General features: G+C 41.3%; 3 protein-coding genes across 9 annotated transcripts; all 3 read left to right on the forward strand.

Annotated features, from left to right (window-relative positions):
• Nucleotides 1–19,953: 19,953 nt before the first annotated feature.
• On the forward strand, nucleotides 19,954–82,751 carry MARK1 (microtubule affinity regulating kinase 1). Of its 7 annotated transcripts, none has more exons than XM_069852731.1 (18): nucleotides 19,954–20,078; nucleotides 40,970–41,173; nucleotides 41,884–41,937; nucleotides 55,589–55,637; nucleotides 56,750–56,815; nucleotides 57,809–57,879; nucleotides 58,780–58,836; nucleotides 62,571–62,807; nucleotides 62,896–63,015; nucleotides 67,157–67,256; nucleotides 67,944–68,056; nucleotides 69,290–69,464; nucleotides 70,565–70,758; nucleotides 73,079–73,179; nucleotides 74,988–75,149; nucleotides 75,952–76,206; nucleotides 79,064–79,108; nucleotides 81,186–82,751. In XM_069852731.1, the coding sequence occupies exons 1-18, from the start codon at nucleotides 20,028–20,030 to the stop codon at nucleotides 81,538–81,540; spliced, it is 2,409 nt and encodes an 802-aa protein (XP_069708832.1). In that variant the 5' UTR covers nucleotides 19,954–20,027; the 3' UTR covers nucleotides 81,541–82,751. The 7 variants fall into 7 exon arrangements, with proteins under 7 accessions (XP_069708832.1, XP_069708836.1, XP_069708833.1 ...); XM_069852732.1 differs by having other exon boundaries at nucleotides 19,955–20,078; nucleotides 75,955–76,206; XM_069852733.1 differs by having other exon boundaries at nucleotides 19,957–20,078; nucleotides 69,290–69,443.
• A 5,413-nt stretch (nucleotides 82,752–88,164) lies between these two features.
• C2H1orf115 (chromosome 2 C1orf115 homolog) lies at nucleotides 88,165–93,450 on the forward strand. Its single transcript, XM_069852665.1, has 2 exons — nucleotides 88,165–88,530; nucleotides 92,008–93,450. Exons 1-2 carry the CDS (start codon nucleotides 88,180–88,182, stop codon nucleotides 92,125–92,127), a joined length of 471 nt encoding a protein of 156 aa, XP_069708766.1. The 5' UTR covers nucleotides 88,165–88,179; the 3' UTR covers nucleotides 92,128–93,450.
• Nucleotides 93,451–103,604: 10,154 nt separating this feature from the next.
• LOC138717731 (mitochondrial amidoxime reducing component 2-like) lies at nucleotides 103,605–115,606 on the forward strand. Its single transcript, XM_069851491.1, has 7 exons — nucleotides 103,605–103,873; nucleotides 104,517–104,690; nucleotides 109,231–109,393; nucleotides 113,280–113,420; nucleotides 114,024–114,085; nucleotides 114,174–114,245; nucleotides 114,785–115,606. Exons 1-7 carry the CDS (start codon nucleotides 103,605–103,607, stop codon nucleotides 114,909–114,911), a joined length of 1,008 nt encoding a protein of 335 aa, XP_069707592.1. The 3' UTR covers nucleotides 114,912–115,606.
• The last annotated feature ends 28,573 nt before the right edge of the window (nucleotides 115,607–144,179 follow it).

Here is a 144,179-nt window from a genome sequence, read left to right on the forward strand (position 1 = left end):
TCCCTCTCCCTTTTTATAATATTGAAAAGCAGCCTGAGAAGATTTAACCCCTGAATGATACTGTCTTGCTTTCCTTTTACCTCATGTCATCTGGATTGTCAATTCTGTGCCTTCCTAGTTTTGCATGAACATCTGTTGGCATCCTGTAAGGATGTGTGTCAATACTTTTCAAGCGCTAGTTAAAATCACCAGGAGGAGGTGATATGAAGAGAAAGACATGCTCAGTGCTGCATAGCTTTATAATTAAGGCTTCCTTCCTCCAGCGCATTAATTAATTTAAAATCCAAAGAGTAAAGTGCTTTTCAGGAGAATATGTGGATGGCAACGCAGATCCATAATTTCCCTACTCCTTGCAAGCTGGTACCACTGAGTTTATGCTGATGCAATGCCGTCAAATGATGCAAGAATGAGTACAGTTGCTTTGTTTATGCTGGGGCTACATCTAGGCCTGGACTAGGGCATAAAGTTAGAGAGCATATTTTGGGTATACACAGATCACAAAGAACTGGAAAAAAAAAAAAATCTGTCTTTTAGTGTTTGCTTTTTCTTTCTACATGGCAGGTCATTTTCAGCTGATATTCTACGAGTGTCACAGTAACCTGTCCTGTGTGCTCACCATCAGGCATATTAGGACACTCTGAAGAAGCCTGTGCTGCCCATGTTTGTCATCACGTGTTGATGTAACTTTTTTAATTAAAAACTGACAAGACTAAGAAGACCGACTATGTAGTTGTCAGTGATTGATTTACAAGAAGTTTCTTGAAAGATCTCTTTATGAATGGAAGTTCTTTGTTATTTAACCAAAAGGAGAGCATGCAAGCCACAAACATGTTCACAGAATTTGAGAAGGTATTAGTCATGACTGAGCAAGAATATTCATTTGAAGTGCTCAGGAAATCTGGCATGATAGGTCCCATTTTAAAATCAATATATTTTCTCAGCCTTGTGGGCACAAAGTGAGACACAGAGGAAAAGTCTGACATCATCCAGTTGTCTGACAAATCAGATGACTGGTAGAATGCTGTTCAAACAAAGTGTTGGGATGGGCAAATGATTCATAACACTGTCCAGGGAATGATGTATGTAGAGTCTCTGGAATACAAAGTCAGTCAGTGGTGTTTTTAAGAGACTGATATACTGCTCAACTCAAGCAGTAACTGCTTATATTTGCCTTCATTTCTTCTGTTAAAATTGTCTACAGGATGCTGTTGGAAGAGATCAACAATACTCAAAAATGTAATTCAATATAATTTTTTCTGTAGTGATTTGCTCAGCTTCCTAATAAACTCTGTTCCACTGTATTAAACATCTGGCTACAGATAATTGCTACAATATTTTTTGTTTTCATCACATTACTTCATCAAATGATAATTGGAGTTTATTTTTTCAGAAGATTTTTTTTTGAAAAATCCCTTTTACAGATGCTAAAATGACGTTAGGTCTTCCTATGTACTGGTATTCTATCCCTTGCAGCTTAAGAATGCAAAACAGGTGATTTTCAGACAAGATAGGCTGGTGCAGTGGTAGAAACCTCATTACCAACCCACGCTCATTTCTCTGTGACTTATACAGAAAGGCTGTGTAAGTGATTTTAAGGGAAAGTGTCGTGTAAACAGGTCACTTGTGATTTTAACAAAACAGAAAATTCTACCTTTCAAATTGAAATAGGAGATGCATCCATTGATCACATAGCTTAATGTCTCCATAAACCACTCAGCATGTCAATAGAACATTACAGGTCTTCCGTTTTCACACAGAGAGGCAGGAACCAGGTTGCTACAAACATACAAATATTCAGTCTGAAGAAAACAGAACTAGCTGCTCTTTTAGCTGAAATATGGACTATAAAATTGCAGTGTGTGGCTAGTGACTGTCACAAGTAGTGATATGAAATGATATACTGCAGTACTGCAATGGTGCTAGGGAGCAAAGTTGAATTGTCTCATGATGTCTTAGAGTCTGAAATCAATTTTCAGAGGTAAAATGAAAACTAGCAGAGTAGCAAGCCGATTTGTCCTGCAAGGTTTATAAGAAAGTTACCACCAGGAACAACTTGGCAAAACAAAGCAAATCTTAAAAGTCTTGCAGAATTCCTATATTTGGAACCATGTCCTCCATAACTCCACGTCCTACAACTTCGCTACAGCTCATAGGCTCAAATATAGACCATAGCCACTGCCACACCACACATCTCAGTGGTATATGTGTTGGCAAACTTCAGCAAGGTTAGGACTGCAACTTGCTGAGTTTCCCAGGCCAGACACGGACTAAAAGCCAGAGGACTGGGGGTCAGTACTTCACATGAGGCTAGTTTCGGGGTCTATAAAGACCCCAGGCTGGAATATTATGTGTGAATTTGCTACCAACACCATGCAACTATGCTGTAGTGTGCTTTTTCTGAGAAATAAGGTTTTACCGGTACTCATACAGACCTTTACAGTCTCTCTGAGAAGAACCACCAGAATGCAGACACCTTTAGAGAACGCTTTCAAGACAAATAGGGAATAATGAATATACTCCGCTGGCTACTTTACCAAGGAAAAGCTGGAGAGCCTCAGGCAAAATAGCCAAGAACAAAGTAGATCACATTTTTGCAAGCATTGCAGGCAAAGGCCAAACAAACAGCATAAAACACACTGCAAGCTCCTTTGATCTTGTGTATGCATCAGGATTCAATCAGGAGATTTATGAGAGCAGCCAGTGCTGCACAAACCATCAGGGCTGAAAATTGCACAAGAGCCCATCACAGAGAGGGATACTGAAGCCACTGGGCCACCATTATGACCAAGGCTTTTCTCTTGCACAGGACTCTTGCAGGGCTCTTTCTGACTCCTGAGGCTGTAATATCCTCCCGTACAAAATGAAATAGGGGTACAACGGAATTTCTAAGCTATTGACTGTTGTCCTCTATTTACATGAGCCACAACAGCCTCCCCCACCCTTGCTAATTGCCCCATCTTGCTGCATACCAGAGCATCTCATCTAGATGCAGAGCTTCTACATGAAGACCTACAGCAAGCAAAAGCAATTTGAATTATGCTTTGCTGCCTCATCCAGATCCCAGAGTGTGAACTGAAGATGGGGTAATGTTAAGGGAGTAGTTTTGTGTCACTTAGCATGAGGACTGATATTAAGAAAGTATAATTTTAACCCCCATTCCTCTTTTTTTTTTTTTTTTAATTGTGCTTTAGGCTTTTTCATGCCATGGCTGCTCCAAAGCAGTAGGTAGTGCACACAGACAGATTGGCCAACATGTAGTTCCAAAAGAAAAAGGAGTGAGAGAGGGTTCTGTTCCAGCAAATATCAGTCCTAACGCAACAGAAAGCCCTAAAGCATTTCCCAGAGAATCCTCAGAGGGTTGAAATGGAGCCGTTGCCCTGGAAAGAGCCCTGACACAGGCATGGTAGTGGAGGAATGTCATGGATTAACTTCTTTTGTGATCAGCGCTAATGACTGCATCCCAAATACAGCACTCTGGAGAAGATACACTATTCAGAGGTAATTGGAGGGCCCTCCCACAGCATGCAATGTGCAATACCACCCCCCAGGAGATGAATGAGAACAAAAGTATTACCTACACTGGTCATTTTTAACCTGTGGTCTGTGGTTTGAAGACCTCTAGCACTTTTCTAGTAGGTGTCCTGATTTGTATTCAATTAGCTTACACCATCTGCTTGCTTTATTACTTACCCACCTAATTACCAAAATGCTAGTTCACCAGGGGCTTGCTGAAACATGAAACAATGTGCTACCTATATTTTTTACATTTATTTTCTGTTATAGTTTATAGCAAAATAAACTTATTCTGATACCATTCAGTTGAAAAATTTCATCATGGTATCACCTATAAATAGCATAATATCCTTCTCTGCTGTTAACTACAAGCATGAGTAAATGCAAACACATATTCTTGGCTGTAAAACATCCCTTCCCTTCAACTGTGTTCTGGTCTCTAAATGGCAGTGTAATGCCTCCCTGATCCTGTTTTCCTGACCACATGAGGCAAGTTTCCAATGTACCCTCTTTGGCTTACATATGTCCAGAGAATCTTTTGACCTCTTGTTCCCCTCAGTCCATCAGTATTTTTCTGCTATGCTCACAAATGTGCAAAAACCATCAGGCACTTAGCATAACAGACTCACGATGCTAAGAAATACTAGCTTCTACAGGCATTGCTACCTACTTCAGCTGTTCAACAATATATTCATAGCACTCTGCAAACACATAGGTCAGAATTAGACCACTGTTTTCTCCTGTTCAACCAACAGGTAAAAAAGTTTTAGAAAGCAGAGAAGCATAAGGCAAGGTGTCTTGGTGTAATCACATGGGGCACTAAACTGACATATGTCAAAATCCACTAAGTAGAAACCATTCTCATGATGATGTCTTTACATGTAGGGTGTGCAAGGAATCTAGGTTCCAAAGAAGGAACCTGTAACTTGGTGTCTGTTATTTAATTTTGTGTCGTCATCTTCTTTTTATGTTATTATTAGTAATCAAAGTATTAATGTGTCACCTGCTAAAGTTATTTGGTAGAGCCCATTTGTCTCTCAAAAACGACTTATTCTAAACTGTTTGAAATACAGTGCCACTAAAAAACTCTTATCCACTGCGATGTCCTATTAAGTGATACAGCAGCAACCTTCTCACAAAATTATATATGCCTATAAATTAGCATTCTGGAGGGGCATTTAGAGAGAAGCTCTGTAAGTGTATCTGTTACTAACGCAGGCATAAGTGGAACTTTTAGCTCTCCTGTGCAGTAGTGCTCTCATTGGTGACCCCAGGATGGCATCTGTAACCTGCTGCACCCATAACTGCACCCCAAGTGGTGCTGCACTGACTGGAGCTGTTGGAAATGCTCAGTTTCTTCATAACCAATACCTAGACAAGAAGCAGGGACATTAATTTCCAGGCCCCCAGCCCCTATATTTTGTGGTGGCCATCCCACAGTGGACTGCCAGCGAAATCACTAGGTGAGAACAAAGGAACGTATCATCACACCGGGGGCTGTCTTCCCAGAATACCATGTCACTCAGCCAAACAAGGTCATAGCTACATCAACACAGTAGTCAACAAGGAGGATAGTATAAACCAGCAAGGCTTGGATGTATTTAAACACTACCTGATTTTATGAGGTTTGAGCAAAGTAACACAATGCTATATCTATGTATAAATGCATAGTTGTCATTGAAAATAATGCAACGTTTGTTCTACAAAGGGCACCTCCACTTTACGCGCTTCCAGAGCAGACTCTAAGCCAGTCCAGAAGTCATCCTGCAAACCATCCTCCCACTAGAAAGAACTGTATGAATGCACAGGCAATATACATGAGGATGTAGCTCATGAAAAATGTTTCAGGAGCCTTTTGGCCTAGATCCAGCCTCAGGACAGCTGACCGTCTGTAGGAGCACTGGGCTCCTCACTGCAAGCATTGTCTTTGGGCTGACAGCATCATAGCTGTGAAAAAGCACACCAAAGGAGCCTTGGCAGAACACTCCACATTGCTCAGTTGGTGCAAAATATTGGTGTAACATATGATGTTTTGGAGTAACTACCCAAGTTATCACTAAAACTCCATAAATGTGATGATATTCCTCACAGAACCATCTGTTTATCACTTATGAATGCAAGAGACTGGATCACACTTCAGAATTGTTTCATGTTGTTGTAGTACAGGCTGCCTTAAGAAAAAGAGAAATTGAAAAGGAAATTCCTGAATAAAGGCAAAAAAGTTCATACCATATATGGACAGGCATATTTGAGGAAAACATGCTGATTAAAAAAAACCACATTATAACTCCATAGAAGATTACTGCCAATTTGTTCTGACGAACACTTTTGGCACATCCTGTGTGACGGTGTCCAGTACTCTCCAAGCGCTAAAAAGAACTGATGTAGAGACAATTAAAATAAATGGAATCTGTCTTGTGACTCCATTGAGATTTGGGATTTAAGTGCCAGATTGCTGTCAACATTTTATTATAAGCTTATGCACTTCCTAGTGAGTCTTTCTGTCTCTTAGATTTGAAGATCACCCCCCCTTGAACATGTCATAGGAATTCCAGAAAGAAGCAGGCAGGGAAACCTTTATAAGTATATAGTAGAGGAAACGGATAGTTTCGATAGGCTAAAAGTATAACAAGCATGGGCATGAATAAAGATGATATAATTACAGTATGGTCAGAATACTAAACTTTTTTTTTTTTTGTAGTTCAACTCTAAATGCAAGGAGTGACATTCTTGCCTCACTGAAACCAGTAAGATTTGTGCCATTGACAGCAAGGATTTTACCCCATGTAATTAGCTACAAAACCAAGCCAAAATCCTAAGTCTTCCTTGAACTCTGACTGACTAGAAATCCAGTTTCAAACTTCAGACCCCATGTTCAGCTGTGTACATAGACACAAAGCAGGAGCTGTCATCTTGGTAAATGTATCCATAGGGGAGCTTGTGCCACAGACAACTTAGGGAAAAATGAAAACCACAAGCAAAAAATCTATTTTTCATATTGGTCTTGCTACCGCAGCTAACTGTGTTCGGGTCAGCATGCCTCTCCAGTTCCCTCCAATCCAAATGTCTTTCCCCCCTTTTTCTTGAAGGACAGAATTTGAAGAACTAAGCAACTGCCAAAAATTTGCCTGTCGATGTCCCAAACTAATGAGGGGGATTGTTACTAACAGAAGGAAAATATGATTTATGACCACATTTAGAAGATAATGAGGCTCATGATATGGTTAATGGAGATTCCCCATGGAGAATTTTCCCATATCCAAGTTCCCAGGTAATAATAAAAAGATTCTTCTGTCAATGATTCTGTAACACAGAAGAACTTGGGGTTTAAAGATCACGTTTATAATATGAAACGTGTGACTATTTGCAAATGTAATAGCTAGCTGTAAATAAAGAAAGGGCTGTATTGCCTCATTGCCAGTGTGTGATAAATTATTGACACAAAGAGTGTGTGTCCAGTGGCTGTAAATTCCTTTCTAGAGGGAATCTCGAGGAACTTTAGTTTCTGGAAGAAATCCCCAACAGCAATAATTAGTAGGCTGTTTTCATTGTCCTTTCTCTGTTCCATCATTAATCTGTTCTCTCATGTCCATGCTCATTGTGTACTGATCTCAGTGGACTTCAAATTCAAATGAAGACCAGAGAGTAGTGGAATGAAACTTTATTATGAGGAACTGAGAACAATATGCTACAATCAGAAATAAATAATCGCTGGGGGCTTGTCACAGACTTGTCTTCCCCTGTTTCCTTCCCCTGTATCTTCTACAAGGGAGGTTTCACACCTCCCTTGAGCAGACATTAGCAGCACGGAGAATCTCTGCCTCAGAGGGAATCAGTGTGTGGAAAAATAAGCTAGAGTTGGCCCAGAGGGTAGCTGATGTGACACAAGAGGACTGCCCACTGCATAGGCTTGTCCATCTTTCTAAGCAACTAACTGCAGAACCAACAGTACAAGGTGCCATCTGAAAGCTGAGATACATCCTGGGTGCGTTCCTGACTGAGAATATTGAGAAATACAAACAGCCAGGGAGAAGACAACTTGCAGAAGGCTGACTGAAGTTAGGAAACCCTGTTGTAGTCAGGCTCTGACTGCAATAGCATGAAAACATTTAGCAACAATATGTTTCCATTATGTTCACAATGTGTTGTAAAACAGCTATCCACATACTGTTGCCCATCCGTAGCATGAGATTATCAATATCCTTTCCTACACACATAAGACTTAAGACAGCAACTTCCACTTAAAGGTCAGCCCTTTAGCTTTTCAGCAGTCTCATGTTTCTATTTAGTTGTACTCTGAATTTTATTAAAATTGCAGTGGTGCAAGCTCTTCGCAAAATTTTTATTCTGTATTACAAAGCTTGATAAAGTATTTTGCAAGCAGAGAAATACAAGTGAGATTTTAATGGAAGCACAAAGCTGTATCCTGGATACAGTATGGTCCATTTACCTGTATCAAGAAGAAATGTCACACTGCAATGTGTGTGTGTTACCATGAGATAACACATGCCTTCTGGGAATTAGGAAACACTTTGCCTTTCTTGTGCCTTCAACAGACCAGCAGGAATTATCTCATGGTAATAAGTAACCCAAAATGTCTAATTCCTGCCACAAAAAGACAAGGAGAAAATAAACAATTGCTTCATTGTTATGAAATATCATGTTCCTTCCCACTGACAGAAATCTTTGTAATTGAAAATGCCTCTGGAATGTCTCTGAACTATCGATATTCCTCTATCTAGTGCAGCTATGGGTGTACAGTTTATAATGCATACAGGTATAAATAAATAGCGATAGGTACCATTTTCAGATGTGCGTAGACATTTGAATAAAAAGTTATGCTTCTAATAAATTATGCACATATATTTAACTTCATAATTGTTTACATGATTAACAATGATGTTACCCTTTAACTGGAATTTGGAATTGCTTTGAACATGTGGCACTACTGTACCTTCTAAAATGCTCTAAATGTTAACGCTGTGAGATTAATATGGAGCTTTTACTACAAGGATGTATGTACAGGTTCATAACTCAATTTTGGAAACATTTAGCAATGTTTTATTCTGAAAATAACTAAATAAGCATATTTTAAGAATTATGTCAATGGAATTGTTTCTAGAAATGGCAGTTACTATTTTTATGGATGTTTAGAAAGAAGCAGATTTATTCCAAAGAAAAGTACCTTTTGTCCCCAGAATTTCTTGTTTTGTAGGTAACAGGTATTGAACTTCTCTGGATTAGAGCATCCTACAGAATTCCAGCACATTATAAAGCACTTCCTTTCAAACTTAACTTTTAGCTTACTGCTTGAAATACGGCACAGGCAGCACACTCTACCACACTGTGCCTTGGGTTCTTTAGGAATTCACCAGGAGTCAAGAAAAATAAATAAATAAAAGAAGAAGGAGAGAACAAAGTAAGTGAGGATGTTAATATTTGACTGTAGGATTACAAGCGTTTACGTTAATTATTGATTTTTGTCCTTTAATGTATATGACGTCCCTTGAGACTGACGAGATAGCTATAGAATACTTTTGACCTTTCCCTAGACTAACGTTAAGCAATATATTAACAACAAAAATTGCATTCCTTTAGCCTTATTATTGCTAAGAGATCAAAGAACAAATTTGTAGATCCATAAACACGGGCTTTGGGACACGTTCCTCATACCAAGGTGGAAGAATCAGTCCCCTTCATACATTTACAGGATCTCGTCTTTGGTGCACATTACTGTCTGACAAGTGACTAGCACAAACATCCGGCAGCCAATGGCTCGCTCATGAACTGTGCATTTGGACAATTTTTAGAATACCAACTGCCTATAGTTTGGCCTGATTTGTCAGATAGCACTGTTTCTAATGCCTGTCTACACGATTCTCGAAACCATAGGAAGATTTCAAGATGGTCAAATCATGTAGCTGATGAACTGGATGAACATTTGCACAAGTATTTGTAAGCTTTCTTGCTACCTAGACATGCTTGCAAGGCAAATTCTGTTGATCAGCGTTTGTCAGAGGAAACAAAAGCACATTCTCACTGAACCCAAGAACCACAAATATGGGAAAAAGAAAAGAGAAGCCTGGATTAACATGTACGAAATACAGCTCCGCAAGAAGAAAGTCTCAGTAACAGACTGCATGTGAGAAGATCCATTTTTTGGGGTCTCTCTACTGCAGACTTTCTGAATAGCCTCATTTGTTCTTTCCATGTTCAGTTCCCATTAGTACGAAGGGCATAAGATTTCCCAAGAATCACAAAACAGGTGTGTAAAAGTGAATTTTGTAGTTGCACTGAGCAGGCCAGATCAGTGAAATGCAGATGGGGATAGCAACAGTAATTGTTTTGCTGTCACAAAAAGCGACAGCTCTCTCCTTTCGCCTGAGAAGCAGCAGTTTCAACCTTCACTCCCATATCTCCCCTGCTATTTGGAATAGAGGGAAGGAAGGCTGAGATCATAGTGTAGTCCCGCTGCAGGGAAAACAAGAGCAAAGATGAAAAGAAGGATGGGATGGGATGGGATGGGATGGGATGGGATGGGATGGGATGGGATGGGATGGGATGGGGTGGGATGGAATGGGATGGGACGGGACGGGACAGGGTGAGGTGAGGTGAGGTGAGGTGGGATGGGATAGGGAAGTCTTGAAGAGCTGCTGCTAGGTGATGGTACCAGCAGCTGTGCTAGTAGGACATAGGGATTAGGCTAGGACCTGTCCCCCTCCCAGGGATGTCTACTGCTTTGGGCCCGCTCTACAGCTTCCCAATTGCACGGGATATGAGGACTATTATGAGAACAATGCTCAGGTGCCATGGTAAAAGAGGCTGTATGTACTAGAGGTAGAATTATTTCCCCTTTCATCTTGTCAAGGAATTCCCATACAAACTGATGGCATTGTTTTGAATCTACATTAAGGGGTCCAATAAGTACATTTCTCTAGTAATCCATTTATGTTTTTCCTATTCCTGATCACAATAAATGACTTAACAGCGAGTAAGGGATTGTTAAACATTAGTCAATTTTTGTTGGAACAAGCATTTTCTTGGCTTTGTCACTTGGTATTCCATTCTTGCCCTGATATTTACTATGCCCATTTATTGCACGTTTTGGACTTTAGATTGCTCTTCCATTTGTCCTCCACACAGTTGCACGCTGCATACTGGTAATAATCACCACCAGGATCCACATTCTGAGCTTATTAACAGAAGAATAAATTTGAAGCTTCTATGTTGGCTTCAGCAGAAGTCTAGAGAACTTGCAAGGATCATGATCTTTACACTCAAGTTGCACATATGAATGGCTTTTAGCATGGATCATGTTGTAATATCAAGGCTTTTGCTTGTGTGAAGCTTTAAGTACATTAGGTTCCTGACCTTTCTCAGAGTATTAAAACAAATGAGTGTTATAAAGAATAAGTAGACCTTGTAATTAGTTACACAATTACCATGAGAGTGGAACCTATCACCATGCACTATTTTGATATTACTACTGACTGTTGGCATTAACGATGATGGGGACCATATTATCTGCTGGTCTATACTGGAATAGTGCCAGCAGGGTCAACAGAGAGGAGCTGTTTTACATCCCCAGGGATTATGGCCTTGGGAGCTCCACCATGACCCTTGCAGGGAGCCAGATCAAATCTGTGGTATGTTCTCTCTAGGAGGTAAATAAAATTAGTAGCTACCTAGGAATGAAAATTAGGGAAAGAAAAAACACTCACACAAATGTGTGGTTCACTTTCAGTGATTCAAGTTTACATGCTACATCAAAAAAAATCTTTGCAATTACATTTTTCTTCGGGGAAGGGAGGTGGTTTTCTTTTTTTTTTTCTGAACTCCTACACCCTGGTTAAAAGCTTAAAACAGGCTGAGTTGTGCAATTCTGCGTTGAGACTGATTAGGTAGGAAAGCGTGCTGTGACACTCCCATCTGTGTGAAAGAAGAATGGACCAGCTCCTGAAGTCCATCCTCAACAGAGCTCAATTTGCCTCCCACTTGTTCATGTCAGCAGTCCTGACAGAGGAGCAGGAGCTGCATTCAGTCCTTACTCAGCAACAACTTCTATGGAAATCAAAGGGAAGGGTGCGTGCTCAGCTGCTTTTTATCCATTAGGATTTCAACTACTGCAAGTTCTGTTTCTAGTAAGAGCTCAATAAAAACTGAGCGGATAGCCTTAAATTTTGATCCAGTGGATTTTCCACATAATTCTGCAGGGGAAATATTGGCAATAAAGGAACAGTGCCAAAACTTAGGCTTGAGACACAAATCTAACCTGACAAAAATTTATATATATATTTCAGGTTTGCAACTGAAATAAACTTTGGCACTCTCAAAGATGGACTTGCAAGCCATACAGGAAAATGTTTTGGTACTCTAATGAGACCTTCTGTTCCATACTTCATCACAACTGCATCAGATCTCAGGAAAAAGAAAGGAACATTATCATAAATAAAACATTAGTTTACTAAACTAATTCTAAGATATTTTAGTCAGCTTTTCAGTGTTCCTAAAAGGTGCTGGGCTTATTATTTTAGCTAGATATCCTTAATTCATTTTACATCACTATCACAAACACTGCTCAGCCAAGTTTTGAATAGGTTGTCCCAGAACAAAGACTGACTTTTTCTTCCATCCTGGTAAGCATTGGCATCATCACAGACCATTTTCACCAGCTCTAAACTAAGTTGATGAGTTACAGAGGGAAACAGCTTTTTCTGTAGCAGTAAAAGCATACCAGATGTTGGATAGGAACATGCCATGGTGAACCCCTGACAGATTTGAACAGTGATCAAGAAGCAGCATATCACCTAACAACATGAAATACAAACTGAATCCATAACCTTTAATAAATACAGTGTTGCATTTCATCCCACTGCAGATATGTCATTATCGTGCTGTGTGTAAAGATGAAAATAGCGTGCCTGATATTATATGTTTATATAACGCATAATAATGCTCAGCAAACATATCGCACTGTTCATTCAAAACACTTAAAATAAATTAAAACAAAAAAAGCTGTCAGGTAGTTCAGTATGATACTTCTATTTTTTTTTTAATAATTATTTTTCCACTAAAACTTAAGTGTAAGTGCATCATATCAAGGAGCAATAGATCTGTGATCAAACTCTGATCAAATTACTTTGGTGAAACTACTGATTATCTTTGAAGCCAATGGAAAACTTCCAGCAATATAACCAAAATCAGAATCTGGATCCTATTCCTACATGTCATAAAGCTGATTTGTTATTGGATAGCTTGGTACACCTAAATATAAATCCTTTGGCTTATTTTTAGCTCATTCTGGAAATCAGGTTAACATTGTTTCTTACTTCTCTGGCTAACTTAAAAAGTAAAGTCTGACAACGTGCTTCTTTTCTTGTTTGCTGTGTTCTCCTGTCTGTTTCCAGGCGCCCTCCCTTCATGGTCTGGAAAAGGATGATGATGTGGTTCTGGAAGACGAAGGTACTAGCGCCATATGGTCAGTTAACACATCTTACGGGCAACAAGGTAACTCAGAGTAAGGTTCTTTTTCCTCTCCCTGTGCCTGACTTCAGGGTGTTAGTTTTATGAAGTCATTTAGTCAATGCAAAATGAACCCTGCTGCCTATTATCACTCTCATCTGGTCATTTACACCCCCTTAGAACTCTTTGAAGGAGACCTCTACAATCCATCCTCTTAAATCCATCGCTGAAGCTATTGCAGCTGAGTTTATTGCCAGCTCAGGCTCAGTGACTGTTACAGGAGGTCCAGATGGCCTTTCTTTGCTCCTGATAACCTTGGAGAAGGCGGGGCAGATTCAGCTTAGTCTACAGCCTGCTGTAAGGCATGGTCAGTACAACTCAACAGTTAAGCGCTTGTTTGCCATTTTGTTCCACATATAAATTTCGGGAGGGATAAAATTTATTTTCTCTTGTGGGAATAATGTGTTCATTTCAACCAGCCATTGTGGCTTAACTGTTGAAAAGTCCAGGAATGCCTGTGTCAGATCTTTCCTTCCAACATTTTATTCTATCCTGTCATTTTGTCAATTATCTTTAAGGCTATTCTGCCAGTTTAGTGCAGTCAGCAAAAAACAAAGTAGACAGGCACCTTTTTTTTGGGGGGGGGGGACATGGGGGATGGAAAGGGGGAGGGGAAGTACATAAAATCCCAAGCCATTTTAAGCCTCTGAAGTGGCAGAATGACTCAGTAAAAAATGAAACCAAATCCACTCAACAAGGTATCTTAACCAAATAAGGTATTATAAAAATAAGAAAAAATAGTAAAAGAAAAGTTGTCCTAAATAAGTAAATAAAGTCACTCACACATACACGCACACATGCTTGAATCTTGCAGTCAGGAGTTTAGTTCAACCTCAAAGAAAGAAATGATCTTAAAAGCTTAATTTATAGTCCGTTTCTCGGTCACCTTAGAACAGGGAGAGGAAAGGCAGCTGCAGCTAACCCCACATCACTGAGGATTACACAGGCTCTTTGCAATAGTTAGAGTTCCCTGTCACAGAATCATTTATTGGATTAACTTACGTCAAAACCTGAAATTATTCCTAGATCAAAAGCTGTTCTAGTTTGGATCAGAATATGCAATGCTGCTGCAGGATAGCTCTGCACCTTTTTGCGTCAACTAGCTCTCATTGCATTACGGTAGAATACGTCTTTGGAAAAATTAGATCCTGCCAGGGATAGTAGCTCCACTTAGCACAGTTTCTGTTTCCACAGAAACCACACCACTGAAGTCTGCAGAGGGCAGATGTAGAGTGAGAACATCTGTGACCACTTAGGTTAACTGCCTTCCTAACTCTTCCCCCACTTTTGGTCTCTGATGGCCCTCTGAAGATCAATGGCATCTTGTTTCAGGCTTTCTGCCATCTTGCCCCATCTCCTGGGGTTATCTAAAGCTGGTTTTAAATCTGTACCCAGATGGCCCTGAAGGACTATTTATAGAAAGTCTGCTGTCTCCTTTGTCCCTGGCTTCCTCTCTGTTCCTGGACAGACCATTAGACCATTTAGTCCCTTCACTCCTCAGATCTACAGCTGAGCAACAGCTAGAGAAGCTTCTCAGCTTCACAAGTCTAATGCAGTAGTGCGTTATGGTGGCTTATGTGATAACTCAGATAGATAGAGTTGTGATAGGATTCATATAAATAACTGCTTTAAATAGTTACTTTACTACTTATGCTTTCATAACAGATATTTTCATTTTAAAGGGATACCAAGATATTGCATTACATTATAGAAATTTCCAATATGCTACGCTGTGATTTAATTGTTATTACTCTGATACAGTCTTTTCTAAGAATGTTAATATTTTCAAAACCTAAATATCATAAAATATATTGTCGGTATTCATGCATGAAAATTATTCAAGCCTTGCCTCCTCTGCCAATATACTTAAATCTAAACCTAAGCTACAGGAAAGGAAAAAAAGAAAATGAGATTTTTAAAAAACAAGTTTAAAACACTATTGAAAGACACAACAGTCAAAAAAGACTGCAGTAAATGAAAACAAGGGCTGAAATTCACGCAGTTGCCATTGCCCCAGGTTTCATTGTGGTTCTACCTCAGTGCCACAGTGGCTTTCTAGTTTCCTTTTTTAAACCCTTTAGATGTGGGATGAAGTTGGCTGTGGCTGTAGAGACTGGGGGCGTCAAAAGCAAGATGAGATATAAAAGCTGAAGGAAACAATCGAAACTTGTTATTTTTAGCAATGATTGTTAAGAGCCAGTACAGAGATCTTTAGCAATGTAGGACCAATTCGTAACACCCTCTGTTTTTTCAGGCCCTCAGAAGCACACCCAAGGACAGAGCAAATGTCCTTACTGACTTCTTCAGACCGCTGGCAACCCAAATATTTTAGAGGCATCTTCATTCTGTGAAATAGATTTGCTGATACCATTTAGAGGCCTTGGGGATGCACAAGAAAGCTCAACTACCAAGTTGTACTATGATTTTACTACACTCCTCCCAGAGATCCACGCTGATCAGTGACAAATTCTGCTTTTATTTACTCTTTTCATATGAATTTCTTACATGGACATTCTTAAGGCAGTTCCTCATAGTGGCATTGAAAATATGAAAATCTCTAGTTACCCAGAAGACGCGAAGACACAAACTTAACTATGATAAGGGACAAACTTCAGCACAACTGACCTTGAGACCAACTTAGACATGTTAAAAGTATTAAGAACTTTGTTTGAATACATATAATATGAATATTCACAGGAGGTATATGTTCCTATTAAAATGTAAGAAAGATGCTTATTTGCTTGGAGTATTAAATTATTTGGGATAAATTATACATTATGTAACTTTTCATCAAAACTGTACTTTCTAATGATTCTTATGACAAAATCAGAATCTTGAATGTAACTAATAATATATTTGCAAATTACATATTCAAAGTACATATAATTTTGTCCCGTGTCCCTCATGGAAGTAAATAATCCATGGAGTCCTGTATCCATAGTTTGTAATGACCTCAGGAGACCAAAAGGCTGTTGCAGTCTTATTACATGCAGCTGGAGCTATTTTACTCTTACAGATTTGACAAGTCTTTCGTTTAATTTTCCACAACATGTCCTGGTGCAATGAAAGGCAACAAAGATGATGGTCTTGCTTTATTTTATTCATATCTTGGTGGCCAACTGTTCCTACATTATTTCTGAACCTCTCACCCTTTTGCTGTTGAGAATAGAATTTTAAAATTGTGGGAAAAGCACTGAAGTTCAAGTTCCATTCTAGCACTGAAGTTCAAGCTAGTCACTAAATGAACTGTGTGCTGCAAAGCTGCAGCTGACTCACTGGCGGAGCTCCCCTTGGGAGGGACAACTGCCTACAAAACTGCCTGACACCTTATCTTCCTCACTAAACAAAGTTGTCTAGTCATAAGTAAACATGTTATTTCTGACAAAAATGCAGAGAATGAGTGCATTTCAGAATGACAATGGTATAAGAGCTTAAGTCTTGCACTCTGCATCCTCTCTCTTTGCCTGAACAACCAGCCATGAACAAACCAACTGGGTACGTGCCCAGGCGCAAGCAGGGGCCCGTGCAGGTTTCTCAGAGCTCAGGGTAAAAGATCACAACTGCTACCCAGATCTTTCTATTGATTCAAGTCTGTTCTTTTCATTTCTGATGTGAGGAGCCTTGGCCCTCCAGCTCCTCAAAACATGGATCCCCAGAAAAACACACCTGCTAGCTCCTGCCTTCCCAAAATGTCAGCCTTCCCCTTATTGCCTGCTGTTCATACCCCTCTGCAGCCACCAAGGCTGTACTGCTACCGCCAGTCGAGCCCTGCTTGTGCTCTGCAACTCACATAGTGCTTCTTGACAGAAGGACAACTTTCTGCATATTCCAGTGCAGGTCTCAGATAGTTTAGAGCATCCTCCTTCCAGGCCATTTTTGTGCTCAACCATTTGCCCGTCTTCTGTTCCATCTCTCTGGAGAGCAGCCAGGGGACCACAGGACAATCTCTGTGGTCACTCTCTTTTCCATACAGCTCCTCAGCTGTCATCCTTGCATTTTTCTCATTCAGGGGAGACTACAGGCCTGTAGAAATAACCAAATAGCATTAAACTGAGCTATTAAATGAATGAGTGACCTTATTAACATGAAAGCTGATAACAGTAACAACCATGGACAAAACAACTGCAAAGCAGATCTTCAGATAACAAGAATTTTTACATTATTATATTTTTAATTTCTGATGAACCAACATTGCCTTATGAATTACTAACCAAAACATCTTCATATAACAAAAGTTTTAAGGCAGCAAGTCTTTCTAAGCCTTTCCTTAGTCCTTTCTTCTCTGACCACAAGCACATACACAAATCCATACCACAACGGGCTGCATCAGTGGGAGTGTCGACCAAGTAAGAGCTGTAGTGTCAGGCCCCATGCAGAGCCCTAGATGCAGCCTTGCTCTTATTTGGGGTAAAAGTGAATGCATTTTCATGAGCTAAGCAACCAAACTGGGATCATATCCAGTTTGTCAACAAACTTGTTTTGGCATGCTGGCTATACTGTGGCTGTTTACCCTGAGCAAACCCAATCTTGGATTATTTTGTTCCCAGAAAAATGAAGGATCCTGAAATTTCCCTTGCAGTCAGTAGTGCCAGCTATGTGAGGAAAGAGCTAAGAGTCCGCAGAGGCCTTTGCAAGGATTTGGGAGGCTTTGGGCTAAGGACTAGCTGGGAACCTCTATCATTCCAGAAAGACAAATCATGCATGCTCAGAGGAACATAATGCTGAATGTGCAGAAAGCGAGTCCAGTCACACCACTCATTCAACATGGGGATATTCTCTGCCTATGCCTGCCTCACCTACAGAGGAAGAGTTGTTTTCCCAGCCGTCTGCAAAACTCCACTGTCGGTGGACCAGTGCTGTGGACCTGGGGCACTTGTTGAATCACACCAAACTAGCACAGCTAGAACTAAGTATACTCTTTTTAGTGTGTTTGCCTATACATGTAGGTGCATATATATATATAACACCTATAAATATAGCCAGTTTATAGGTAATAAATCTATTTAATAACAGTCCATGCCCTTTCACGAGCACCTAATGGCTTCCTGGAGATAGATACACAACCCATCACATACCTTCCGAAGTATTTTTAATAAGGAAGGTCTTTCAGAACAAGGATAGTGCTTATAGCATTTACAAAAATGTTTACAGCCTTAGCTACAAAAATCTGTTGAAACATTGCAATGGAAATTCAGGCACATTGTTTTCCTTTTGGTTTTGGTGCAGGAGAGGTCTTATTTTTATTTTTACTGATTATTTTTATAATTTGGTGAAGGGTTTGGCTGGTTTTAAAGCAAAAGCTGCTGTCTTGTAAACACTAGTAACTTCTCAAAGACGAAACTGTGTGTATGGTTCTAATTTTAAGTACATGAGGTCATCGGTTAAGTGTTCAACAACTCTGTGCTGGTCAGACATGAGTGGAGAAATGAGTTGCACAGTCTTGTTGATCTGATTTCAGCTTCAAGTGGGTAAAGGAGGCTGGCTGGCTCAGGCACAGGAGTGAACAGCTTGATTTGCACAGATGCTGACAGAGGGGTTTACTAGGCTCTGGAAAGTCTGTGACTTGTGGACACAGAGCTGTGTGGGAGGCGGATGGGGTTGCCCTACCACCCTTTCCAAGGCTGACTCCTGGCAGTGGTTGAGTCCCTGTGGCAATCCACTCTTACTCCTCATACAAGGAGTGGCTAAGGTCACTCGGTCTCTTCAGCCTGGAGAAGAGGAGACTGATGGGGGACCTCATAGCATTTTACTGCTTCCTCACAAGCAAAGGAGGAGGGGCAGGGATCTCTCATGACCAATGACAAGACCCAAGTGAATGGCAGGAAGATGTGCCAGGGGAAGTTTAGGCTGGACATGAGGAAAAAGTTCTTCACCTGGAGGATGGTGGAGCACTGGAACAGGCTCCCCAGGGAAGTGGTCATGGCACAAAACCTGACGATATTCAAGAAGCATTTGAACAATGGCCTCAGATACATGGTGTGAATGTTGGGATTGTCCTATGCAGGGACAGGAGTTGGACTCGATGATTCTTGTGGGTCCCTTCCAACTCAGGACATTCTGTGTGACTCTGGGACTCCCTGAGTCCCCCTGGCCTCCTCCCGAGCCACCCCCATCCTGGCAGGATGAAGTCTGTGCCCCAAGGGGGAATGTAGCCAGCAGGTCGAGGGAGGCGATTCTGTCCCTCTACTCCGCTCTCCTGAGACCCTACCTGGAGTACTGTACCCAGTTCTGGAATCCTCAATGTAAGAAGGATATGGAGCTGTTGGAAGGGGTCCAGAGAAGGTAACAAAGATGACCAGAGGGCTGGAGCCCTTGTGCTGTGAGGACAGGCTGAGAGTTGGGGTTGTTCAGCCTGCAGAAGGCTCCGAGGAAACCTTAGAGCAGCTTAAAGGGGCTACAGGAAAGCTGGGGATGGGCTTTTTATGAGGGCATGGAGCGATAGGATGAGGGGGAATAGCTTGAATTGGATAGGGGAAGATTTAGAGTAGACATTAGGAAGAATTTCTTCACGATGAGGGTGGTGAGACCCTGGCTCAGGCTGCTCAGAGAAGCTGTGGCTGCCCCATCCGTGGAGGCGTTCCAGGCCAGGCTGGATGGGGTCTGGTACAGCCTGATCCAGTGGGAGGTGTCCCTGCCCATGGCCGGGGGTTAGAACCGGATAGGCTTTGAGGTCCCTTCCGACCCAAACCATTCTACACTCTTACGAAGGCTGGCTCGCCACCCCCTCCCCATCCCCCTAGCACGGGGCGCCTCGGCGCCCGCCTCTTCCCACCCGCCTGCGCCGACCCGCGTTTTGCCGCGCCCGCCCGCGCCGCTTCCTGCGGGGGCGGGGCGAGCCGGGACGGGGCGGGGCCGGGCCGGGCAGCTGCTGCGCCGCCGCGCGCTCACCTGAGCGCGAGGGGAGGAGCGCTGCGCCGGCCATGGCGAGGGGTGTATAGCGCGGCTGCTAGTGCTGCTTCCACTCCCTCCCTCCTCCCCAGGGCCCCGCAAACATGTCCACCCGCACGCCGCTGCCCACCGTCAACGAGCGCGACGCCGAGAACGTGAGTGCCGTCCCCCCCTCTCACGCCGGGCCCGGCAGCTGCCCCCGGGCCGGCCCCGCCGCGGCCCTTCGTGGCCTCCCCGCAGCCTGGGCCCGAGGCCCCGCCGCTTCCCCCCTGCGTCCCGGCCCCGCTCGCCGCCTCGCCCAGCGGCCCCTTTCGTGCCGGGCTGCCCGCGGGGCCCCCCGCGCCCGGGTGTCCCTGGCGTCCGGCCCCGTCTCGCCCTCCCCGGCGTCCCGCTGCGCTTGCTCTTTGTTCGCCGGGCACCTCGGAGGTGGCCCCCGGCGTCTCTGTGTCCCTTTCCTCCGTTTTGCTTTGTGTGGCGGTCCAGGGAGGCCGTCGTCGTGTCCTTAGCAGCTCCCGAGGTGGTTGTTCGTATCTTCCTTTGTGCTCTGTTGAAACGTCTTTGCTTTTCCTCTGCTCCGCCCGGACTTCAGATGGAGCGGGAGCGTAGCGTTGTTAGCCGTTGTGGTGGTCTTCCCGCAGAAAATAGCTGGGTTTGGTTGTGGTTGGCTGTATACGCGAGATATCTAAAAATCCTGGACCGTGTCTGGTCCTGTCCATCGGTGACAATTGTTTAAATAGATGAGATATGAAATTTTCATCTTCGGTGAGAAGACTGATATTAAAAGATGTAGAAGACCAGGATTAAAATAATTATGTTTGGAATGTGTGTAAGGCGTAGTTTGGATTAGAAGGGACCTTAAAGATCATCCAGTTCCAACCCCACTGCGATGAGCAGGGGCACCTCCCACTAGATCAGGCTGCCCAAGGCCCCTTTCATCCCGGCCTTCAACATCTCCAGTAATGGTGCATCTACAACTTCTGTGGACGACCTGTTCCAGGGCTTCACTGCTGTCGTGGTGAAGAACGTCATTGCACATCATCATTAGAAGACATCATTAGTTGCCTTTGGGAAGGTGGTGGGAGGCACGAGAGGGGAAAAGGAAGTCACACAAAATCTAATATATGCAATCACACCCAACTTCTACTTGGATGGAAAGCAGTCAATAAGAAATAAAGGAAGATGGCCTGGTGAGTTGAGATGAGTTGGAGAAGGTGCTTGTTTGTATTGCATCAGTCTATAGAGGTTCTGACCAACAGCAGGAGGTCGTTATGTTTGTTACTGTACGAGGCAAAGCAGCAGCGTATGCTGAATAGGTTACTGAGTTGTATGAAATGTGAATATACGAAGAGGATTTGGAAGGCAGAGATAACAAAAATGAGATAATGTAGCTGAAGAAGTGAAACCCTAGCTCAGTGTCTTATTATAATGACCTTTTAGTGTCAGTTGCTTAGTGGAAGTTTAGTCAACATAGCAGTATTTGCCTGGTTACTAGTTAAAGCAAGTAGATGCATTTGGTCTGTCCTTACTCTTTGTGGCCTGATGAGTGCTGTAGTAGAGTCAGAATGAAAGCAAGTCCTTGAGATGAAAATGAAAGTTTAGATTTAATTAAAATACAAAGGCCAGGTTTGAGTGATGCATGTTACTCATGAGTCTGCATTTCAAATATATGTAGGAACATAGGTGGGAGATAGATGACAGGAAGGGATAAGAAATATTTTTGCATGTATCCAGTAATATAGTATCTAAGACTTGCAAAGTAAATTTACACAGGCAAATGGGAATATTCTCAAATGTCATCAACTTCTACAGCATGAAATTTCAATTAAAGTGTTAGTAGATCATTTAGCAAATATTATGCTACTTTGAATGCTGTATTTTGACACCTGCGGATATTTTATTTTATTGTTAATTTATTATTATTTCAGAGAGTGAATTTGGATCTCTAAGAAACCCCAAGTTTGTACAGGATGTCAAAATACTCAGAATTGCACACTTGCCCTTGAAGATCGCGGCATGTCTGTAACTCAGTGCTAATGAATATAATCCTCCAGTCATATAAACAGTAAAGAGCTGTGTGGTAGTTAGTTCCCAGATCTGCACAAAGTAGTTCTGGTGCTGCCATTAGCATGGCATCTGCTGGTTTTTGAAGCAGAGTTCTTGAGCAAGTTGTCTGTTCTGCCTGTTGGGGAGCACTGGGGAGCCATCTGTGCCCCTCATGGTCTCCCTTATGTAAGGTCTTTTGCTGAAGTGACATATGTGGGACAGAGGAAGAGGTGGTCCATTGCTGTCTTCGCCAACAATGGCATTCCTTGATTTGAAATGGACTCTGTCAGGGTGAGGTGAGACGAGACTTTTAATTTACTTTTAATATACTTCCTCCTGCAAATAAACACTAATGGACTGGGGAAGTGTTTATACTGATGGGTCTCTATGCACAGAGTTTAGCTACTAGGCTCTAGGTAACTGATTTAGTAAGGACTTGCAACTGAAGGGAGAAGGTGTTGGACAGAGTGAAAAGTAAGAGCAGTTGAAGAATGTCTGGGCTTTGGCCCAGTAAAGAAATCCATCTTTGTAGTGCATATTTCCAGCTCCTGAATATGAGTATTAGAGAAGCTTTTCCAAGTTCTGCAGCTAATGGTGATGTTCTGGACAGCGCTCTTTTATTCCATGTCGTAGATGTGGCCATTTCAGCAATGTTGCTCCATATTGTGACTCTCAAGGGACAGAGTAGAGCCCTGTATCCTGGAGAGAGATGATTGATGGTTCTGAGTACAAACCTATGTATGCATCCAGCTGCGCTTTGCACGTGGTGTGAGGTCGTTGCATGAAGTCATGAGGAACTATCCTACCACTGCCACCCTCTGTCTCTTGGCAACTGCTTTCAGTGCTCTTCAAAATAGAAAATAAATAAAATTTCAACGTATGCTTTTCTCAGAAAGTTTGCAAGCTTGTCTTCTATCATTTGACAAGAAAAATATTACAATAATTTGTTATAGCACTTAACCTAAGTGTGTACATTCTTTGAGGAATTATGGGAATTCTCAATGGGGTAGGTGAAAAATGTGCGTATTTCTATAATACTTTGTGCCTTTTATCCCACAGCACCTTTTGGAAGTAGTCTAGAAGGGATAAGATCATGCAGCAGATTACTTGATAAGGTCTTACCAGAAGGCTAGAGTGAAATGCACAGGGACCGTTGGCAAAGCACAAACAACAGGTGGAGGGAAACAGTGGTTGTGAAGCAAGCGGTATAACTGATAGGTCTGTTATAGGAATTCACACCCCCTTTTTTTTTTTCTTTTCCTTTTTGCTCTTCTTTGCATCTCCTAGTGCTGTTTTCTAGCACATGTCCATAAATATTTTTCACTGGAAGTGCTATTTCTCTTTCATGAAAGCCATATTTAAGGAAACAAAATAGAACATGATTGTCAAATTCTTATTCCTATTGAAAGGTTTATTGGGAAGCTTGAGGAAATTAATGGGTAGAGGCAGCACAGTAAAGTGTTTTCATTCCTGTTACTAGATTTATTTTTTCAACTGAGAGGAAATAATAAGTTCCTGTGTTTTGATTTTGTAAATGTAGCTATTTACAGCTTCCTCTTGATAATGTTTTACATAGGCTGTGGTAGGTAATGTTTTGGTGCATTCAAACACTTGTTGGGGTTAGTTTGGGTGAAATAAATTTTCCATCTCTGCTGACAGGGACAGGAATCTAGCTTTGAGCTAGAGTAGCTCTTTTCACTGAGTTGATATTAATTGAGAAAAGAAGTACTTTTATGTTTCTTCCTTCATACTAGATTGTGTTGTGTCATTAAATTGGGGAATAGGTTTCCTGAGTTAAGGCAAAAGAAATGAAATGTGTCAGTAATACGTTCTCTTAATTTTTTTTTTGAGAGCTCTATGTAAGAAAAGACTGGCATCAACAATTAGCTGTGTACTGTTTGCTTTAGTAAAAATAATAAAAATGATAATGCTGTAGTTTCTTTTTTCTGATGCAAGGACCTCTTAGTCAGGCATAAGAATGTTTTTTTTCTATGATAAGTGTAATTTAATCTTTTGAGGATATTGCTATTAATTGTGAAGCAATTATTATTTATTTATTCTGTGGTGGCTAGCTATGTTTTAAGGTATTGTTTTGCTTTCTACTTGCCGGACACGTGAAAGTTCATTAATTCTGCTTGCTGTAGAGGTCTTGCATTTTTATGGCGGAAGAAGGAACAGAAAAGGCAGGAGTGCTGGATGATAATGCTGGCTGGAGTTGAGGACGAATATGGGAATTGTGGTTTGTCTTACCTAGCCAGTGCCTTATCAGAATGATTAAGAGCTAGAGGGGGTTTTAAGGATAATACCTATGATCATGTGATTTGCCTTTTTTTATACAAATAATTATAATTTTGACACACGCACCCTGATCTGCAGGCTAGTGAGAGGAAGGTGATTTCTTGGATGCCAGCTGAAGTGGGTGTGGTTGAGGATGACTCTATGGTAGCAGAGGCAAGTAGACAGCTGCATTTCAAAGAGGGGAAAAAAATTAACAGGGGAAGAGATAAGAGGATGGGACTAAGTAGTCAGGTCGGGGGAATAATAATTACACCATGTTGAATTTCTTCCTGTTTTTTTTTTTTTCTTTTTCTGGAGTTCCTTTTGCACAATAAGAACAAATGTTTTTTATTTGGACAGAGGGGGCGTGGGAGAAGGTATCTGACAAGAATTCTTTCTTTCAGTGCCTTAAGCAGACGAATGGCCTAGTTTCCAAGACTTATGGGTTCAAGAGTACAGCTGTATCTGTCTTATCAACAAAAGATGTGCTCTAGCAAAGTGGAGACTGCCTGTATTTTTTCCTTAGAAGATTATTTTTCTTGATTGCAAATACAACATTTGGTTTTATGTTGGCTTGAATTGCAAGAACAGGGTATACTCTCCTAATCTGATTTTGAGGGTGTATATTTTCTCAATGTAGACATTTTTTTGTTGCTGTTTTGATTCAGCTCTTGAACAAGCTCTTGTGTTGTGGGCAACAACACATTTGGCTAGAGCGTTAGGCATGGGAAGAGCAAGGTTCCTTTTATTATGAAGTGTGTTATCGATTTTGAAGTTAACCTTCTCTGAGTAGTAGAGTCATGGAACAGGTGATACAGATGTGTAGTTTCATTTTCCTTCTGTAAAAAGTAATATTTTGGAACAGATGAGTGAAAATGTAGCTTCGCACTTCAGCATTCTTTCTAGGCATTTGTAGTCATATAGGCATGTAGTGTTAAAGCTCAGAAAGAGTTAACGTGGTTTGATTGTACCACTTGCGTCATTTAATTTGAGGTTCATAGGCAAGCATAAAGTTAGATTGTTTGTAGTTGGTGTTCTGAAAACTGTACTTACGTGGTCAGTGGGTTTAAATGCTGAAGCAGAACAAGGAGATTGTGTTCCATGGAGCCCTTGTTATCAGTGAGGCCTCTACCATTGTATTTTTCTGATTATGCAGACTTACTGTTTATATTAGTATAGCTTTTTGAATTTTCTAACTCCGCATGTTTTAATCATCAGTAAGTCAGGATTTTTTATTCCTGTGACACCCAAGTATTTCTGGAAATTAGTGTTTCTACTATCACGATTGCTGTTGTTTAGCAGAGGGCGCTCCTTCTAACTTCCGATTGATATCAATAGAAGAAAAATGAAATGACTACTTTTTGTAAGTGCAGATAGTGATTTCTGTAGAATTATGTTCTTAACCAGTGGATAGTATTACCACTTGCAGAGTTCGTTTTCTTGTTGCCAGAATTTAGTATAGACCTACCCTTAATATCTTACTGATGTTTTGAGAAGACTTTAATCACTTTTGCAGTAGAGTGTATTCATTGAGAAGCTGTCCTGTAAAAAAGAGAGCCAGAAATCTGTGGTACAACTAAAGCCCTAAGAGAAAATTCTTACAAGTTGGCCTGATGAGAACTTTAGAGTTTGAGCAAACTTTTCAAATGTTGTGATATCAGAGAGAAAGCATTTTATTGCTTCGCTTTAAATATTACTTTTTAGTAGCTTCAACTTTTTTTAGATATAGGTTTACGTGCTGTGCTCCACCTTAAATATACTACTTGTAAGTTGCCATAGACAGTGACATGTTTCAAACTTAGCTTATTTGTGTTGTGGTCATGACACCATCTATTAATTTTTTGTTGTTAGAAATGCAATGCTTGCTTTTTTAGTTTTTTTCTGTGAATAAATAAGTAAAATAGTTAAATGAAAGGGTTCCTGAGCTATCAGGGTCTGTTTAAAACTTCATAGCTGTATGTAGTAATGCAGCTTAGACAGTTTTGGTCAGCATCCTGGCAAATCTAGGGTTAAAAGTTCCAAGAGGATAAGATGGTCCTTGTTTCTAAGGTGGGTTTCCCTGTCCTTGTTTTGTCTTATTGTTTCTAAGTAGTGACCAAACACACAGTAGCTATGATAGTAAAATAACTTAAGGCAGGAGAATTGAAAGTTCTCTCTGTACTTTCCATAATCCTGCTTCTTTTTGAACTGAGGTGGCAGTTTGAAAAAAAAAAAAAAATTTAATTGTTTGGGTGTTTTGTTGTTTGTTGGTTTTGGGTTTTTTCAAGTCAGTGTTTTATCAGGGATTTCTTCGTGTATACTTTAAAAGAAAATGCCAATTTATGCAGAAAGACGTATGTTTAGAGTCATAGTAAGGTGCACAGTTTAATTCAGCTGGGCTACAATTAACCTTTAAAGCAATGAACTGAACGTGCTCATGGAACAGTGCCACAGATTAGGCTGTAATGATTGATCAATAGAGTGTGCTTACGTAAAACCCAGAAGTGGGTTTTCTGTGCATCTCTGTAGAGTGGAAGATCATTATATTATTCTAAAATTCTCCATCTTACCAGGACACCTAATTGACAGTCACTTTACATCATTTGAATCATTGTGGAAAACAGTCTCTCTTTTCCTGGAATGAATGCATTTTCTGTATGCTTTCAAGTTCTTGTATTCTGTTGGTTGTTTGTATATGGATCCAGGATAAAAGTTTTCCTTCTTTTATCTTGCCATTCCTATCTCTATGGGATACCTTAGGTGTAGGCTGTGGGTGTCACAATGGGAAGTGATCTCCACTCCACTTTGGCTGGCATTGATGTGGCTTATGATAAAGGTGCTCCATAGCAGTGACTCCTGGCCCTTTTGTGTGCAAACTATTTCAAATTTGCAGCGGTTTATAAAAATGTAGGACATGTTATAGTCTTACACTTTCATAGTACAGTAATACAAGGTGTTTTGAAAAAACAGATTGCTTTTCTTCACACTTGCGTTCTTCAAAAGACTGGCAATGTATTAGAAAGAGGACTCTTGGTTACAGTAAGCTTTAGCTAGTTTCCATTGTTTTAATTTCCAAGCTGCATACCAAATCTAAGGAAGCACTTGAAAAAAAGAGTGGTAGTACATTCTTTAAATTCTTCAGTCATTTTGAATGCCCAGTAAGTATAATACTGATGTGTGTGTGTTCATAACACTAATGATTTCTCAACTGAGAGTTGATAAACATAGTTGAGTTACACTGAGGAAACCATGAAACATGTTCATGACTTCAGATCAGTATCTCCCTTGCTCACCATGACCCTAGTAATGTGTTGGCAGTAAGCAGAATTATAATTCTATTTTCGATTTAAACATGTAGCCTGTAGAATTCACACCAGTAGAAAAATGTTAATCATGTTAATCAGAGCAGAGAATGATATGCAAACTTATAATATGTTGTAATTGACTCAAACTAAGGTGCTTTGTCCAGTTGTGTTGCAGAACTCTATTTTAAGCATACATATTTGTCATATGAATATTAAGACAGAACTTTATTTCACCTTTGATAAAAGCATTTGTGTAGTCCATCAATGTTTGCATAGCTGAAAATTCAGAGTTACTGGATAGCTCATGGCAGTCTCTTGCAAGAACAGATAAAGATATTACTTGTGACAAAGTGTAATTGTTTTTGTATTATAAAGTAATACTAGTGCATGATAACTCTTAAAATCTAAAGCAGAGACAAAATTAGGCAAGGTTGTTAGAAAGAAGTGATATGTATCCTTCATTAGAGAGTTGTGGTTGGAGAGAATAGATTAGGTTTAGATAGATTAGGCTCTAGCAGGGCTTGCTGTAAAGGCTCCTGCCCAAGGCTAACCTGGTGGTAAAACCTGTAGTGCTTCTGCTCTGCTGTGCTTCTGTAGGAGGATGCACACCTTACTCATGATGCAGTAAAACATGTACCTTCTTGTAAGTGGAGGCACAGCCTTAGTCACTGCGATAGAGTGCTATTTTTGGCTCTCCTGGAAGCTATCCTGCCGGCTGCCTCCTTTCCTTACTCTTGGTTCTTGTCTTTTCTATATTAACCCAGTACTTAGGAAGAAAGTGAAAGAAAAACAGAGTAAAACATCTTTTACTTGTCTCCAAGCAGCCCCCTTTTTCAGAAGGGAAAAGGCCATTTGTTTGTAATCTTAATGTTAAAGGTTATCATATAGACACTTTTTCTTATTTAGTCCCACAAATATTTGACCAATTTAATTTTAAGCCTGGTGATAGTCTGTAACCTGCCATCACAACAGCTTTATCCTTACATACTTCCTAATATCCATCTTTTGGAGATTCCATTTACCCACGTTCATTAAGTTGCTGGCTACTTAATAACTGTAATTTCCTACTTTATCACATTCTTGCCCTCCCACCTCCCTTCTGTCCCCCCATGTTTTGCTTAATAGTATGGTCTTGTGCTTGAGCTTGCGTACTTGTTGCCAACTTCCTTATGCTTCTTGCACTTTCTGAGACCTTCTCCAGTTTTGCTCATTTAATGACATAAGCAAAACCAATAGAAAGCTTTACTAAATCTATTTAGGTGTAGCTCCTGTTTATCCTTCAAGTAATATCCTTTTGTATAAATCCCAAGGAGCATTTTAGTATGAGAGTAATCTCAATTGTAAAGCTAAAGGAAGTAAAGAAAAAGCTTTGCTGTGGGTGGGTGTGTGGAGTTATTTCTGTTTTGGGGGCTGCTCTTGAAATTATTAGCAAAAAGGATTATTACAACTTCAAACACTTGTCAGACTATATTTTGCTTGCTCTGCATTTCCTTCTTTCCCTGTAGTGAAGTTACTGTGCTTTCCTCTCTCAGGTAACAGCAGAGCTTTATAACAAGTACTTAGAAAGGGCATAGTTTTATAATGTTCTCTGTAGAGAGATATTTTCTTCATAAACTTTGTAGGTACACGAGGAATTTAATGTGTGAGAATTGCAAAGTTGCAGAGTGTAGTGCAGTGCATGTAGCAGCAGTGTGAATTAATCACTTGTGCTTAAACAGTAATATCTGAAATTCCTTTTGAGAGTGCATGCTTGGCTTCAGCTGTATATAAGTATCTTTCTAATTCTTAGATGTGTCTGTCCTTACTTATAATAAGCAGAGGCATAGCTCAAAAATTCAGAGAGTCTTGTGTTAAGAAGAGTCTGGGTTTTGCTGTAGAAATAGTCCTAGCTTGTTAAATGCTACATTGGGCTCTTATGGAGGATATGGTTGGTTTCCACAAATGGATTACATGTGTAATGCATTTACTAATATTTCTATTCCAGATAAAATTATTGATTGAAGGTAATAGAATTCTTTAAAGCATTTGAGGTTTTATTTAGTAATTTTTTTCCAAGAGTAATCAGATTTTCTCCCCCCCTGCAATTATTACAGCAAAGGCTGTCTACTGGTGGTTTAAAAAAATCTTGCAAATGTCATGGCTTGGTGAAGGACTAAAATAGTATTTTCTCCTTAAGATCAGACTGCAGAAGGAATAGCAACTGTAATCATTCGATACAGTGAGATGCATATAGAAAATATGAATAATCCTGTCTCCAAGTAGCCTTTAGCAGGCATACCTATGTACAGTAGGTTTTCAAATTTGCTTTTCTTAATTTGATATTAGATGAACAAAGCTGACTGCTTTTTAGAGTTCTTTGTTCCAGTGATGGACCTAAGATGCATATGAAAAAAGAAAATTTATGAAAGCACTTCACAATGAAACTCTTGCTCCATCTACTGCATAGTCAAGAGAAATCTTATCTACAAAAAATTGGTATGAGCGATGAGGGTCGATCCCATATAAATGCTGGAATTAGTCAATGGAAGGCGTAATACTTACTAGAGAAAGTAGGCCTACAGCAGTGTTTGTAGACAGGCCGAGGGAAATACAATGTCTTGATCTGTGCAAAGCGAAGTGAACTGGTAAAGACCTTTAAATGCAGTTTTTATTTTAAGAAAGCTATTATTGCTTCTTCAGTGGTTGCAGAAATACAGCACTCACTTCCTGCTTTCCTACTTTCTGTTCCTTAAGACTGAATCAAATTTATTACTGCTTTAATATTAGAAGGGATCTGATTAGGTAAGCTGGGGATTTCTAGACTGTAAGAAAAGTTGCTCTACTGTTACCTGAACCGTTTCAATGCCCAACTTGGGACAGAACCAAGAGTTGCCACTGCTGATGGTGGACTGAAGGCCGCGATTGTAGCCACTGGTTAGTTGCTGTACCTCAGCATCTACATAAAGAAGGCTGGAAGTGCCTGACTGATAGATTGCAGGCTGGGGTACTTCTTAAGGACCTTAGCTGGGAACCTGGGATTCCTCACTCACTGGCTGCTAGGGACTGAAGAGAGAAAGTCATACTTTTTTTTTTTTTTTTTTTTTTACTATTGGATTGTCTGTGTGTTTTAATGATTTTATTCATTTTGAATACGTATTAGTTTTTGTTGAGCTCTTTAATCATAGGTTCATTGGCTTGTATTCTTAAGCTTCACACACACACACACATATATATATACATGTACATTATTTGATCCACATTTTCTTACCTCTTTGTTTAAATGGGATAGGTAAATCCGGTTTTAATATTTTCTCTGTATCCTGTGATGTTTATTCTTTCACTTTCTTTGCTGACTTATGTAACATGGACTACTTAATTTATGTTCTTTTTTGTTGTTGTGCTTGGCTTTTACACCTTGGTGATACAGACGACTTCTGTTTACAGTATTCAGTATGTTGACAGATAACAACAGTATATGTGTGATTGTTAATAGTCATTGCCAGTTTAAAGCATATAAAGAAATCTATTATTTTTCTAACTATAGTACATACTTCATAAAATCTTTAAAGAATATTGTTTTTCCCTCCTTTTTTAAATTCAGCTTCCTAGTAGCATGTATTTCTGAAGTGCTAACTTATGGTAATTGAAGCCCACAAGTTTAAAATAGGTGGTTGCATGAGTTTAGAAACAACTGGCTCCAAGAAGGTTGTAGTCTTAGCTCTGTGGAGAGCGCACTTTTTAGTCACAAGATATGAGCTGGTCCAAGGGGCACACAGTGTTTGGACAGCTTAAAGTTAAGTGTAAATCTGTGCAAGGTTGGGAATATATTTGCTGAGGTGAAGTGTGGTGTAGCATTATCCACATAAGAGTAAATAGTTACTGCAGCCCGACTGAGGACATTTTATTTGATCTGTTAATTAACACTTAGATGAAAAACAGGGCAGAGAGCACTTAGCAGAAGGCTGTCTTTGTTTTGCTTTGGTTTTATTTTTTTTTTTTTTAATTCACCCTGTCACATTATACCAGCTGGCTTGGATACATTGTCATAATCTTGCTCTGTGTGTAAAACATGGTTTACCCTTTCAGAAGACCAACTAAGTTTAGTGGTGACCTAATAGCTTTACCTGCAGCTCCTACCATCGGATCAAACTGCACTAGGCTTGCACTGTAGGCAAGACCATTGTGACTGAATGCTGCTTGAGTGCAGGCTCGGTGGTAGAAGTGTCGTGTGCTGTATAAGGTGTTTCTTCCTCTTAGGAAGGTGGCTGGTTTTCCTGTGCCAAAATATGCATTACTTCTCAAAGTCAACCTTTGTATCGATGCTTATGAAAAAATATGTCTGCAGCATGCTCACTCTTATTATATCCTGGCTTAAATATTAAAGCTGCATCTCCTTGACAGAGATGGAGTCCAGTAGGTAGGCTGTACTTCAGTCTTCTGAGGCAAGACTTCTTAACAACATCAGAAGGCCTTGCTGCATAGAGATGGTCCAGAAAATATTATCAGGCCTTGAAGCTGAAGAAACTAAGCCTGTGTGCTCTAGTGCAAGAGGCCATGAAAAGTGCATTCTGGGTCAGAAAGGATTCCTTGCCCCTCCCCTGAAGGCTGCATCTCCTCTGGAAGGGCATGAGATAGGCCCTCTTAATCTGCTGTAGGTCCACACATTTTCTTTTCCTCTTCTAATTGTCAAAATTAACTGATTCCCCAACTACTTTTGGATACATTTGTTTTGTATGTACTGTATTGTATGAAGGGAAATACTAAGATAAGTCTCTGTACCCTTTAGATTAGACCTCCAAGATCTTTAAAAGATATATGTCAAAAGAATATTGGATAATTTCATTTAGAACATAACTTGACATGATCCTCAAACGTAATGGAGTCCTGTACTGCTCTACAGTTTCTTTTTGAGAATGTGAGTGGATCACTTGCTACGTATTGCTATCAGGTTGGATTTTTTAATAGGTCATCTCATCACTGTTTAGAAGCAGGCTTTGTTTCAGAAAGTTAATAAGACCTTGAGGTAAAATAGTTTTCAAAATAAGATGGTGATCTGTTTTGGTGGATTTGTCATTGGATCCGTTGGTTGAATCTAGTAATGGGAATGTAAAGACTTTAGCAAAATGAACAGCATTTCTAAAGTGATAATGATTTTCTAGTTTAGGTAGCAGAAATGTTAAGGGTGCTTTGCCCATGCATGTCACTCCTAAAGAATAGTTTAAGCTCACACTGTGTGCTTTTTTGTCTCATGTTCGCAGTGCAGGTAAAAAGTACAAATAAGCAAGTCTACTTATTTGTTCATGAGATTTCTTTGTTTGATTTGGTGGTTTGTTTTGGGTTTTGTTGGTTTTTGGTTTTATTTTTTTTCTCTCTCTCCAGTGCTCCTGTTTTGGTTTTTTGGTGTTTGGTTTTTTTCAGTTTTTTTTTTTCTCATGTTGTGGAATGGGAATAAGTATTTCCTAGCTAGAGTTTCACTACTGGTGTTGATTTGCCTCTGGATTATTAAGAAAAGTGGTGTTTTCCATGTTGTTCCTGCCCCGACAGTGTGGCTCCATGAGTGCTTGACATGGAGTTGATGTGCTCTGGTCTTCCCATTGCTAAGTGTTGCCCTTTCTTCTTGGTCCTGCACTGATGCTTGGGAAAGTGTCTTGGGTGTGGCTGTGCTCGTGGAGGTGGAGGTTACCCTTGCAGAATAGTTGCTAGGGTTTGCCTGCCTTGGCTCCCTGTGTTGGCTCTCTGTCCTGCTGCCCCAGTGGTAGTGCCGTGGTAAGAAAGTGTGGGCGTGTCAGCAGTGTTGGGTTGGCTTCAGCAACCGTCATGCCACATGTGTTGTTTTAGGTATGTAATGGACAAGGAAATAATTTCTATTTCATAAACTTTGAGGAAAAGAAAGGGTGAATTGGGATTCAGAGCCCGGTCCCAGTTAGCTGTGTGTATGCTTTCCATGCAAACCCAGTTGGCCCAGAAGACTGAGTGTTTGATCATGAGTGTTGAGACACTTGGCTCTATAATCTGGTCACTTTTCTGTGAATAAACCTTGCCTCTTGCTGCTGTTCTCATCTGGATGCAAGCCTCATGTTTCTGGATTGTAGAAACAGCCCTTTCCCCTCAGTTTTGAAGTTTGATATTAAAGCATTTTCTACTTCTTGTACTCCTGCAAAAGTTTGAGGAGCTCCTCATGCTTGACATTGTCGTGAACTGTAAGTTGTTTCATGTCTCTCTTCTCCTGCCTTTCATCAGACTGGCTGAAAAATGACCTGGCTGCATCATTTATACGTGCAATAAAAACTGCCAGTTTCCTTTGCCAGAAGTTTCACTTTCTGGGTGTGTTCCTGTTCTTGGTTGGTTCTATTAACAACAAACACTAGCATTTTGTTTTCTTTCTGTTTTACTGAGGGTTTTTGAAATAACTGAGTGCCATGGCATTTAGCAGCGGTGCCTCATAGCTGCCCGTGTCTCTTAGTGCTGGCAGGATGTCCTGGATGAGCTAGGAACACTCATTGGGAGCTCAGTGCTGGCAGGTTTGAAGATCTCATTAAATAAGTCAAAAAAGACTGTCAAGGTTAAACTGATCACCTTCTGAGGAAAGATCAATGGATAGCGAGAAGTGCTGAAAGAACTCTCTGCGCAAAGGGCAGCGTGTAAACGTGTCCAGGAGGCTCCAGCAGGAATTGCGTTCCTCCTTCCTTCCCCCTTGAGGGTTTCATGGGTGAGAGGTGTTAACCATTTTATTTTGATAAGAAAGGGAATGTTTTACTCTTTTTCTATATAGGGCTCACAGCTTCCACTACTATACCAAGTGATAAGTAAAAATGAGTAAATGTTAGAGGATTTTAGTTAAAAATACCTTCCCCCCCCCCCCTTTTCAGCAGCAGCTTTTAGCTGGCTTGTCTGAGTTTTCACTGTAGCTGCAGGGAGGGTTTGGTTTTGTCATAGTAATTAATAGAGATGATATGGACTGACTGTCCTGAATTAGCACTGGAAAATCTTGTTTGTGTGTTTGGGATGAGTCAGGAAGGAAAGTGCCAGGTTGAAATAACTGTGCCAATTCAGAGTGAAATGGAACAAAGGCAGGAAGGTCGTGTTCTTCTGCACCTGCACGCCTGGCTGGACTGAGGGCTTCAGGCCTGGGGAGAGGAGGAAATATGTTCCCTGAGTTCAGGTTACAAGGCCTGATTTAATGCTATGAAGGTATTTGTTTTTCTGAAATGTTTTGACTGATTTCTCACAGGAGGATTGGTGCATTGTTTTTTTATCCTTTAAATAAAAGCTATCTGTGATTCCATGTGATAAAGAACTCCACCCTTCCATATGGCATTACTGCTGTGTTTTAAAAAAAAAAAAAAAAAAGGAAGCAAGCTTACTAACATGCTCAGGATTTATTACAGGTAGTGTCACTGTATTAAAATTCAGAGTAGGAACCTTGTGTATGAACTTTTGAAACCCATGTTAGCTGTGTGTAGCACTGGTAGATCATGGGCTCTATTTTCTGTCCTAGATTCCTTCAGTATGGAGGTGTAAACATTGCATCCTGTGTAGTTTGTCACTAGAAAAACAATTCTGTCTGAAAGTTGGCAAAACTATTTCTGATATATCTCACTAAGCTGTGTTGAACACTTAAAAAACTGCCAAGCAAAGAAAAACCCCAAAACTTCTAAGGGGCTTAGATACCATAGTAACAAGTACTGGATAAGATTTAATCAATGCTCAGTGTAAGTCTACCTATCACCAGCATGCATGTAAGCTTTTAGAAAGGAATCTTTATAGTGTGCAGGCATTGAGGGATTGTATTTCACTTTGCAACAGAAATGTTTTACTTTTTTTTTTTTTTGAAGTCTTCTTTATTATCTTTTTTAATACAGAATATTACGTTTAGGAGGAAGAAGGAAAAAGATGCAAAAAAAAGGAGTGTAAGGGGAGGTTATCTTGTTTTAATATCTTACTTGATGCTGTATATTGAACTCCATGCTTATAGTGTGGGTTTCTAAAGAAAAGTTTTATAAAATGCTGTTCAGAGTTACAGAATCAGTTACTGCTTCCATATGCTTGACTGAGGCCAGCTTTATTAAAAAATTTTTTTTTTATTGCTGATAGCTTCAAGCTCTTTCAAAAATTCATGCTTGCGCTTCCTACTAATTATGTAAATCTGATATAAACAGAAAGATGTGCATACATGTGCCTGATTACTTTATTTGTGCACTTCTAGAACCCCTATGTGAGCAGGCTCAGGGTACAAGTCAATGACAGGTGTGACAATTTTGTCCAATTCTCTTGTCTTTGCTGTGCCCTAGTACCTTAGTGTCTGATCTAAGATCTCTATGTACTTTCTTCCCCACTCACTGTGTGAGTGTTGGGTTTTCCTGAGCAAAGGTCTGCATATTATCCTGTTTCAGTAGAGTAGGTTGGTTGATTCAGCTTTTTTATTTTTTAATAACGAAGTTTCTATTGTGCATTCCCAATCCACTATGTATTTAATTGCTGATAAGGAATTATTAAAAGAATCACGTGTGCATACATTCAGTCTTTTTAATTGTCCCCTTCAAAGCACTTCTTCACATGTCCGACAGGTATGAAAAGTTAGAATAGATAGTGCTCTATTAATGTTTTGATTGAGATCAGAGTTATTTTAGTAATTGTAGTATGATGTGACGGGTACACGTGATGAGAGTAGGCTTTGGCTTTCTGCAGATGTGAGATTTACCTGGAAGAGAAGTGAAACCCCTTCTGGCACTAGCTGATAGATCAGGTACTGCCCTGTTGAGCAATTCAGAGTTGAACCATGCTTCATATTTGTAAACCTGGACCTCTGGGCGCTCTGGATATGTGATACAGAACAAGCTGATCTGAACACTTCTGTTGGTTTCTTCATAGAGGTTTACCAAGATCTTAAAAAAAAAAATAAAAAAAATAGGACTCTCCTAGTTTAGTTACGTTGTTCAGGAAAAGAGAGACTCTTTTGAGGTGGTTTGCTAGAAGCTCCTAGGTCCTAATGGTATAGTTATGGACAGCAAACAGTTAAAACATGAAAGCAGCTTGATATCCTAGACATGGCTTCTCATCTTTCTCCCCTTTCCTTCTCCTGTATTATGAATCAAAGCTGTTGCAGGTCAGAGCTGTTTAGAAGATGGTCTTCTAAACTCTGCAGATTCCCTCTGTCTAGTCCAGCTATTTTGAATACCTTTTAAGTAGGGCAGCTGTTACAAATGCTCATGTGTATGGCACATGCTTGAAAATGCTTGGGATTATGAATATAAAAATTGGCTGCAAGAAATTTAAGTTCAGAAGAAGAGATAATATTGACAAAGGAAGTGTGATGACATGTTTTTCTTCTAGCACCGTGTGCATACTTTACTTCCATGGGCTGACTGTACCAAGGAATTTGCCTTGCAGTAATTCAAGATGGGGAAAATTAGGGACTAAGATGTTTGTTTAATCCAAAGGAGTGTATTTGTAGGCAGATCGATGTGTGGAAGTTAACCCATTACTCAGAAGGACCATAGAGGCCTTCAGTGTTGTTTGACTGAGGACTGTGGTTTGGTGGCTGGAGTGATTTGGAGGACTTTTTAAGAATAAGCTGTAAGAGCTGTTAATATGTGATGCTGTAGGTTTAAATACAGTATATAGTCCACAAGAATACTATTACAGAGGCTAGCTAAGTGGCTATGGGATGCTGAGTAAGTAAAGTAATGGAGCATGCATTTTGTGTCCAACTTGGAGTTAGTTCTTCCGCACTTTCTCAAAGATAATATGTCTGGGCATCAGGTAATCTTGCTTTTACAAAGCTGCCTTGAGTAAACAAGGAAAATGATAGCTTTGAGTCTTGCGGAAGTAATGGGTCAGGCTAACTCTCTTCTGATTTCAGTGCCTTGGACTTTCTGCAATAACTCTAATGGAGCGTGTCAAAACCAAACCTAGATAGGGGTAGTGTGTGAATTGAGCTGTCTTCAGTCACTGTCCAGTAGACTTAGTTTTGTATGGGGTTTTTCTTTTTATTTTCTTTTTTTTTTTTTTAAATACTCAATTAATGTGCAAAATACTTAAGTGGCTGTTCTAACATACTATTTCAGCTCTAAACTTTCCTTACTGCTGCGTTCTGTTTTTTGTTTTGTTTAAAATTGCTTTTAATTTTGAAACATCTAATTTTGTGTTGATTTCTAGACATTTTATTTAGCACTGAGATAAACTGAACATGCTTGGAGTCATGTTTATGATGTGCTAGTAAGACAGTGTTTTCCACTAGGTTTTATATAGATAGATAGATTCTCAGGGTATCCAGAGAAATATCAGAATCTTACTTGGGTGCCTTCTTTTGCAAGCTGCTTTAGCAGGGGGATTAGGCTAGATGATCTCCAGAGGTCCCTTCCAACCCTGACCATTCTGCAATCTCTAATTAAAATCCTGTGTAGTAAATGCAGATTGTTAGCTGGAATTGTTTTCAGATGGCAGTGAACTTAAAGGAAAATGGGTTTTGCAGACCACTTGTATCTAGCAGCCTGAAAAATTTATGGGAATTTAGAGATTGTTCTTCTGAAATGGAGTTTTAAAATAGCCACATACTACCTGATGCATAATGAATGGAAGTATTGTAATGGACCAGAAAGATCGTGATACTATGTAGCCCATTTTTATGTACAGTCTGGATATTGCATGCTTCTGTGAAATTCAGTATTAGCAGTGTTTGGAAATAATCTGAGATACCATTACTTGACCTAACTTGATTTTAGTTTTTCATCATCTTAACCTTGTTATGTTTCATTTGGTTGAATATTGGTTTCTAGAAGGTGATGAGTTTCTAGTTTAAATTCCTCTGTATTTCTCAACAATAGCAAGCTGTTTATGTGCAAAAGAGAGGCCTATTGCAAGACTTAAGAAGAGTAGTCTGAATTTCACTGAGTGCTGTTCAAATTTAGAAATTATATATGTGGATATACATGTGGCTCAGAAACTAAGGAACTTGACCTTTTTTTATGCATGTTTTCTGTCATCCTTGGGTGTGGCTGGGGAGAATGGTTGACTTTCAAGATAATCAGTCTAAGTAGTAATATATAAGAAACTATACAGAGAAGGTAAGTTTTTCTGTCACAAAAAAGACCAAAAGACCAAAACCCAGAATCATTGTGACCGTAAACCTTGTTATCTTTTTTCCCTCTTCAGATTTGGTTCTGTATTATGTTGTCATTATGGTTAAATAGCTGCTTTCTCTGTTAAATCCGTATTAAAAATGGGGGTTTTTATGTGATACTGTTGGTAGCTTTGCCTATGGCATTAGTTTTGCTTGCCTATCCAACTGTTTCTGTGAAAGATCTCTTCGAGTATCTGCCAAAAATAGGCTAATACTACCAAGTGTATGAAGTTGGCAGTTGATGTTAGGATTGCTAGTGCTTCTGGTAGGCATTGTGTTTCAAGTAGTGAAGATCTCATTTTGTGCGTCAATAGATTCAAAGACGTTCAGAACCTTGCTTGTATAGCATAGTGGTGTAACTCCATGTGGCGTTCTAAGTATGGCTGTGGTAGTCATTATTAACACCATACCAATACTGATGTTATGGGATGTTTTCTTAGGCAAAACTTTTATTTGGCTCTGGATTGTCACATGTAGGACCAGTGTTCAAAGCTGAAGGAATGTTTCAAAGCCTCTTTGCCTGAAGCTGTCCTTCTGATCCTATCTTTCCAAGTGCACAGAAAGTATTTTATCTGTTTCTAAAGGATAAATACCGTTGCTGGCATGTTATTTCATGGTTGAATAAATTTGTCTGATATGCAGAATCTGAACATGCCTGGCTTGCTTGGCTCTGCAGTAATTTGGAATATGGTTTAAGAGTGGGGGTAAAGTAGTATTTTGCAGAAAAACTCAAGTAAATTAAGAGACAAATAGAAAATTGTATTTAGGGCTGTTCTCCAGGCCATAGTGAATAATTAATAATGCTGGAAGTTATGTGGGTAGAGTTGTGCTACTTTTGGCAAGAACATTCTTGTTGTATACTCCTTGTTTTCTCCGGTTGCGTTGCAGGTGTTTGCTAGTTTTCCCAATTCTAAGAGTGCTTATGTCTTGAAATAACTCCGTGTGGCTCAGTGGGACTATCTGTAAGCCTAGGTATTTACAGGAGGGGACTGACTTCAGTCTATATTAAATGCACACTGAACTTGGAAGCACTGCTTTAAATTCCATCTAGTATAGGAAAATAATTCCTTGCATAAGGAATGACAGGTGAGATCAGCATAGACCAATGTTAGATTGGGCATTGGGAGAAACAGTGAAACCTCAGCTGTCTTCTGACTCTGCCTTCAGCTTAAGGTAGAAAAGATCTAGAAACCTTTGATCTGTAAAGAAAAATGCTTCGCGCTCTGTACAACGATATTGAGACATCCACTTATTGATTGAAGCAGCAGTGGGAAAATATTAAGGTGTCTTGAACTTTGTTGATGCTTTAGGCTTAGCAGGAGCAGAGTGAGCTGGAAATAAGCATACCGTTCTGTTTACAATATCTAAAAACTGATCTGAGAAGACACTGTCTCTACCTACAGTATTTGCCTGCCTTAAAATCTCTAACTTAGAAGATTAGAGGTTAAATTTTACCTGTTAAACATTTGTACCCATCTGCCACTAATGTTAGAAAGCATTTAAAACAATTTACACCTCTTTGACATCATCTGTTATTTTGATTTCTCTTTCAACATTTCCAAGCCCCATCTGTATCTTGCCCCTTATATACCTGAAAGTTAAAGAGTACAGAAGCACTGCAGATTTTGGTGACTAACATTTAATGTGGGATGATGTGTTGGCATGCATTAAAAATAACATCCTTCTAGTTCTTCAGACTCTTTGAGATTTAAAATATATTTATGAGATATCATGGAATTTTCTCCATAGGAATAGATTATTATTTTTAAATAAAGATTTAGATTGTTTGTTAACTTGAACGAGAGCTTCTGTAACACACAAGATGCTAACAGGTTTGGGGAACAAAGCTTACTTGAAAAAATATTTTTCTCATTATTTTATTTGATTATGGAAAGCTAAGAATAAAATAGAGGGAAACCTTGGTTCTTATTACATCAAAGTACAAATATTTTTTTGTACTGTGTATTTTTTAAATATTAAATTTTGTTATGAATAGCCAAATTTATTTGCAACTTAGTGGTATAGTGTGTAGTTTGGCGTAGTTATTTTTAAAAGTCATTAGCGATTTGTTGATTGCTGCCTAGGTATCTCTGGTTCTACTTTTGGAGCTGGTAACATTTCTCTACAGGCTTTTCTTGAAACATGCATCAAACTCAGCCCAAAGAACAACATATTCTACTTGGGGTGCCATCCAAAGTTATCCATCATGTAAAAGCAAATATATGACTCCCTAAAAGCAAATATATGACTCCCCTCTATGCCTTTTTATGCTTTTAGTCTATTCTGTTGCAACTGTCTAAAATCCAAGTAGCTAAATTCCTAAATTTTGTCTGCCTTCCAGCATACCTCTGTGGATGGATACACAGAACCACATGTCCAGCCTATCAAGTCAGGTAGCAGACAAAACATCCCCCGGTGCAGGAACTCCATTACATCTACCAATGAAGAGCATCCTCACATTGGAAATTATCGCTTACTAAAAACAATAGGAAAAGGAAATTTTGCCAAAGTGAAACTGGCAAGGCATGTACTTACTGGAAGAGAGGTAAGCCTTTAAGAAAAATAAATAAATAAAGTCCGACTGTGTTTTATATTCTCCTTGGCTTTCTTTATAAAATATTTCTGCTAGTCTTTTACCTTTCTCTCTGAATAGAGAAAATGCTTTTTTTTTTGTTGTTGTAGTAAAGGAAGGTGCAAAGAGGCTGTTTGAGGATATGGGGAAAGTTACGTGGGGAGCCTGAGTTTTCTTCCTCTAAGAACCCACCCCTTTTTGTAAAAATACAAGCTCTTGGTCAAGAGATCATAAAGTTTGTTGCCTATTGAGGGGTATTTTGAGGCTGGGAGGACGTCTGTTTATCCCCAGGCATTTCCAGAACCAAGGAGAAGTCTTTTGATAGATAGATATCATTGATATTTATAATCTGTTGATAGATAGATATAGATCCTCGATATTGAAATGTATTGATAGATAGATCTTGTGTTTGGAAGCCCCAGTTTTGCAATGGACAGGATAACAAATGCTGACAGAAGTATAAAACTGATTCCTTGGTGGTACCATCTGGTGGCAAAATTTTAAGCTCCTGCTGGTAGGATCCTAATAAGTGAGGAAACTTAGCTTGATGACATGCATAAAAGCAGGCATATATACATGTTATGTAGGCACATCTATGCTTTTTGCTCACAGAGGTGTGGTGTGTTTTTGTTCAAATATTTTTCTGAATTTAATAATGCATGGATGTTTGGTTTTTTTCCAAGGTTGCTGTGAAAATAATAGATAAAACCCAGCTAAATCCTACTAGTCTGCAAAAGGTAAGACTATACCATAACATCTGAAATGCTATAAACAGTTGAACTGTGATCTTTTATTTACTTGACAAAAATATTTGGTTCTTTTATCTTACTAAACAAACATCCTTATATATGTATGACCTTGGGAGACAGGTATCCTAATGTCTTTGCTATAACCTGCATGCGCAGTTTGTCTGAGGGCAGTTACTCTGTAGGGTTCCTGTCTACGCATGGCAGCTTTGCTCTTCCCTCATCCTTCAACTTTACTCCTAGCTGACAATAAAATGTGTATTGAATTAAGTACAGAGGTAGTTTGACTCTACACTAAATCAAGATGTAAAGCTGTAAAGGATAATATTTCTTTTTCTTGGATTTTTCTTCAGTGTAGTGATTGTTTTTGTAGACTTAGATTTTTATGGCTTTAATGTTTTTTTCTTTTTGCCTTTGTTGTTATACTCTCTCAACTTTAATAAAATATTTGTTAAACTGAAGGGACTTCTATCAATTACTTTTTGTGTGTAGAATTGACAAAATGGCTGGAACATAATCAGAACATTCTTGTTTGTTTAAGCCTGTAGATAGAAATTCAGGAGTCCTTCATAACCATTGTGATATGTGTTGTAACAAAACCCTGGGGAGTTTGTTTGGTTTGGGAATTTTTACTGTTTAACTATGCATGTGTCCAGTTTTGGCTGAAGCATGTTAAAATCGTGCTGTCCTACTGGAGGTTGCCCATTATAAAAATTCAAGGTACTTTTTTGTTTACAAATACTAGACTACTGCTGTATGTAGCTGTAGAATGAGAGAAAGAGGGTAGGCTTTATTGCTTGGTCTTTTATTTCTGGCTGCTGTTACGTTTATTTTATTCTGTAACTTTGGTTATGGGAAGTAATAAAGAACTTTTAATTTCTTTTGATTTCTTTCAATTCTCTGATCTATTTATTTTAATTTCTCTTCTTCAGTGTCTTTGTTCGAGTATGGGTTCTTCAGGATATTTATTATTTTTTTTAATTCAGCTTGCTGTGCAGAATCCATGCAAAAGCTTTGCTGTCCTTAAGTCCTAGATCCTGTATTAAGCAAATCTCTTGCTAATATTTGGGCTAATGAAGGGGGACCCACAGAAGCGGTATGTGACTGAGCACATTGGGGAAATCCTGTGCTGCTCACATAACTTGTTTCCTATGTAGCTTGGTATTTACAGTAGGAGGGCTAGATGAGTTTGTCTCTTCATTTAGCAATGAGAGGGTAAAAACATAATTTAAAGCTTTTTGGTAAACTAAGCATGAGAAACTTAATTCTGGGATAATTGCTTTAATGCTAAATAAGTTTTATTTCACACAAAAATAGTAAATGATTGGTTAAAAAAATCATTCCTAAAATGAAATTTTTATAGCCTACTCAAAACACTGTCACGCTGCAGAAGGAGTACACAAAATATTGATACAATTGGACTTTATTCCAGTTATTTGTTCTCGGAGTGGGAAGCTGATAAAATGCTCTTTTAGATACAGTTTGGAAGCTGTTTATATCAGAATCATAGAATCATTAGGTTGGAAAAGATCTTAGATCATCTACTCCAACAGTACCTGTCCACCACTAAATCCTGTCCCCAAGCATCTCATCTACCCACTGTTTTTAAAATAAAAAATGAAGTTAGATTTGGTGACTTAACTACAATTCCATTCTTCTTCAATAACTTCTAGAAACATTTATCACATGCATCTTCTGTTTATACTAGGAAATGCGATAACTGGTTGATATGAAGTTTGCCTTCTAAGATATTGATTGTAATTTTCAGGAGGAAAAAAAAAAGTCTTTATTTCAGAACTCTTAAGTCTTCAGCTTCCTACAGTTTTCTGAGAATTTTGAATGAAATCTCTATGTTTCATAGTCATCTTTGTTTTTCTTTCTGCATTGAACTCATATAAGTGTTCAATTCTTTATGTGCTAGATAATGTGACTGTAATGGGAATTTTTATAATTCGATAGAATTATCAGGGTTGCACTGTACAATTGTACCATCAGACTGTTAAGTAATCAGTTTTTCTTCAAGAGTTAATATTGAGAAAGGGAATCTGTGATAGTGTCTGTTTAATAGGAACAGACACTTTTCTAATAAATTATTGTAAAGAAACACTGTAGTAAGTTTCTGCAATAAAAATACCGGTCTTGAGTTTGAACCCATCTAAATTAGCAGAGTTGAGAGGACAGGTTCTAGAACTTCAAAGCTGGTAGATTGTATGCAGATCAGCAAACATTTTAGGCCTTCAATAATTTTTGACACACGTTATTAAACAAAACAAATATGTAGTGATCTTTGGTCTTGTGAATGACCCTGTGCCTTTCCTATTTCACTCCAGTCTGATATGAAGGATACCAAGTGCAAGTAGGCTTTGCTTTAGTCTAGTATTCTCTATTGACCTAGTTGAAGTAAAAAGAATTGAGTAGTCATAGTTTCTTATGCATTGTTTTGTAAACTGAAATATTTTAACACATACTTCAGTTGTTGAAGTGTCATACAAGCTGGGTCTGTAGTTAGTCTTGGGTATGGAAGCAGCGAAAGCGTTGTTTGTACTTCGCCACTCTCCAATGTTTATGTCATATAGTATGGACAGTTGCAGGCACAGTTATTTTAACTTAAATGTGGAGATATGACCGAAATAAGCTGACCATGTGAATTTTTAATTTTGCGTCCTCGTGCATGCAGTGTGGTGGAATTAAGTTATAATATACCTTTTGCTTCAGCATTTCTACCTCTTTAAATAGATAAAGTGTTGAACAAAGGGCACCACAGTATGTGGTTCCCATCTTACTCAGTGAGCACTTGTTTAGAAGACAGAGCTGGCTTTATTGTGAACTTGCTATCTTAATAGTTGCATATTGTGCTGACTTAGCTTTTTTCCACTGTCATGATTGTAATTTGTTCCCAAATGTTAAGTATTTGGGTTTCATCATACTTAGAGTTTATATCAAAATAGCTGTTCTATTTTCTGCACGTCTGCTATATTGAAAGTGTTGTTTTACACTGGCTTTGCTAGGGATGTTTCTGAAACAGCTCTTCTGCAAGCTGCTAGTGGAGCAGAAGGTTCTTTTATCTTAATTGGTTTGATAAGTAAGTGGCATTTCAATTTTTCCTCTTTTAGGGGTCAGTGGTCATCTTTTTCTTCTTTTGACCTATCTAAAGCCTCAAATTTAGTTTCTTTCTGTTGCTAAAAGCAGAACAGAAGTGAAGTAGTAGTACTAGATTTGGAACAATTTCAGTATGTTTACTATTGAAAGCTGTTTTCTTGCAACATCCCTTCTTGGTAATGATTTAGAAGCTAAGAGAAGCACTCAAACATGTCTTTCAAAGCAAGAAAAAGACTAGTTTAACTGAAGATTTTTAGTTTGATTGTAGTGAGTTGAAATAGTAAATCTTAAATCTCAACGTGACAGCAAGTACAAGTTTTAGCAATGATGTAACAGAAGATCTTTGTGCTTTCTGCAGTCTGTGCCCTGAAAAATGAATCTGGAAAAGCAGGAGTCGCGTTTTCAAGCCTTGTGCCTTTTCCGTAGGTACAAGTTCTATAAATTGAGTATGGTATTGGCTGTCCTCTGTTACAAGTGAAGCTTTTGAGGCTACAACCTGTTTGCAACAAGTAGTTGCTTGTTCAAGACCTTTTATGGATGGTAGCAATTTAAGAATGAAGAATGGCTTTACAAATAGGTGATGGGGTGGGGGAGAATAGTTGGGAAGCACTTACACCTTCTGATCAAGCAGTACACTGCTACTCAAGAAACTAGAGGTGTGCATGAATTCTAAAAGTGCCATTTTCATCTGTGAAATAGAACGTTGTATAATCCTACATCTTGCCCTGCCATTAACACTGCTTCTTCGGCAGCACCTGGCAGCAGGACGGTGAGTTCTGTGGTGGGGTGGACTTTTTGAGGCGGTGGGAGCTTCCCAGAGCCGGGAAAATCCCAGAAAAAAAAAACCCAGGCGGGGGTCCTGACAGCCCCCACACGCTAGTCCCGCGCGGTGCCTGACGGGAGGGGGCGGTCCCGGCAGCTACCACGGGAGATTTAAACTACGCCCCTGGGAGCATAGCGACCTGGCGCATGGCGAAGAGGAGCGTGGCGAAGAGGTGCGGGACAGTTTGAGCAACAGTTGCAAAGAGGTGTGGGGCAGTTTCAGCGGCAGTTGCAAAGAGGTGCGGGGCAGTTTGAGCGGCAGTTTGAGCGGGCAGGGCGAGAAGGCAGGGCGCAGAGAGGACCTAGGGAATAGGCAGAAGACACCAAAGACCATGGTGGCCACCCGGCAGAAGGTTAAAGCTGCTCCGTGTGCTGCAGCAGGCAGGGTGGATGCTGCCACCCAGACGGAGCCACAGTGGGTGCATGCAGCTACCCAGACCCTGGGCTGCAGGCAGTGCCCCCCTCCCACACCGGCTCGTGCCTCTGGTACTGGCCCCACTTGTGAAAGCTGCACTCGAGTGGGGGAACTCCTTCACATGGTGAAGGAGCTAAGAGAGGAGGTGAAGAGGCTGAGGACCATCAGGGAGTGTGAGAGGGAGATAGACGAGTGGAGCAGGGCCCTCTCACTAACTCAGCAGCCTGCTGGAGCTGGTGCGTCCGAACATCATCCACCTGCAAACTGCACGGTTGGGGGAACAAGAGATGGGGAGTGGCAGCAAGTTCCTGCCAGAGGAAGGAAACCTGCTCCCCTCACCCAGACAGCAAAGCCCCAGATCCCCCTGGCGAACAAGTACCAGGTGCTGCAGGTGGAATCCGGCCCTGAGGATGAGGATGGTGGCTCCCACAGCCTAGAATCCTTCCCTAGGCTGCACCATTCTCAGAAAAAGATAAAAGCATCCTCCATCAAGAAGAAGAGGAGGGTGATTGTTGTAGGGGACTCCCTCCTAAAAGGAACGGAGGGACCCATTTGCAGACCGGACCCGCTCCACAGAGAGGTCTGCTGCTTACCGAGTGCATCAGGGAAGGAGGTAGCTAGAAAACTTCCTTCCCTGGTTCACGAGACAGACTACTATCCTCTGATAGTAGTCCAAACTGGTAATGACGACCTAACAAACAGAAAGGCCAAAGCCATCAAGAATGGCTTCAGGGCAATTGGGAGAATGATGGAGGGCTCTGGGGCACAAGTAGTATTCTGCTCCATCCCAATGCTAAATAGAGAGGAGCAGGAAGCCAGGATGAAGAATTCGATTAATACCTGGCTCCGAGCCTGGTGCGAGGAGAGGGGCTTTGGCTTTTTTGATCATGGGGTGGCTCACGCACCCCCAGGCTTTCTCACTAAGGGCGGGACACATGCGTCTCCTAGGGGGGCTAAAGCCCTTGCTAGAAACCTAGCCAAGCTCATAAATTGAGCTTTAAACTAGATGTGAAGGGGGAGGGGGTTGAGCCCAGGCTAGACAGGAACGAGCCTGGATGTGGGGAAACCACACAGAAAGTGGGGGAGAACACACCTTGGGGTGCTAAGGGAGATGCAGGCACTCTGGTGTTAACTACTCCAGTTACCAGGCAGTTGGGAACGAACCCTGTTCCCTCTAGGAGGGCTGAAGGCTCGGCAGCTCAGCTGAAGTGCATTTACACCAATGCACGCAGCATGGGAAATAAGAAGGAAGAGCTGGAAGCTGTCGTAGGGCAAGGGGCCTATGATGTCGTTGCCATCACGGAAACGTGGTGGGACGACTCGTATAACTGGAGTACGGCTATGGTGGGGTATAAGCTTTTCAGGCGGGACAGGAAGGGTAGGAGAGGAGGCGGGGTAGCCCTCTTTGTAAGGGAGGACTTGGACTCCATTGAGATGGATTGTGGCCATCAGGAGGTTGAGTGCCTGTGGGTCAAAATCAGAGGAGCCCACCAGAAGGTAGATTTTGTGATGGGAGTCTGTTACAGACCACCCAACCAAGGAGAAGCAGCTGATGAGCTCTTCTATAAACAGCTGGGGTTAATCTCTAGATCGATGCCTCTCATTCTTGTGGGAGACTTCAATCTTCCTGATATCTGCTGGAAGTACAATAGAGCAGAAAGGAAGCAGTCTAGGAGGTTCCTGGAGTGCGTGGGAGACAACTTCCTCGCACAGCTGGTGAATGAACCAACCAGGGAGGGCGCCCTCCTGGACCTGCTGTTGGTGAACAGAGAAGGCCTTGTAGGGGATGTGGCGGTAGGTGGACGCCTAGGACTAAGCGACCATGAGATGATAAAATTTTCTGTTCTAGGTGAAGTGAAGAGAGTGGTTAGCAAGACGGTAGCATTAAATTTCCAGAGGGCAGACTTTGATCTCTTCAGAAGGCTGGTTGGCAAAGTCTCATGGGAGACAGTACTCAAGGGCAAGGGAGCCCAGGAGGGCTGGGAGCTCTTCAAAAGGGTGGTCCTAGCAGCTCAGGAGAAAGCCATCCCCGTGGTCCGGAAAAAAAAGCCGGCAGGGGAGAAAGCCAGCTTGGTTGAATAAAGAGATCTTGAGGGATATCAAGAAGAAGAGAAATGTTTATGGGCTCTGGAAGAAGGGACAGGCCTCTTGGGTGGACTACAGGAGGGAAGTGAGATTGTGTAGGGAAAAAATCAGAAGGGCTAAGGCTCAGCTAGAAATTGGATTGGCCAAGTCAGTGAAAGATAACAAAAAATCTTTCTACAAATATATAAATAATAAAAGGCGGACTAGGGAGACTATACAGTCCCTATTGGACACAGAAGGAGCAACAGTAACAGGGGATGAGGAAAAGGCTGAGGTACTTAATGCCTTCTTTGCCTCAGTCTTTAATTGTAAGGAGGGTCTTTCCGTCTGTGTACTAACCCAGGAGCTAGAGGAGCATAATGAGGCTCCCGTGATCCAAGAGGAGGTGGTCAGAGCCTTGCTAGCCCAACTGGACACCCACAAGTCTATGGGGCTGTATGGGATTCACCCTAGGGTACTGAAGGAGCTGGCGGATGTGCTGGCCAAACCCCTTTCCATCATCTTCCAACAGTCCCGGAAGACTGGGGAAGTCCCACTGGACTGGAGGCTGGCTGATGTTGTGCCCATCTACAAGAAGGGTCGCAGGGAGGACCCAGGGAACTACAGGCCTGTCAGTCTGACCTCAGTGCCAGGGAAAGCAGCATGGAACAGGTGATCTTGAGTGCTATCATGAAGCACATGCATGAGAACCGGGTGATCAGGCCCAGTCAACATGGGTTCACAAAAGGCTGGTCTTGCCAGACTAACCTGATCGCCTTCTATGACAAAGTGACTCGGCTGCTGGATGAGGGAAAGGCTGTGGATGTGGTCTTCCTGGACTTCAGCAAAGCCTTTGACACAGTTTCTCACAGCATTCTGCTTGAGAAACTGTCAGCCTCTGGCCTGGACAGGCGCACACTCTACTGGGTGGAAAACTGGTTGGCTCGCCGGGCCCAGAGAGTGGTGGTAAATGGTGTGAAATCCAGCTGGAGGCCAGTGACAAGTGGGGTTCCCCAGGGCTCGGTGCTGGGTCCAGCCCTGTTCAATGTCTTCATCAATGATCTGGATGAAGGTATCGAGTGCACCCTTAGCAAGTTTGCGGACGACACTAAGCTGGGTGGAAGTTTTGATCTGCTGGAGGGTAGGGAGGCTCTGCAAAGGGATCTGAACAGGCTGGACCGCTGGGCAGAGTCTAGTGGCATGAGGTTTAACAAGGCCAAATGCCGGGTCCTGCACTTGGGGCACAACAACCCTGTGCAGTGCTACAGACTAGGAGAAGTCTGTCTAGAAAGCTGCCTGGAGGAGAGGGACCTGGGTGTGTTGGTTGACAACCGACTGAATATGAGCCAGCAGTGTGCCCAGGTGGCCAAGAAGGCCAATGGCATCTTGGCTTGTATCAGAAACGGCGTGACCAGCAGGTCCAGGGAAGTTATCCTCCCTCTGTACTTGGCACTGGTGAGACCGCTCCTTGAATCCTGTGTTCATTTCTGGGCCCCTCACCATAAGAAGGATGTTGAGGCTCTGGAACGAGTCCAGAGAAGGGCAACAAAGCTGGTGAAGGGGCTGGAGAACAGGCCTTATGAGGAGCGGCTGAGAGAGCTGGGGTTGTTTAGCCTGGAGAAGAGGAGGCTGAGGGGTGACCTCATTGCTCTCTACAACTACCTGAAAGGAGGTTGTAGAGAGGAGGGTGATGGCCTCTTCTTCCAAGTGACAGGGGACAGGACAAGAGGGAATGGCCTCAAGCTCCGCCAGGGGAGGTTTAGGCTAGACGTGAGGAAAAAATTCTTCACAGAAAGGGTCATTGGGCACTGGCAGAGGCTGCCCAGGGAGGTGTTTGAGTCACCTTCCCTGGAGGTGTTTAAGGCACGGGTGGATGAGGTGCTGAGGGATATGGTTTAGTGTTTGATAGGAACGGTTGGACTCGATGATCCGGTGGGTCTCTTCCAACCTGGTTATTCTGTGATTCTGTGAAAGGAGAGCTAATCTCACTGTTCCATCCAGATTTCTATAAATTTAACAGATTTGGCTTGTAGGAAATAACTATGGTCTCGTTACTTTAATACATCTCTTCCTTTGCATTTAGAGATATCCTAGGTGTTATTGAGGGGTGTAGTGGCTATTGTTTAAAGATATCTCTGTTTATCAATACATAGATATTGACATAAGCAGCATACTCCTGCAAAGGGAAAAGGAGGAAGTCTCCCCTTAGTCTCCTCTTCTACAGACTAAATAGCTCCAGTTCCTTCAGCCTCTCCTCATAAGACTTGTGCTGCAGACCCTTCACCTGCTTTATTGCCCTTCTCTGGACATGCTCCAGCACCTCAGTGTCCTTTTAGTGAGGGGCACAAACCTGAATGCAGGATTTGAGGTGCAGCCTCACTAGTGCCAAGTACAGGGGCACAATCGCTTCCCTGCTCCTGCTGGCCACACTATTTATGATACGAGGCAGGATGCTGTTGGCCTGCTTGGCCACCTGGGCACACTGCTGGCTCATGTTCAGCTGGCTGGATGAAACCAACACCCCCAGGTCCTTTTCCACCAGGCAGCTTTCCAGCCACTCTTCCCCAAGGCTGTAACATTGCATGGGGTTGTTAAGTCCCATGTGCAGGACTTGGCACTTGGCCTTGTTAAACCTCATATAATTTACATCATCCCATTGATCCAGCCTGTCCAGATTCCTCTGCAGAACCTTCCTTCCCTAAAGCTGATCAACGCTCCCACCCAATTTGGTGTCATCTGCAAACTTACTGAGGAAGCACTCAGTCCTCTTAAACAGAACCCGTCCCAAGAGTGAGCCCTGGGGAGCACCACTTGTGACTGGCCACCAACTCAATTTAACTCCCTTCGCCACAACTCTCTGGGCCAGGCCATCCAGCTGGTTTTTTTTACCCAGCAAAGAGTATGACTGTCTAAGTCATGAGCTGCCAGCTTCTCTAGGAGAATGTCAAAGGTTTTACTAAAGTCTAGGTAGACAACATCCACAGGCTTTCCATCATCCACTAGGTGGGTCATCTGGTTGTAGAAGGAGATCATGTTGTTCAAGCAGGACCTGCAGTTCCTAAACACATGCTGTCTGGGCCTAATCCCCTGGTTGTCTGGCACAAGCCCAGTGAGCACACTCAAGATGAACCACTCCATAATCTTCTGTGGTACTGAGGTTAGACTGACAGGCCTGTAGTTCTCCAGATCCTCATTCCTGCCCTTCTTATAGATGGATGTCACAATGGCAAGCCTTAGTCATCTGGCACCTCCCCAGTTAACCGGGACTGCTGATAGATGATGGGGAGTGGCTTGGCAAGCTCCTCCACAATCTCCCTCAGTATTCTTGGGTGGATCCCCTCCAGTTCCATAGACTTGTGAGTGTCGGGGTGGTGTAGCAGGTTAACTGCTTCCTCCTAGATTATGGGGGGTTTATTCTGCTCTCCATCCCCACCTTCCAGCTTAGGGGGCTGAATATCCTGGGGATAACTGGTGTGACTATTAAATACTAAGGCGAAGAAGGCATTTAAAGTACCTCAGCCTTGGTAGCAATGTTACCCCCACATCCAATAAAGGATAGAGATTCTCCTTGGCTCTCTTTGTTGTTCATGTGTTGTAGGAGTATTCTTTGTCTCTCACAACAGTGGTCAGATTGAGTTCTATCTGAGCTTTTGCCTTTCTCATTCTCTCTCTGTGTCATCTAACGAGATCTCTCTATTCTTTTTGAGTTGCCTGCCCTTACCCAGAAGTGGTAAACTCTCCTTTTTTAACTCTGAATCCCAGCAATAGCTCTCTGTTCAGCTAGGCCAGTCATTTTCCCTGCCAGTTTGTCTTAGGGTGCATGGGGACAGCCTACTGCTGCACCTTTAAGACTTCCTTCTTGAAGTGTGTAGTCTTCCTGAACCTCTTAGCCCTTCAGAACTGACTCTCTTAACCAGCATCCTGAACAGGCCACGGTCTGCCCTCTGGGAAGTCCATTGTAGGTGGTTGTGCTGACCCTCTGCCTTACTTCACCAAGAATCAAGGACTCTGTCGTTTCATGGTCACTAAGCCCAAGATGGCCTCTGGTCCTTCTCTCTTTGTAAACAGCAGGCTAAGCAAGGAACCTCCCCTGGTAGGCTCACTTACCAGCTGTGTCAGGAAGTTACCTTCCACACACTCCAGGAACCTCTTAGACTGTTTTTGCTCTGTTGTGTTGTCTTTCCAGCAAACGTCCGGGAAGTTGAAGTCCCTCACGAGAACAAGGGCTAGCGATTGTGAGACTTATGCCAGACTCTTGTAGAACACCTCATAGAATCATAGAATGGTTTGAGTTGGAAGGGCCCTTAAAGATCATCTAATTCTGCCATTCCTGCCATGCCACTAGATCAGGCTGCTCAAGGCCCCATCCAGTCTGGCCTTGAACGCTTCCAGGGAATCCTTCATCTACCTGTAAGGTAGATTTCAGCTATTTTTACAGTTCTTACTCTGCTAATTTCTTAGTTTCCCTGCTCTGGTACTTTTGTACCAGGAGGCTGACACTATCCTGTCTGTAAAATAAAATAGCCGGTTTCCATCAGCTTATTCTTGATTTGGTTTGCGTGATGAGCATCACCTAAGTAACTTTGACTCTTCCAGCTTGTCCAGTTCTTGTTCTAAGCGTGCAAATGCATTTCAACCAACATTAAAAGTGCCTTTGAGTCAAAATCTTGAAACAAACAAGACTGCTACCTCAGAGCCAGTAAAAAGCAAGAAAATACCCAGATTCACCTTGTGAATGAATTTAGAATTTGCCTTAGAGCTACTTTCTTTCAAAGGGTTGTGACTGCTGCTTCTTGATATACTAATGGTGACTATCCTGACTGTGTACCTGCTTTTGTATGAGAACATATGCTTCGGTTTTATGAAAAACGTGTATTCAACAGGATCTGTAATACAAGATGATGAAAAGAAAACTATACCATTTGTATAGAGTAAACCTAAAGCCTGTGTTTGGATCTTGATGTCTTCTATTCAGAACTGGAGCAAGTTAATGTTTCTTCTGTGTAACAAAGTATCTGCATCAGGGTAGAGGTCAGTAATGTTCTGTCATTAGGAAAATAGACTTTATGTTCATTTCCTAGTAGGCTTTTTCTTTATGGAAAGAAAAATTACATATTATGTGGAACAAAATTTTGTGTCACTGTGAAATCAATTTGAATCTTAAACCAACTAGTAAACTTCTAACCCCCGTGGGAGTATTGAATAGAATAATGCACAGTTACCATGTGCTTCACGTTATATATTAAACTGTTTCTTAATGATTTTTGTTATAGACTCAAAATTATTTCATAAAAGGCTAATGTTTTAATTCTGGTTATGAAGACATGCATTCATTCCTGCAACTTTTAAACCAGCTTTAATACTTCTGAGTCATGGAATATCTTTCCAGTCTTCTGGCAGGAATTGCAGTTTTCCACATAGCTGCTTAGGAGCTTGTCTGAAGCTGTACCATCTATTGACTTATGTTAGCTTCTGACTAATTGATAGTGATTTAGTTGAGAAACCTGTTCTTGTGCAAGAAATTAAAATACTTAGAAAAATAAAAAATGCACAAGAACAGCCTAATATGATTTGGTTTTTTCAATGGGAATAATAATTTTTATGAGGAAACAAGAATATTTGCTGAAGTTAATTCTATTGCATAGTATTACGTACCCATTTTGAGCACAGACTATCGGCATCATACTGCTCATATTTTCTCAGAGAAGTGCTTTTGAAGTCTTTGCTTCCTTCTGGTATACTAAGGCAAGTGGTTAGTTGAATACTGAAATGTCACTGTGACTTTAATATAAATATAATACTGCAATGCTATTACTCGATCAAAAGCTGAATTTCAAAGAGATGTTGTTCTGTAGCTTTAACTTGTAGAATAAATGAGGAATTTTAGAGATGTTCTAAGTTGCACAAATGGAGTAAAAAAACCCAAAACCCATTATCATTGCCTGAGCAAAAGAATTTTTATGTCTCTTAGCTTGTTGCCTCAGCCATCATAAAATAGAAACTAAAGTGCTACTCTTGCAGGAGATGTTTGGTGTCTGGCTTGCATCACTGTATCCTTTTACAATGGTAGTATTTGAACAAATGGAACTGATTTTGAAAATGGAGGGAGAAGTGTCCTCTGAGATATCAGGCCAACAAAACAGCAACAATGGACGTCTGGACTGAGCCAGGTTTCTCTGTAAGGAGGGCTGTACTGCTAAGATGTTTTCAAAATGTCTAAGCACTACACTGAAGACAGTGAGCATTTCTTCCTTCATTTTGGCATCCTACTTCAGCTTAATATGGGACTAAAGAGTGTGCAGCACAGTAGATTCAATGATGTGGATATGCTGTTGACTTTAAGTAAAACAGTGCAAGCTTATCAATATTGACAGCCTCAAGTACAGAGTAACAGAAGTATGTAGTCATTTTTAATTCCTTTCGTTTGCCTTATTCCCTTTGAGTCCCTGGGTTAGTCTTACTTCATCCCTTATTTAAATCAACAAACCCATGAATGCTAGAAACTTTAGAGCAAAGACGTCTTGCTTCTGGCTTAAAAAAAAAAGTAAACCCAACATTGTCTTAAGTATATAAACTTAGGGCTTTAAGTTTGTCCAGTTTTTAAAATTGTGTGACTTGGGATCATAAAGCAGACTTTCAGTCATAAACCTTTGGGTCTTGCCAGAGGGAGAGGGGACATCACTGTTTATGACCCACTGTAAAACTTAGTAGTTGTGAGAAAAGGGAGCTTGCTCGCTTTGCCTCTGCAGCATCAAGATGGGAGGCTATCAGGATTGCTGGCATCTATTATAATTCCATTTTAACATCTGTGTATTTTGACTTCTCTATCATGTACTACGTGATGTGTTTGCACCCATAGTTATTTATGTTTTTGAGGTAGGTAGCTGAGTTTGCTACCCAAAAAGAAATTGGAGCAAAGAGATAACAAAGATTTGTATGAGGAATCTGTTGGGTTTGGTCAGTGTAAAACTCCAGAAGTGGCTATAAAACTTATCAGTGTCTGTTTGTATAAAGATTAAAAATTGGTCTGGTTTTGATATGTAGTTGGTAGTGGTTATTTTTATATAATGTATTGGATGTAGATTATATTTGCTGGCATTCACTGCACTATATTTATCTATATTTTTTGCTAGTGCTATTTTCTGTGGCTTATGCTGCTCCTCTTTGCCATCTAAAATTGCTTATCTTGTGTAACTTTTCCCTGATAAATACACTAAGAAAATTGTCTTGTTTCCTTGACAGTTGTTTCGAGAAGTACGAATAATGAAGATACTGAATCATCCCAATATTGGTAGGAGCCCTGCATTTCTGAAAACTTTTGTTTTTATTATACTGTTTATTTTTTTACTGTCTGTACTGCTAAGCTCTTCTTCACTAAACTTAATTGACATAATAGGACAGTGAGCATTCAGTAAATACTTTGTGTCTCAGCTCTTTATTGACTCAGCTTGATAAAAAAATTTTATTCTGAGGAGGTAAACTCATCAGTGCAGGAAAGTCTTAACACGGAGTTGGAGATGCTGAGCACTCCAGTCTATTGAGGGCCCCAATTCCCCTCTTCATTGAAATCGCTCTTGAGACCAATAGATACGAGTTTCTTAAGTAAAAATAGGAAAACTCTTATTGATTCAGTCTAGGAAAGACTCCTGCTGACTGATATTTCCAGAAAACTAGAATTTAAAAGTATATAATTTTCCCTTTCTGCTTTAGTTTTTTCACCTACCCCACAGCTTCAGGGCCCTACTTTGTGATGACAATTCTTCTGGCTGAGGAGGGCTGGACAGTCTTATTCCAGAGACAGTTAATGGTCCTGAATCGGCCAGAGGGCTTGTTGCATACAAGGTATGGATAAGGTGTACAAGTTATTACACGCTAGGCACTCCCTTCTCATCCTGTGAATTGTTTGTTGCTTTTCCAGCATTCTTAGCTTCTGCTGGGTTTTGTTTTCTTAGGGGTGGCTATGGGGGGATGTCTGTTTTAAATGAGTGATTACTATTATAATCTGAGGAAAGTCTGTCAGCTTTAATGTGTCTGATATCGGTTTTCCGTTGATCAGAATCTCAGACTTCCACCTGGAAACAATTTACTAGTGAAACAGGGAAGGTTTGTATGATTTTAGACATCTGTGTCAAATTAAACACTAATTTCAGCATGAACTCATTTGTACACTGCGCATAAATTTCTGAGAAAATACTGAATGAATAAATATGCTTTATTATCAACCATAATTTAGAAATTTTTGTTTTTTTCCCCAAGGAAAGAATGCTAACCTAAAGGATATAAAGTTTTCATATGGTTTAGTGTTATCACTGGCTATAAATTATACTTACTTTGTGAGTATAATTTTTTGTTTGTGTTGAGCTTTTGCTTCCTGCTGCAATCTTTCATTCATTTTTCTTGCAGTAAAATTATTTGAAGTTATTGAAACTGAAAAGACATTGTATTTGGTAATGGAATATGCCAGTGGGGGTAAGTAGATTCTTAATTCTGTTTAAAGGATAAACTGAAATATGGAAAGCCATGCTGCTTACACGCCTGGAGACATTTTAAGGATTTTATGGCTAATGGGTTATTTCAATCCGGCCTTCACAGCAGTCCTAGCAGACCTCCCAGGGCAGACTTTCTTGCTTGCATCGTGTTCTGGGAAGTAACCTGTTAGGTTCGTGCTTAAGGGTAGCTATAGTTCTGCAGTTCCTGCTGGAATATTGGGAGATAACCGGGTGCTGATTCTGGCAAAAACTTGACTCGATATTTATCTGCTATGTTTAGGCAAGCACTGTATCTTGAAAATGTGTGCCAAAGCACTTGGAGAGGCAGATCGAGGGGATGGGAATAAGGAATATGGGAGAGGGAGACCAGCAGGATCAGGGGTAGTGGCTTGAGAAGATGCTTAGCATCTGAATGGGAATGTTTGAATGTGGGACCGGAATCCGGTATAGGGCTAGTGAGCAGCTAGGAAAGGCTGCTTGTCAGACAGTGCAAAGACAAGGATCTGAAAGGTATTTGAGCAGCTTTATTAGAAATAAAACAAGAGGTAGAAAAAACAGAAGTAACCCAGATTCTGTTAAGGCAAGCTGCTAGAAATCAGCCAAACAAATCTGGTACCTAAGTAGTTGCCTGTTTCCCAGTTTGTCTTATATGCAATGTGAATGTTTTTCATTAAAGTGAACTTTTTTGTGTTTCACAGTGTTAAAGTAAATTTATTTTAAAAATTGAAGAAGCCTTCTTATGAAAGGTTCCGTTTTTATATTTCTTGACCATTACATGTCGGAAAAATGAAATCCAGTGCAAACAGTAAAAAGGATTATTTTCACTGTCCGCTTCTATTTCCTTTTCCTTCAAGAAGCAGGGGGCTGAGGGTGGTAGTGTCAGCATTGTTTTCAAGCATGATTTGATTGTACAAGAGGGTCAGAAAATGAAATGTGGGCAATAGGATTAATATTTTGTTCTTGTCATGGTCAGGAGAAGTATTTGACTACCTAGTTGCACATGGAAGAATGAAAGAGAAAGAGGCTCGTGCAAAATTCAGGCAGGTATGAAATTAACTTTCAGTCTTTCTCTTGTTTCTATTGATGGTGTTTTCAGATAGACACGAGCGTGAGCATACTTCTTTTACTTAACAAAAATTCATTGTTGTGATAATGTTTATTAAAGCTAGAGTGGAAAAAAAGCCTGACGAGAAAAGTATCTCCTTCCTACGTACTGTCTAAAAATAGTAAGACTGCTTTACATTCTTTTTTTCATGGATGTTCCTAAGAGCCACATTTTTTCTTGTGACTCACTGATGTTTTAATCCTTTTCTGAAAATTTTAGGAATTAACAGACGTTCTATGTAGATGTTGATATGATGGCATATATTGCTTTGGTCATGTCACAGTTTTGTATGAAGGGTATTCTGTAACAGGTTTTCATATCCTTTTTACAAACCTTGTAACCTTAATCTTTTTCTTACTTTTTTTGGTGATAATTTTGTGAAAAGCTTTAATTAGATAAATAAAACTTGGATCTTTTTCAGAATTAAGGTATATAATTAACATGTAAAGAATTTGCTTTTAACTTGCTATTTCAGACTTTTTTTTGTTATACATATGTAAAATATGTGGAATTGTTGAATGAACTATTGTTAGGGATGAATTGCAGAGATATGCTGCAAATATTTTGAGGGATAAAATCTGAGGTGGTACACCCATCTGTTGGGTTTGGGGCTGGAATAACTCCTATTTACAGCTGTCACTATTGGTTGATCTGCATTTAAAATAGGTGTTTCTCTTATTACCTTGAGAAGAAACGCAAATGAATATTTTCTAAAATTGAAGTTTTATTTATTAATTTGTTATACTGTACTGAGTCATATCAGGAGCCAAAATTACTAGATTTTGTATGAAAAAGGTAGGTTGAAATCAACTGTTTCACTGATCATCTTGCTCTTTCAGATTGTATCTGCTGTGCAATACTGTCATCAGAAATGCATAGTTCATCGTGATCTTAAGGTAAGCTGTTAGTTATTTTTCATTTTGCTGGTTGAAATTATAGACTTAATTTCATTCTTTATACATGTCCCTGCTCTGTCTCTGAATGCCTCAAATGTGTGAATGAGGAAACTATCACTTGTATTTTATACTCAGTTTTCTGAAGCACGAAATCAATGCCGCTTGCCTGTTGGAATGGGGGAGAAGAGGAATAGAACATGTGTTACTTTCATTCCAGTTTTGGCTTTAAGAAAAAGATGTACTTTCCAAAGAATTATACTTGCTGGCATGCAGATGGTCTACGCAATGAAGCTGCAGAAGTCCAATGATACCAGTCAGCACTACTTAATCAAAATATTTTCAGTTAGAATGTATTGCAAGATATATAAAACATTCTTTTCTTTCCTAGTGATTCATAAGAAATGTACTAGGTTTTTAATCTGTTTGAACTTTTGCTTTGTTCTCTAGCGTTTAATTTGGGCAGAAAAATAAATCTCTAAGGTAAACAGAAATTAGTCGAGCTTCCTTTTTTTGGTGCGTTCTGATAATCTATTTGTATAAACATACCAGACCATGTTAAAAAGTTCAGTAATTGCAACTACAATCTAAACTTTCAGTCCAAAGTTGTCTTCATGCCAAGTTTAGGTGTCATGGGACTTGGACACAAGATCTTCACCTGCTTAAAAGCTGGCTTGTGCTTTTGCTTTGTCTTTGTGTATTTACAAAGAAAACACTGATGTGGGTTCTTTTTTACTAATGTATCTAAATACTTGTGAAAACCTGAAGCTGAATAGTTAATTCCTAAGGGTTTTTCTCACCAATGTCTTTTGTGTTAACTTTCTTATGAGACAACGCAGCATGCTCTCAGCTTCTTTCTTATAGATCTGTTCCCCAATACCTTTCAATCTACCAGCTCCTGCTGCTGCATATGGTGTTGGATAATACATCCTTTTCTGTTAAGTCCTCCCTGCCCCAAGACCATTATCATCTGATGATGAAGGTGCCTGGCCAACACTCTCAAGTCAGAATGGACAAAAAGAACAGTCTGGATCTCATTGAAGTCTTGATTAAAAAAAAAATCTTCCCTGTCTTGTGTGGAGATTTGGAGCCTGTCAATGTTTTGTCAAGCTCCCTACAGCTGACTGTGGATATTGTTGTTGAGCTTTCCACAAGGCTGCACCTATGGAGCTATTGGCTTTGCTGGATGAGCCACTTTCACTAATTGTCTCGGCCCTATGTTTGACTGGGAGCAGGGAACCAGACATTGGCTCGTGCTTATCTGGCACCAGTTTGCTAATTAACTTGCTAACTATATTATTGAATCTTACTGCATTAGGCCCTGCAGTTTGTTAGCATCCTGCATCCCACTTTTTCTCACAGTGCCCATAACAGCCCCCCCATTCATTTCCTAGTTCCATGGCATGCATATGGCTCACTGCGTTGCTCACAGGACTATGCAAAACTGCTTTGCAGCATTTGTGCAGGATCCCTTTTACCATCTGTCACAAGTACTCTGCTGCTGATTTCTTTCCTATTTACAAGAAAGATAGGCAGGCTCCGAAATCTTTTTTGTTTGCTTTTCACTCTCCATCTTCTCTTTGATGGAGTTAAGCTAGACTCATTTCAGTCAGCCTAACCAATGCAAAATACATTTCCCAAAGAAAAAAGGGCTGAACTGTATGGCTTTGAGGAGGTGTTCTACTCTTTCCAAATAGATTTTGTCTACTCTCTCCAAATGTTGTCATCTCTCTCACTGAAAACTCTTCTCATGGAACTGAAAAGAATGAAGCAGCTTTCAAGTTGTATCTGCATTCACATTTGCTTCTGTTGACTTCTCCATATTATCAGCACACTGGCCAGCACACTAACAACATTGTTAGCCCCACGTGGCAGAGGTCTAGCACCACTTTGGAGATTTTTTTAATAAGCCTTTTTGGCTTTAATGACAGAAAAGATAAACTCCATGGAAAGCAAGTTACTTCAGACTAAACTAGGGAGACTTGTAAGAAAATGTGCAAGTTTGTCCAGGCTATTCCAAGCAGAAGAGGAGAGAGTGCAAGAACAATGCGTATTTAAACTGTCTCCTTTTAATTTTCTATACTTATAAACAGCTTGCATAGAAGGGACTAATAACCAATTCCAATTTGGCTCATCATGTGATGTACAAAACTTAGCTTAACATTTTCAATGACTGCTAGTACTTTTTGCTGTGAACATGTAACCAATAAAAGCATCATCTTTTTAGTGTGCCAAATAGAAAGCGGGGATTTTGGTGTTTTTGTTTGAAGTAACAAGCATAAAAGCATGGGGTGCTTGGGTAGCAGAGTACTGTTGAACTAGGAGGACTATTGTAATCACAGAGCAGCTGCACAGACAGTAATGTTTTCACCACAAAGAAAATGAAGTCTTTGTGCAGTAATGTAGAAGGCTGTTAGATCCGGAAAATATCTCTGAGTCTGTATGCAGGCACATCAGCTGGAACCAGCTGAGATTACAGGCAATGAATTGGGAAAATAAAATATTTTCCAGTATAGTTAGCTTGTAAAAATGGGTTGAATTTTGCTTCTGTTGTGCAGGTATTGCCTTCATGTACTGGTAGTCATTTGCACTCAGTGAACAGGAGGCAATTAAAATTATTAAAAATAAAACCCAACCAACGAGCAAAGCCAAACAAAATTATATTTACTTTTCTAATGAAGGCAACTTACAAAACTGATTGCTGCTTCTCCGATCCTAAACCAAGGCATTTTATTTTCTGTATTCAATTCCGAGTGCAGCATCTGATGACAGATGTCTGTTGCTGTAAAACTGAGGTTTGACAATTAAGTGTATCCTATGCTCTGGCTATTGCCTGTCCTTCTGTTGGAAAAGAAGGGTTTATGCACTCCTCAGTGCTGCTGATAATCAGATCAGGAGCTGAGACCTAGTTAGGTGAGTAAGCATTTCCCAGTGCTACTACGCTCCTTACACTGCATCTTTGCTTTTTAAGAAATGCACTGTATTTTCTTTTTCTAGTAATGTATAAGTATTTCTCTAACCTGGTTCTTTAATCTTCTGACCTACCTGTGGTATTAAGTGTATATTTACTGACTTTCCAGGTTTCTGAATAATTGTCGGTGTATTTGATGCATTGCATTTACATGATGATTGCTGTACAGGCATTGATATTCCTAGATGTAAAATATATGCATTTCTTCATACATGATGTAATACTTACATCTTGGTGTTATTGCTGAAGCAAATAATAATAATAAAGGAGAGAGAATTTTTTGGTACAGAATGCCAAGATACAGGATGTAGCTTGAAGCGTTTCATCTTGTAGACAGAAGAGATCTTTTAAAGACTCAAATACCTTTTAGTATTTATTTCACCAAAATGGTAAATGATGTCTGGGATTAAATTTACGCTTCTTGGCATCAGAAGTTAGCATGAACCTATCAAAAGCTGAAACCACTATTCTGAGATGTCTGGTTTCTTCAGTCTTAAGCCAAACTAGGTTATTTCTTCCAGAAGAGTCTTCATAGTTGATTCGCTAGCAGACTTTGTAGCGTTTTTAGCTGCTTTAACAGTTTCGTTTTCCTGAGTAAACATAGTTGATTTTCAATCTTTGTGATATAAACAGGGGGATTAGCTTTTTTTGTTCTGCCAGAAAGATACAGATGGTGAGCCGTTTTGCATTTATTGTTATGCGCCGTAATATGTAGATATGATTCTGATACATAAATTGTCCTTTTACTCTTTTATTTTTCTCTTAGGCAGAAAACCTTCTACTTGATGCAGACATGAACATTAAAATTGCAGACTTTGGTTTTAGTAATGAATTTACAGTTGGTAATAAACTGGACACGTTTTGTGGAAGCCCGCCTTATGCTGCTCCTGAACTTTTTCAAGGAAAGAAATATGATGGTCCTGAAGTGGATGTGTGGAGCCTTGGGGTGATTTTGTACACTCTAGTAAGCGGATCATTGCCATTTGATGGTCAGAATCTAAAGGTATGATTACAATAGGTAAGCTTGGCTTTTTACTCTCTAAATCTTCTGTGTCATGACTAGGCTCACCTTCTAAAACTTCATTTTACAGGAACTAAGGGAGCGAGTACTGAGGGGGAAGTACCGCATTCCATTCTATATGTCCACAGACTGTGAAAATCTACTTAAGAAGCTACTAGTACTGAATCCAATAAAACGAGGGAGTTTGGAAGTAAGTAATTTCACCCTGAGGAAAAAAAAAGGGGGGGGTTCAGATTAAGAAAGATTAAAATGCAATAATTGCTTAAGGCTTCTTTATTTTTCACAGTAAGTACTTTTTTCCTGTTTTAAAGGCTCGAAAGTCTTGTTAAAAAAACTGAAGAAATATCTCAGAAACAGTGTAACTTGAAAATGGAAAGTGTTAATGAGTGAAAATCTAACCTTAAGTGCAGCTGACTAAATAGTATCCTTAAACAGCATTTTAGAATGCCAACTGCTCCTGCTTGTTTTGTTCAGATAATGGAGCTAGTTTAAAATGTGTGGAAAGCAGGACAGAATTGTAAATATCTTCTGCTTGGAGTTTTCAAAAAGACAAAACCAGCAGAAGGCAGTGTCATAGGTGTTTTTGACTTAGCTTACCATTTCAAGCATGACCTCTATAAAAGTGTAGATACAAGAAGAATAACTGTGATAGAAAACTGTGGGGGCTTTGTTTGTTTTAGTGCCATTGTACAGATGAACACTAAGAACTCTTTGAATGATAAGCTAATTATTGCTAGTTATTTCTGTTCAGTCGTCCGTGTCCCCCCCACCCCCCGCTTTCTGGTAGCTTTGTTTTTGAATAGCTGGAAAACTAAATATGTATTAATACCTGCTGTGTCCCTCAGCTAAAATCTGTTTTGAGAATTTCTGCTGAGTGGGGTTTTTTTTATTGTTGTTAGTAAATTAGATTTTCTCTTCATGGGATGCAGCGGATATCTGTGCATAATGTGTAATGTGTCTAGGAGGTTCGATGTTTTTAAGGGGCTGCTTTCTTCAGGTTTGCTGTATTGACATGTACTTGCTGGATGACTCTGGAACAGCTATTTAACAAATATTTTGTGTAGAGTTCATCTAAATGCTGTTCTGTTTTGTGATTTCTTTAATGAAGAGAGACTTTTAAAAATAACATCTACTTACCATAGAGACGAAAGTAGAGCAGAAGATAAATATAATGGTTTTAAAATAGTATTTGCATGAGTTAATCACCAGTGACCTTTGTTTCATCTTTCTATGTGTACTTGTGCAGCAGTGGATGGTGTGCTAGAGAATAAATCCCACTTAAGCAGCTTTTTATTTGTAGTGGCGTGATTTACACTTCCTGGCATGGTTGCTATCTGTGCGAGGAAGGCTGCATTTATGGAATTCTGTCTGCATGCAACTTATTTCAAGCTGGTGCTGGTTCCTGTCTTGTTATAAATAATTTTAACTTGAATAAAGTTTGTACTGAAGAGACTATTGAATAGTGGCTTCTACCTTACTGATATACTTTAATTATCTTTACTACTTCCTAGAGGACAGAGGGATAAAAGCATAGTCACTCAAAGATGGTGAAAGATTGCGCTTTTTTCCTGTGTTGTGTTGAAGTTATAGGAAACAGAATCTCTTTTTAATGAATTTTCCTCTGGATTTTCAGCAGTTTCTCTTCAGATCAAATTTCACTTTCATTCTAGATATTGTAATCTTACCCAGTTGTTCTAAAATTCCTTCTTGTCCCTGGAGAGGGATGTTGGATAGCAGCCTCACTGGAATGGCATAGTTGTCAGATTCTATGGAAGAGAGTGAGTAGATATTGTGTGACGGAGGGTCTTGAGCCAATACCAAAATACTGATGATTACAGGCCTTGATTAATATGCTAATATGAGGGAGAGAGACAACACAAAATTTTTTTTTAAAAACAATGTTCCTGATACCACGTTTGTTGAATCAGAATGCTGTGGTACGTGGCTTGGAAAGAAATTACTGTTTCTTCTGTCTGAGCATTTCTAAAAATACATATTTAGAATGAAAGTATATATTGATCTGAAGTTTCTAGAAGTAAAACTACAAAGCCATCTTAGGTGGGGAGGATTTTTCCTTGTGCTTTGTCTTGTAATTAGTTGCTCAGTCCCAGCCATACATTCCCTCAGTTCCTATGCATGTTTTTCCCAGGTCACCCGACAGGGTGTTTGTCAGTGACATTAGCATCAAAGCAAAGACAGACACATGATCAACACCGTAAGGATTAGGCTTGGCAGTTTTTCTCGGTTAAGGACCAGGCAAACTTCTATTAAAATCATTCGTCTAGACTTTTTCATGGTTGCAGCTGAGAGAAAACGTTTTAGAAGCAGGAGAACGTTGTTGTAAAACAGTAAATCTTCATGGGAAGAGATGAGGAAAATACATTGCTGGAAAATGCATGGATCTCTTAACTACCAGGTTTTCAATAAATTCCTCCTTCCCTTCCAGCCTTCAATTCTTTGCAAAGCAGCATTATATGAAATTCCCACAGAGTAGATTTATGCTTACAAAGAGAAGTAAAGCAAAGGAGACAGACAGGTCTTGAGCCAGGCCAAGTTTTTGTTAGATAGTTTTCCTGAAAATGGAGGGAGATACCGTAAATAATATTATATTTAGTTGCTTGAAATTCAGTTTGGATTGATCTTTTAATACCCTGACCAAGGCTGCTGCTCTTTAATCAGTTGACTGGAAGCCAGGTTGAACTTAGACAGATGTAATATTGATCCTGGGATTGGATCATTTGTGTCACTTCAATGCTTGATTGTAACAGCCTGTTTTAAGAGTTGTACAATAACTCGGTATGCCTATGAGATCATGTATCTAAAAGGCAGAAGCTAGGAAAAGTTTAGATATTTAACAGATGGAAACCTAGAACAGATTACATTGAACTATATAGATCCACCTACTGAAGAAACATAAAAAACTGTTAAGTGGGAATTGATGAGTTTGCTTAAGACAGGTCAAGAAAGGGAGGTAGGGTTTGAGCAGTGTGATTCTTGTCACCCAGACACCTCATCATGTTTAAACTTTAGATTTTATTAACAGTATTTTTAAAAAACTGTAGTGGCAGATACTGCATCGAACTCTTTGGGGAATCTAACATGTTGCTACAAGAAAGTCTGTTGTCAAATAGACTTATGCTTGGTAAGAGCCAGAAATGCAGTATAGCAATATGTGTTCACAATCCCTTTCCCTTTATCCTCCTCAAAAGCCAAAAAATCAATTCTGTGGCAGAACTTCGAACAAATCTTAAAGACTTATTGTCAGCAAAATGTTAACTGGCCCAAGTTCTGGTAAGGATGCAGCTATTTAGTCTGTAATTTGGCAGCAGTACTGCATACAAAGAATTTGGTTATATCAATGGAAAATTGAGTCTCTTGCTCTTTGTGAGAAATAACTTCATTTGGTGTTAGAGAGGCATATTTGCAGCCTGTGGGAAACTTGGCTTGCTGGCACTTGTTTCTCTCTTCTGTCAATCTAGTGGGCAATATTAGCATTTGTCCCTAAAGAGGCATGTGTGCCTGTTGTTGTAGGAGGGAGAATGTTTTTTGCCCTTTTTTATGACAAGTACAATCTTAAGAAGAAGTCGTGGTGGTGGTTTGAGATTCCAGCTAACCAGTCTTTCAGGCTTAAAAAGGATCCAGGCCACGGCAGAAGGCAATTTTCCAGAGAATGCAGGAGACATTTATAAAGTAAATATCTGTGCAGCACAGAGACAGTTAAGAGGTATTTCTCCCTCCAGCAAAACTGTGAACATATTTCGGTCAACTGCAGTGAGAAGATACATAGGAAAAAATGACCAGTTGGCATCACTATCTTGAAATGAATTACTGTAGGAAGCATTGGTACACTCCTGAAATATTCTTTGTTTTCTAAGAGCTTTGTTTGTTACTATTTGAAGGAATTATTTATTATGATAGAGTTGGTATTGTAGGATTTAGATACCTAGTTGGTATCTAGGGATCTTAATCAAGATTAGGGTATGAGTGTCAGGTACCCAGCAAGACGAGATTAAGAGACAGTGGAAGTGACAGGTACAAAATGAAAGATTTGTGTGTTGGAAGTGCAGGTTTTTTTCTCAGTAGCTCTTCAAGTATTTTGGGAGTGTATGTATTGTAAAGGGTAAATAGTAGGGGGGGAATAAATCAATGGAAATGAAAAGATGTGAAAGATAAAATAAGAAACAGTAAAATGTGAGGGGAAAAGATGGGAGGGGAAAGAGCAGCATTCAGATTATTATGAATTTTGAGTTGGTTTTCCCTAGATCAATTAGCACAGATTTAATCGAGTATGGTAAATGACATATTGACGTAAAGCTCTTTTCATTTCTTAGCAAATTATGAAGGATCGGTGGATGAACGTTGGCCATGAAGAAGAAGAACTAAAGCCATATACTGAGCCTGAACCAGATTTTAATGACACCAAGAGAATAGGTAAGACTCATAGATGTTGCGTCTGATGTACCTAGGCAATTTTATCTTGTAAGTCACACAAAATTTTATTGAATTTGAGATACAAGCTCACCATACAAGTAAAATGTTTTCTTTTATTTAAATGAGAAATTTCATTGCAATGCCCTTAGAACTACTTTTATGGTTTCACTCAGCTGACATGAATCTACGAGCACAGCACAAGACAAATAAGATTACAGAATTTAACAGGCAGAAGGAAACAGATTTTGCTATGAGGGCAAGAATTTTTATCTGCTGTGGTCATGCACTGGCCCTGTAGCCTTTCATAGTTCTGTTTGCATGTGTTTTATTTTAGTTGAGTAATGTTCAATGTTGAATAATGTTGAACCATATTGAATACCTGTTGTTTACCTGCTGTAGGTGAATGTGCTTTGGCAAAGGGGTTGAATTAGATGATCTACAGGGGTCTCTTCCAACCCTTACCATTTTCTGATTCTGTGAATAACGTAATTGAGAACTTTCAAGAAGAAAATAAAAATGAAAGAGTGGAATTGTAGCTTTTTTGATTTTGCATAGCAAAGATGATACTTGTTGAGTTGATTCCTAGTTCCCTGTTAAATTATAAGGGGTTTTTCTATTTTATTTGTTCTTCAATTGTCAGTAAACTCAAGCACCTCTGCTAATGGATCTGGCTCCTTCTACTTTTAGAGATTATGGTCACAATGGGGTTTTCAAGAGAAGAAATCCATGAGTCTTTAGTAAACCAAAAGTACGATGAAGTCATGGCTACTTATCTGCTTCTAGGTAGAAAACCACCTGAGGTAAGTGCTACCTAATTTCCATCTTCTATTTTGACCTTTGTATCTGGCTGGGTTGAACACTTTGATTATCGATGTTTTTGTGAACTATTTTGTTAACGTTCTTTAAAAAAATATAGTAACTGAAAACTTATTAATGTCTTTCCCCTTTCATATCTTCTTGGATATCTTGTTATTTCCCATATGAAGAATTAGATTGCATATTCACATTTGCTTGTAAATATGTTGAATTGCTTTGTTAAAGCTAGCTGTTAATCTAAAGGGATTACATGTGACTTACATGCTGAGTCTTCTTCCTGTCATGTGTGTTTACAGATAGTCTGAAATAGTTAATCTGACTAGAGCAATTATTATTCTGACTACTAAGATGTGGCATCCTTTATTTATCAGAAATGCACTCAGCCTTTCTCATTTGCATGCAGTATATTTTATTATTTAAGAAATAATTGCATTGCTGTAATTAATAAATTTGCAATAGAAAATCTTTTGACTGTTTTGGGACTACAGGGATTTTTCAAGAAATCAAGCTGATTTCTTTGCTGAGGCTTTGTATTTGAAGGAATTTTTTTCCTGCTGCTCCATTGGTCTTCCTTTATTTCTAAGATAGTGTAGATCTGATATGTGCATCCTTGAGTGCACTTTCCCACCGCATCTCTGAACCATAATTCCCTTGTGATGGCAGAGCATAGAGGAAATCTGTCTAAAAATCACTTTGACTCAAACTGCTTGGAAGAGGATATTTGTCTTTGCCCTACTGCTCTCGCTTACAACTTCTGTGTCTTAGATAGTAACAAACCAGTGACTGTTACATACCTTGTAAATACGTGTTGAAGGGCATAAAGAATCCTTGAATCGGTACTTGGTTTTATAGCCCCTCTGACTCACTCTGGTGCATACTGAAAATGTTCTGAACCTAGAAATGCTCTTTAAGCGTGAAAAAAAAAAAAGGCAGAAGGAGCCATTTTTTTTGGCTTTGATTTTAAAACAGTGCCATTTTTGTTACTGTCGACATTCTTCTAATTTTGTTTTGAGCATTTATTAACTTCTTAGCTTTACCTGTGTGATTTTTCTAAAGCACATTAAACACCAATGAGGAGAAATTATCTTGAAGGAAATTAAATTCTGGATATGTTTTTACATTTTTAAAAAATGCCTTTAATTTGAATTCTTCACTCTTTATGCAACAGAAGCACCAGGAATGTTGATGTTTTTTAATGCTTTGAAAAACTTTTGTAGTTTGAAGGAGGTGACTCCTTGTCCAGCTGCAGCTTGGGTCAGAGATCTCGTCCTAGCAGCGACCTCAACAACAGTTCCATGCAGTCTCCTGCTCACCTGAAGGTCCAACGGAGTATATCAACTAATCAGAAACAACGACGTTTCAGTGATCATGGTGGGGATGACATTCCAACAAGTAAAGTAACATACACAGTTTAAGTCTGAATGTGCAGTGTTTTGTGAACCTGGCAGGTCCACCACTCTCTGCATTTGTTGTGTATCTCATCGTGCTCTGCTGTGATGCTTTTGATGATGTATGAACTGATGTATGAACGCTTCTGTGGTAAATCTAGGTCAATGTAATTTACGGTTTTAATTTCTTGGACTTGTTACTTCGTTGACTCTCTAAATAAGAGCTTGAAGATGTTTCATGTTTAGGAAGCAACGGCAAAACGTTGCTCTGGATAAACTCAAAGGCAGCAAACCATTGTATCAGTACATTTAGAGTTGAGGCCAAATTATTTGTTTCCTAGAGACTACAATTTTACCAAATATTCAGGAAATATTTTCAGCTGAAAGCGATTACTTCAAGTAGGAGTTACATTGAAAACGTTAAATGAAAGACAACTATAAAATTACTAGAATTTTTTAAATTTCTAAATGTTTCTAAAATACCTTGTCTAATTTACATTGTAATTTCTAATTATTTCCCCATTCTTTTACTGTTCTCCCTTTGTGTCAGAGTGGTGGTGGTGTTTCCAAAAAAGTAATGAACATTAAGATCATCAACTAGTGTGATTTTATTTCAAGGGAGTGTAAAATTGCATTGATAGAGGATTTACCCCAAGACATTTTAAAGAATGATAAGGGGAAAAAGGATTGTAATTTTTCCACATATAAACGTGTAATTAAGCAAAGTAGCTTTAGGGCTTTGAGGGGAAAAGCATCTCTCATAGTGTTTAGAGGAATAGATATGTACCAAAAAGTACTAAAAAAATATTTTGAGAAATAGCCTGTAATTTCTTTTTTCATAATATTGCACAAATTGCATGGGTTCAAAATGAGAATTAAAATGCTCTTCTATGTTTTATATATTGATGTGAAATGGGAACTAGTTCTGAACTGCAAAAGAGTAATGAGCAGAAATAGGGTAAAAAGAAAGTAAGCTGTCAAAGCTTAACTTAAGTTCTTCAAATGTTTTTTTTTTGACTCATGGAATTATATTTAGTCTGTTTTTACCAAGAAAAACACAGTGATTATTTTTAGATATTTATTAATACTGTTTTTATTTGGCAGTTGGTCCCTCAATTCCTCCTGCTGTGTCATACACAAAAAGGGCTCAGGCAAATAGTGTGGAAAGTGAACAGAAAGAAGACTGGGACAAGGATGTCTCACGCAAACTTGGCAGCACTACAGTGGGATCCAAAGGAGAGATGTCTGCAAGTCCACTTGTGGGTCCAGAAAGGAAGAAATCAACTACAGTTCCTAGTGTTAGTGCATGTGCTTTTGGCTTGTTATATTTATTTTCCCATTTTAAACAAAATCTACAGCATAAGGTTACTATAGACATAATAGTTACTGGATAAGTCACTAAGTCTATTTCTGGTAACTTTTACTGGCAGACAGAAATAGGCTACAGTGAATGTCTTCTAAAATAAACCTTTCCCTTCCCCCCCAACTTTACTTTTTCTAACTCTAACGTAACAGTAAGCACAAGAATGTCTGCACTTGGGCAAACTGAAGATCTGTCAAGACTAATAGTGGATATTTAGGGAAAGAACATAAGAACAGAACCAACAGGGAGTCTTCTTTTTCTGATTTCTAGTGCTTGTGCATCTGCAAGTCAAAAGACTTGCTGAATTGGAGATTTCGTTGGAATAATCCTATGTAATATACCTCATGAACTTTTTCTTTGTAAATTCATCTGGTTAGCTTTCTGAAACCACTTCATTTAGGACTTCAGAAATAGTGTGATGAACTATTTAGTCTATTTTTACCGCTTGTTCCTTGGTGCATGTGGCTGTTGATGTTATGAGTTACAACCTAATTCTTGTATTTAATATTAAGTATGCTTTTTGCTGTTTAAGAGACATCCTGTTTTAAGTATGAGAATTCTGACCACTTCTTAACACAGTAGACAGGCAGCAGAAATTCTTTTTGTCCTTTAGGATTCTGTGTTGGGTCCCACCTTGGACATTCTGGGAAGATGATATGCATTTCAACTAGATTTCTCTTAAAATAAATGCTGAAGTTCATTTAATTCTTATTGTTCTGCAGGCTGTGTCTGCAAGACATCCACAGATGCTTCAAACGTTTTTTTTTTTTTCAAATTTTAAATAGCTTCTTCCCCCTACACAACGGGTCTTTGAAATTATGGCTGTGTGGATTGCATGCAGGAGCTTTGAGTCTTCTAAAATTAGAATTCATATCTGAACTTTCCCAAAACTATGTTGCCCCAAAGCTGATTACAGTCGTGTATGGTACAAGCTGATATGTCAAAAGCATTTCTCTGCTTTGTGAGAACTAATTAAAGGGAGTATCTTTTGTTGTGAAGAATGAGAAATTTATTTACTTGCTAATGGCAACTTCAGTATTTGTGCATATTTAGCTCTGTTACTATTTGGGGACTTTGTGGAAGTGGTGTCTAATATTGCAACAAGGGTTAATGTTGAGCAGCTTACACAGAAAAAGTAATTCAGGAAAAAGTAATTCACTTTTTTAAAAACTCAAACATTTAAAATGAACAAAACTAATTTTATGTGTGTAACTCATACTTCTGTGTATAAGACGACAGTTTGAGTATGATGTGATGTTAGGAAGCACAGGATTTCTTAAAAGCATATTTATTGGTCTAACTTACAAGAGTTTTATTTCAAAAGCAGTTACTGCAGTTGTTAGTTTTCCTTACAAATTGTCTTTGAAATGGTAATCTCTATGGGGTGATACTCATGCCAAAAAGCCGCACAGGAAAGCAAGACCTAAACACACAGTAAATTTTGCAGAGTTCATGTCCTACAGTACCTAAGTTTAGTGTATTTGAAATTGTTTGTCAGCATGTATCAGTATGTGATGTTAGCACTTTGGAAACCTCTCCCACTCCAAATTCAACTGTGTTAAAAACTGAGACTTGTACGTCACATACTGAATGTAAGTCTTCAGCAACCAATCTGTACATGACAGGGGGAGGAGGATAATGTTTGTAGGTATTTTATGAAGTGTGTGCAAACTGAAATTGGTAACAGAAAGAAAATCCCATCAGTGTTTATTGCTATAAGACCTGTTTGCTGTGTTACCTGCATCATAACTTCTAGGCTGACTGACACAGATTTGTAATCTTTTCATTTTTCTCTTAAACTTTTGACAGGGAGCAACAGACTATAAGGCTGGAGCTCTAGTCGGCAACTTAATCTACAGAGGGAAATCTTTCAACCAACCAGAGATGTGTTCTCTGGGATTCCAGTTTGTTCCTTTGATCTCAGAGACTAATCATTCAGTAATGCAGTGTGTGGGAATTGGACTGAATAATTAGAAAAGCAAATATCAGCAAAATTAAATTTTTCTACATTTTCTTTTATCATACTCTTAATGGTACAGTAATGAAGTAATGAGATGTTGAATGAGATACTGGATAGAAATAGGTGATGTAAATTATTTGTGTCAACAGATAAACTTAGTACATTTGAAGACGTTAAGAATACACATCAATGACTGAAACTATTTTGATTTGGTTCCAATGCTTACATTTTTGTACAACATAATATACAGTAGAAGAAAGTACATAATTTAACTTTAGTTTTAATTTTCTACTAGAATAATGTATTTTCTGGTAGTGGAATGACAAGAAGGAATACTTACGTTTGTGAACGTTCTTCAGATCGCTATTCTGCAATACAGAATGGGAAGGACAACAGGTATTCTTCAACTTTTCTTGTTTATTAGTGTGGGTACAAGAACTGAGACATAGGAGAAGTAGGTTTTGCAATTAATTGATACCATTATGAAGCATGTTGTGAAATACATGAAGTCTTGACTGTATGTTTTCATCTTGTCTTCCACCACAGTTCTATGTTTGTGCTTAAATTTATAACTAAATGTATAGATCTGCCTTTGCCTCTTTTTATGGAATCACATGTATTACCAAGGGCTGTCTTCCTACACAGATCTAGCTGTGAGCGTAGTTACTTTACTCTTACTCTGATTACTTTTTTTTTTTTTTAAGCTATTTAAGTAAAACAGTTAAGGTCAAATGAACCAAAAAAAATCCCTAATGAAATAACATAATGTAGTAAATTAGTTTTGTTTCTGTCTCAGTGTTTGAAGTTTTTAATCATGCACTTAATTTTGGAAATAGTAAAAGTATAGAGCTGTTGATCTATAGTAAGATGATGAACTACGGAGCATGTAAAGTACAGCTGCTTAAAGTATTTTAAAGAGCTATGTTAAAAAGCAGAAATCCACCGATGGTGCTTTCAAAAATGTCGTTCCATATTTTTGTGTTCAAATATTGTAAACTATATGAAGTTTGGAACAATCTTTTTAAAAAGGAAAAAGACAACATACCGTTTTCAGATTTAGTGTTAAAAAAATAGACTAAAATAATTTCTTGATCTTGCAAAGATTGATAACAGTTTTTCTTCGATAGATTTAATACTATGAACACTATAATAGGAAGGGATTTTATTTCTAAGTTTTTCATTTTACAGCTTATATCTGGGATTTTTTTCTACACTATTGAGAAGACAAATGATTCTCAATCCCTATTTCTTTGAGTGCAGTGAATATGCTCAGATCTTTAAGCATGTTGTGAAAAATGAAGAAGAATTTTCTTTGAAGTTCTGTATTTGCCTATTCTACAATACATTTTGTTGCAGTTGAATTTGGATTTGGTGTAGCTGAACATCTTGTGTTATTGGATTATTCATCTGAAATATTGACCTCTCTGCTACAGATAATATCTAGCTTTAGGACTATTGTTTTTCATACAGTATTAATGCAGTTTCGTTTATGCTTGTAGAAGCAAAGGTGTCATTTGACTTAAGCAGTTTGATTTTTGTTTTAAAAATTAATAACACAATAATTTTGCTGCTACTTTGGTCTCTTTCTAGCCCATCAGGTGAATCAGCAATAAAAGTGTACTAGTAGAAGGAACTGTATTTTGAAAGGGTTGGCTCAGCCTAGTGGTAGCTGCGATAGTCCAGAGAAGTACAAGAAGTACCAGAGAAGTACTTTCAAGTGATGATGTGACAGCAGTTCCAAATGCTTCAAGTTTTAGGTGTTTCAGTTTTAAATGAAAATAAGGGCATTCACTTCACAAAAGGATAGTCTTATTTAATCAATCTAGTTAAGTCTTCGCAAATATCTTTTTCAGTTTGTTGGTTTGGGTTTTTTTTTTACCGTTTCCATGTATTCTCTGTAGTCTTCATTAGTTTGAATAATGTAATAATGTAAGCTTTCATCTTGGGAGGAATGAAAAGGCCTAATTTAACATATATGGTGATTTCATTTATGGATTAACATAATTTCTCAGAATTATGTATGCTTTTCTTTAGCTGACAGAGGCAACCTGGTCACTCCATATTCTGGTTATTTAAACAGCACTTACTATGTTCTAAAAGAAAAAATCAGTTCTTATTGTCCCTGTTTTCTGTGGGGTTTTATACTAATCTTTCTTTTCCCTCTTCATTTGTCCATCTGTCCTGCCTTGCTGGCATGGTAAAAGCCTAACAGAAATGTCTGTGAGTAGCACATCTTCAGCAGGCTCTACAGTAGCTTCTGCTGTATCAACACGGCCTCGACATCAAAAGTCTATGTCTGCTTCTGGTCACCCTATAAAAGTTACACTGCCAACCATCAAAGATGGTACTGAAGCTTACCGACCAAGGTAATAGTTTAATGATTATTTCTTTAACGCTGTGCACTTTGACTGTTGTTGTTCAGTTCATGAACAACAACAATACTTCAATATGTTCGTAACTATTAAAAATTGTCAGGTTGCATTGTGTTTCAAAATGGTTGCTTAATGTCATGTGGGTATTACAGATGGCTTAAGCCTGATTTTGTTCATCGTGCATGTTTGTATAAAGTCAAAGAAGTTCCTTGACAGTCTGCCCCTGGAAGCTTCTGGAAAACTTAACTACCTAAGAACTTAACTTGTTTAGACAGGACTGTATGGTACACACCACCATAAATTCAAATGAAATACTGAAGTGTCAGCCCCTTGGGTTTGTAGATGCTAGGCTCATTTCTGTCTAAAGGCACAATAATATAGTTGCTCTTGCTATTAACTGCCCAGATGGTTTTATACATTTATTTGTGCCAGTTGATTACTTCTGAAGAAATGTCTGTTAAGTTTTTGGAGTGCTTGTGTGTTAAAGGTTTTGATAAACAGATTTTTTTGGAAGAGGGCTTTCAGATCTTGCTACAGAGCTTTCTGCCTTTTTACTTGTCCTGTTATCTATGTATACTTTTTAAATTGCTCTGAATACTTGAGATAATTTGATTTTAAAATGAAAATATCTCTTGATTATTTCTAAGCATGAATCCATAAAAGCAAATTTACAGCAGATGCAGATTTTCTAAAAAAATTATTAAAAGCAGCGTTTTTCCTGTCTTTGAGAAATGGTTGGCATGTAGGAGGGTTTCTAGCGTAGTCTTTCTCTTTATTTATGCTTCTGTTTTCTCAGCAGTGCAACTCAAAGAGTGCCTGCTGCTTCCCCCTCTGCTCATAGTATTAGCACTACCACTCCAGACCGAACCCGCTTTCCTCGGGGGAGTTCAAGTCGAAGCACTTTCCATGGTGAGCAGCTAAGGGAGCGGCGTAATGCCACTTACAATGGACCGCCTGCCTCACCATCACATGAAACCGGTGCTTTTGCACATGCTAGAAGAGGGACATCAACTGGTATAATAAGCAAGATAACTTCCAAGTTTGTTCGCAGGTTAGTACCTCGATTTTTAAGAGAAAAAAAAAAAAAGAGCCCAGCCTATAACTAGGGCCATAAATGCAAAGTCATTGACGCTTTCCAGTTTAAGTCTGAATTTAGTTAGAATGCTGCTTGTTTTGTGTGTTTCTTCCAGGATCCGCTTTGTTTTACTTCTCTGTGCATAGTGTAACCATTATGTTTGACCTGCTATTCTGCTTCTGTATCATAAAGGAGCAAGCGAATGCGACTCAAAAGGTTTTGTTCATGCTTTACTGCTAAAATACAAAGATTCTGCAATGAAGTTAAAATCAAATGAACTTAAATACTGAAGGCAGTGACCTAAAAATGAGTCGTTGTTTAATGTTAACAATATTTTACTTTTTAACTGGGTGCAGTTTGTTACAAGGGCTATATTTACAATGATTTTATTGCCGTGCTTAGGGGGAATAGGCATTAACATTATTTCAGGGAATTCTCGAATCTCTGAATATGCAAGAAGCTTAGAAGTGGGCAGTAGTCTAGATGTCTGGAAATACTAATATTTTGTGCAGCCTCTCATCGTATTATCACTTTCTTCAAATGTAAGTTCAGGATTCTGAAAAAAGAAAACCTCAACATCCAGGACCTGCATTCATTTCTGTGGCAATTCTGACAAATAATACTGTGAGGAGAGGTGCTGAGAAATAATTTTTCTAATTTTATTTATTTATTTACCCCAAAAATACTGTTTAATATCAATTGATTGTTGACTTTACAGTTTCAATAGCTTTCCCAAAACGGGACTTAATTTTCAGTTTTCCTCTTTGTAACAGTGATTTACCTATAATTCTTAAGCCTAGTTATGGATGCGTCCATACTGCATTGTCAGCTTTACAACAGAAACCTGTTTTATTTGCAGACTTACTCTGTCATGTACTGAATTCTATTGTTCGTGTGTAAAAAAAATAAGATAAATACAAAGCTAGGTTGAGCTAGTAGTTGCATGTTTGTAATTAAATATCATTAATTATTTAAGGTGATATTACAAGGGGAAATGAGAGAAAGCTAGATATGCAGTGATGCTCTTCATAAAATCAAATTAACTTAGTGAACTAGTAGTGCATCAGTATGCAGCTAAGTAATACCTCCTATGATGACTTAAAAAATTATTATGTGAATGATTTGCTTTTTTTTCAGAAAGCTGAAGATAGAGAACTATGGTCCTCCATTATTAGTATCGTTTACATAGCTGGGGGGAGAGAGTCTGTTCCCTGATTTTAAAAAGGAAAAAAAGTTACAGCAAAGTTAATCAACTGTGTTGTCAGTGTAGATTTCCAGGTGGGAGGAAAAGTATTTTTTGCTTAAGTAGCTAACCAGTTTCTAGAGCGCAGGCTAGCTTTTTGTGCATTATAGCTCATTGTTATTGTTATATCTTCAATTTTTTGAAGAGTCAGGTGAAAGAATTAATATTTTTATTGTGTTAAACTACAATATTAAAATAACATTGTAAATTCTGTATTTAGAATGAACATATTGTAAATTGATGTGCTTTAAAATCATCTTTACTATAAAACATTTATACAATTTCCTATTATTTTTCATATGCTAAAAATACATTTTCCTGTAGTGAAAGTCTGGTAGTGGGATATTTGGTTTTTGTTGCTGGTGGTGGGTGTGGGGGTTGTGGTGTTTCATTGTGGATTTCTTTTTTTTTTTAAACTTTGGGCTATTTGAGACTTAGTCCTGGGGTTACATGGATGGAGGTCCAGGGGATGTTTTTTGCTGTTCTTTTAGTTGGCTGTCATAACTGCATGCCTGTTAACTTGTACTGTTCAGGAAATAATGGTTTAAATAATGGTTTGAACGGTTGGACTCGATGATCCGGTGGGTCTCTTCCAACCTGGTTATTCTATGATTCTATGATTCTAAAGCATACTTTTATTAGAAAGTGTCATGAAAGACTTTTGACTTTATCTTTTGGCAAAGGTAAATGCCTTTTCTGGTAAGTATATAAAACATGAATGATGTGAATGCTTAACAAATAGGATATTGAAGTATTGTATCAATGATTTGTGTCAAATGACACTTTTCTGATGTTAGTTACTAATGTATTTGTGTTTTGAAGGTATTACATTAATTAGTTAATTGAAATTGGGTGCTAAAATGTTTATGCAGCAGCACTTGGCATGTACCTAGGTGGCTTATGCAACCTATAGATATTTTTCAAGTTGCTTCAGACTAAAAAGGCATATTACTAAACAGTTCCTTGGTAAAGTACAGCTCTAATTCAGTAAGATAAAAAAGATATGTTAAATCTCAAGCTTGCTGGTAATCTTACTTATATCCATGCAACACCTGATTTGCTTAAAGTTAAGCAGATATTGAAGTAACCTTTTTGAACTGGCTGCAAACATTTGGTCTTGCAAACTCTTAGGTACGTCTTATCTTTAATTGAGTGTGCTTAAGCACAGACATGTTCCTAAGTGCTTTTGGGACTGCGGTCTAAGAGCTTGGCCCAGAAAGGTGCAGAGTGGAGCTCCCCCTGGACCACCTTGATCAACTGCTTCTCTGTACTTGCTGGAAATACGTGTAGCCATTACTCTGTCTGCAGTAGGTTGAGAACTATGTGTTAATTTTACCATCAATTAAAAAAAACCCAAACCATTAAACACTGTGTCAGAGCTGAAAGAAGTTAAGGTATCGTAAAGGGAAATTAAAGTTACAGCTGTGGAAAAAATATTATTAAACAATATTAGGCTTGACATTATTTATATGATTTACCTTTATTCTTTTTGTTCAGTAGCTATTTAACATAACACTGTTCTAGATGTAGGTTTTCTTAACTTTTTTTTTCACCTTTATCATTGAATCTCAACCTTAACTTTGTTTTGAGGGATCCAAGTGAAGGCGAAGCCAGTGGCAGAACTGACACCTCAAGGTGAGGAGCCACTATTAATACTTCGCTCCTAGGTCTTACGCATCAAGGTTTAAGTGATTTCTTAAAGATTTTTACTCAGGATGTAAAGTAGAATAGTGCTTAAATAATCTGCATTTCAAAAATGTTTTTTATTTGGGGGGAGGAGGTCTTGGTGAGGTTCTTTATCCCTCATTTTTGCTTTCTTGCAAAGTATTTAATATTAAACTTTATTTAAGCGTATTCCTTTGAATAATAAAGCCCTCTGCAGGAGTTAACCAATCATTTAGGCACTTAAAAATCATGTTTTGGCCTGTAAGTCTTTCATGGTGTTTACTTTTGGTTTCAGTAGTATACTTTGTGTATATCTGTGTATATTAAATTTTTACTGCAGTTACATACCATGTTCATTACTAAAGCTGCTGTTTGCCAGAAGTAAATGCCTTATAATCCCTGAGAAATGAATGTCACTTTGAACTGAGAAATAAGTAACATTCAGACAAGAGGGTGGCGACTGATAAATATTGAATTTCTATGGCAACCACTATACGCAAATCTATAGATGATTTGTTAGTAATAAAAGTATTCCTTCATATGCTCATTTTCCAGTATATCTGCTCTTTTACCATGTTTCAGCATTTGGTTCTGCATTTTTGGTGTGCTTAGCACAGCGCATAACTTTTTATTTTTATGCTGTCTAACGAACAGGCATTGTAGTTTGCGTTCTAAACTGGTTATTTGCAGAAAGTATCCACTTTGTTTTGAAAAATAAGTATTTTTTAAAAAAAGCACATTCTGAACAGGATACATTGTATAATATGCAATGCATTTTATCTGCATTAAAACCCTTTTCAGTTCAAAGTCTATTAGCTGTTGAATTCTTGATATGGAAAGGGAAAAGATATTAATGAAATGCTCAAGTGAAATGATGTGTGAAGTTGCTTTCAGCTCTTGCTTTCATTCTCCAGCTTCCTCTACTTCTTGTCATCCTACAGTGTCTGTTTGGGGCTAAAAGTCATTTGAGATCTTCTCCCTGCCATGCTCTTTCCTTTAATATTGATGTGGTTCTCTGGGGATCACACTGAATGTTAAATTAAAAGGGATTGTTTTGACTCCTCTCTGCATAGTGACATTTTACAGACTATCAAAATGAGAACAGCACCTTTCCCCAGTGACAGATGGGGAGATATTGGGCATGTTAAGTATTTGGGACAAGGACAGAAATAGTTGGCTGTGGAATTACTTTAAAGCAATTAGTGCTATTTCTTAAAATGCTTTCTACAATGGAATAAATAAACTATTTAGAAAGGAAGCATTGAAGTAAGAACATTCATTGGAAATTACTTCCCTTGAAATTTTGTCCTGGTCATTGTATGAACTAAAATATTTGGTCTACCTGTCGCTCTTCTATGAAAAAGCTGCTGGCTGTGTACTCACGTGGTTGACAAACAAGCTGTTTACAAATTACAGCACAAAATCCTGCTTCATCATTTAAAATAAAGCACGTTATTTTAAGGTCTTTTTACACAGAGAGAGGTCAAAAATACATAATAAATCTGAAAGGGGGAAAGGCAGAAAAGAGGGGGAGGGAATTCACTGAAGACTTGTGAAGTGGAGGGTGGGGTTTCTTCTTCTGTTGCTTCTACAATATGATTTATGCTTCAGGATTGTGTCCCTCAACTTCAGTTTTGTTGGTGTATGGCATGCTCCAGATCATGAAATCAGCAGAACTTCAGTCATGCTTTCACATAGATTCCACTTTCTTTGGAGCAGTATGGAGTAACATGTCTGCTGCAGCTACCATTGCACACGTCATCACATCGTTTCAGAGCAGGGGTTTCCAAACTTGCTTTGCTTGTGTGCCACCACTGGGAGCTGCACCAGTGCTGGCAGCACCTCCCAGTGCTGGGCCAAAGCACACATCAGTGTAGGAGATGGTGCACAATTGTTCCAACAGTAACCATCTAACTCTTGGAATTAGCTTGTATGTGACTAGTGGTGTGCCAGCCAGTTTAGAAACCCCTATTCTAGAACAGTATATCTCTTCTCTCTTGGCTATACTACTTTTATTTTTGACTGTTCTGTATGTCAATTCTTCCAGGAGTGCTTCTGGGGAGCCAAAAGACAGAGAGAAAGAGGATAGCAAAGATTCAAAGCCCCGCTCCTTGCGGTTCACGTGGAGTATGAAGACTACTAGTTCTATGGACCCAAACGATATGATGAGAGAGATTCGGAAAGTGTTAGACGCTAATAACTGTGATTATGAACAGAAAGAGAGGTTTTTGCTCTTCTGTGTTCATGGCGATGCACGACAAGATAGCCTTGTTCAGTGGGAGATGGAAGTCTGTAAACTGCCACGATTGTCACTCAATGGAGTTCGTTTCAAGAGAATATCTGGGACTTCTATTGCATTTAAGAACATTGCATCCAAGATAGCAAATGAGCTTAAGCTGTAAAGAGAACCTAAATTTTTTGGGATCAGGGAAGATTCATATGTGATCTACACTTTGAATGTACTGGTTACGCCCAATGTGATTGGCCTGTGAAACTCCCCATGTAGAAATTGCCCTTATTGCAATAAGGTTATACATAGTTATTCAGACTTGTAAAGTTAAATCCAGTATGACCTATATTAAATAACTGTAGCTAAAGAAGTTATGTTCACATGTACAGGTAAGTATATAGAGCATTCTGTTCATTTTATGTTCATAGAGTTGTATAATAAAAAAGATGACTGCTTAAATTCAGATCTTGTATAGTTGTCTAGATTTCTGCACAGAAATGTATGTTTGATGCTTTCAGTTCGAGAAGTTCTTCCCTATCATTTACATTTTTGGTGGTTTTTATAAGTCTTACCTCTGTCATGCGTTTTTTAAAAACTTGTGTCCTGAGTCAAATGCACAAAAATAATTTCCACAACTGTAGCATGACCATTTTTAATTATTTAAAGACTTGTTCATGATATGAACCAAAAGTTGATGAATAATCAGCTTTTGTTCTACACGAGACCGTTCCTGCTTATCTTTGGCTCTTGTCATTGTTATTGGACAATGTTTAGTTGAAAGAGAAAAATATAAACATGTTTACAGTGTTGGCACTTACAGTTTAAAAACTTTATTCTGCCTAGGGCCAGCTCAGAGCTGTGGGGGAACAGAAACCAGGCATGAGTGATGTTCTGTCTGCAAATTACAGCGCTCAACTCCCATGGCCCATTAACAAATGTAGCACCAAAATGGAGAACCATAGTTATTTCATTTGAATATCATGGTATAAAATATCACTTGTTTGCTGCCTTCATAATACTATATATTCCATTTTATGGAAAGATATTAATATTGGGACTGTTTAATAGCACAAGATAAATCTGACGTGTTGACCAATTGTATAAGTTAATAATACCACCTCAGGAATTAGCTTGGCTTTTGGAACATGTGCCCCGAAAGAGTACATGTAATTCCACATAATATTTTACAGCTGAACATACCTTGTTTATAATGATAAATTGTTGATTTATGCTTTTGTGGTTGTACAGTTTGTTCCCATGTAACCTGTTTGTGTTTAATATTTTACCAGATTTCTTGTATTTATTCCACATCATTATGCCTGTAATGTGCAGCTTTGTAATTAGGCACTTGCCTAAGGAGAAGAAAAGAAAAAAAAAAGAAAACCCACATTTTTTTCCTTCATAATTAATGATTATAAACTATGTAAAACCACTAGTACTGGTACATTTTAATACTTGTTATTTTGTACTGAATTAACCATAGAGGTTGGTTGTGCAATGTTATTTAATGTCGTAATTACTGTAATATCAACATATGGGCCCCATCTGCACACTCTTGTGAAGAATAGAAAGTTCATTAAGAAATCGTCACTTTAAAAAAATAAAAATTAAAAAAAAAGCTGTGGTAAACTCTGTAACCCTAAGTTAGAAGGCTGTAAGTGTAGTAAGTGTGCCATTCTCTAATGGCTTCTTGACCGAGATGGACTTTACATACTGTACTGTGATGTAGTTTTCCTATGTAACAGTTATGTTCGGAAATGGACGTGTATTGTTGCCTTAGAAAAAGGGTGGTGTTTGGAAAGAAAGAACTGTAGCCCCTTTTCTTTTTTTATCTGATGTTCATTGAAACAAAATCTGATGCAAGTCATCTTGATTCACTGGTGCACTCTATTAAAACTTACTTGAACAGTTCTTATACTAAAGTACTTGTTGTTTGCCCTTTACAAAAGCGCAGTAATCACCGCAGGTAGGAAAATAGTCTAAAGGTGTACAGACTTTAATCATCTATGTTGTGTGAATTCAGGATTAGCATTGCATTGATTCTGTGGTCCAGTGCTTTCCAGACAGTATTGGTGCTTTAGTACTTCTTGCAAATGGATGTCCAGGAGCTTTTCCAGAAATACACCAAAAATTAGCCTCCAGAGAGGTTTGCGTGTCCCCTCAATTTACCCATAAATGTTGGTGAATCTTCAGTTACCCTTGGAAATACACCACTGCAGTGTAACCGTGATACTAATCCAAGATCGTGTATGAACTGAGTCATGAAACAAAACCCTTTGTCTTTTGAGAAGGTTCAGTGGAGAAAAAATACAGGTCATGCTATAAGACAGTAGATTAAGTCCTTAAGCTTGTTTCCTGCTTTCCAGGCCATGTTTTCACTCGGCTAACTTTGCCCTAGATTGTTGCTCGTTTTCAGTGCTTCATGTAACTCGACATCTATTCATGTTCAACAAAACACAGACAGCGTTTCAAAAGGACAGAGGTTACACATTTTAGTTCAACTCTCCTATGGAACATGGCGCCCCAGAGTGCCCAGTTAATGTTTCTGTAACTGGACAGTTTGCAAATGATATTATTTCCAGTAACTGCAAGCAGTGTCCAATTGCTCCAATTCCCAAACCCTGCTCATCTCTTTTCTCTGTTTGCCGTGTTGGAAGTGGAGCAGTAAGCCACCTTGCGCTCTCCATAGCAGACACACCATGTGCTTCACCAAGGGCACAGTCTTAGTGGGAAGGGCATAGCTGCATCCAGACCCCTCGTTTGGCTTTCCAAATCTCCTGCTCCTGTCAGGAGTAAGATGCGAAGATCTGAGTAAGTGATTTTTTCAGCACTGTTAGTTTTATGGGCAGGCAGAGTCTGTTTAGCATGGAAATCAGTGAGTTGTTGCATACGGAATCCTCAGTGCCTGTTGTTTGGGTTCCCTACATAGTTGCTTTGTTATGTAGGTGTTGCAAGTAAGGTTACCCTTGGCCTAAGGGTAGGATAAGAACATTTGGATCTGAAATGCAGCTTGACTTGCACGTGGGAGGAGACCGGCGTGGCATTTTACCAGCACGGCTTTAACTGCAGAAATCCAAGACAGTTAAATGCTGTGTCATGTTCTGCAGTTACTGGAGGGCACAGGGATATCTCGGATCTTCAGACGGCTTACAGCCTCAGTTGTTATTCCTTGTCAGCCTTCCTAGGGTGTTTGGGGAGGGGACACAGGCTGCCGCATGGTTCTGCTCTTTTGGGCTAGGGGTGAGTTTGTTTCATTTCTTTCTTTTGTGTATGTGTACACTTCCAAACTAAGCACATTGATTTCTGTACAGCCCAGTTTAAAACATTAATATATATATAGGTCAATGAAAGGGCTGTTTCTGTGGATGAAAAATATCACCTGAGAACCAAGTGGCATTATCGGTACCTTTTAGGTACAATGAAGCCAAAATTCTACAGACTTGTTAGGTGTAAGACTTGATACCCGGTGTCATACACCACACCTAAAAGGTACCTTGGACGTCTAAATCTGACAATGCATTGTGGTTCCCCTGCCGCCACGCAAATGGAGACAGTAAATGGAGAGGTGTATGCTCTGTGGTTTGGTAGCTAAACTCTGGAAAGCAAAACAAACTTGTGAGGAAGAAGGGGTCAGGGGGAGGCCTGTCCCTCTTAAGGAGTTAGGGGCAACATATACTTACAGTGATAGATCTACAAATAGGGAACCCAGGCATATACGCTTTTCAAAGCCCCAGAAAAATATTTAATGCATTTTTATTTCCTTCAAAATTTTTCAAAGCAGCTTGAGGTTAACAACTCGGGGTCCCATTGAACAGCTGCTTGTAGATTATTGATATTTTATTTTCTAGTGCTGGTACTTTGTCCTTCAAACTGCCTGTGGAACAGCCCATCAAAAGCTACAGCAATGTTGCCAGCGCATGCAAAATTTAACTCCTTTACAGTGCTCTTTTGGGCTCTCTGCCATGGGGATACTAAAAAATCGGGTACTTGGGAGGGGACCTATGGTACTCCTTTGTTTCACTGTCTCTGTGATGTTTAGTGCACACCTTCCTCTCCAGGAGGTAGGAAAGTTCAGTACCCCATTCCACGAGGTGGGAGAGAATTGGGTGTCCCAGAAATGGGCCCTGTGGGTGCTGCTGCTGGCAAGGCCAGGAGGAGCCCCAAAGGCTACGCATGCTCTGTGGCAAGTCTCCATTTGGGACTGGTACTCAGAGCGTGAAATCTTGTCCTGGGTTTAAGTCTCTACTTCAGCCTTCTGGAGATAAAAACCTGACAATGCTGGCAGGAGTGGTGACAAGGGGAAAGAGAGCACTTTTCTAATAGCGACAGACCTGAGACTTGGCCAACACCTTCCACCACTCAAAGGGATTGGCCGAGCTCTCCATTACACAGCATTCTGGCTGGGGCTGTGATGATGGTGAAACAACTCTGGGGCAGAGAACTGCACTAGGTGCAGGATTTACTTGCTGAATGTTAAGGCTGCATCTTGGGGAGACATGGTTTCAAGGCTTTATTCCTGTCACGGTTTAGACCTGGCCTGTCTAAATTCAGCAGCTAAAACCACAATTGGACTTCTAAATCACACCCTCCTGCCCCCAGGGAAAGGGAAATGAGAGAAAAAAGACTTGAAGGTTGGAAACTTAAGCTACAGCTTTAATGAAGTAACAATAACAATAATACTTACTAATAAAATGTATACAAATATATGAGATCACGCGCCTGCTCCTTGATGACTATAGATCACCACAAATGCTGTAGAGCAGACACGAAGGGATGGGTCTGCAGCTAGGAGGAAGTTGGACTCGGGAACTGGATTCAGGAATGTACAAATTCAGGATCAGACAGATGAGGTCCTCACTGGATGTTGGCCATTGCAGAAGAGAGTGAGACCCTCATGATCTCTCAGTTTTATACTGAGTACGATGTATATGGGATGGAGCGCTCTGCTGTCTGCTCCTCCTTGAAAATGTAAGCAATAGCTTCTCTGTATACCAATGCCTCTTGTTATCACTTCTAGAGAGAAACACTGTCTGAAAAACATGCAGTTAGCTTTCAGAGAGTGAAGCTACTTAGAGCAACGGCATTAGTCACAAAACTGACTCTAATTTAGCTCAAACCACAACAATTCCGTGGTAAGGAAAATCTACAGTAAAGGATTAGTCTATCCCCTCATTGCATCTGCTTATATGTATCAAGAGTTGATGAACACCAACTGGTTTAATAATTTATATCAGTTCTCCCCATACCATTTTGCTTTGCTCCACCTTCCCCAGCTCCATGAACACTGCCTGAGAAGTCCCCCTGTTGAACTGCAGCCCACCCAGCTTCAAAGGTGGGCAGTTGTCAGCCTCCTCCTGCATTTGGGCAAAACCTTTGCCTTTAAATGGAGGCTTCAGTACTCTCCCCTTGGCGCGGGGTAGCAGAGCCAAGCCTTGTATACTGGAAACACTTTTCATGTGAGGTTTTAGGTAGGAAAACCTTTAATATAAGGGCTACCAAGAAGTCTGGGGTTTTTTTTGAACGGTAAGACCGTAATCCCCAAACCCACTTAGCCAGTGATGACGAGGAAGGAGCTGTTTCAGTGTTTCACTTGGGGTCCTGGGACGGAGTGCAGTGAGAGGCGCTGCATTCTCTGTCCCACCCTTAGCAACAGGGTGGGCTTCCCCTCACCTATGTTGACAGGGGGCGAGTCCACACTTCCCCCAGCAGCTCCTGATGTCCCCAGTAAAGAGGAGCCGTGCTGGGGCTTGTGCCCAGTGCTGCAGCCCCGCCAGCCCAATACAAGAAGTAGTTACTATTAGAAAAAGTAGAATATTTTTGATTTAAGCTGAAGTAGAGTTAAGTTTCATCTAAATGATTGTATTTTGTCGGAAGTTAGACAGAATCATAGACTCATAGAGTGGTTTGGGTTGGAAGGGAACTTAAAGCCCATCTAGTTCCAACCCCCCTGCCATGGGCAGGAACACCTCCCACTGGACCAGGCTGCCCAAGGCCCCATCCAGGCCCTGAACACTTAGAGGGAGTGGACATCTACAGCTTCCCTGGGCAACCTGTGCCAGTGCCTCACCACCCCCATCGTGAAGAATTTCTTCCTAATGTCTAGTCTAAAGCTTCCCGTTGCAATTTAAAGCCATTCCCCTTCATCCTACCACTCCATGCCCTTGTAAAAAGTCCCTCCACAGCTTTTTTGTACCCGCCTTCAGGTACTGGAAGGTCGCTATAAGGTCTCCCTTCTTTCTCCAGGCAGAACAACCTCCAGCTCATAGCAGAGGTGCTCCAGCCCTCTGATTGTCTTCATAGCCCTCTTCTGGACCAGTTCTAACAGATCCACATCGTTCTTACATTTGGGATATGTCCCCACTCTTATGCTGGGGGACGTTCCTATGATTGTATATACAGTTTTGTTTCCATGTTTATTTTTCCAGACCCTGTTCGTTCTTTGGAGATGATAACGCCTCGTGTGCGGTGTGATCTGTGCTGGGCAGCTGTCTCTGCTTCTGCGATCACCTCTATTTGCAGCCCTTCCCCATCTCAAAGGCAAGGGCAGGCAGAGCTGCAGCCAAAGCTCCGAATCAGCAAGAGCTTTGACTGTTGCGAAGTTCATAATAACATTAAAATGAGTCCTTGGGAAGGAACAGAATATGCGTAAGATTTCTGGGAAAGTTTATCCATGTGCTGCACGGGAGCGGGGAATGCACCCTTGTGGCAGCTTGTCTGGCTGCAGACGGTGGATGGGGATCGCTACCCAGCCGTGATAAAGGACTCCGGCTTTCTGAAGCCCCAACAGGCGACCTCCATTTCCGTCATTCCCATGTCTCCCGTCTCCTCGGCACTCCCGCCCCGGGGAGGTGGCGGCTCGGGCCCCACCTGCGGGCGGCGCCGGGAGCCCCGCGGCACCATGGCCGTGGGAGCGCGCCCAGCCGCCACGGTGAGGGGCAGGCAGCCCCGCCGCGATGACCGCGTCTGCATCTTGCCCGGCGAGAAGGAGGAGGACGAGGAGGAGAAGGCAGCGGCCGGGGTGCGGGTGGGCGCCCCGGAGGAGGAGGAGGGCGCTGCCTGCAGGAAGGTGTGCTTCGCCGTCCTGCCCGGCTCCTACGAGCCGCTGCGCCCGCCGCCCGCGGCCAAGCGCCCCTACGGCCGGAGGCTCAGGAAGTACGGCAAGGTGAGAGCGGGACAGACACCCCTAACCCACCCACATCGGCCTCTGAGTCTCCACTGAAAGGTGGCCTTTCCCATGGCAGGGTGGGGGTGGAACTGCCTGATCTTTAAGGTCCCTTCCCACCCACACCATCCCGTGATTCTGTACTGAAAGATGTCCCTGCCCATGGCAGGTGGGTTGGAATTGGATGATCTTTAAGGTCTCTTCCCACTCACACCATTCTATGATTCTCTACTGGCAGGTGTCCCTGCCCATAGCATGGGGGTGGAACTGGGTGGTCTTTAAGGTCCCTTCCCACCCAACCCATTCTGTGATTCTCTACTGGCAGGTGTCCATCCCCATGGCAAAGGGGGGTTGGAACTGGATGATCTTTAAAGTCTCTTCCAATCTAAATCATTCTATGATGCTATGACACCCACCCATGCCTGGATCAGAGAGTAGGAAATGTGATTTTTGGGTGAAAAATGATACTAAGCTGATCCATGTGACAAGTACTTTGCCTTTCTTTGTTCTGCATTTCCCTGGGCTTCAGGGTTTTGACACCATTTGGGGTGTCACAGTTTGACACCATTCCTTAAAACTCCCAGTTAACTGGCCCTCTTTGCTTTTCTTCTACTTAAGTGACTGAAAGAACATCCCTGCAGCGTACTTATTTGCCAGTTTGCCTTTGAGTTGACCCCTGAAAAGCATTGGTATGTGTTAAAGAAAAAAATGCAACACAGTCCTCATTGTGTAACTACTATTTTGGATCAAAATCATTGTTTTGCTTTCCTGTGCGGAAAGTCGCAATCCCTGCAGGCCTGTGGTTTATTTCACCCCGCCCTGTAGGGCGGGTGGTGCCTTTAATTAGAAAAATGCTATTTGGTTATTTTTCTGTTATTCATGTCACTTAAATAGAGCTCAGATAAGTCTTGTGTATTTGTAGCAAAAAAAAGAGCTTCTGTGTTAGCAGGAAAAACCTGCCTATTGCCTGGAGTCTTTTCCTACCAAAGAGATTAAGGGTGTCGGTACAAGACCTGACTTCCTACTGCATTCTTTAAAAAAATGGAGATTTGGGTAAAGATATGCTTGCAATGTCTGTCATGCAGAAAATGTCAGTTAGCTTGGCAAAGTCACTTTTGAAATTCACGGAGTTTACAGATGGCTGCAGAGCCACTAGCTGCCTCACAAATACGACTGTGTCATAAAGAGATGAACAGAATATTTCATTCTTTCATGATGGATTTGATACTTTGAGTTTCCAGTGCTGTGATTTCCGAGTCACAGTAAATATGTGTAGCAGGAAGCAAACTCAAATCTGTAGGCTTGATTTATTCAGCACAGTTCTGTGAGCGTGGTTATGTCACAGCCGTTCATAGTTTTGCTCTCGATGCTACTACTGTATGTGCTGTTGGTGTAAGGGTGCTTATAATAGTGTCCAAGAACTGGCCTGTGCTCTAAACATTGTGTATTCCCTTTTGTATTGGTCAGGCAACATACCCCAGGGAGGGTTTGCCAGTTTAGCTTTGGCAGTAAAGACCAGCTTGTGAGGCTGGTGCTGGTGAGGTTTGGGTAGGTGCATTGCATGCAGGGTGGAAGCTGCTAGTGCAACACAGTAGGACAGGAACAGATGTGGGAAGGGAAGGCCCTGCGTCTCCTCCTCCATCCCCAGGCTCTGCCCTTATGTTTAAGCTGCCTTTTTAATTTGCCATCCCAGCTCTCTTCAAGTAAGTTTCCATAGCGGTAAATAAAGCAAAATTCAGCTATGCAGTGTCCTCACGATAGCTGAAGGTTTTCATCTGTCATTACAGCTGTAATCCAGCTTTAAGAAATCCTAGGAATATAATAGATATTGACTGAATTTCACCAGTTTCATTATATTTAAAAAATGTATTTTCTATTTCAGTGTTTTAATATTACAAGAGAGGATTTTGATCTAGTCCCACACAACCATAAAGTATTACTAACCGTTAATGCTGATATTCCTCCCGAACAGGTCCCTTCATATTAATTCCCCAGTCATGACCACTCATAAAAGGAAAAACTACCAAGAGCAAAATTGAAATTATATTAAGGGTTTTAGTTGAAATAATCTGTAGCAAGTTATCTCTAATGCAGCAAATGAGTTCTTAAACAGATGTGAAAATGGGTCAAAAGTTTCTTGTTTTGACCAACAAGCAGGTTTGCCAATGACACCAAATTGTTTGGTCGGTTGACATGCTGGAGGGAAGGAATGCCATCCAGAGGGACCTTGACAGGCTTGAGAGGTGGGCCTATGTGAACATCATGAAGTTCATCAGCTGCAAGGTCCTGCACCTGTGTTGGGTCAATCTCAAGCACAATTACAGGCTCGGCAGAGAAGGGATTGAGAGCAGCCCTGAAGAGGACTTGGAGGTGCTGGTGGATGAGAAACTCAGCATGAGCCAACAATATGCAATTGCAGTCCAGGAAGCCAACCATATCCTGGGCTGCATCAGAAGAAGTGTGACCAGCAGGTTGAGGGAGATGATTCTACCCCTCTACTCTGCTCTTGTGAGACCTCACCTGGAGTATTGTGTCCAGTTCTGGAGTCCCCAACATGAGAAGGATATGGAGCTGTTGGAATGGGTCCAGAGGAGGGCCACAAAGATGATCAGAGGGCTGGAGCACCTCTGCTGTAAGGACAGGATGAGAGAGTTGGGCTTGTTCAGCCTGGAGAAGAGAAGAGTGTGAGGAGACTTTATAGCAGCTTCCAGTACTTAAAGGGGACCTACAGGAAAGAAGGGAAGGGGCTCTTTATCAGGGAGGGCAGTGACAGGATGAGGGGTAATGGTTTTAAAGCAAAAGAGGGGAGATTTCTGTTAGATGTTGGGAAGAAATTCTTTACTGTGAGGGTGGTGAGGCACTGGAAAAGGTTGTCCAGAGAAGTCTTGGATGTCCCATTCCTGGAGGTGTTCCAGGCCAGGTTGGATGAGGCTTTGAGCAACCTGACCTAGTGGAAGTTGTCCCTGCCCATGGCAGGGATGTTGGAACTGGATGATCTTTAAGGTCCCTTCCAATCCAAACCATTCTCTGATTCTATGAAAAATTCTTGCTTTCACAAAAAGCAATGAAATTTCCATAAAAGTATTCTCAGTCATTTACTGCCTTCTTGTTCAACACCAGTTCTAACAACTTAGGTCCTTTTTGGAGTTACTAACATACTTGGAACATGTATGTGTGGGAAACCTACCTCTGCAAAGTAGGTATGAATTTAGACTAATTTTATTCTTGAACAGAAGCCTACATAAAAGCCTGGCTTCCTGTGGAGGGTGCATCCGTTCGGTTTAACTATACTCTGTGGGTGTGTATTTCTGTATAAAAATAGATGGCAAAACATTGTTGCATGCTCAAGCTCTCATTAGTGGTGGAGGAAATTATTTTCTGGGTTGGTGACGTTAGCTGTTGGAACAAATTTATGTGAAGGTATTTTCTATCATCTCTCCTTTTTTTCATTCCCTTCTCCTGTTTCTCACTCTGCAGAATGTCAGCAAAGCTCTGCGGAAGGGATGCCGCTATTTGGTGGTCGGCCTGCAAGGATTAGCAACAGCCTATTCTGCTCCCTTTGGAGTGGCAGCTCAGGTAGCATCTTTTGTCCGCTAGTGCAGCTTCGTGCGCCCCACTGGGAAGATTGACAGGTCGTTGCTGCTTTGGATTAAATCTGAGAAACCTCTCGGACAACCCCCTTGGCCAGCGCCTTCCCTGGATGGAGTGCTCTTCTCTGCAAAAAACTTCCAGCACTTCATAAAATCAGATTGGGTCAAAGAAATGCAAGGATGAGGAAATAATCTTCAACTAATTGAGCTGAAGTTCAGTCTCAGACATGAGATGAGTGGATGAGGGAGAGAGAAACAAAGGGACTTAGAGGACGGGTTTGGGGAGGGGGAAGCTGGGGAAGTGGAGATGTGAGTCTGACTATTGAGAGGAATTGTCAAAGCACTGTAGGAAACAGATAATGAGGGGTCAGGAAAAGCTAGTCTTTGTGGGTTTTTTACGTCCTTTTTTTTATCCCTGAATGGGTTAAGACTATGAGTATACTTACAAAACTACTTGGATATAAATGGATTATGGTCTGAGACACAGAGAGCTTTCCTGCATCACAGTTTTTCATTTCAAACACTGGAAATAATGAGCCTTTAAGTTTTAAGACTGATGTAAAAATCCAGGAAGAGAATGAGGTGTGTTTGTCTTCTGATTTTGGGGTGGGCATTAAAGGTTGACTGTGATTGATATTTTAAACTTTGCTGCTTTGAAATTTGTGTGTCATTCTCTTACTGAGAATGGCGTTTATGTCTGACATATCTGATTCTGGAACTTGGGGTTGGTAGAACACCCAGTTCCATGGTGTGCACCAGAAAGGAAAAATGGATTACAAACTGCATCTGAAAGAAACAACGTACAGTGTTTGGTATAAGAATGTACAAACATTTTTGTATAAGAATAAGGCCAAATAACCCGTTTCTATCTTCATTTCCATATGTGAAAGCTGTAGCTAGGGAATGTCAACATCAGATGGCTCAGCTCAGTGGTGTGGATGGAGCAGCTTCCATGTCACACCTCCAGCAATATATACCTTGTATTGATGACAAAGGAGCAAGGAGGTTTATGTGTCTTCAAAATTATGTGGGTTTTCATTTTGTCTGGGTATTTTTTCTGTCAGTCTTTTGTGGTAGTAATGAAGGATTTCCCTTGCTAGCATTTTCTCTGTAATATAGATCTTTCTAGTTTTAATAGTGTTTTTGTAATCAAGGAGTTGACTTATGTTCTGGAAAAAAATGCTGTTTATTTGCCTGTTTTTGAATGAAGGGATTTGCATATCTTTGCAAAACAGACTGTATTTCTTTTAAATATAGCAAATAAAAGAGAGGTGGGGTTTTTTTTAATGCTCTTTTCTAACTGGACGGTAAATAAAAGTAATGTGATCCATGTCATGTGTTTACCTACACACAGAAGTAAGCACACAAAGGAGACGTTTCTCAGTGGTGGCCCAAGCAACAAGGGGAAGCTGCAATGTAAACTTCCCCATTCTTCTGCATGTGGCCTCAGCACTCTTCTAGGAGGACACACTTGTAGCCTGGTCTGCATGGAGATGCTCAAGAAAGGCAAGGTGTGGAGGTGAGGCTGTAGAGGATCTAAGGCTGCATGAGTTGGGGTAGGAATAGCCACAATGGGGATTTTGCTCATTGATTTTATGCTCTTGAGCTTTCTTGAGCTTCTCTGTAGGGCTCCTCTCCTTCTGCTCTGCCCCACCAGCATACCAGAGGGTATTGGTAACTGCTGTGTCTCCTGCAGTGAGAACAGGGATGTCCTAACACCCACGTGCCCCAGCAGCCTGCGTATTTGGGGATTAACTTCAAATTTTCTTACACCATTCTATTTTACAGTGCTTTTACAGTGTAAATTATTAGCGCTTTTTTTAAAAAATGACAAAACAATTCTATGTGAAAAGAGTGTCCATCTATTTGTCTGTGAATAGAAAGGCTGCTCCCTCATTGCAACACCCAGGGTCTAACCCACGCAGTGCAGGGACTTGCCACAAAGGCAAACATGAACTTTAGCTCATGAACTGCTCAGCACAACAGTTAGCACTCACTTTTACCTGCTGACCTATGGTCTCTGCTTGCCTGGTGCAATTTAAAGGGAACAGCCTGGCAACCGTCCATGCAGAACCAGAATGATATGTAAATGGTGTTTCTATGTGAGCCTGAGAAAAGAAAAGCTTGATGCACATTGGCCAGTAAACTTCTGCTGAACGATGCTTCTAAAACAGACAAAAAAGAAAGAGGAGAGAGAAAGAAAAAGTAAGCAAGTAACCTATGCTGTTGCTATAATACAGCTGGTGATTCATACCAGCCTATTTTCCTTCCTCAGCATGAACTGATGGTTCTTGTTGAGGTTACCAGTTAGCGCTGCTTGTCAGTACTCCTTGAGCAGTAATTCACTTAGCTGGTGGAGTGAGGTTATGAGGCCAAAGGGTTGGTCTAAAGGTTTGCTGCTTTCTTAACCAGCCCAGCTGACACAGCAGCATCTAGCAAATCTAAATCTGAGGGGAGCGAAGTTCATTTTTCAAAGGGGTGGGTGACAGGGCTGTTATTCCTGTCAGTCATGGCAGAATCCCTTCTCTGCCAGGTCTATGATGCAAACAAGTGGGACAGGGCAAATCCTGCAGCACTGTTGCTAAATGTTCATAGAAACAGAATCATTAAAGTTGGAAAAGACCTCTAAGATGAAGTCCAACTGTCATCCCAACACCTCTATGCCTATTAAACCGTGTCACGAAGTGCCACATCTGCATGATTTTGAACATAGAATAACCAGGTTGGAAGAGACCCACCGGATCATCGAGTCAAAGGACAGTGACTCCATCACTTCCCTAGACAGCCTGTTCAAATGCTTGACCACTCACTCCTTCAGGAAAGAAATTTTTCCAAATACCCAATCTAAACCTCCTCTGATGCAACTTGAGGCCATTTTCTCTTATTCTGTCACTTCTCACTTGGGACAACACCAGGGGTGTTGGAACTAGATGATCTTTAGAGTCCCTTCCAATCCAGACCATTCTATGATTCTAAAGAGACCAACACCTGCCTCACTACAGCCTCCTTTCAGGTAGCTGTACAGAGCAGTAACACCTCCTCTCAGCCTCCTTTTCTCCAGACTAAACAGACCCAGTTCCCTCAGCTGTTCTTCATAAACTTGTGTTCCAGACCCTCCAGCAGCTTTATTGCCCTTCTCTGGAAATGCTCCAGCATCTCAATAGCCTTCTTGTACTGAGGGGCCCAAAAGTGAACACAGTACTCGAGGTGTGGCCTCTCCAGGGATGAGCACGGGGGTCCCATTGCTGCCCTGGACCTGCTGGCCACACTGTTTCTGATATAAGCCAGGATGCTTTTGGCCTTCTTGGCCACCTGGGCACACTGCTGGCTCATGTTCAGATTGCTCTCAAACAACACCCCGAGGTCCTTTTCCTCTCAGTGGCATGAGACACAAGAGGAAATATTCCCTGACTCACTCAGCACAGGGTGCCAGGTTGTCCTGCTCAGTCGACAAGAAATGGCAACTTCCACCTGAAGCAGAGCCATTGTGCTGGAAATCTGCAAGTGACAGAGGAGAGCAAGATGTTGAGGAGGCTGGGCCCTCCAGGACATCCCTGACAATGTGCCAAGCTAGGAGGGCAGTCCAGGATTAATTCAGCTTCTGCACAGGCTTGAAGTGCTCTTGGGGGGGCTGGCCTTGGATGACCCACCCCAGCAGGGAGAGCTTTCAACTCATGGGCACAGGCAGGCTCTGATTAAAATGGATTTGTCTGCAGCGTATCTCCTGGTTCCTCTGAAGAATAGAACAGAGATTTGACCCTCTCATAGACAAAGGTGGGATGTTGTGGATATTAACTGCTGGACAATTCCTTCCTCCCTTCAGGCACTTGCTTTGCACCTCTACCCATTGCTTCACCTCACAGGTGTTTGTTTTCAGTGACATGCTACTGTGCTGTCTGGTTCCTTTTAGATTTCTGCCTGTCTTTCACCATGTTTTATAATGAACAGAGGGATAAATAAGTTTGGGAAGCAAGAGTGGCAAGAAGCATTCAGCTCATTCAAGCTTCTCTTGGGAATGAACTCCATGCACCTGACAGCCTGGTAAGTCACTTTTAAATTAAATCCCTGGCTGTGCCTCATGTCTGCTCAATGAATCATGAAGCAGAATAAATCTTACTTCTGCTGGTTTTGCCAGAGCATTTAATTACTACTCTGGTTTACAGCAGAGTCTGATGAAATGGCAGAGAACTCTCAGCTATTGTCTTTTGTCCTGCAACATTAGCAGCACAGAAGCACTCTGGCACAGTTTGTTTTTCAGGCTCTGTAGCTGAGGAGAGCCATACCACGCCACGTGACTTTGGTGCTTCCAGGGCTTTGCCAGACCCAGGCCAGTGTTCACTTCAAGGATGAACAACCTTTCTGTCCTCTGCCTGTCTCTAAGACTGGCAAGGGGACAGGTTTTGTGCTGGGCTGCTGTAAAACCGGTTGTCTCTTTTTTTTTTTTTTCTCTGTTCCAAGTCCCTTGTTAGCTGGGCACTGGCCTCTTCTGATGCAAAACTGGTCCTAAAATGAGTACCGAGTTGCTGCAGTTCCCAGTACATGGTCTGTTTTGGAAATCCTTCTTCAAGGAGCAGCAGAGAGCATGAAGAACTTGTACATTCATGGAGAATATTAAATTAAAAGAAAGTAAAAGAAGGAAGTTATTCTCTTCCTTCTCCTTGTAGGAAATAGTTATTAGGCCTGTTTCAGGGTGAAGTCTAGCCTGAGCTTCTTCCTTAATCTTGTGTCATCTTCAAGTGGAGACTCAGGGCTCTGGGCTTGTTTAGCTGGAGGAGGGAAGACTTAGGGGGGACCTGAGAGCAGCTTTTCATTACCTAAGAAGGGGTTGCCAACAAGATAGATTCAGGCTCTTTACTGAGGTCCAGAGCCGGACAGCAAGAGTCAATAGTCATAAATTGAAACTGTGGAGTTTCCAGAAAGATACAAGGCACCGGTGGTTGAAACACTAATGAAGTAATTAAGCATGAGAAGAAGTTGCCTCAGGGGGTTGGGGAGTATCTGTCCCTGGAGGATTTCAAGGCATGACTGTACAAAGTGCAAAGTGCCCCAGCCTGAACAGTTTTGACCCTGCTCTGAGCAAAAGGCTGGAGGAGAGACCTGCTGGGGTCCTTCCAGCCTGGGTGACTCTCTGAGGCTATCATGGCAAGGTCCCACACCTTGCCATGGCAAGCAGACTTGTATAGAGGTATCAAAGACGGATATCAATATGCTCACCCTTGCTAAAAGCACAGACACTAAAGCTACTTGCAAAGATGCCATGCAAACAGCCCGAGCAATATTTTGGCCCACAGCAAAGTTTCCGCTGCATAGCACGATGCCCGATGAAAGGCAATTGTCCTTTAGTGCCATCTCCTGGGAAAAAAAACAGATTTCCAGCCTTGTCAGCCTGCTTCGGTGTGTCCTGCTTGGGTGTGTCCTGCTTCGCTCCCTGCTGCAGGGATTTCCTGTCCTCCCCCAGGCTGGCCTCCAGGTTTGTCCAGACCCATCTTCAGGATGCTGGGTCCCAGCAGTGGAATGTGTTGCTCCGTATTCCAGTGGGTTCTGCCCTGTCAAATCCTGAGCCTCCTGTTTGCAAGTGTTTCAAACATAAAGCCATAGGAACATTGTTCTCGTGTTGCTTTGTTGTTGTTTTTTCTTTCCTTCAACACTTACAAATGCATTATGTCCCTGAGGTTCTTGCTGTGCCTTAAAAACATTCATTAAGGATGCTTCACTGGAGAAAAGTCCATGAGCCACAGCCACTTCTTGTTTCTGAATCTCACCCTCTGCTGGAGAGATCACAGCTGCTTAAGATAGGTCATGTAATGTCAAATGCAGGGGGAAGGGAGGACAACAGGCTGGAATGACCTCCCCCAGGACTTCCCTTGGACCCCAGCTCCGGTACACCATCTGTACTTGCCTCTTGAGGCTTTGTGTATTCCCCTATTTCTGCTCAAACCTTGTTCCTTCCTTTCCTGGCATGAGATTGCTTTTTCAGCTGTGACTGAGTTAAGGTGGGGACTTTCCTGTGCTTGGTGAATCTCACCCTCCCCTGTGACGGCATCTAAACCATAACTGCAGAAGTGTGTTAGTCCTTGTGCTTCAGAATAAATGTGCTGCTTGCCAGTAAAGCCTCTCCTTTGGTCCTTACCTACTCTGCCGGATGACATGCGGCTCTACTCTAGATATTCAGATTCCTGAAGCTCTTTGACCAGTATTATATTCACCTGCAGAATCACATTTACAGAAAATGGCGAGAATTAGCCTGCATTAGTTAATAGTGGGCTGAACACTCGACTGGAATAGCCATTTCTGTATTGTCCAGATGGATTTAGAGAGACAGAAGTTTAACAATGGACTGGAAGGAAATTCATCTTCCTATGTGACTGGACAACAAGCAAAATAGCCAACCAACCTGCCTAGCTTTTATGTATTTATAATTCTCTGTGTAGGAAAAGCCTCACAAAAAAAAAAAAAAAAAATCCCTTTATCTCACTGCTCTGGCTCCATTAAAAGGCATCTATCATTAATGACTATTTTTAATTCTATCATCACCAATTATTCGCCTAAGATTTTTGCCTACATGAATTTCATCGAACTCATTTCTAGTGCATGACTCACTGAACTCACATTTCCTTAAACACTGCAAGAGGAAATAGCAGTTCTTTTATCTTCCCCTCCTCTCTATGAAGCAATCTTTTGAAAATATTGTTTGTTCCAAGTTTAGAAGGAGGATATAATTCACATGTCTGTGTGGGTATAGTATAAATTTTATGCTATCTTCTTGAAATCAGCACAAGATGACTGCATACTTGGCCATGTCTTCCCCTCATCCCTGCCTTTTGCACTGGAAAAATAATTGGCATATCCTTGGCATGGGCATTTAATCCTATTCCTTCACTGAGACAAGCCCAGACTATGTTTAGCTCCATCCTAACACCCTGGCACCTAATCTAGGCCAGTGTTTTGCTGTCTTTGTTACCAGGATTTTTTTTTGTAATGTCTATCCAAATCCTCCCTTGGTGCAGTATTTTATGCCTTTCCAAATTATAGCACTGTGCATATAAAGGATGACCTATAAGACACCCACTCTTTTTTTTTTAAGAGGAAATTAAAAAAATAATTCTTTAACTCTTTCCTCATCATTCACCTTTCTTAGACCTCAAATTGAGCTGACTCTATAATAGGGTCGAAATTTGTCTCTAGAATAATCGTGTCTAGCTGTCCACTGTGTCTGAAGACAGATTTGTCATTACATTTTCCATAAAATCTGTTCCACCTGAAAATTTGTCATGTGGATGCTTCTGAGCTGACACCATGCTTTTCAAGACATAGACCCAGTTTGCCACAGGATCGACACAGCAAATCCTCTATCTGATCACACACATTTCACACAAATTCGGCCTGAGGCGAGGACCTGGTGTGGAGAAGTTTGATTAAGTTATAAGCAATTGAAAACACGGTCATTTCCTTTTATGTGCACTTTTACTGTGCCCACTCTGGTTAGAGCAAATACAGTTCTGTTGCACAAGAGGCTGTGTTTGGATGGTAACAAAAGCAGTATGTACGCTTTGTCTGAATGGCTTTATTCACATTGCTTTACAGCAGAAGGAGTTGGTGGCTGCTAGGTAAGCACAGGTGTGCCTGGGGATTAAACAAATTTGCCAGTCAAGCTACTTACTGGAGGCTTTTTGAGAGGTGCTTGGTGCACAGATGAAGAGGGCTTTTCTCAAAGGCTGCAGGCTTATACCTGAAACATTAAGCCACAACCATGCCCTCTGCAGCTATCTATAATTTTATGTTCCTTGTATCAAAGCAGGAGGAGAGATTATGCAGATGTTGCTGCCTTCTGTTATTCCTCTTTAAGCTCCTTCATGCTATAGACTCCGAGAGTGAGGGCTGAATGTAACATATGCTTTTCAGGGCTGGTCTGAACAAAATCTCCTTAGGCTCCAGGCTGGTAGATTTAGGGAATGAAAGTTTAAGGTCCTTCTTGGATTTAGAAATATTTTTTTCTCAAAATTAATTTGCAATTATTAGCAAAGGTGAGTTATCTCTGAATTTAGTTAACAAGCCTTCAAACTGAAAGAATCTTCTTTTGCACATCACTGTGCTGCCCATAACGTGTAACTAGGGAGGAGCTATAGCTAATACCATGATGCTACATAAATCCATACTTCTCCAAATTCTCATGCTGGTAAAATATATAAACATTCCAGACCTATTTTCTCTGGCACCCAGAAGAAGGGGAAAGCAGTAAATCACCCAACACGCTCCTCTTATTCCAAATCCTGTCATTTTGATGCCTTATAGACTGAATTTCAGAGGGCAAAAGCCTTCTGCAGTTTGCGATTTGCACAGCAGAGAATACTACCAGCGTTTGAGAAATCACGGGAGATACTCATTTTTGCCTTTAGCTTGCGAAAATAAGCATCAATGTTCAGCAGAGGAATGCCCATGCTTTTTAAAAAACTTGTGACCAGTATAAATATCTTTTTTTTCATTTATTGTATTTGATGCACTGTTTTTATTGTTAGGTTATAAAACCAGTTTGTATTTTTATCCCTTTAGTACACATGTTAATTTGTTTTGATTCATGCTTGTAAGCACTGCTTATAAGACAATGCTTACTAATTAGATAGTCACTGCAGTTTTGTTGAACATTTGCTAATACATTAGATGACTGTTTTCCCTTATAGCATTTTTCTGCTCCTGTGGGTGCTGTTGCAGATTAAGACCTCTGTGTGAATTCAATTAAATTACAAAATATTGACTCCATGTTAAATGAGAAGATTAACAGTTATCAAAGAGTGTGCAAGGGCTCTTAATCTGCTCAGCAGGGCTGCCTCTCCTCTTGTGTCTATGGATGTCATAGATGTCATCACAAGTAATTAGTTTTGATTCAGTGGGTCAACAATTTTAAGGTGGTAGGGGAAGTATGGTCAAACCAGACCAAGCAGTTTAGCCCCTATGACTTACCTGGCAAAACTGGGGGCCCCAGGGGTACAAAGGATGGGGTGTGTCACTGTGGGTGAGTGGTCATAAGCTACCTGTGCTACATCGGGACAGCATGTGGTGGATTCAGGCTTGCTGCTAAGCAGCTGCCACAGCTGCTGGTAGGAATGGAGCAAGAAAGCCACAGGTGAGATTAGCCCTACCAGAGATACCCCTTGAGTCTACCCTGTGTTGGTCCCATCTCAAGTTCTGCCCCATTTCAGACCAGCCATTAGGGCTACAAGGGAGGAGGGGTATACTGGTAAATGGAGGAGGACATCTGCAGCGCTGGGCACAACACTGTGTCCCCCAAGGTGTCCTCACATGCTGCTATTTGTGTGTCCTCCCCTCTTCCCGCCAGCTATTTGCCACAAGCCACTTGTTTCCCCCCTTTTCTCCAAGTCAAACTGGTACCAAAAATGACTGCAAAGAAACTCTAAGACTTGCATTGGAGTTTTAGAAAGCCAGCATCCTTTATCAGGGCAGGGCAATGCAAGGGAGTGATCTCCACCCATCGTAGGCAGCGAGACAAGCTGGGACAGAATGAATTTCCCACTCACATGTACATGGATACATTCTCCCTGAATTCTTACGCATATTCTATTACTTTCCAAGGACTCATTTTAATGTTATTATGAACTCCACAACAGTCAGAACTCTTACTAATTTGGAGCTTTGTCTCCAGATCTGCCTGACCTTGCCTTTGAGATGGGGAAAGGCTGCAAACAGGTGATCGCAGAAGAGACACCTGCTCAGCACAGATCACACAGCACACAAGGCATTATCATCTCCAAAGAATGAACACAGTCTGGAAAAACACTGAAAGAAAACATGCTCTCAGAAGAACATTCTATCTAAGTTTCAAAAAACCAATATTATTTAGATAAAACTTTACTTTTGCTTAAATCAAAAACATTCCACTTTTTGTAATAGTAACTACTTCTTGTATCAAATCCAAGTGGCTGCATTTCATGTACTCATGTATTTCTACACAGTACATACTTTTCCTGCAACATTGCTTCTATTAAAAGCCCAGATATTAAAAGAAGTGCATTCGCTGCCTGTGTTTTGTTAGGCTGGATGCTGACAGCACAAGCTTAGACTTTTATTTTTCATACTGTGATCACACTCTTTCTCCCAACAAAGCCTTTGGCCCCGCAGACCCCTGCCAGCAGCAGCTTGCAGGTGGTGGGGAATCACAGAATCACTAGGATAGAAAAGACCACAGAGACCATCAAGCCCACTCCTAAATCATATCCCTAACCTCCTCATCTACCCATCTTTTAAACACATCCAGGGATCAGGACTCAACCACCGCCCTGGGCACCTGTCCCAGTGCCCGAGTACCGTTTCAGTGAAAAAAAATTCCTAATGTCCACTTTGAACCTCCCTGGTGCAACTTGAGGCCATTCTGTCTCATCCTATCAGCTGCGATTTAGGAGAAGAGGCCAACACGCACCTTGCTACAACATCCTTTCAGGTAGTTGTAGACAATGATAAGGTCTCTCCTCAGCCTCCTTTTCTCCAGGCTAAACAACCCCAGTTCCCTTAGCTGCTCCTCGTAAGACTTGTTCTCCAGACCCTTCACGAGCCCTTTTGCCCTTTTCTGGACACACTCCAGCACGTCAATGTCTTTCTAGTAGTGATGGGCCCAAAACTGAACAGGACCCAGACACTGGCCTTGAACCTTCTCCCGATGGTCTCAGCCCATCAATCCAGCCTGTTCAGATCACTCTGTAGAGCCTCTCTATGCTCCAGCAGATCGACCCTTGCACCCAGTTTAGTGTCTCCCATGAACTTACCACAGGTATGCTCAATCCCTTCACTCAGGTCATTGATAAAGATATTGAACAGAACTGGACCCAGCACTGAGCTGTGGGGACCACCACTTGTGATGGGCCTCCAATTGGATTTAACAGCTCTATTTACCAAGACTCCAACTCGATTTAACAGCTCCATTTACCACCTCCAACTGGATTTAATTCCAAACTTCTGTTACCACAACTACAACTGGACTTAAAAGCTACCATTTACCATGGCACCAACTGGATTTAACAATGCCATTTACTACAACTCCAACAGGATTTGCGTCCATCTACCACAGCTCCAACTGGGTGTAAAAACTCCATTCACCAATGCTCCAACGGATTTAACAGCTCCGTTTACCATGGCTCCAACTGGATTTAACAGCTCCATCTACCACCAATCCAACAGGATCAAACAGCTCCACTTAACATGGTACCAACTGGATTTAACAGCTCCATCTACCATGGCTCCAACTGGATTTATCAACTCCATTTACCACCATTCCAGCTGGATTTGTCGGCTCCATTTTTCACCATGACTACAACTGGATTTAACAGCTCCATTCACCACCAGCCCCGCCCCTCGCCTATCGCTTCTTGCCTCGCCCCCGCCCCTCGCCCCCGCCCCTCGCCCCCGCCCCTCGCCCCGCCCCTCGCCCCCGCCCCTCGCCCCCGCCCCTCGCCGCGCCCCTCGCCGCGCTCTGGGATGGCAGCGGCGTGGGTTCCGCTCCAGCCGTGGCTGCGCGCGGCGCGGCCGGCGTGGCTGTTGGGGGGCGTGGCGGCGCTGCTGGCGTTGGGCGCGCTGCTCGGAGCGTGGCGCTGGGGGGGCTCGGGGCGGCGGCGCCGGCAGCGCTTGCAGCGTGTGGGGACGGTGCTGAGCCTGTTCGTGTACCCGGTGAAGTCGTGCCGGGGCCTGGCGGTGCGGCGAGCGCGGGTGACGCCGCTGGGGCTGCAAAGCGGGGAGCTGCGGGACAGGTGAGGGGGGGCCGCGGCCCTTTGCGGGGCGGGACGGGGACGGAGGATGCCGCAGGCGTGACCCGAGGGCTGGAACAGCTCCCAGACCAGGCTGAAAGTCGGGGTTGTTCAGCCTGGAGAAGAGAAGGCTCCAGAAAGACCTTACGGCGACCTTCCAGTATCTGGAAGGGGCTACAGGAGCGCTGGGAAGGGACTGTTTAGGAGGGCATGTACTGATAGGATGAGGGGTAGTGGCTTTAAATTGGAGCGGGGAAGAGTTAGACTAGACATTCGGAAGAAATTCATGGTAAGACTGGTGGGGCACTGGCACAGGGAGCTGCCTCATCCCTGGAGGCATTCCAGGCCGGGTTGGATGGGGCCTTGGGAAGCCTCGTCTGGTGGGAGGTGTCCCTGCCCCCTGCAGGCGTTTGGAACTGGATGGGCTTTCAGGTCCCTTCGAATCCAAACTATTCTATGATTCCTGGTGGGAGGTGCCCCTGCACATGGCAGGGGGATTGGAACTAGATGGGCTTTAAGCCCCTTTCCAACCCAAACTATTCTATGATTCCCAGTGGGAGACACCCATGGTGCTGGTGCAGCCGTGCCAGCCCCCACCCAGCCTTGAACAGTGTTCAGTGCCTTTCTGTTCCTCGCCGTGCTCCAGGTTCTGGCTGGTGACCAAGGAAGATGGGCACATGGTTACAGCTCGCCAAGAGCCACGGCTGGTCCTTGTTTCTGTTGGCTCTGAAAATGGTCACTTGACTTTGGAGGCCCCTGACATGAAGAAGGTGTGTGTGCCAGTCAGCCTGCCCAGGAAAAACCCTGTGCGGAACTGCAGGTACTGATGAAGGGGTTTTACCTCTCCCTTCTTTCTAAATACTATGTCTTATATGCTTTACTTTTCAGGACTCTGTGGCAGTTCACATTTTCTTATGCAAAAACTGGAGTGTGAAATTCTCTACAGGAGACCAGGATTGATTCTTGTAATGGAAGGTCAAGTTTTGATCTGCTATGCACTGGTGAAAACAAATGTCAGGAAGAGATGACACAATATTCAAAACAGATACATTCTACATCTGCCAAATGTATTGTGATCTTCAGTCTTCATAGACTGTTGTGTTTGCTCGTTTGTGTTTACCGTTATTGTTTTAATTTGTCCTTGAGTGAGCAATTGCATTTCATAGTCACGCATATTAGTATTTTTTGGTCTCCACTAATGCATGCATCAGTGTTTTTGGATACACACTGGTGAGATGTCTGAGTAGTTAGCTGAGGTGCATGCATTAGTAACTTGGTTGCCTGAGACTCACTCTGTGGTCACTGGGGAAAGATGGGCATCCTCAGAGAGCACCTCACTCCCCGTGAGCGCTATCTCAAAGGGATTTCTGTTGAATGGATTACAAACATAGTCTTTTGGCTGTGGGCCTAGAGCTATGCTGGATGAATGGAAGCACAGATGTCTTAGCCATGTATTGAAATTCATGGTGGAAAACTGCAAAGGGGAAGCAGAAAACCTTTTAGTGACTGGAAGTGCTGTTAGCCGTTACAAAGATACTTAAATTGTTTTTCCTTTGGATAGCAGAGAAGGGCAATGTTACCAGCTGCTGTAGTTAAAATGAGAAGGGTATGTAAAAGGAACTGCATTTGCTAGCTCTTAACATCAGTCTGTTGCTGTGGAAACCCTTGATCAGCATCACTCAGTATCTCAGTTTATACAAGGCAGCTGCGAGTTACAAATGACAGCATTTCTCATGTAGACTCTTCTATAATTTGTATGTGTTAGTCAGTGACACAAACACTACAAAACCATACAGTTTAAATGTTTTTAAAATGTTATTTTTTTCTAAAATCTGTTGTGCCTCTAGAAAAGCATTTAAATAGGCTAAATGTGTTCCAGTAGTGAAAAGTTGTCTTGGGTTTTCCAATTTCAGATGTCCATGATTTGTTCTTGTCTTGATAATTTTATTTTTTTTTCAGCATTAATAAACTGTTGCACGCTCTGGCTTTAAAATTGCTGTAGTTTGGGAGTGCAAATAAGCCAAAGTTAGATGCGTGTAAATGGACTTTGAAAGTTGTCAAGTTGTCTGGCATTGTAAGTGGAGACATAGGACATGAAGTTAGCAATACCCATAGTTAAACATTGCCTGGTACTTTTCAGGAGGAATCCTGAGGTTTCATGTGTGCTTAAACAATTTGCCCCTTGTCAGCTCAAGGCTAATTCTTTCTGATCCATTCAGCCATTTGTAAGAAAGAGGTTTGGGAGTAGTACTGTATTCAGGCAAACGAAGATTTGGCTTCTGCTTGTAGATTCTTCCCTTCGAGCTAGTGAGTGGGAGTAGCTTTCTTGCTGCACAGTATGCTCTGCTGCCAAGGCTCTCTGCACAGAGTTGTATTTGTTCCACCAAGGGAAGCACGATAACTTCAGATTGGTTGGAGATAAGGCAGTGCAGTAGCGTGTCTGGCTGCAGATAGCTGTACAGATGCTAATTTTTAAAACTGTTAAGTCCAGTTACTGTTTTCATGTGGATAATTAAAAATCCAGCGTTTGGAGGAGTCAAATGTAGGACTGAAGCTATTGTGTAGGCATAGTTTCTATTTGTGCAAATATTAGAGGGTTTCTGTAGCCCTCTTGTTAAGGAGCCTAGGGTTCTTCATCTTGCCCTTTCTCAATATGTGTTGCAGTATTTAAATTACATGATCTATTCCCATGGATCCCCGTAACACCGAGTGCTCAGACTAGATCCACTTTGTGGGCAGAAAACAGTGGTGTTGGAAGCTGTAAGACCCTCATCTGTGTTGTCATGCCATCCGGAAGGCACCCAGGCGCTGAGAGAACAGAGGGAAGCAGAAGACAATACAATGCTTTCTGGGGCAATGGTGTTTAACAGGGATGCCAGCGAGCAGAGCAGGAATGTTGCTGACAGCACCCTAATGATTTATCTCTCCCTCAGACCAGTAACGGAGGGCTCCTGGATGAACTGTCTGGACATCTGTCCTTTTAAGCTGTGCAGTGTAGGATTGCAGAGGCAGAAGAAAGTACGTTTGGGTCAAAATTGCTACTTCAAAGAGAGTGGTAGAACTGTTCATGACTGGTGTTGAAGTTTATTGAGAGGTTGAGTTGATGTTCACTTTTTGCCAGGAAAGTGCTCTTTGTGTAAACTTGTTTGTGTTCTGCTGCCACTGGCTTTTTATGCCCCCTGGACTTTGCTTCCGCTATAAATCTTTAACCTCTCTTAGCATATAAAGTAACTCAATATTGTGAGTTTGAGCTTAAGAGTCTCACTTGGCTCCGGCTAAATTTTTACAGCACTAAAATCTGAAGGAAAGCCTCCTTAACAATCAAGGATATTTACGATCAATAACATTTGTAAATGTCAGGTATAGTAACTAACCATATCCACTTATACACACAAAAATCTATAGGGCTGGATGAGATCCACCCGGGGTAGTGAAGGAACTGCTGAAAGTGCTCACCAAGCTACTTTCAATCACTTATCTTCAGTCCTGGCTAACTGGGGGGTCCCACTTGACTGGAAGCCAGCAAATGTGATACCCATCCATAAGAAAGACTGGAAAGAGGTTCTGGGAACTTACAGGCCTGTCAGCCTGACCTCAGTGCCAGGGAAGGTTATGGAGCAGATCATCTTGAGTGCCATCATGTGGCACTTACAGGATAATTAGGTGTTCAGGTCCAGTCAGCATAGGTTTAGGAAAGGCAGGTCCTGCCTGACTAACCTGATCTCCTGTGACTAGGGGACCCACTTGGTAGATGAGGGAAAGCCTGTGGATGTTGTCTACCTAGACTTCAGTAAAGCCTTTGGCAAAACTTTCCCCAGCATTCTGCTGGAAAAACTGGTGACTCATGGCTTGGACAGGCATCCTCTTCACTGTGAGAAAAAACTGACTGCATTGCAAGGCCCAAAGAGTCATGGTGAATGGAGTTAAATCCACTTGGTGGCCAGCAACAACTGGTGTTCCTTAGGGCTCAGTGTTGGGGTGAGTTCCGTTTAATATCTTTATTGGTGACTTGGACAAGGGGATCAAGTGCACCCTCAGTAAGTTTGCAGATGACACCAAATTGGGTGGGAGTGTTGATCTGCTTTAGGGAAGGAAGGCTCTATAGAGGGACCTGGACAGGTTGGATCAATGGGACAAGGTCAACTCCATGGGATGCATCAATGCCAAATGCACCATTCAACATTACAGACTTTGGGAAGAGTGCCTGGAAAGCTGCCTGGTGGAGAAAGTCCTGGGGTTGTTGCTTGACAGCTGGCTGAACATGAGCCAGCAGTGTGCCCAGGTGGCCAAGAAGGCCAGTGGCATCCTGGCTTGTATCAGAAATGGTGTGACCAGCAGGAGTAGGGAAGTGATTGTACCCCTGTACTCAGCACTGAAGAGGCCACACCTCTAATCCTGTGTTCCGTTTTGGGCCCCTCAGTATAAGAAGGACATGAAGGTGTTGGAGCATGTCCAGACAAGGGCAGTGAAGCTGGTGAAGGGTCTGGAGAACAAGTCTTATGAGTAGCAGCTGAGGGAACTGTTGTTGTTCAGTCTGCAGAAGAAGAGGCTGAGGGGTGACTGTATTGCTCTGCAGAACTACCTGAAAGGAGGTTGTGGTAAGGTGAGTGTTGATCTCTTCTCCCAAGTGACTAATGATAGGAAGAGTGGAAATGGCCTGAAGTTGTGTCAGGGGAGGTTTAGATTGGATATTACGAAAGATTTCTTCACTGAAAGGGTTGTCAAGCATTGGAACATGCTGCCCTGTGAACTGGTGGAGTCTCCCTCCCTGGAGGTGTTTAAAAAACGTGTTGATGTCATTCTTATGGATATGGTTTAGTGGTATACTTGATGGTGTTGGTGTTAATGTTTGGACTTAATGCTCTTAAAGGTCCTTTCTGACCTAAATGGTTGTATGATTCTATTCTATGATTCTGTCCTTTTGAACTGTCATCCATTTTTCTGAAATTAATTACTTTCAGTTGATCTCTGGCTAGAAATCTTTTGGTGTTGCAGTGCAAGAGTAGACCGTTTTTTTTGATTGAAAATATGGCAAACAGGTAGGTTTTGTGCTGGTCAGTAATGTGACACTTAGCTCTGGGCACCTAAAGGCTATTTCATGGCTCATTCCTTCACCAAGTGGTATCATCCAGCTATGTGCATGTTACTTAGCTTACAAAACAAGGTGACTACGAGGAGATTGTGCACTGGGAATGATCCTTGTGCCAAATTCAGAAACAGACTTCTACCTCCTTATAATCCAGGTGGTCCATTTACTGCATCTTGTTATTACTACTAAAACAAGTTGTTTGCCTTTGAATAATAAGCATCCTTGAGTCTTTGGCTTTCCAGCTAACTTGCTGTGTCTTGTGATCCTTCAGAGTGTTTGGGCTGGATATCCAGGGCAGGGACTGTGGAGATGAAGTGGCTCAGTGGATCACCAGTTTCCTGAATTCGGAGCCATATCGACTGGTGCACTTTGAGCCTACCATGATGCCAAGAAAGTCAAAGGACATCATGAACGTTTTCCGAACCACAGATGAGGTAAATGAACATTGTTTTTCTCAGAAGGGCTTTTAGCTATTTCCTACCCACTCACCCAAACCTGCCTATTCTGTCACTGGTGATGAGCACAGTTTAGCAAGGTGTGTAGTTGTTGTGGATTAACCTGGCAGCCTGCCATAAAGAACCACATGTAGACCAGCCAGCAACAGAGAATGACACAACTGCTCACTCTTCTCTCTCCCTTCCTGGACTGGGTCCCAGGAGAGAGTCGGGGGTTGTGGGGGGGAACCCAAAACCTACAAATTCTTGGGCTGAGATAAGAACAATTTGACCGGGGAGGGGAGGGAGAGAGAGTACCAAAACAATGATAACAGCAAAAGAATACATGAAGTGAGTAATCAGCTGCTCACTGCCCAGAGAGAAAACGATGCCAGCACACGCTCTTGTGTCGTGATCCTGGCTGCACTACATGTGACATTAATGGCATGGAACATCTAATTGGCCAGTTTGGTCAGCTCCCCCAGCTGTTTCCCTTTTTAGCTTCCTGTGAAAAGTAACTCTTTCCCTGCTAAAACAGGGAAATTAACCCTTTTACGGGACTGGTGTAGTCATGTGCTTATACCACAGGAATATTGTCCTTTTCTATGGTGGAATGAGTTGCTTAAATTTTACTTTATATCTGTTCTAAACTATTGACCAATCACAGCTCAAGAGTCTGATGCTGACATTTGAAGGAGAACTGTTATGCTGCAGAACTTAATAGCATTCCATTGTGCCTCAGTGAATAGAAGAGAGGTTTTTAAAGTTTTTTTGAAGGTGTAATCTGTGTAGCATAGAAAATGTCCATCTGTTGTTAGGTCTTAGGTGTGTACTGATACGGGTTGTGTTACCTCACAGTTTGTTTAAAGAGAAGATCCTCAGCCCAGGGCTATGTAGTCCTGGGCTTAGGAATTGCCATCCAAATATGTTTTATCTCTCTCTGTGGGAAGAGGTTTAAAGGTGTGATATTAAAGAAAGTTAATGCAGGTAGGGAAAGGAGATGCTGTGCTCAGGTGTCCTCATATCATTGGAGCCGTTGATGCTCTTTTGGTCCTAACAACTCTCACATGTAAAGATGGTTCGAACCATATCTGGTGAGTGTAAGTGTTTTAAGTAAATGCAGATTCCGAGTACCTTGCTTTACTGATGTGTTGCAATTACCTGTAGGACATTGGTATTTTGCTTATTGTTGCACAAAGAGAAGGTATATTCAATTATGGACTTCCATACACGTGCATTTATTATGTAAAGCCACTGAGACTGATACAGAAACCTAATGATTTAAGCAGAAGGGATGACATTCAGGAATCCTAGCATGAAAAGAGGGTGGAAAAAATCAGGAGGACTAAGGCCCAACTAGAAATCAGATTGGCAAAGTCTGTGAAAGATAACAAAAAATCTTTCTATAAATATATTAACAATAAAAGGAGGACTAGGGAGACCATACAGTCCCTATTGGATGTAGAAGGAGCAACAGTGACAGAGGATGAGGAAAAGGTTGAGGTACTTAATGCCTTCTTTGCCTCAGTCTTTAATTGTAAAGAAAGTTGTTTCCTCTGTGTACAAACCTAGGAGTTAGAGGAGCAAAATGAGGCTCCTGTGATCCAAGAAGAGGTGGTCAGAGCCTTGCTTGTCCAACTAGACACCCACAAGTCTATGGGGCCGGGTGGGATCCACCCAAGGGTATTGAAGGAGCTGGGGGATGTGCTTGCCAAAATCCTTTTCATCATCTTCCAACTGTCCTGGAAGACTGGGAAAGTTCCACTGGACTGGAGGCTGGCTGATGTTGTGCCCATCTACAAGAAGGGTCGCAAGGAGGATCCAGGAAACTACAGGCCTGTCAGTCTGACCTCAGTGCCAGGGAAAGCAGCATGGAACAGGTGATCTTGAGTGCTATCATGAAGCACATGCAAGAGAACCGGGTGATCAGGCCCAGTCAACATGGGTTCACAAAAGGCAGGTCTTGCCAAACAAACCTGATCGCCTTATGATAAAGTGACTCGACTGCTGGATGAGGGAAAGGCTGTGGATGTGGTCTTCCTGGACTTTAGTAAAGCCTTTGACACAGTTTATCATGGCATTCTGCTTAGGAAACTGTCAGCCTCTGGCTTGGACAGGCGCACACTCTCCTGGGTGGAAAACTGGTTGGATGGCCGGGCGCAGAGAGTGGTGGTAAATGGCGTTAACTCCAGCTGGAGGCCAGTGACAAGTGGGGTTCCTCAGGGCTCAGTGTTGGGTCCAGCCCTGTTCAATGTCTTTATCAATGACCTGGATGAAGGCATTGAGTGCACCCTTAGCAAGTTTGCAGATGACACTAAGCTAAGTGGAAGTGTCGATCTGCTGGAGGGTTGGAAGGCTCTGCAAAGGGATCTGAACAGGCTGGACTGCTGGGCAGAGTCCAATGGCATGAGGTTTAACAAGGCCAAGTGCCAGGTCCTGCACTTGGGGCACAAAACCCCTATGCAATGCTACAGACTAGGAGAAGTCTGGCTGGAAAGCTGCCTGGAGGAGAAAGACCTGGGGATTTTGGTTGACAGCCGACTGAACATGAGGCAGCAGTGTGCCCAGGTGGCCAAGAAGGCCAATGGCATCTTGGCTTGTATCAGAAATGGCGTGGCCAGCAGGTCCAGGGAGGTTATTCTCCCTCTGAACTCGTCACTGGTGAGACCGCATCTCGAACACTGTGTTCATTTCTGGGCCCCTCACCACAAGAAGGATGTTGAGGCTCTGGAGCGAGAAAAGCGACAAATCTGGTGAAGGGGCTGGAGAACAGGCCTTATGAGGAACGTCTGAGAGAGCTGGAGTTGTTTAGCCTAGAGAAGAGGAGGCTGAGGGGAGACCTCATTGCTCTCTATAACTACCTGAAAGGAGGTTGTGGAGAGGAGGATGATGGCCTCTTCTCCCAAGTGACAGGGAGGGGACAGGAGGAGAGGGAATGGCCTCAAGCTCCGCCGGGGAGGTTTAGGCTGAACATTAGGAAAAATTTTTCACGGAAAGGGTCATTGGGCATTGAAACACGCTGCCCAGGGAGGTGGTTGATTCACCTTCCCTGGAGGTGTTTAAGGTGCGGGTGGACGAGGCGCTAAGGGGCATGGTTTAGTGTTTCATAGGAATGGTTGGACTCGATGATCTAGTGGGCCTCTTCCAACCTGGTGATTCTATGATTCTATGAATTATTTTTATAAGTATTCCAATGCTCGTCATGTGGTTGTAAAGGCATGTGTGGGTGGAGGGGGAGAATAATATAAGAGAAAGACAGGAGGAGAGCTATACACTAAAATACTTGCCAAAATGTCTATTTTTTTCTGTTGTTATTTGGGTTCTTTTGTTGTTTGTTTTTTTCTCCCTGTGGTGTTAATATATATAGGAGTTTTCTTTTAGTACTGTTCATTTGCCTTATTTGCCAGAATGGCAGCCCTCCCACTTCCAAGCAAACTGATGAATGGACAGCTGCAATTTAGCATTGCTATTCTATATGGTAACTCCCTCTGGTGTTGGGATAAGACAGATTCACTATATAGAAAAATCCAGTTACTTGGTTATAGGTCATTAATGAGAAGTTCAACAGATCATAAACATCTTAAGTACCTTCCACAACTTACCATGTAATATATTCTACTGATATACTTAGTTCCATCTGTAGGGAAGAAGTTGTGGTAGTTTAATTTTATAAGTAGAAGTTTAATTTTTACAATTTGAGCAAATGAAACTTGCCATGGTTACTGAAATTGGAAAAGGCCTGTTATTTTACTTATTAACCTACTTCCAGGAAAATTAAAACCTGAATGCGGCAACCTAACACTGTGGCCACTGGTTCTAACATATCTGCTCTTCTTCCAGTCTGTCCTCCTACAAGCACTCTTAGGATTTGTTTGTGTTAGTGTAGGTTGCCTATCCTGACTGTAGCCCAGTGTTGATCATCTCGGAAGCCTCACTGGAAGATTTGAATACCAGGATGGAGAAGAAAGTTAAGATGGAGAACTTCAGGCCAAATATTCTTGTGACAGATACTGGTGCTTTTGAGGAGGTACAATAACTGTCTTGAATATCTTTTTGAAACCTTTATGTTTCTTTGTTAATCAATTTTACTGTATGGTAATGCCTACAAGGATGAGGAAGGCTGCTCTTCTGTCATGTTCACATCTGGATTTCAGAAAGATACAGTGTCTGGTCACATCAGTGCATATGAAACATTGAGGGAAAAGACAGGTCTGTGAATACTTGTTTAGCTTAGCAAACAGTAAAATAAGTGTATTTAAATGACAGGCTTGCTACTGAAAGCTTATCTTTAAGTGTAAGGTAGGGAAAGCTATGCATGCTCTGACTGATCAATTAATGATACAAGTGGATAGTTTGTAAATTGACAATGTGACGTTTTGTGGCCTTCAGCACAGGGGTAAAATTCACCATTCCAATACTGTAGTCTTATGACTGCATCTCTAACAATATCTGCATCAAAAGACGCGATCAATAAGATGGTACCAGAATACAACTGTGTTTGTCTTGAAGGTGCTGATAAAGATTATCATCTGGAATGGTACTGCTTCTTCAAGTAATGACTGTACCACTCCTGGAAAACTGTTTGCGTGTGGATATGTCTAATCTGTGCATAATATTTACCTTCCCTCAGGACACCTGGGAGGAAATTCTTATTGGTGATGTGGAGTTGAAAGGGACAGTATGTTGTGCCAGGTAAATATTTGAGACTGTCATTTTACATAGAGGTATAGAAATTCATGATAAGAAACTGTTATTGATTTGGCACTGTCTGTCATTGCAGGTGTATTTTAACTACTGTTGACCCAGACACTGGGGTCTTGGACAGGAAGGAGCCCCTGGAAACATTGAAAAGGTTATAAAAATACTATTGCTTCTTAGGCTATGGAATTGGACTTAGGCTTGATCCCAGCAAATGCTAGATCAATGTTTTAAAAGTAGTCTGAAGTATGTATGGGGCCTGTGTAAGGGCCTGTGTGTATTGGCTTCCATTCTACTTTCTGCAGTTCTGTATGGTAAGAAAATTCAAGAAGTTTTCTCTTCTTGCAAACTTTACATTCTTTCATCTCTGCTAGGGTGAATGCCTGGGGTAAAACAGGTATTTAAGGTATCTAAAGGTCTAACTTTGCAACTTTGGCATTTCTTTTTATAAAGTCTTTTGTATATGATTGTATTCATACATCCATGTATAACACAGGCTTTTTTCCCTCCATTTGAACTGCATATTTCTCTTATTTATAATTATAGTAATAATTATAATGTTTATTTAGTTTTCAGTCTAGTACACTGACCAAAACAGGCCATCACTATTTGTATCTCCTCTCTCATCGCTAATATTTTAATGTTTAGGATTTGCTACCACTGATTCTAAAGAAACACTCTCTCTCTCTGCAGCTACCGCTTATGTGATCCGTCTGAGCGACACCTATACAAAGCCAGCCCTCTCTTTGGAAGGTATTTTGCCATTGACAAAACTGGAACAATTCAAGTTGGAGACCCTGTGTACAAGTTGGTCAAGTAATGAGAGCAACTTTGATCAGAAGATTCCCTTTCACTTTGATATATAAATTGTTTTCCAAGGAACACGGTCATCAGCATAACTTTTTTCTTATTCCTTCCAATATTTTTTGTTCTATGTTCCTTTGTAAAGTGCGGGGGGGTCTTTGAGGCTATAAAGTACCAGTCATTTCCATTTTGGATCGTGTCATCCACTAGCATGGCTATAGCAATGATGTCTTTAGATTTTCTGGAAGGTGTGACAGAAGAAAATGTAATACAAGACAGACTTCACAGCACTACTGTGAGTATCACACCTCCTAAAATATTATGTCAAGCTTGCTGTTGGAGTCCAAAATTGTTGGAACATTTTACAGAGAACAAGGCCTGGATGCTGTGATACTGAACAACTCTAACAAGGCCTTGAAACAGAGAGCCAAAAGATAAACAGGGGCCAGCTGGGAGGAATGCAGCAGCTAGTTCAGTGGGAACAAGTACCAGCTGAAAGAAAAACAATTAGAGAGAACTATCAACATAGTTAATTTTAGTATAACTTGGTTTCTTAGCATGTGCAGTAGTTTAGCCAATAATATGTTAGTAATAGATTTATGGACAGCTACCTTTAACCACTGTAGATACCCTCGTGGGCACCCAGTTATGTAACCGAAAAGGGTTTATAAAGAAACAGCTAAGCTCAATAAAGTGAACACTCACTGATCATATTGATCTCTGCATTTGATTCCGTGATGCTCCCGTCAACACAAAATCATGTACATAGGCTTTGCATCTTTGATTAGTTGCATTCAATGCCTATGAAGAACCACAAAAACGGTCATGCCAAGCATAAAGTAAATATATTGGTCACTAAACTACTTTTACAATTGAATACAGAGCACAGACAGCTAGGCGTTGTCATATATTCTGTTCTTCTTTAGTCCTAATCATCTTACCCTTTTTATGTCTGGAGGTACTTTTTTGTGATGTTTCTGCTCGTTATCCTGCTATTGTTTCCAGAAGATTGCTACTGTCTTTTAAGATTGGAAAACTATCAGAAGGAGAAGGATTACGAGCTGACTAAATGCTTATCTGGTCTAGAGGTGGGAGCAGTGGCTAATGATATGTAGGACTGTATTGGTTTAGTTTATGACCTCTACTTGACTGAGTTTGAACCATCAATTTTTTCTCCTGTGAAGCATACTGCTAACACCAAGGCTATAGAGTAGTGATTCATTTGGAGTGAAGCATTTGCTACTGTATCAGTAAAACATTCAATCTGAGTAAAAGAACTAGACATTCACTGGATCAGAGAGTTCATGTACATCAAAGGAGAAGAAAAGCTGTTGGGTGTGATCTGATTCTGAGCCTGCCCTGTTCAAGGTGATGTCCAGGCAAATATTGTAGGACTCTGTGTTCATGCGTAGTTCTCCAACTCAATGAATCTCTTTCTGTAGAAAGTTAGGCTGCTAAGTGGATGTTTGGGAATCTGTGGTTTTAAACTGAGCACGTTAACATCCTCACTGGTTACCAGTTTAGATGTCTGGCTGTTCCTCACCCCTGCCCCTATAAAATAGATGTAAGAGGAAACTAATTGGATTATGGCAGTAGTATCTTTTCTTGAAATGTTATAATATTTAAAAAACAAGAGTGAACTCCAAGACAAGAGCTAGGCATCTTTCAAATGCTTGTCTGCCTTTTGCTTTGCTGTGGATTGCAAGATCTAGAAAGGGCGTTGAACTAAACAAAAAGACAATTGGGACCTAATTTGGTGTTTAGATTTTTTGTTTTCTGTTGTGAACATGAAACTGGAATTTTGCTGCATGTTCACAACTCAGACCTGTAAATTGAAGAGCTGTTGTGCCTTTGAGCAAGTTAAAAGGCAAATTCAAAAGTGAATTCAAGCCTGGAGCAGGCATATGGGAAGGGTATTTTACTATTATTTGTGAACTTGGAGTTCCTCCAAATGTCATTTCGTTAGTGAAGTGCTCTGTAAGTATTAAGTTTCCTGTGACAGACAAGTGCCCAGTTTGGACTGCATGTTGCATGTTTGTGTACTGTTATGCCTGATGCAGCATTTAGAGGGAGGAGTTGTGAGAAAAAGCACGTTTTAAGAAGGAAAATCATCCCTAGGTTCACTTTTAAAAAGCATATGTTGAAGAACCTTAATATTAAAAGCTGAAACCTTGTGGAATTCTCAATAGTATTATTAAGCAAAGGCAGCCTGCTGTCCTGCCAGAGCAATTAGTTAAGTGTGTCTCTCTCCATTAATTCAAAGAAGCAGAAGGAAAGAGCTGAATTTTTGCCTCTAGCCAAACATAGTTTTTCACTGTTGTTTTAGCACCACATTAGAATTTACAGAATCACAGAATCACAGAATAACCAGGTTGGAAGAGACCCACCGGATCATCGAGTCCAACCGTTCCCATCAAACACATAACACAAATTGTATGGTATAGATCATGTTGACTCTTGTTAGGCTATTGTTGATTGGGCTGATTTGGAAATGGGTCTGCCTTTCCAATGCATCTGCGTTCTTGTTAAGAAAGTGCCATAAATCTAAACCCATGATAGATCCCTGTAAAAGCCCCTTAGAAGAATTTGTCTAGAATGTTAAAACAGGCGTGCATCTGAGTACAGCATATTTCACAAATGACATTTAATTATGTGATGAAAGAGGGCCATTCCAGGAAGTGAAGAGCATTATGAATGTTAAAATATAATTATCTTCATATACATGTTGAACTGCTCTAACTGTAGGAATTGTATTTGATTATGCTAAAACCATTCAAGAAATCGACTGAAAACATGTCAATCATAAAACACTATTTTTAAAATTGTGTACTTAAAAATGTTAATTGCTTTTTTAACTCTAGAGGAGGAAAACATAACAATAAACTTCTATTGAATCCAAGCTCTTGTAAGGTGTAAAATTTGTGAGTCTTTTCTTTTTTGTTTTCTGTTTCAGCATTTAGCTTCTGCTGCTGTTTCCAGGATCCTGTATATTATTAGCAGTAATGATGATTTTTTTAAAAAAATAAAATGCAGTTAACCCAGAGGGAGCTATATATGTAATAGAGCAGAACCATCAGATGTAAGTGATCTTCAGACTTCATTTTACAACCCTTATGACCTGGGTGATGAAAACGATGTTTACAGGTGATCTTTTTTTCACAGACAGAAAGTTTAGTTCACACAAGTCAACACAAGGTCATGTTTCCTATTTCAGATCTCTAAGCGTAAAGCCAAAATGTGTTTTGTAGCACTTACCACACTGGCATAATTTTTGCAAATGGCTGTGTGAGAGAAGAGCAATTCTTACAGGCAGAAATTTCCTGGTTGCTTAAAATTTGAGGTTCAGCCAAGTCTGTCATTGTTCTCAGCCCCCCCCAACCCCGAAGAAGAAGGAGGAGGAGGAGAAGGAGGAGTATTGATAAGGTATTCAGCAGTATTCATAAGGTCCCTTCCACCCCGAACTGTTCTATGATTCTACGATTCCTATTTGTACATATTCTGCATAGCCTTTTTGTTGATGTTAACAATCTCTACTTAGAATGTCACTGTTGCCAATAATTATTTTTGCGTTTTACCTGGAGAAATTGGTGAAGTCAGTAAGGGTTTCAGACATTGGGCCTCTTCTGAAACAAATCTGCTTACTTAACGTGACGATATTTGGGTTCTGGAACCAGAGTCTTCACTTTAATTGGTGTTTGTGGTGGGCTTTTGTCCATTGATATACTTCTAATTTCCTCCACTTCTATTTATTGGTTTTCAAGTATCTTGAAACAGTTCCATGCCTCCCTGCTAGCCAGGCTTCTTCCTGAGCAGTATATGAAGATGCCCAGAGTGGAGAGGGGACTGCTGACTGCTGCTGTGTGACTGCATGGTATTGCATGGGAGTGTATGGTACTTATCAGTACTGGTGAAGCAGGGGTTAATACCCCTTGGCTCCTCAACTGGTAAATTTGTGTTTGGGATTGTTTATAACCAGGATATGGGCTGTCAAGCCTAGCAATGAAGCTTGGACTGAGCTTGTGAAGATGAACATCCTATGCCTCAGCTGAGGCTGGTGTGAAGCAGAGAGATGAGGAGGTACCCATCTAAAGCAAAGAGAAGGATGGTGTCAGCATGGCAAGTGGCAGTTTGCTTCATCAGGCAGACCAGGGAGCAGGAATGGTTGGAAGGGAAAAGTAGGTCAGCAAGGCTTAGGTGTGTAGAAGGTCTGTATCCAAGCTGAAGGTGAGAGAGATTGGACTACGCGAGGAAGGGGACTGAGTGGTTGCATGTTCTCAAGGCATTTCCGTGCAGGTGGATTGAGAATAAGGCTTAGTTCTGGAGTAGGTTCAATATCCAATATTCATTCACAGCCACTTATAGCCTTGCCTTAGCAATGTCATGCTCCCTAATGGGCAACTGCTCGTCATGTTAGCTTCAAGAAATCAAAACACAAGTAATTGTAGCCTGAGATAAATAACAGATAGAGACAATCTTCTACCTGTGCAGACCATAGACACAGAAGGATGTTGTAAAGAGTTTGGGTAGGAACTTTTCTCAGTTTTCTGACCCTGTGGAAGGCTAAAGCATCTCCCCTTTGCTCTTGGGCTGTTATGTGCTAGGCACCTAGCTGACTGAAATCTTGCTTTCCTCCAGGATCAGTATTGCAGGGAGAATTGTGTGTCCTGTAGAGCACAAAATTGCTCTGACAGCTTATAGCTGCTTGTTTGCTATCTGACTGTTCTCATTTTCTTTAGGGGCTAGGCAATAAGCGCAGTGAAACAATTACTGTGCTTCATTGATGTGCTAGCCCTCATAGCCTTTTTACTGTTGAACTCCAAAAAACAGCTGCATTTGCTGTTAATTGAGGTTTTCTTCCAAAGATTATAAAGGATGATGATACTTCATTCATAGCAGCCATGATTATGTGCACTGACTCATGGACAGCTATTTTTGATAGACCTGTATTACCTTGGCATAAGTAAAAGGTGATTACTAAATCTCACCTTTTCGTTTTATCAAGATTTCATCCATAGAAGTTTAGGACTGAAAGAAACCAACTGGGTCACCAAGTGCAGTCTTCTCTAACTGCAGTAAAAAAATAAAAAAGCAATCAACTGAATTTAGACTCAGACAATTTGTACTTGGTCTATCTCTGGATACCGTGGGCCCCAGGGCACCTCCTGTTGTGCAAACAAGAGCTATGTCCATCTGATTTCTTTCATTTGAATGTGCAGCTGGACCTAAGGTGGTGCAGCAGACAAGGGAAAGCTGCTAGATTAAATAAAAAGAGTAGTGTCCTTTTCCCCTCTTTATTCTGTTAGGCTTGCCAAGTGTAAAGAAACTGCAAACATGGATAGCATGGCTAAATATTCTCCTTGTAAGGCGGGCAGCAGATTCTAGCTCCTGCATCCAGAGAGGTCAGAGGCAGCAGCGTGTCTGACAGCACTGTGCTTCCAAAGCCTGTTTGCAACTCTGCTGCTGCTACTGGAAATACTCTGGAGCCTTGGTGCTTGTGGCCCTGGCTGAGAGCTCCTAAGCCCCAAACACCATGGGAGTGTCGGGAAAGGTGCATGCAAGGCAGGTCCCAGCTTCTTTGGAGACCTGCAGGAATTCAGCAGCATTTGCTGGGTTCCTGCAGGCACTTAGAGAATGGCAGGTTGCCTCCAGAGTGGCAGGAGGCTGAACTCCAATTATACTCTGAACTAAAAAGGGGCAGTCTGGTATGTCCCTCTTCCCGTGGCATCTCATTTCCACACAAAGCCTTAGTTACTTAGGTCAACTACTTAATTCAATGCCATTAAAGCTTTTTTGGCATTTGCTTTTTGAGAGGAAAAGAAAAAATTAGCACTTCTTTATTTGCACAGGTATGGTAAAATATGGTTATACTAAAATAAACTCACTTAAAAAAACCCAAACCAACCCATCAGCCAAAACCAAACCCTAAAACCAAAAAGCATTGGGCATTTTGTTTGTTATGAAAAAGATTCCTAATACCTCAACTCCAAGCAGTAGGAAAGCCATCTTGCTGATCAACAAGTGGAGTTTTTTTACTTAATACATGTAACTATTACGGAGATGTTACTAAAAGTGTGTTTTCCTAACAAGGCCTGTCAAGTTTAACGTCTTACAAGAGCCCTGGAACACCAAGTCTTCTGTTCCTCTGACTTACCGCAACCTCAAAATAGTTGTTCCTACCCTGCTGAACTTTCTCTGTATATAAATACATTTGATGCCAACTATATTTGAAGAAAATAGGCTATATGTGAGGCTAACCAATAGCTTTAAAAACAATTCCTGCCATCCCAAGTCCCACTGGGATTGTTTGTCCTTTTTAAATGGAATAGGTTTGGACAAAATATATGTCTCTTGCATGACTGTTCTGAAGGGGCCTCTCAAATACGTTATTTAATGTATCTGCCATAAATTCAAGTAGGAGAGGTTAGTGTATTTAATCTAGTCACCTGTCAAAGTGGATTTGCAGCTGGATTTGAGGATATCAAGATATGTAGATTTAAAAGAGGGGGAAGCATGCCCACAGGTGAGTCTGAATAGAATTGTATTTATGCTAAGCTTATTCAAAAAAAGAAAATACATTTGATTGTGCAGTATTTCTAATAGACTTCTGATAATGTTTTCGGTTTTGTTTAGAGTTTATCTGTGGAGAGTCAATGTGTAATCTGCATATTCTCCCCAAAATTATGAAGTCCTGAAATTCTCCACAGCAATCACAATACAAATGCATTTTCAAAAAGTCATTTCAATTACTCCTATCCTTTCACACTTTCATTACACAGTACTGCAGATTGGACGTTTTGTTTCCCTCACTCTTAAACCTATACTATAGCGTATAGAGTGTATTTACTGTTTATAGAGTGTGTGTGTGTGTGTATGCATATTTATGCATATTTATTCTTGACTGTATAAGAAATCAAATTCTGTATCAAAATAGCGCGGTTTGCATTTGTACTCAAATATTTTGTTTCGCCAGGCTCCCCTGCCACAAACAAATGTCTGAAGGAATCTCAAATTGGCAAGATAATCAGCTCTGACCACTTTATTTCCATTCCCGATTGCTTACTTTTTCCCATGAGAAAATCCTTTTGAATGACATGTTTAACTTGCATAAGGCAATGGAAGCTCCATTCCTGCAAAACGTGAAGGTTCCCTGAAGTGCTATTCTTGTGTCATGCTCACCACAACCTATTACAGATCTGTGCATGGAGTTTTTGGCATGGTGTTTCATTCATCCATTGGACTAAAAGGCTCCTGGCATCAGGAAAATAAAGCAAGATTGTACATAGTGCTCCAGCCCTGGACGAAGTTGTGATAATTAGCTTTTGAACCTTTAAAACTTGTCTCCTCCCGCCTTGCTTTATTTCTCTTAGCTTAGTTTTCTTTCTCCTTTCTTTCTTCATCTTTAGTGACTGGAAAATGACCTGGTGTAAGAAACTTTAAAGGAAGCTTTCTCTAAATGTTCAACCTCGGTGCTTCCTGCACTCTGTGCTTCCCTCTCTATCATACAGACGGTGCATCCCTCAGTGTATTTGAGTATTCAGTCACCTTTCCTGCAGGTTGAACACCTCTCCTAGAACTACAGTGACTCTCAGTCCTGTTGCTTGAGTTCCTTCTTGGGGTGCAGTGCAGCTGGATGGGAAGTGGGCAATTGGGTGGCATTGGGACTCTCTGCTCACCTTAGTGTGAAGTGAGGTCAGGGAAAGGAAAGAGGGGAGAAGAACTACTATCATCGTTTATTAAAATGGTAAATCATAGAATCATATAATGATTTTGGTTGGAAAAAGCCTTCAACATCATCACCTCCAACTGTCGTTCCAGTACTGCTAATCCAGCACTAGACCATGTACCCAAGCACAATACATGTTTGTCTTTTAAATACCTCCAGGGATGGTCAGTCAACCAACTCCCTGGGCAGCCTATTCCAATAGTTGACAACCCTTTTAGGAAAGAAATTCCTCCTAGTATCCAACCTAAATCTCCCCTGGCACATCTTGAGGCGATCTCCCCTTGTCCTGTCACTAGCTGCCAGGGAGAAAAGACCAACCCCACCTCACTGCAACCTTAGGTACTTGTACAGATCAATAATGTCTCCCATCAGACTCCTTTGCTCCAGACTAAACAACAGTTCTCGCAGTCAGTCATCTTAAGACTTGTGCTCCAGACCCTTCAGCAGCTTCGTTGCCCTTCTCTGGGCATGCTTCAGCACCTCAACATCTTTCTTGCAGTGAGGGATCCAAAAGTGAACACAATATTCGAGGTGTGGCCTCACCAATGCCAAGTACAGGGGAAGGATCATTTCCCTACTCCTGCTGGCCACGCTATTCCTGATGCAGGCTAGGATGCTGTTGACTGCCTTGGCCACCTGGGCACACTGCTGGCTCGTGTTCAGCTAACTATCAATCAACACTCCCAGGTACTTTGCCTCCTGGCAGTTCTCCAGCCAGTCCTCTCCAAGCCTGTATCATTGCATGGGATTTTTGTGACTGAAGTGCAGGACCTGACACTTGGCCTTGTTGAGCCTCATGCAAGTGGCCTTGTCCCATTGATCCAGCCTGTCCAGGTTCCTCTGTAGAACCTGCCTACCCTCAGTCAGATCAATGGTCCCACCCAACTTAGTATCATCTGCAAACTTACTGAGGGTGCACTTGATTCCCTTGTACATGTCATTTATAAAGATACTAAACAGAACTGGCCCCAACACGGAGCCCTGGGGAACAGCACTTGTGACCAGCCACCAGCTGGATTTAGCTCCATTTACCACAAACCTTTGTGCCCAGCCATCCAGCATTTTATCTAGTGAAATGTATGCCCATCTAAGCCATGAACCACCAGCTTCTCTAGGAGAATGCTGTGGGAGACAGTGTCAAAGGCTTTCCTAAAGTCCAAGTAGACGATATCCACAGCCTTTCCCTCATCCACCAGGCAGGTAACCTGGTCATAGAAGGAGATCAGGTTAGTCAAGCAGGACCTGCCCTTCCTGAATCAAACTGATTTGGCCTGATTGCCTGGTTGTCCTGCATGTGTGATGGTTCTCAAGCTGACCTGCTCCGTAACCTTCGCTGGCACCGAGGTCAGACTGACTGGTCTGTAGTTCCCTTGGTCCTCCTCCCAGCCCTTCTTGTGGATGGGTATCACATTCACAAGCCTCTAGTCATCTGGGACCTCCCTGTTTAACCAGGACTGAGGATAAATGATGGAAAGTAGCTTTGTGAGCACTTTCTCCTGCTCCTTCAGCATTCTTGGGAGGATCTCATCTGTCCCCATAGGCTTGTGTATATCTAGGTTATATAGCAGGTTGCTAACCATCTCCTCATGGATTATAGAGGCTTCATTGTACTTCCCATCCCTGTCTTCCCATTCAGGGGACTGTGTACCCAGAGTACTACTGGTTTTCTTACTGAAGACTGACACAAGGAAGGCATTAAATACCTCAATCTTTTCATCATTCCTGGCCACTATGTTTCCCCTCAAATCCAATAAAGGATGGAGAGTCTCCTTGGTCCTACTTTTGTTGCTCATGTATTTATAGAAACATTTTTTATTCTCTGTAGCAGCAGTAGCCAGATTAAATTCTTGCTGGCTTTTGGCCTTTCTAGTGTTTTCCTTGCACCAGCCTCATGGCAACCTTGTAGTTCCCCTGAGTTGCCTTCCCCTTCTTCCAAAGGCCATAAAATCTTTTTTTTTTTTTTTGAGCTCGAGCCTAAGCTTTCTGTTTAGTCAGACTGGTCTTCTTCCCCCCGCCCTCCCAGCTCATTTTTCGGCACGTGAGGGCAACCTGCTTTTGTGCCTTTAAAATTTCCTTCTTTAAGAGAATCCAGTTTGGGATTTCTGTTTGCCAAGGCAAGTTTAGTTGAGAATGTAGGCCTATCTCTGTTACTCCCATGTTTCCATGTCTCACTCCAGTGTGCCTGGCAAGTTCCTATGGATATGAATGCATAGCCATAAATACAGCCTTTTGCAGAAAAAAATCACTCACCAGTGTGTGATGGGGTGCACTTGGCTGCATCAGAGGTATAGGCACCTTTGAGGGTGTCTGTGATGCTGAGCTTAGCTGGGGTTTCCACCAGGTGTCCCAGCAGCATCTGTGGGGATATCATGCACAGAGGTGGGGAACTGACTTTGTGCTGTGGATCAGAGTGGCAGCTCCAATGTGAGTGCATCTCTCCAGGCTTGTACCTTCTGCGTGCTTCCCCCAAGGTATGCAGTGGAACTGGAAACCAGCCTTGTGTGTGTATTAGCGACCAGCTGCAATGTGTCACCTGCTTTAGCTTTCGCTATGACCAAAAGGTGCTCTCTGCTCAAGGCTGTCATCTGGCCTTCTCTGAAGAATGATAATGAGTATCTTGGTTTGCAGGTCCGGTAAATCTTTCACTATCTGTCTTTTCCAACTGATCTCTTAGATGCACTGTGCTGAGACATTCAGGGTTTTCCAGTCCGATATGCTTGCCTACACATTGATTGTGCCTGTACTGTCGCAGAAGCTTTTCCATAGAGGCATGCCAAATATCTACCTCTTGAAGACGGTATACTGAGAAAGAAAGAGGCAAAATCAATTCAGATATAGGCTGTTATTGGGTTAGAATGAATGTATTTATGTCTAATTCCATTGGTGTCAGGAGTTCTGCTTCTCTGTTTTGAATCCTCACCTTGTACTGAAATTGAAGTCTTGGCGATTGACAGTGCCAAGAAATAAATAACTGGCCAAGATTCTCTTTTCAAACCTGTCCCAAGTGAAGTTTTGTGCATGTTTATTTCTCTTTTCATTGCATCTGTGAATGGAACCAGTCCCTGCCAGTGGCATGGCTGAACAGCAGCCTGGGCCTTAGGGAGCATTCCATCAATTGTGTGGGACAACCCCAAACCAGGCAGGAGTACAAGGGTGACAATAAGCACATGAATGTTTCGTACAAATCAGCTCCTTCAGAATGCTGTGCATGCTATCGGTCTCTGAGAAGGAATAACTATGTTAGGCCAAATCTTGCAAGCTACTTCTCTGCTTTAAGATTCCCTCACAAATTCTGCAACAAGGACTAAATGGGTGGGAAAAAAATCACCTAGGAAAGAAAACGTCTGGAAGCAGCTTTCAAGGCAGGTATAAGTGACATTGCAGAAATTATGCTTCATTGAACAAATGACAGGCTGAGAGAGTTGGAGTTGTTCAGTCTGGAGAAGGGAAGGCTCTGAGGAGACCTTATAGCGATTTCCCAGTTCCTGAAGGTGGTTACAGAAGAGCTGGGGAGAAACTGTTTATAAAGCCTTGTAGTGCTAGGACGAGGGGGAATGGGTATAAACTGGAGAGGAGAAGATTTAGACTAGACGTAAGGAGGAATTTCTTCACAATGAAACTGGTGAGGCACTGGAACAGGTTGCCCAAGGAAGCTGTGGCTGCCCCATCCCTGGATGGGATGTTCAAGGCCAGGTTGGATGGGGCCATAAGCAGCCTGGTCTGGTGGGAGGTGTCCCTGCCCATGGCCGGGGGTGGAACTGGATGGGCTTTAAGGTCCCCTCCAACCCAAACTATTCTATGAATCTATGAAAATGAAGGGAGTGTTATTTAAAGTCTGGGCAAGGTTTGTCTGTAATATACTTTGATTTCTGAAATTACACGTGAATGGTTGAAATAATCAAGATATCTGTGGAGATTAGCACATTGAATGGCTGGGCAGTTCACCCTGAGTGAAAGTGATGTGATGTGATAACAATATTCCTGGTGTCTGCAGTACTGGTAAGGGGGATGGCGGAGAATCCTGTTTTCAAGAACAGGGCTTCTTGAAAATGGCTTTCCTTCTCACACGCCTTCCTTTTGGCCTAAAGTTCAGTATTTTTAACATCATTCTTTTAATATCCTTTAGATGGATTAGAACAAATGTGGAAAAGCACTCTCCATATTTTACAAAGAAACCCCACTCAGGTGCACTTTCACTACATTTTGGAAGAGCACTGGAGAAATTCGTCCTCTGAGCACTGGGATACTGCAGCTGAGCCCTGGGCACTAGCCTGCTTCATAGGCAGCATTACTGCCCTGTAGTGCTGCTGTGTGCGATGGAGGTGGCACTAGCTAGTGATGGACAGCACTGATGGTCTCCAGTCTTGGTTTTTATCTTGGTGGTAACAAGCTCAGGAAAATTTTGACTGCTGCTTCTGCAGCCAACTGGCAGAGCAGGGAAACTTTTCTGAATTAGAGCCTGGAGACACTTGTAAAATACTCCAGTGGCCACCCTGTGAAAGGCTTGCAGCATCTCAAGCATGTTAATTCAGCACCTGGCAGGCTTTAAGCTTCTTACATACCCCAAAAGAAAGGATAATCATCCTCTCCTTCTCAGAGAGGAGCAGAATGAAACATGAGAGGGGAAATGATCTGATAATGACAGTTGGCTCCTGCCAGCATTTCACAACCAGAAAGCAGTGGCTGCTGGGAGGCTGCTGGGCAGTTCTCAGAGACAGGCAGGAGCCTATGTGTGCCGTGCAGGGCATGCACAATGAGCCTGAAGCTTCCAAGAGCCTCTGGCATGCCAGAAGGCAGGCTGCATATAACCTGGGTCTGGAAGCCCCACGGTGGTGCTGGCCAAGGGAATGCAAGGCATCAGTGGATGTAGGTGTTGCTATTGGAGATCTTTAAGGGCACGTTGGGCAAACTACCCAGAAATAACGTTTGTGTAGCTGATGATGCCTTGGGGCAGGAATCAAATTGGATGAGTTATCACAGTCCATTCCAGCCCCCTTGTTCTGGTTTTATAGAATCATTAAGGTTGGGAAAAGACCTCTGAGATCATCAAGACCAACTGTCAGCCCAACAACCCCATGCCTACTAAACCATGTCCTGAAGAACCATGTCTACATGTTTTTTTGAACACCTCCAGGGATGGGGACTCCACCACTTCCCTAGGCATCCTGTTCCAATGCTTGACCACTCTTTTGGTAAAGAAATTTTTCCTAATATCCAACCTAAACCTCCCCTGACACAACTTGGGGCCATTTCCACTCTTCCTATTGCTAGTCATTAGGAGAAGAGACACTGCAACCTCCTTTCAGGTAGTTCTGCAGAGCAATAAAATCTCCTCTCGGCCTCCTCTTCTCCAGACTGAACAACAACAGTTCTCTCGGCTGCTACTCATAAGACTTGTTCTCCAGACCCTTCACCAGCTTCACTGCCCTTCTCTGGACACAGTCCAACACCTCAGTGTCCTTCTTGTACTGAGGGGCCCAAAACTGAGCACGGGATTTGAGGTGTGGCCTCTTCAGTGCTGAGTACAGGGGCAAGATCACTTCCCTGCTCCTGCTGGCCACGTCATTTCTGATACAAGCCAGGAAGCCATTGGCCTTCTTGGCCACCTGGGCACACTGCTGGATCATGTTCAGTCAGCTGTCAATGAAAACCCCCAGGTCATTTTCCACCAGGCCGCTTTCCAGGCACTTCCCAAAGTCTGTAATGTTGCATGGGGTTATTACGACTGAAGTGCAAGACCCAGCTCGTGGCTGTGTTAGACCTCATACAACTGATATCAGCCCATCAACCCAGTGTTGTGATTTTTACATTGCTACTTTAGTTGGTAAATTCTTTCTATATGTTCTAGTGCAGCAGTTAGCATAGTGATGTCCTCTCCCAATGGTTCTGGCAGCATAAACATGCTATGACCTCCCTCTTCCCTGCTTATAAAAACATGTTAGCCTGTGTTGATGTGCTGTCCCAAATAGAAGTGGTCTTTGGGGGACAAAAGAAAAATGAACTCATTGGTATAGCATAGCTGGCAGGGCTTGGAACATGTTTCATAGAATCATAGAATAACCAGGTTGGAAGAGACCTACCGGATCATCGAGTCCAACCATTCCTATCAAACACTAAAGCATGCCCCTCAGCACCTCGTCCACCCGTGCCTTAAACACCTCCAGGGAAGGTGAATCAACCACCTCCCTGGGCAGCCTCTGCCAGTGACCAATGACCCTTTCTGTGAAAAATTTTTTCCTAATGTCCAGCCTAAATCTCCCCTGGCAGAGCTTGAGGCCATTCCCTCTTGTCCTGTCCCCCGTCACTTGGGAGAAGAGGCCATCATCCTCCTCTCTACAACCTCCTTTCAGGTAGTTATAGAGAGCAATGAGGTCTCCCCTCAGCCTCCTCTTCTCTAGGCTAAACAACCACAGCTCTCTCAGACGTTCCTCATAAGGCCTGTTCTCCAGCCCCTTCACCAGCTTCATTGCTCTTCTCTGGACTCACTCCAGAGCCTCAACATCCTTCTTGTGGTGAGGGGCCCAGAAATGAACACAGTGTTCGAGATGCGGTCTCACCAGTGACGAGTTCAGAGGGAGAATAACCTCCCTGGACCTGCTGGCCACGCCGTTTCTGATACAAGCCAAGATGCCATTGGCCTTCTTGGCCACCTGGGCACACTGCTGGCTCATATTCAGTCGGCTGTCAACCAAAACCCCCAGGTCTTTCTCCTCCAGGCAGCTTTCCAGCCAGACTTCTCCTAGTCTGTAGCACTGCATAGGGTTTTTGTGCCCCAAGTGCAGGACCTGGCACGTGGCCTTGTTAAACCTCATGCCATTGGTCTCAGCCCAGCGGTCCAGCCTGTTCAGATCCCTTTGCAGAGCCTCCCGACCCTCCAGCAGATCGACACTTCCACCCAGCTTAGTGTCGTCTCCAGCTGGATTTAACACCATTTACCACCACTCTCTGTTTAAATTTAAAAATGTAAATTAAATTTAAATGTAAATTTAAAAATGTTTAAAACATTGTAGCCTATGGATTCAGCCACATACATTATAGGGCTGGCATTTTAAGTCGTTAAAAACAAATGCTAATTCCTACCTATGCTGGATTAAATAACTTTGGATAGAAAAATCTGTACAAAGCATAAACAGACTAAAAGTTATTTAGATGACTAAATGACTGTTAGTGAACTCTCCTTGCACCTTCTGGGAAAAAACCAAAACAAACAAGCAAAAAAAAAGCCTAGAGTATATGTAATCTGCAGACACAATGGGAAAGCTGAATTAGCCTCCTTATCGAGAAAGCACACAAACCTGTGCGGTTTCTCTTCTGTTTTCATTTATAATTGTCAAAACTCACAGTGCATTATGGTACATTATCACTCTCCATTCCACTGGAAATCGCTTCTTATTTGTGTTCTTGTTGTGGTTCCTGACATGTTCCGCATTTTGGTAGCTCGTCATTTGAATACACAGAACCTTAATTACTGGCATTTTCAGTTATCTTCTTTGAGCTGTTAAAGTTAAGGGTTTGTAAGCCCGACACTTAGCATCTCCACAAGTGAGACCTGAAACTGAAGGATTACAGAGTGACTAGGATTTGACTTGAGATCTACAGGTGTGCTACAGGTAATCTTTTCCTTTCTCTTTTCTTCAAGACATTTTTTTGTTGAACAATACTGCAGGGATTTGTGCTTCTTCAGAAGCCTTATTTTTTTCTCTGTGTGAGCTGCTTAGCCTGATAAACTTTCCACATAGGATCATCCCTGTTTCTGTTACAGTGTTATTTCTATACAAAAGTGCAGCACTGGAAGCATACCACTTTTGCAGTGAGACCTGTTCCAGCTGAAGTCTACATCCAGCAAGTCCCGATGTGGTCTGCTGCCATGTACCTGCTCACTAGGACATCTGTGTGGATAAATAAGAACTGTGTCTATAAGGAAGGTCAATGCAAATAAACTGAACTCTGCCCATTTTTGACCATTTTACAAAATTCTTCAGCTTCCCTCAGAAAAAAGAGTTCAGCATGAGCTCAAACCCATCTTAGGCCTATGCATGAAATATAAGCTCCCAAATACATAACAAAGTCTAGGTGTCCAGGAAAGGGAATCATCAGTTTGGGAGTCTGATGTCCTTTGCTACATCCCGGATGACAGATCCAGCTAAGGACCCTTCACTCTTGCCTGGAGAGGCTTTGCATTTGGCAATGCTAGGTCCTAAATCTGTGCTAGCTCTACAGCTGTCAGCAAACTGTTTTCCTACCCCTATCATTTTCCAGGTGTTCAAGAAATAAAGCTGCATTTTACTGTTACGGTCAGCTGTTTGACAGTGCGCCTTCTTTTTAAATAAATAAAAAATTAATATCTTAAATCACTAATAAAGCATAAGGACACTTTAAAATCATATTTTAATAGAGTTGATGTTGCTTTCCTGTCATTGCTCTGTTGCTGTTACTGGAGCTCAGGTAACACTTGGCTGAAGGTTTCAGGGAGTTGCTTTGCTCCCCTTACAATTTAGGTGCTTTAGTAGTATTGGAAATGCAATTCTTTTGACTGGGATTTTGGGAGAGATTTCGTTCTCCCATCTTCTGTTTGTGGTGTGTCCACAAGCACACCACTGATTGTTTTACTGTGGAATTACATGCCTGGTGAATCAGTGGAAGTTTTGCCATTGTTTCCAACAGAAACAGGATCAGCCCTTTAACAGTTTAAAATTGTATGTGCTTTCCTTATTTTACAGAATTTCAATTCACTAATTGAACCCTAGGAAAAGTGTGTAATACAACTGGTGGAAGCGGCCACCCTTACTAGGCAACCTGTAGCCTTACAAATTCTCCCAAATATACTTCTCTGCTCCTTGTAAATTCAGAAAACACCCAACTCTTTTGGTACCAAGTGAGGGGTTTGTAGTGATGAGCTGGGAGAGAAAGCAGAGCTTTGCATATCCACAAATGAGCACTGCAAACACATTAATACTGCAATGTATTTTTCCCTCTTTTGTTGCTGGGTGAAGAAAAGTGCCAATTAAAAACTGCTTTGAAAACAACATTTCTGCTTTTCTGATGGTGAGTGTAACTTTTCCTGGTACTTGAGTCACAACTTAAATTGCCCTTCTCTGAATCATTTCACTTCCAGTGAGGGTCTTTCTTAAAATATCACTCACTTGGAGATGCGTTTCAGTGTGGAGATGCCTTCCTGAAAACGTCCCACCTAGCTGCAGGGTCAGGGTCACACCACCCTTAGGGTACGCCCTTGTCTTTCTCCTAACTGCAAAAAAAACAAAGACAGTCTGGTAGCTGGAGTTGGGTGGGAGGAATCTGGGCTCTTACTTATAAACTGAGTAAAGGAGTAAACTTTCTCTTTCACCTATCTGACAATATTTTTTTCTGAACCCATGTTTCTGAAGTAAGCACAATGTTCCCTTCTGATTTGGGTTTTGCATTGCATAGACCTCTGGAAAAATAATATCCTTATACAGATCTTATGACTTGCCAAACTTAATTTATTCTTTTCTGTCATGTCACCGAGTGAAATATTGATTTTTGATCATCAAACTTGCTTTATATCATGAGTTTACTCCCTCTAGTAGAACAACAGTCCTGAAATGAATACATAGTGTATTTCAGACAATATATTTTATCTGAACAACAGAATAATGAGGCAGAAGAAATATGGCAAGGAAGGCAGTTCTGGTTTACTGTATTTTTTTAGCAGACCAATGTAATTAGAACACAGTTTCGAAGAGAGGAATGGGGTGGTTTTCTATTTTTTTCCATACCATTTTATCTTGGACAACATCCTGAAAAAATATTAGGACAAAAGGAATGCTGTAAAATGGCTGTGGCAAGTCATTTTGTCATGAGCATCTCTATCTGTATTGCAGTAGTATTTATTCATTTGCTTTCCTTACCACCTGTCTCTCCTCTCTGTGTTAATCTGTCCTTGTGGTTTTACCTTGTCTTTGCTCACCAGCGCTCATGTGATTGCTCCTTGCCTCTGCCTTCTTTCCTGGTAACACCCAGCAGTTACTGTAGCTGGTAATGGATAATTCTTGCTCAGTCTTTCATTGTCTTCAGTAAGACAGTGTTTCCTTGTGCTCTTCCTAAAAGGGCAGATACTCTGGTAAGTGCTAAAGTGATGGAAAGCAAGTGCCACGGTGCTGGGCTCTGGTGCCCTTTTGGCAGTGGGGAGCAGATCCTCGGGCAGGGCCTGGCAAGCTGGAGCTTGCTGCACCTCTTACCCTCCCTCAGCCGTTTGTAAGACCCTAAAGCAATATACATGGCTGTATAAGTGCAGCCATGTGCAGGAGAGAGAAGGAAAAAGGCAACGTGATTTAGCAACGGGATATTTAAACAAGAAAAGCTATGCCAGCAATTGAAATCTAGTGATTCTGCTATAGAATCTGCTTTTATCAAAGAAACAGGCTGGAAAACATTCTGAGAAAGAAATTCAGAACTAGGCTTCATGCTGAGGCCATATTCTTAGGATTTTCCAAAGTCAGGAACAAGCATGCAGCGTGGTAGCTGATGTGGGTGTCAGTGCTGGCTTCCAGAAATTAAAAATATGTTGAGGCAGCAACTGTCTACTGCTGTATTGCTGATGTACCAAGTATTGTCAGCCCTTTTTTGAGCTGGGCTACTGGAAGAGAGGGTGGTCAGACACTGAGGAGGTTAAATCATCTGGAATAAAATAGGATACAGGATGGTGAAATAAGTCACAGTATTATTCCACTTACGTTACTCCCAGTCAGGTAGGAAAAGAAGGTGAAGGCAGCTTCCTTACCTTCATGAGAGTGTAGCTACATTAGTGTAGCATTATTGGGTTCCATTAACTTATTAGAGTTATAGTAGAAAATAATATTGTCCAGTCACTTTTATGATTGAAAATGAATTAATACATGGCATTAATTTTCCAGCTAATTTGATAAAGTAGTATTCTCTCTGTTGCAAATAGGATTGTGACTTAGCTATTCAAAAGGTGGAGACTCCTTCAAGGACATGTGACCTTGGGAAGGCTCAACATCGTGTGAGTGATAGCTCTCACTTTTTACTCATGATGGCTCCATTCTTTGATCTCAATAAGCAGGTCAGACTTTGTACAAATGAATGGTGTTTCCAGTAAGTGCGTATATTTACAGTATGTTTCATGTATAAAAGCTCAAATCAACTGAAATGCTAGTAAGTTTGCTTAAATCAGTTATTGGTTTTTTTTATAAAAGGGTCTAGATATGCATGACTTTATGTTATGGGTTTTCATTTTGATCTGCTCCTGGTCTTTAAGTTCTATCTGTTTTGAACATCGCCATCCCTAAACTTCTGTATGCAGCCACAAAAAAAAGAAAAAGAAAAAAACAAACAAAACCCCCCCCCAACAACAAAAAAACAAAACTCAAACCACAAACCACAATTTGCAGGTGACAGTAGCACATTTGAAAGACAAAGTGATTGCTTTTAGAGGTATGTCTCCCAAAAGCAACATTGACTAGACTCCTTCTGCACAGACTTTTGTATTAGGCAGTTAGCTTGAGAAGTGGCTCATGGTAGTAGAGAAAAGTGTATTGGAAGGGTGGTGTTGCACATTTTATCCATCTACTTTGTAGCTGTAGCTGCACGATGGGAATCAGGATTTCCCTGTTCCCCTGAATATCCTCTTTGCAGTGGCTAATGCAGAAGAGCTGATGCTCTCATTTGCTTTTTGTTTTGTTAATGGTTATCTCTTCATGTGTCTGTTAGTGAAAGTAGACAGGTGGGATTTTTACTTATAGGCAGCCTATAGCTCTCATGTCTGGCATAATCATTTAGAAGAGAGTAGTAGAGTGAAATAGATGAGATGTTTGTTTAGACAGGAATGCTGTTCCTAGCTCTGCCTAAAGTGACCCTTCAAGGCCTTTCTAAGCCTCCTGTATTTTATCTCTGACATGAGTGGATTGATACTTGCTTTCCTCACAAAGTAGGAAGATGGAGCTGTGCTTAGTAATAAACTTTCTTAGTAATAAACTATTAGGCATAATCAGGGTAAGAAGTATAAGTAGGACTCTTGGGTCCCCCTCAAGCCATTCCCTGGCTAGCGAGGCACTCTAGCCATCCCAGGTCTTCTTCCAGTAAGCGGTGGGGTTTGCTGGTTTTATTTGGTTTTTGGTTTGTTTTTCTTTTTTTTTTTTATAAATGATGGAGGAGAGACAGTGGTTCAAGAAATGAGTAGATAAAGCCTCTTTAAAAGTGCTAAAAAATCAAGATTATTCTTTTTTCAGTGGATGGATTTCATAGCAGTACCACACCACCTCTCAAATCCTATTGGACTCTCTTCTTGCCAGAATCCAAATCCTACAAAACCTAGAAACATTACAGGCTTCTTATAGAATAATAGAATCACCTTGAGGGAGGTGAATCTGCCCCTGTACTCTGCTCTCATGAGACCCCACTTGGAGTATTGTGTCCAGTTCTAGAATCCCCAACATGAGAAATATATGGAACTGTTGGAATGTATCCAGAGGAGGACCACAAAGATGATCACAGGGCTGGAGCACCTCTGCTATGAGGACAGGCTGAGAGTTGGGGTTGTTCAGGCTGGAGAAGAGACCTCCAGAAAGACCCTTTAGCAGCCTTCCAGTACCTGAAGGGGGCCTACAAGAAAGCTGTGGAGGGACTTTTTACAAGGGCATGGAGTTGTAGGATGAGGGCCAATGGCTATAAATTGGAAGAGGGAAGATTTAGACTAGACATTTGGAAGAAATTCTTCACAGTGGGGGTGTTAAGACACTGGCACAGGTTGCACAGGGAAGTTGTGGATGTCCCATCCCTGGAAGTGTTCCAGGCCAGGTTGCATGGGGGTTTGAGCTGCCTAATCCAGTGGGAGGTGTCCTTGCCCACGGCAGGGGGATTGGAACTGGATAGGCTTTAAGGTCCCTTCCAACCCAAACCATTCAATGATTCAATGATTCAATTATTCTATGATTCTATGATTCTATGATTCTGTGATTCTATGATACTATGATTTTATGATTTAGATTGGAAAAGACCTTTTAGATCATTGAGTCTACTTGTAAGCTATGCCATTAAACACACTTTTTTTGTATTCAGTCCAAAAAAGAAAACAAAATTAAACTGAGGGCTATTGATCAGGGTAAATATCAAAACAATAAGGTAGGTTTTTTGTTTTGCTGGCAGTTTTGAAAAATGCAAATCTCCAACTTCATAATCACATTTTTTGGTATCACAGATGTCATCCTGAGAATCTAGCCTGAATGCAATGGGAGTGTCAGCATGAAAGATTTTACAGTTTCAGGTTTTTCTCAGTTTTATTTAATCTGGAAATATTAATGGAGTTCAGATGTAATTTGGTTGAGTGTCATAAACATTTTTCTGCTTTCTGCATTTACCCTAAGCTTTAGTGTTCCTCATCAGCTTTCATATGTAGAGGGAACTGTTTAAAACAAAACTTTTAGCTCCACTCAGATCAGGTCCTTTTAAGTGCTTGCTTTGCAGATGCTTGTGCTGTGTTTATATTCAGACTTTCTCAGTTCCTTTTGTATGGCAGTTTTCCCTGGTTTGGATGGGTCTTTAGAACCCAAAAAGGCAAAAAGAACATAGATTAGAGAGAGCCGAAGATGTGATATTTAAACCTCTTTAAATCTTCCTTATTGGTAGTTGAAAAAGATTTCAGTGTAACAACTTTGTTAGAATCTAGAGTAAATAATCACTACAAACTAAAAAAAGTGTAATTTTATCAGTTAGATCAGATTAATGCTGTGTATTAATGCAGCCAAAATGTGTTGATGTATCCTCAGTATGCCATGTACAGGGAAGCTTATGTGGGATTTTATGTACTGCATTTTGAATAATGCAATCTGACATTCCGGTTGCTTGAATGTCCCTTTCCCTGCCCCGATCTCCCATCTCTTCATCACTCCAGCCCTGGGTCTCTGATTTTTGGCACCCACTGAGTCTCAGCTTAAAGCCAGTTAATTAGTCCATGTGTTGTTTTTTATTTCAATAAAAATACCATATTACTTACAGAGAAATTAAGCAATCTTAGCCTCTCAATACAGACTCATGGGACGGTCAAGGACAGCTGTGAAGTTCTTCTTTTTAAGAAGTTCTGGTTAATGTCAGCAGAGAAAGCTCTTGGTAAACAAATGAATTATTGATTGCTCAGCTTTCACATAGCTACTGCATTTCTGGATTCACATGACTCATTTGTGAACCATTCCTGTCATCCTAATGCCATAACATTGGAGAAATGATGATAGTTTCTTGGAGGATTCTTCTGTGGACATAGTTGCCAAGACCAAAGCTGTAATGGCTTGTTATTATGACCTTTGTTATTCCATTAGGCTCAGTAGCCTTAAAAAAAATTATGTGTGCATACTTTAGGAAAGTTTTTACCCTTTACATTGACCTGACATCATAGTTTATACTACGAAATGTATTAATGACAAAGTAGTGTTTTCAGGTCAGGAGGACAAATTTTAACAACCATAATCTGCCTTTAGTCATCATAAATACAAATGTATTGGTAAAACAGACCACGTTAATGCAGCCAAGACAAATGCCGGACCATATTTCATATCAATTGAAGCACTAGTCTATACAATCCATGATTTTTTGCGGAGCTTCAAATACATTACTCTCAAAGTTCTGTTAACATGTATTTTCCAGTGAGTATTGTAGAACAGTAATGACCCATCATATGCAAACAATCTTGTTGGTTTTTCTCAATTACTTGAAGATGTGTAAATGTCTTTGAGGATATAGAAAGGCATAGGGAGCATTCAATTAATATTGTTTTGATGGGTTTTTAATACTTGAAAAGTCAACAGTGAAAAAAACCTGGTGAATGTGAGAGTACTTGTAAATTGCTTTGTACAGTAAACAGTTTAACTTGCAATAAATTCTGTGCATTATAGTTAACTGAAGTACACCTTATTCTGTACCCCCTGCTCACTGCAGTGATGATATTTTCAGTCACTCTTGCTATTTTCAATCGCTCTAGAACTTTGAAGTTGATGCGTTACCCATAAGTGCTCCTTTCTGATGTTGCTTCCATAAATTCATTACCTACATGTAAGAGGCAGCTTTGTTTTCTTCCTCAGCTTACACCCTTTCCTGAGCACACAGATCTCTCCCGTTGCACAATGAGACCCTGAAAGAAGCTATGAAACAGAAAGGCTATCTGCTTTCTTCCAGTCTCCATTTGTGTTTTCCAGCTAGCATTAGAAGAGATCACACGGACAGACCTGCTCTGAGAGGTCCTGAGGAAAGGTGTAAGAAATTCTCCGTCTCTGTTTTTCCAGTGCCTTTCTAGAGGGGACTGTCTGTCCCTGTACCTGTCTCCGACATCAGTGTGCTACCAACACAGTGGAGTCTTTCCTCATAGAGACTTTGGTGCTGGGAATTCATGCAGAGAAAGGAAATAATGAACTTTTCAAAACACTTCAACAGATTGGCAAGGAAGCAGAATTGAGGCAAATCTGAGTATTTGTATGTGATGTTGGCGCAGAGTGACGTTCAGAGTGAAGACACTGAGGGAAGGCACTGAGAGAAGACACTGAGCTCATCAAAGAAGCCTTTAAAGGAGAAATGCACCAGTAGGTCATACTTATGTTTACAATGGTATTGAAGAAATATTTCTATCACTTAAAACAACCCTGCAGTAAGGCAAGTTTGATAATACTTTTCCTATACAGAACATAAGCTGAGGAACAGGTATTCACTGCTACAAAAAGTGATGAGGAATTCTTAATTTCATGGAGCAAGAAAAAACTTAGCTTAGCATCTCTCTGCAAGAAGGAAACATCCTGTGCATGTTGCTCTCCCATGGAAATGGATAAGAGCGTATTTAGAGACTCATCTTTCTGGTTTTAGAACTAAATACTTTTGGAAAATTGTATGCATCTTAGGAATCCTGGATACAAAATTATGAAGCTTCTGCTTGGTGCTGTTTAACTGTTGAATTAATCAAGCACAATTGCTTAAGGCCCTGGAGGGAAGGATGTAATAAATCTTGGGAGTATTTGTTCTGGTTTGCGGCTGGGAGAAGCTGCAGAACATTAAATCAGATGTTATAAACATTTCTAATGGCACATTTTCCTTACTCAGGGCATAGTGGCATGAGTCTTGAGACACTAAAAAGAGGGTATGTCCTAAGGGCTGGAAGCATCTCTTCTTTGTGAGGACTGACAGCATCGCTCTGCGAGAGGTGGGATTGGACCAGGTTGCACAGCGAGCCGTGCTGTCTGTCCGGCGCTGTCGGGAGAGGGCACTCAGATACAGCGGATGGTGCGGGGGGCCCTGGCCAGGCTGAGCCTGCTGCCTGCTGACCCCCCAGAACCGGGTGGACAGTACCCCCACCCCCACGTACACCTTCACTGAACTGGAGAGGCAGAGAGATTGATCCATTGTGTCTAAATGCTGATATTCCTCTGGAGTTGGATGAATGGGTTACGTGGGGCTTCTCCTTTGCGCTGGGAGCAGGAGGTGCAGAGACGTGCAACAGCCAGTTGCAAAATCTTCCTCCCTTAAACTTATATCTTCCGGAGTTTAAAATGGAGCTGCCTTGAGTTGCTTTCCTCGCTGCAGGGGAGGGACACAACACTGTCCCAATGCGCTGCACGGAGCAGAACCTGTGCTGTTAATCAAGGCACGTCCTGCCCTTCGGGACCTCGGCTGCTGGAAGCAGAGCAAGAAGGCAGATCCTCTTTCCCCAAATAAGATATGTGCCTGCCATTGTAGCAAAGAGAGATTTGTCTGCACTTTAGGGGACAATGTCCTGACAGAGATAGGGGTGGGGTGGGTGTTCTCATTTACAAGTAGCTGAACAGGATGGTTGTACTGTTCTTGCTTACTGCATGCTTTGCTCTGAGACTTTCAAGCCTGCTTAGGACCTTTGGAAACTGTAAATGTTGTCAGCCTGGATAAGGGGCCAAAGCTAGATCTTTCTTATTCCAGGGAGGGAAGTGTGAGCTGAAGTGTCTGGGTGAGCCCTGAAGGGCCAGCCCTGCTAGTTCTGCTTCAGCCAGGGATGGGCAAGGAGCTGCTGCTTCTTCGGTGCCCCAGCCTCCCTCCGTCTGCAGCAGTTGCATGCAGACTTGCCAGGTGAAGCGCATAGAAGGGCTGTGATTATTTTGTTGCCCTGGTAGTCTATGGCCCTACACCTGCTGCCAAGATCTAGTGATGGTGCTCCAAGGTACCAGTACTGCAAAGTCCTGGGCTGTTTCCCAGAGAATATTGAGGAACAGAATACCCCAAAGAACCATACACCATGGTAAAGGATCTTCTCTCTCAGGTGTTTGAGAGCCTCTGGATGATGGAATGATGCAGCTGCTTGAATTGCTGAAAATCATTCGTGAAATGACTGCAGAGGCTGCATTGCAGAATTTGAGATTTTATTGTTCCACTTGTTTAAAGGAAGGCAGAAGAGGAAAAGTGACAGGCTATTGTGGTGGGCTCCTATAACATGGTGATCCTTCAACCAGCCTGAAACAAGAAGCAAACAGCCCTGTTCACCTCAGGGCTATTTTAAAAAGTGTCCATGCAGTCCTTTGGCTTACTGCTGAAAGGTACAGCTGTTACTTCAAATGTTTTGATATTTCATCACCATGTAGTTGGCCACAGGGTAGATGGTGGGTTGGGGGGACCAGGGATAAATGTCTGCTGCTGAGACTGAGAAGATACCATTCATCAGTCTCTTGAGACAGTAAAAACCCAGCAGGGACCAGCAGGGTTGCCTTGCTTGTGCCAATAGCCCGTCTCGTCCTGCTCCTCCTTCATGTGCTGGGCCGTCTTCCCCAGGTACTCCGGGCTCCCTAGACCTTCCCAGTAGGAGCTGCGTGGTCACTGGGCAGGGTACCGACAGAGAAATGATCTGTGCTTTAAAAATGCAGCTGAAAACAAACAATGTTGGATGGAGCTGCGTCCAGGGAGAGGTGCAGTGGCTCTTCTGCTTTATGTCTTGCAGTTGGCTGCAGCATAAAACACATCCCCAGAGTTGCACAGGGTGGGAGACACCTGCTGCAATGCTTTTGCAAACACCCTACCTGGCTGGCTGCTTCCCAGGTGGTGTTAGAAATCTCATTAGGAAAGTATTCCCAGCTGAGGGGCTTTTACCCATCAGAGTGATATTTTTGTCATGTTTCCTGTTGGGCTGGTGAAAGCAAGGCTCAAGAGCACCTGGATGTGCTTGGGCAGTGGAGATGTCTTCCTCTACTGGCAAGAGCAACCAGGTAGGTGTTGCAATGCTGAAATGCCTCAGGGTTGTCCTGCTGCAGGTTCAAATCCAAACAAATAAATTCCTGTCTCTGGTTCTGGCTGGGAATGATGCTGGCATCCGCGAGTGCAACCTCAGCCAGTGCCTCTTTCTCTCTGCTCCCCCATGCCTGCCCTAGCTGTGCCAGCGTGCCTGGACCACGTGTGTGCATCTCATGCCTGGTGCCTCTGTTCTGACAGCTCAACACCACGTCAGATTTGTTTGCAACAGCTGTTGAGAGCAGCAAGGCCACGCCGTGAAGTATAATCATTCTTTTAATTAGAACAATTTCCTGGGGAGCTTTTATTTTGCTTGCCTGGTTTTTTTTTTATTTTCTTATTCCTTCTGTAACATTGCTTTAGGTTTTAAGAGGGGAAGGAAAATAATAAGTAGTCTAGAGAAAATAGGTTGGTGGGACCATGTCATATAACACTGGAACAAAGAGGCATTCAATGAAATTAGAAGGTGGCAAATTCAAAACACATCAGAGGAAGTATTTTTATACAGTGTGTGTTCAGGCTGAGGAGCTCCTTGCCACAGAAGACAGTAAAGGCCAGCAGTGCTGTGGGTTTTGAGAAGACCTGGTGTTAGGATGGGCAATATGAATGCTGAGACTCACTGAAGTCGAGAGAAAGCACATTATATTAATTGAGTAGAACTACTAAGCTTTCAGGCAAAAGGTAACCTCTGATTAGTGCAGGTTAGGATCTTGGCGGGACTCCAGCAGCAGGCCTGGACATCCCTGGGACAAGCCAGTGAAGTGGAGTGGGTCACACAGGAAACCTGTGGCAGCACCAAAATATGAGTATGGGTCCCCTGAGTGCCAGCCACAGGGCCTTCCTTTCTCTTACAGCCAGGCTCTGGCTTTCAGAGGGGGTCTTCATGTGAACAAGGTGAGTTGGGCTTGGCTGCAGACACTCCAGACTCGCCTCTGTTGAGAAATCTTTATTGCAAGTGTCAAGAAGCTGATGTTTTATTCCTCTGCTTCAATGTTATAAAAACAAATATTTGGAGATATTCATAAAAGTTAATGGAAATCTTGAACAGCGCTGCTTTTTTTTTTTTTTCCTCCTACCAACCTAATAAAAGGTATTGCCTTTTTTTCCTATTTTATATTAGCAAGTGGTGGCTGCTGCTGGAGGGGCTATAAAATTACTCCAGATGGTGACCCTCTAATTGGCCACTGACTTCAGGCCCAGGCAAAGCTGAAACATAGTGCTTGTCCCCATGATCACCACATGATCACCATTCTCAGCCAGGAAATATGGAAATGTGTGTGGCTTGGGGAGCAGCAGCCTTCTCCCCTTATGACATCTGATTTATTGTATGTCTGTTAAAACAATAGTTTTGGAATGATTTTTGAATTCACTTTAAGAAAAGAAGAAGATGACAATGAATGAAGGGGAACAGGTGCTCTGGGTTTGACAGACATAGCACAGAAATCTGTCCCCACAGACATGGTGCCACATGAACGTCTGGATCTAGTGCTCCTAGCAGACCATTTTTCAATCTGCTTGGGAAAGTCACTGATGTTCTCTCCCAACAACTGACGTGGAGATGCAGCCAAATCTTCTTCCTGGAAGGCTGAGCCAGCGAGAGCTGCGGATGCCCATTGCCAGCAAGACCAAATACTGTCAAGAACATTAAAAATATAAAACTTGAGTAGTGCCCACTGTACAAGGGAAGAAAAGAAAACTTTCCCTACATGTGGAAGTACATCACTGCCATGGTGGCAGTGAGGCAACGGGCTGAGCCAGCCCAGGGTGAGGTCAGCCCTACTCAGGACATTTCCCCAAGCATCTGGTGTCCAAACACACTGTGCTGCAATACCAGGAGGACATCCAGGCTGGAAAGACAATACCACTGCCAGGATACACAGCAGCAGTAAGAGAATAAGGATTTTCTGTGCATTTTCTGAAATGCTTTGGGGTTTACCTATCATGGTTTCAAATCCAAGCAAAGAAAATCCTGGCTCTGGTGAGGCAGCAAACAGAGGATACTTCCTGTGTTCCTTCTGCACCGGAGAAAGCAAAAGAAGTTATCTATTAGCTGATCCACATTAAGGCATGTAGTACAAAAGGTGTTTGCATCATCCCCTATTTTTAGTCTTGCAGAAGGAGAAAACCAGCTCTTTCTCGTCTAGCAGATAGTTTATGCACACTGCCCGTTTTCTCTGGAAATGATTCATGTGACACCAGATTTTTATTCTTTTTCTGTTATCTGCCAGGTTTTCTGCTCTTTTATAAGTGATCTGCACTTAAACAGTTTGTCTTGGCTGCCGTGGTATTGTCCTACACGTGTGGTATAACCACTATTTCTGCCGGACTGTTTGTCTTTTGATTACATGTGGCGTGAAGATTAAGCCTCAATGATCCAGCACCATTAGGTTCTTATAAGTTTTCCATTCCTGCAGCAGTTCAGCCTGGCAGGTGACTTTGGCATTGTTGTCCAGTGTGGGGCTACGTACGCATGTAGGAAGTTCACAGAGGAGATTTTCTAAGCTTTCCTTTCCTGACAAGTGATTCATAAACATGGTCTCAAAGCCAAGCGTTTGATTTTTCTGTTGTTCTTGTGGCAACATGCTGAGAATCAGCTGTGCACCACAGTATTTTCTCCCTTCAGAATAATCAGAGATTTCAAGGAGGTGAACTGTAATCCATTGTTGGACACCAGTTCAGTTGGGTTTCCTTCTCCGCTGAAAACAGTCAACAGGAAAGTAATTACAGGAGCAGATGTGACTTGTGACGTAAATGTTAATTCTGGCAGGTTTTTTTCCTCTTTTATTGTTTTTTTTTTTAAGTAACCCAACAGGGTGATTCCAAAGCAGCAGTCCTCTGCTGTGTGAAACACATGAGCCTATAGTGATCACTTCAAACTTTTCCTTAGGTCCAGGGGCAACTTGCAATACTTTACAAGTCACTTTTCCAAACAAAGTTAACAAGTCAGATACATTTTTTGGAGCTCCTTCAATATGTGCATCCTTCATCACTGCCTGCATGAATCTCACCACTCTATCTGCTAATTTACCAATGTCTCTGTCCTGAACAAGATACTGAAATGTTGCTTGTATGCCTTCGGGGTAACAAATAGTATTTTGCATCTCATGTTTCTCTTAAAGACAAGTTAATTCCATAGTCTAAAGTCTGGAAATAAAGCTGGATTAAACTATTTGGGTCTTTTAAATCACCTCATTTTCAGTATATTGTGTAATTTCCACTGAATCAGATGTAGAATAAGTACTTGTAGCAGAGCAAATGCTCCCCACAGTAATAGACTAAGTGCTTGTAACCCTTATAGATTCTCATTTACCCAAGTGTTTGTAATGATAAGCCTAGTGA

Source organism: Phaenicophaeus curvirostris, chromosome 2 (genome assembly GCF_032191515.1).
Source record: "Phaenicophaeus curvirostris isolate KB17595 chromosome 2, BPBGC_Pcur_1.0, whole genome shotgun sequence".
NCBI lineage: Eukaryota > Metazoa > Chordata > Aves > Cuculiformes > Cuculidae > Phaenicophaeus > Phaenicophaeus curvirostris.

Bases quoted from the DNA above. Each gene is read 5' to 3' on its own strand.
- LOC138717731 (XM_069851491.1), top strand. From the start codon at position 103,605: ATGGCAGCGGCGTGGGTTCCGCTCCAGCCGTGGCTGCGCGCGGCGCGG. The intron at 103,874-104,516 runs GTGAGGGGGGGC...GCCGTGCTCCAG, and splicing joins AGCGGGGAGCTGCGGGACAG to GTTCTGGCTGGTGACCAAGG. The intron at 114,246-114,784 runs GTTATAAAAATA...CTCTCTCTGCAG, and splicing joins CCCCTGGAAACATTGAAAAG to CTACCGCTTATGTGATCCGT.
- C2H1orf115 (XM_069852665.1), top strand. From the start codon at position 88,180: ATGTCTCCCGTCTCCTCGGCACTCCCGCCCCGGGGAGGTGGCGGCTCG. The intron at 88,531-92,007 runs GTGAGAGCGGGA...CTCACTCTGCAG, and splicing joins GGCTCAGGAAGTACGGCAAG to AATGTCAGCAAAGCTCTGCG.
- MARK1 (XM_069852731.1), top strand. From the start codon at position 20,028: ATGTCCACCCGCACGCCGCTGCCCACCGTCAACGAGCGCGACGCCGAG. The intron at 62,808-62,895 runs GTATGATTACAA...TTCATTTTACAG, and splicing joins TTGATGGTCAGAATCTAAAG to GAACTAAGGGAGCGAGTACT. The intron at 70,759-73,078 runs GTTAGTGCATGT...ATTTTCTACTAG, and splicing joins AATCAACTACAGTTCCTAGT to AATAATGTATTTTCTGGTAG.